This window comes from Dicentrarchus labrax, unplaced genomic scaffold (genome assembly GCF_905237075.1).
Source record: "Dicentrarchus labrax unplaced genomic scaffold, dlabrax2021, whole genome shotgun sequence".
Lineage (NCBI taxonomy): Eukaryota > Metazoa > Chordata > Actinopteri > Moronidae > Dicentrarchus > Dicentrarchus labrax.
The window spans coordinates 11421586-11565764 of NW_026136708.1; the positions used below are offsets into that span (position 1 = coordinate 11421586).

The window sequence follows — 144179 nt, forward strand, 5'->3', positions numbered from 1 at the left end:
TAGAACATGGTACAGTAAAACACCAATCAGAGTAGAGGTGATAAATACTTCAAGCTCTGACATTAAGTAGCACATAATGCAGGCTATGTACATAATGTAGGCTATGAACAAAACTAATGACTCGAATATACTCCCAAACAAATGTCAGACAGCTGCAGATAATCTGCCTGGTCACCACAAATTGGCGGTTTGCAGATGTCCGCATAGAACCTTCGCGTACACCCTACGATGAAATTCATGCCACTCGGACCCTAGCGGACCTTTGTGTAATTATGATTCCGGCTTAATATTCTACAGCCATGCTAGCAGCTCTACGAGGCTGTACACACAAAGGTGCTTTGAGTTATATGCTACTGCAGCATGCTAACATGCTTAGAATGACAATGCTAACATGTTGATGTTCAGCAGGTAATAAAAGTATAACACAATGTTTAATGTGTCTACCATCTTAGTGTAGCATTTGCTAATCAGCCCAAGTTGCAGCAGAGGCAGGTATTAGAAGGATTGGACAAATTAAATTTTTCGTAATTGAAAAAAGTCAAGGAATCACCAAACTTACAACAGTTCTACAAATTCTTCATTATTTGGGCCTTCTTTTAAATTTGGCAAATATCATACATTAAGTTATTTGGTTCTTTGTGTCTGTTAGTTCCAGCATGTTGGCTACTGTTATTGGGCCACCTGTTAAAAACAATAAAAATTTCGTCTTTGCAAACAGGACTGATGTACATGTTGATTTGCATATAGAGCAGGGGAGTGAGTTTCGATCACAACCTCCTCTGTTGCCACTGCAAGTGACTCTTTTGCTGACAGCCTGTGAGCAGCCCGCTAAGAAAGAGAGATCTTCCGTAGTGGAAGCAGGACACACACAGCAGCCCTATAGTGTTTATTTGCATATAGAGCGGGAGGAAGTGAGATCCGATCACAAGTGGTCACTTGAGACGCATGTGGAGATGCATTCTAATGTCAGGTGTAACCTACGTACTGTCCACTTGTGATTGGTTCACCCACAGCGCATGTTAATGCCACGTATGAACAGGGCCAAAGAAATTAGTATTCATCCAATTTAATTACAGTCCATCCAAAATCAGAAAATGTCCAAAAAATATCAATATCATTGTAGCACTAGATGAAAAGTCAGGGGATCACCAACATCATTGGGACTTATCCTCTGGGAACCATGAATGTCTGTATAAAAGGACAAAAAATACCTTTTTACCAAGGAAACTAGTATGTGATGAGATTATGCAGAGTATAACCCAACACACAAATGCAAATGTCCTACATCACTGCCAGTGTACACTGAGGCCCCAGAAAACTGCAATAGAGTGAGCGATAGTGCCTCGATTTGTCACTCTGAGAGCTGCCTTAGGCCTCCCAACACAGATAAAACTGAGGCTCCAGAAGCCTGCTTAGTTATTAAATTTGTGAAACACAAACACAAGCAAGCGACAGAAAACTGTTTAGGCGTTCTACACTGTTATGGGGCCCTTCCTGAGTTTAATTCATTTCTCACCCTCGGGAGAAATTACTTCTCTGGGGTGTTGGGAAACATCTCTATTGATGATGAACACTGGAGGCTATCAAAACTGTCAGTCACGAGCAAGACTTAAGGGCTAAAAACATTATTAGTCATGCCCCCTGTTTCTCCTCAGAGTGGAAGTACATCCTTCACTCTGTCACTGCTTTCCATCACTTTAATCTAGGCCTAATTAGCACCTAATAGGTCCATTTGTCACACTACAGGAGCATGGAGACTTTCGATAGACTGTGATTGATCTGTTTCAAAATAGCAGTTGTTGGTTCTTTGTGGTTTACATTCATTCTGAGATTTGATAGATCGGTACTGCATGAACTGTTAAAGGGTCACTCCAACTGCTACTCAGCCTGTGAAAACCGTTCAGACTGAACGCAGCATCATTGCATAGACGTCTATAGTAAATGTAAATGTGCAAGTGAACACAAATTTGCCCTTGGTGGCACAAACTGAGGTGAGAATGCGTCCATGTGAGTTGAATATTCCAACATACATACCTCTTGAGTTTTTAAATTGTTACTTATTATGCAAAACCTGTGACTGTGAATGTAAAGTACACTTGTCTGTTCAGGACTTACTAAGACAGAATTAGTTGTCTTTGTACAATCATTTTATTTTCTCATTTTTTTATTATTGTATGCAGAATAATATCTGAAATTTCTACTGGAAGAGCAGAAATTAATCAGCATACAAGGGTGGTAATTATTTGGTCTACATTAGACTAGCCTTATAGTTTGTTTACTTATAGTTCATTTATTAAATTGATTCAGACAGATTTTGAGAGGTAAATGAGATTGATGGTTTATATTTCATTCAAATATTGAAAAGGTATCATAAATCTGTGTTTTATGGTGTCATAAGCTTTTTTAAGTGAGGGTGGTAAGAATAACAACAGCACTGTGCTGCAGGAGCACTTATGATAAAAACCTATAGGTTTAATTAAAATAAGTTGTAAAATTGGTGTCAAATGGGAAGTAGAAAATGTATTTGTAGCAAAACAATAAATCACTCTTGATTCCTTAATTGACTTTATCTTTAAGGGACTCAAATGTTCTCTCACTTTCACTTACTGTGATGAGAATGAATTAGGGAATTGCACAGAGCTGCAGAGTGCTCCTCAATAAAGTGTGTGACTAAGAAATGGCTTTAAGAAGTAGAGGATCTTCAAAGATGTAAATCTACAAAGAAGTATATAAAAGGAACAAACCAATATGTTTGTGCATCTGAGATAATTTCATGTTATATTACTACCAACCATTATCAAAAGCACTATAGTTTTGTTTGATGGATTAATCCTCTTTCTTTTAAAACAGCCAATGATTGCACTTAAAAACAGTTCTGTATGAACATCACAAACAAAAAATATTAAATAAAAACTGTCACCACCTGTTCCCATACACGCCTGCAGCTCACTTGTTTTGGAAAACAAGCCCATTGTGTATTTATAATAGTTTAATATAGGGTTGCAATATAATTTAATTGTTGTTTATTATTGTCTCCATTAAGCAATTAATTGTTTCACCATAAAAATAATTAGTTTAACAAAAATAGTTGTTTTCTATCATGAAAAACTGAAAATTAATACATTTGAGAATCTGGGTTTTTTTGCTTGAACTTAAATGATGATTGATTACAAAAATTGTAGCAGATTATTTTTCTGTCGGCTGACTATAAATCAATCACCTAATCATTCTAATGTAATGCTAACAATTTAATTGCCTTTATCGTCAATATTACTAGTGTCATTAAATAGTTTGTAGGTTTTTGTTTAAGCCCTGAGAAAGCACACAGCATTTTATATCTCCTGCCTCTCTGGTCTACTGGAAGTGGTGAAAAGCATTGGGAGTGGCAGATCTACAAACCTCTAGAGAATTTGGGGAGAGGCTCCTCCACCTTGAAATACCCTCTGGCAGTAATATTTCCACAGAATTCTGATCTTCCATCTAAGTGCATTTTTAAACTATAGCCGAACGTGCAGAGGGTAAATGAAACCTGTAAAAGAAAAAGGCACACTCTTTTCTTAAAGACACTGGTCCAATAAATGCATTTCAAACTAAATTAATGAGTCGTTTTTGTTTTTAAATATAATTGCCAACAAGCTTATGGTCCTCTTCCCATTACATTGTCTGTGTATTTGACATTCTATAAACAAACCCTGTTCATACCCTTCAAAACTAATAAGCTTTGTATCCTATTTGCATAATTGGAACGTTTTCTGTGACTCTAACTTGGGGCTCAAAGCAATGAAAAAATATTTGTAAACAGAAATGACACCAAACACAGGACGGTAACCTTGCCAGGTTTAGCACCAATCAGCCATGAATTTAAACAGCTCCGGCCAAAAGACGTACCCTTGTATGGAGTCATTCACTCATCACAGTTCTTTTAACAATGGTCCATTCAAGCTTTCTATTGTAGAGACGTTTTTCTCAAATGGTATAGCAAATAACTTGTGATAATTTGTGGGCTGCATCATTTTGATAACCGTCCTACACATCCTTGGAATACACATGGCAGTGCTTTAAAGGACCAGTGTAGCTGTAGATTGCAACTCCCTCACTTCACCCTCCTCTTCCAAGTGTGAGTGAGAAACTAGGGTGGCAAATGCGAAAAACATGAATGGCCCGATTAAGAACCAGTGTTTGGTTTGTCCCTTCTGGGCTACTGTAGAAACATGGCAGTTCAAAATGGCTGACTCCATGGAAGGAGACCCCCTGCGGGCTGTAGATAAAAATGGCTCAAGTTAACGAAAACATAACAGTTATTCTTTTCAGGTGATTATACATGAAAATATACCCGTGCATATATATTTCTGACAATAGATCCTCCTAAATGTTACACACTGGACCTTTAAAACTAGTAAAGTAACCTTTGCCCGCCTGTATTCTGTAAGTAACAAACATGATCCAAAAGAAAATAGGAACAAAAAGAAAATAATTCTATTTCCCTGGACCTTCCCAGGTGTTTTTTTTTATGATTTCAAATAGTTCATTGCTTCGCTTGAGCGAAACATAGGTCTTCAATAAACATAAATAATAAGACAGTGTGCAGAAGCGGCATTCTTTTTTAGCTATATAACAATTTGTAATTAAAATTATACAGCAGACTACCTCCCTTTAGAAACTAAAGGATTGAATTGTATTGTAATGTATGAATCTACAACTCAGCATGAAAACACCACTGAAGGAATGGCTATAGACAGTTTTACAGTTAAAGAAAATGGGAATAATTTCTAGAGTGACCAAATATCGCAAATCAAATTTGATAAGCCATTTAACACACCAAAGCCTGCCAGTACCCTCAGCCCAAATAATCAGAAAAGTGGGTCTTAGGCACAGAGCAACCAGCAGGAGCCATTAATGGCTGTAACCTGCCAGTGTGGGGAATGTAAACAGAAAGTCCTGACAATAACCAAAACCACTGCTTATTAACTCTCACCACACCAACGAGCACTCCTACACTACTCAAAAAGAAATACTGAGGCTTTGATTTCTCCCTTATTTTCCATTATCTGTGAAATGTGACCCCGAAGGTCTCACAACATCAATCTTTCTGGTACGAGGAGTCAGACAGAAGCAAAAAAAAAGCTATCAAATGATGATCACTGATTGTTATGCAGTTTTGGACCAGTGCCTTGTACTGTACATGTAGCTACTGTCTATCAGCACTCAGGCAAAATGAGAGCTAAATCATACTTCTCTGCAGTCAACATGGAATCTGATATAAAGAGATGGACGACAGCGTTTGACCCTGACTAAAGCCGTGCCATCAGCTTGTTTTGTAACTAAGCACAGTAATGTGAGAGGAGCAAGACAGCATTGTCCTGAACTGAGCCCTTGACCCAGAACAGTCTACAAAGACAGATGGCTGTTGACCATACTGTTTAGGAAATGTGTTGTATAACTGCCATCAATGGACAAGGGTATTAAGGAGAAATATAGTATAAAGATATGCAGGGGAGGGGAGTCCTTCTGCAAATAGATAAGAAAATATCTCAGCTGTATGAGTGAAATCCTTCAAAGATCACAAGTTTTCGTTCTCTGAACTGAACCTCTTTGTCCATTTTCATTCAACAGCACTGAAAAGAATTACAACATATATTCATCTTCATTTAAAAAAAGAAAACTCATGTATCAAGATTTGATATCTACCATGTGATATAGAGATTTTAAGAGACTAACAGGGAATAGACCAACCATGAGAAGGCCGACCTGTAAAGTTTTCCGCCATTTTTCTACACTTCTCGCAGTAGACCACGTGACTTTACAGTGACACAGTATATCACGTGTTCAATTAAGTGTATGGCTGCGGTGCTTCAACTTAGTAATCATATATACCATAAAACGTGTGTGCAATCTTTGAAGATGGTTTTGCAGCAGGCCAATGTGAGGCTGTTAACCTTGGAAGGAAGACTGACATTGATTCAACCAGACTGTTTCATGGCAAACACTGTTTCTGTGTTGAGCTTCCAATGCTAACTGCTTGCTTCACTGCAGCATTGACAAACATGTAACGTGTTAGACAGCTATACAAGCTACACTGCTGCTGAACTCAGACGTACCAAAACATGAGACAAGAACAGGATTAAATGTCTAAGCTGTGCTAGCAGTACACAGAGGCACAAGAGCCAATGTAATTGTTTTGGAGGGAACAAAAAACATTATGTTGAGCTTGAAGGTTCATTCATACTCATGACTTTGCTGTTGTTAAAGCCTCAACAGTGATGGGACGACAATAACATTTGTTCTGAGGGTGGCACTACAGATACTTTAAAGACATACAGTCGCTTATATTCCCCGGGGAGTATTAATGTCATCAAATGTATTTACAATCATTTATATACAATCTTTTACATTATGATACATCTCGTGTCATGTGCACATTGAATGTAATATATAGAATCATTCATTGGGGATCATGAATATCCCCACCAAATGTCAACTTTCATGGCTTTACATTGTGAGTCCCAAGCTAGCGGCGCTCTGCAGTTTTCCCAGGAGTCCAACTGACACTACATGTAGTCAAAATATTTCACGTCCACCATGAGTTATGATTGGTTGTTGCGGTACTAAAAATAAATGGATAAAATGACATTTCTTTTTCCTGTTTAAGTGTCTATTTGCAAGGTGACTGAATAAAGTGCACTGATGCAGAAAAGCGTGCGCGGTTACTTTTAGCAGAGTCAAAACTTTTACCGGCAGTGACAGTGTCTCATCATCCAGTAATGGGCTGCAGAGTGATCACTCAGCAATTCAGAACACCCACACACACACACACACACACACACACACACACACACACACACACACACAGAAATGTACTTACATCATCAATATAAAGTCTCCCTTCCTCCTAGTTTTGTCTGTAGCTCACGAAACATATTTTAGTTGACAAACTAGATGTCAGTCCGTCTCCTGTTTCCTCCTGTTGTCTTCGCCTCTTTGAATCTGGAAGGCAGCAGACCCAATAAACAACAAAATCACCTCAGTGGGGTTTTCTACCCAAACAAAGAGCAGGTGGAGGTGCCTGGACACAGCACCACCAGTACCATCTGCTCATGTATACCAAAACATTTAGGATTCTAGCAGGAAAGCTGCACTGGAATCCACAAATAAGACATGAAAGATGCACAAGTGACACATGAGTGTCCATAATCGAAGAACAATACATATAAAAGGCTGCATCCAGAAATTGCTCATGGATATTTGTTTAAGGGGATGCTTTATCAGCGAATTTGAATCAAGCAATATCTATGCTGATTCATTTCACATTCAGAAATCCTGGAAACCGTTCCTTCCACCTTGAGAGATCAAACACTTCATTAAAATGCAATAGATGGATTTTATGCAATACAATTTGTGTGACGCTTTAGACAAAGCTTCATAGAAAGGTAATGTCCATGTGTTAACACGATCACTAAGAAATTCCGGCAATGTCACATTTCATGAAATATTGTGTCACTAATGGTTGTGTGAGTGTCTTTGTGTGAGCGCCTGTGTGTGTATTTGTGCCAAGGTGACAGGACAGGAAACATGAAGGAAATGAGGAGCAAGAAGCCAAAACAGCAGAAATTCCAGACCCAGCACGCTTCTTGATATTAGCACTAAAACTACAACATATTTACAGTAAGCAGATCTGCTAAAACCAGTGTTAATGTTTAGACTGTACTAAGACTTCCCCAGTGTGTGGCAGATCCAGAACAGCACCACCATTTATTCCTCTGCTCGGTGCTCTGATGCTCAGTGGAGCAAACTATTATTTCCTGGGCATTACACGAGCCAGAGCCTCTTTTTAAAGTCAATGTAACGTTTTAAATTCAATTTGGGACTCGAATGCTCCTTTTCCCAGAAATATTATTCTCCCACATTAGCGCCCACTGAGTTTGTATGTAATGTGTGGAAATCCCATTATTAAGGCAGACTGACGAGAGCCTGAAGGACAGCCTGATTCCCTCTGAGCTATCTTGAGTGCATTTGGGACTGGTGTGATCTGAATGCCAATGGCAGGTAGCAGAGCAGCGTGCCTGTTTGAAAACCGACATCAAGAAAAGATGAAGGAAGAGTTAAATTGAGTGTGATTACTTACCTTATCTCTGTCTACTGCAGTGTTGAGAGAATAAAGGTAAAAAATCTTTTTTGATAACTTCTTTTTGCTGAAACTTGAAACCAAATCCTATTGAGCTATAGGGAATAGATAAAATAGATTCTTTCTACTCTTCTTCATTCAGATGGGTCAGCACCCAAAGACCCTCTACACTCCTGGAATCCCACTGTTCAATTTGGTACACAAGGCTGGCTTGATATTTGTGACCCTGACCCTCACTATTCTCGACATGCCTCTTTTGGCTCCCCGTATTGATTAAGAGTCCCTGCTTGGATGAGGACACAGCTGGGGTCTTGATTCTCACTTTCCTACTGCTGACCTCCCTCCATTACCTACCAGGGAGGCACAAAGGGACAGAGGAAGCAGTGGATACACAATTTTCCTGCCTTTTAGATATGATCATGAATGATTTTTTCTTTTTCCGATATAAATCAATAAAGTTCAAGTATTTTCTAAAATCAAGTTTATTTTTTCTTCTATACTGCAGCAAACTGTCTTATTCTTTCTCATTTCAAGACACACCCATTGCTTTCTTTCACCGTACCTGCTAATGATGTCATCTGAAAAAGAAGGTTTTAGGCATTTAATTATTGACTTGATAACATGGAGACGGATATTCTGCTGATAACACGTGTCCACATTGATGCTAGTACATTGCTCCATTTGAAGTGGTCACAAGCCAAAAAAGTTGGGTGCCAACTGCTCTAAAACAAGCTTGCTCTTCAGCAGGTGCTAACTAACATTTCATGACCTGCACTTCTGTCATTCAAATCCAGTTAGGAAAACTTCTTCATCACTGAAATAAACTTTTCCTGGATTGAAACCTATCCATGCCCCCTCTCTGATACAGTATGGCTCCTCAAATTCAGTACAGTAGATGTATGGAAAAGATCAAACGTATTATAATCATAAAAGAAAGATCAATGTGTCCGACCTTAATCAAACAAACTCAGCAAGTGAATCTCCAACTGTGACTTACATGGTATAACAGACTTAGTTCTTTACTTGCTATATTGAGTAAATTGTTGCCTAAAGGTCCCTTATCACTTTTCTAACAATATTCTTAACTTCATGGATATTTGCTGGGGAAGGGGAAGACAAGAAAAAAGGATGATAAAAAATAGGGCCAAAAATAGGGATTAGCATGTAGGAGACTGCAGGAGACTTTAAAAAGCAGGAAAGAAGAAAAAAAAAAAAACACTGGAAAAGTGAACAAAACTTTAAGGAGTGCTGCCCGCTTTTACTTTGCTATTTGAGATTTGTTAGGCTTGACTGTGGCGAATGAACACCAAGTGTTCTCAAATGTTGTTTTCTTTAGAGTTTTTTCATACCCTGCTTTGATTTCTCCTATTTACTTTAAGGACTACAGCTAGCAAGTGGCCAGAGGCCTGTAGTACTGACACTGTGACATCAAACAAACAAATGGCCTCGTCAAGAGGTCAGACAGTAGGACTGTGCAGTAAATCTCTCCCAGTGGGTGGGATAGAGGGTGTGCACAATGAAGGCAAACAAGGTTTCTAGTAATAAAAAAAAAGCTCATCTTTCACTGTTAAACTGGTGGAAGTTAGTAAAAACATGCAAAAACGTCTAACAGTGGCAGAGCAACACATTTAGTTCAACTGAAATGTAGCATACGTACATGCTTCTTGTTAACATTTTACTTTATCATTGGTGAAGTTATTCATTTAAAGTATTAATATTTCACCTGGTAGAGCTGGCGCCCCATGTACTGGGGTTCAGTTGCTTCAGCAGCTCAGGGTTTGAATCTGACCTGTGGCCCTTTGCTGTGTGTCCCACATCCCACTTTCCAGTTTCTATTAATTAAAGCCAATAAAAGGCCCCACCAAAAAGGATTTTAAAAAATTAGGTATTGTTGTGGGTGGCTAAGGTGTGCAAAATGTTGTTTATAAAAGTTTGGCCTGTGTGTGTTCTGTTGCTTTATACTGCTTTGTGTGGCTGCATATAATGAATAGTGAATGTTTTCATTGTATTGTTGCATTAATATTTTGTTTCCTCCTGTTGCTCTGTATAATTTGTGCATGCTGACTTTAGTGCTTTTATTGCCATTTTGGCTTCTTATTGTCTGTGTTTTTTGTTTCTTAACTTGTCACTTCATTGGTTTTAGAACAGGTTGCCAAAATTAGCTCACTGGCTAACAATGGCACATTTACAGATATGGTGATCAATGTGTGTTGTTCTCATAAATAATGAAATGACAGACTGTGTGAGACATTACTTCGCACTAAGCCGATGATATAGATTGCAGCTCTACAAACAAAGTTATAGGTATATGAATGAATGACATCTATACCACTGCCTAACAAAACCATCATGTGCCAGCTTTCAATACTTTAATTTCCAGACAAATAAATATTCCATCAGAGAAATCCCTTTTATTACCACTCCTCTAATCATTGCTGCCTCAGCTACTTTAAAATTGGCAGGAGATGCAAGTCATATATTTACATGCACAGCTAATTCCAGGACAGGAAGAACAAGTCCAACTAGAGAAGGTAATTTCTGGAAAAAATTGCAGGTGTGAACACATTGTACTGTAGCATCACACATTAGTACACCGTTTGTGCAGGAATCTAAATCAGGCTGCGTCCTTGCCACAGCAGACCTGGGTTTGGTTCTGGCCTGCAGAATTTAGTCCAGTGTTGTCCAGTTTTTACTATTGACCAGCTTAGTTTAGTGACTCAACAGCAAGGTGGCTCAGTGGTTAGCATGGCCTTTCTGCCCACAGCTCCTAATAGTAGAATGGATTTCGCTTTATGTTGTACTGTATGTAATTCTATATGTGACAATAAAGTTGATTTCATTTGATTTCAGTGCACAGTATGTGCATTATACTTGTGTTCCCTTGATTTACTCATACTCAGGATGAGAATATCTGTATATTCAAAGGCAATCCAATACAATGCTGGCTTTGTGAGACTTGATAAATTTTACTGAACTTGTGTTGAGTGCTGTTCATTGAACTGTATGACGGTTTTTCAGGCCATACCATGTGTGTGTGTGTGTGTGTGTGTGTGTGTGTGTGTGTGTGTGTGTGTGTATTGTATTTGACTGCACTACATGTATATTGTAAATGTGTCCAACTCTTTTGAACACAGTGCGATAACAGTTTTTTTCTGTGGTTTATACATCCTGCTACAGGCAACGGCGGTGGTAATGCCATTACTGAACATCAAACCATAATATCAGCTAACTGGACCCCCCTCGACTGCATTCCTCTCCAGGAGTACAGTATGAATATAATCAAAATTCAAGCTGCAAAAATCCTTCAGGCCTTCTCCACTTTCTCTTAGATGGTCTTATGTGTATTTTTTATCTTGAAGGGGGTAACTAGTACTTATTGTTCTTTGTTTAAACAAAACACAACACTGCAATACATGTATGTAAATACAATATTTCTGTGTTTACTTTAAAGCAACAATAGTAATTAATGAACGAGCCTAAGATGAAATATGCCATAATCAAAGTCTGTTTCCATTTTTAAATGGTTTAATGAGGCTGAAATCTAATGGAATATTCTATAAATTGTAATTTAACAAAAAAAAAAGGTTTCTAAACCTTTCTGTTTGACTGTATCATTCTGGTCTCAGGTCACAATCATGAGGTCACAATCATGAGGACACTTAACACTAAACCACACCATATGTCACACACTCAGTAATAGACCCACTTAAGATTTACTGACATGAAAAACAAGTTCTTTTGAAATAAGTAGTCTGTAACATCCGACACCCCATTTACTTTACACCTCTCAGTCTTGTGGAGGTTATCAAAGCATCTTCTGGTTTCTCTCCAGCAGCGTATTCCCCTTCCTGCTGGAACAATGCGTCCCTCCTAAGCCACATAAATCAATTGAAGAACCACAGGAAAATTGTGAGCAAAGGAGTCAACAGTACCTTATCTCCCCTGAATTTAATGATCAGTGAACTACACCGTGGAAGACGTCCTAACCTTTAATTATATTGCAGTTAAATAGTACTTTCAAAAATGTGCAACACAGTCTGGATTAAAAGAACAATTTTACAGTGTGAATGTATTTATGCATTAGTTAAATAAATATGTGTGCAATGTGTGAATTTTAGTGTATGGAAATAAACCACTAATGCAGCATGTACACAGATTTAAAAATAAATAAATTCCTTGTACATGCTAGGGTCTTACAAACTGAATATGTTCCAGTCACACTGTACTATGATATTTCATAATGCCATATATCTATCATTCAATTTACATGTAATTCTATTTCGCAGCCTTTTTGGTAAGCGGTGAGGATGAAGTCATGCAATGACTTCTATTATGTAGTCATCCAATCTGTCCAGGAAGCATACAAACTGGCTAATTATGTTTGCTTGATTGAATTTTGGGCTTGCCTTCTATCCATGGATACCAGGGATATTTAATTACATTTAACATAAGATAAGAGAACTGGGATGTAAAAGAGCACTGCCTTTGATATGTGCAGACACTTGTATTTCCATTGGTCCGAATCAGTGTCAGTCTGATTTATCAGCGTTCACAATATCCTCAGGCTGTCTCATTTCCTGCTGGTTGACTTATACTATATAATGAGGTCTGGATGGAGGACTGTGTTTTCTTTTTCTAGGGTGGCATCTGTTGTGAAAAGCATAAAGCAGACCAGGCAGCTTGTGCAGAGCCAAGTGCCCTTTGGCTGCACCAGAGATGCAACATATATATATATATATATATATATATAGCTTTTCAAGTCCCACTTAAACACTACTGAGGGGTCCTGTTTTGGTGAAACATGATGTGCAGCATTACGTGTGGTCAAGTGTGCAGTTTTCAGAGGGTGTGATGGCACTTTTAGTATCTTTGTGACCTGTGGCCCTCTTGGAAATGGGGTGAGATTAGAAAGGAGCAGTGGGTGTGTTAGGAGCTTACATCAATCATGGCCAATCACAGCTCATCGTAATGCAGAATCAGCAAAGTGCCCTGGCCAACTTTTCCAAAGAGCAAACTCATATTCTCGTTCTGGATTGTGCAATGTAATCATACAGCAGTTTAAATATATATATATATATATATAGCAGGAATTTTTTTTCCTTAAGTCAAATTTTTCTTCCAAAACTTTCTCTAAACCCCGTCACAAATGTGCATAATATGCATAACGATGCACTTGTTTTATTTGAGATCGCAATAATCTACAAAAAAGCCAATTATGCTGCATCATATCATCATCTCCAACACAGAAACTGAGAAGTTGTGTAAAATACCAATGCGCAAAAGTTTGTTTGCTTGTTATACAACATTTAATCAAGGCAAGGCAGTGGAACTAGCATGCATTATCTTGTCATCTTGAACATGTGTTCATGTGCTCAGTCGGCTTTAGGGATTCAATCTACTGAAGGCCTTCATGAATCCTACAAGCTGCCGTAGATACCAACCAGTAAGAATGAAAAAACAATCTACAGTGTAATCTGCATAATTCACATTGTTGGAGTAAAATTGTTTCTTTCAGAGAACTAGAATGAATAGTTAATCATAATTAAATTTAGTATTATTTAGTATTATTAGTATTATTATTTAGGTCTCCAGTAGTTACTGATTCACTTGCTGACCTGAAACATGGTTCATATCACAATGAGCAAACAATGGACACATTGTCATGTCAAAAATTGTCTCTCGCTGACTGTAACATTACCAGCTTCAACTTTTAGTTACGTACTGTATTTCCTCACATGCAGGGTGTGCGTGGTGTGTCAGAATGTTACATGTATGTCGTCTGGCTGTATGTCGATTTATGGTGTGTTCAAGTGCAGCTTTATTAATGGGCTTTTGTTGGTGCTTTGTTTGAGATCAGTGTGGTGTGTCAGGGCCCTGAGAAGGAAAATTTGTCACTGTTACAGAATATCCGCTGGCAACAGCCCTAAATTTCACAGAACATTTCTATTGACAGATTTATTAATTGTTGCACATGATTTGACATGTTATAGATTTAAAAAGTGAACGTTATCACAAATCCCTGCCTGTTCCTCCCAAAGCTCCCCAGTTTGTGCCGTAAAAGGGAACATGGATAAAGTGGCACACTGGGTCTGAGCACTAAGAGAAGCCTGAACTGTGCTGGGCTCCAAGAGTGGATTAGCAGAGTTTATCAGCACCAGCACACTGTGGCACTCATTGCTTACGCACTGCTGTGGATAAGTGGCTGCACAGAGCACTGAGTCCTTGGCCTTGGTCAATAGCAGCCCTCGGGGTACACAAGGTGCTGGTCAATTAGAAAATGCTGAAACCGTTTCTTGGTCAATATATTCACGGTCACAGCCTAATCTACTATGTATTTTGTAAACACTCCAGTGGATCACTGTGTGAATTCATATTTTGCTTTCATTTGAAATTAAATTCATGTTAGCAATTTTAACATGGGAGCGGGTGAAACAGAAGTGGTAGGAAGAGGACAAACAATGAAAAATGATGAGCTATAGACAATGTTGTTACAAATATGGATTCTATTGCAACTGATTCGTATATAACATTTTGAAAAATAGCATGGCTTGCGATTATTAAGCTTTAATGTCTGAATATGTTGCATAAGATAAAATATGTCTCCAAACAGCACTGCTAAGGTATGTATCTGTCTAGCAAATCACTGAGGTTTTGAGACATTTAGTTTAAAAATCAATTTTTTTGCCACAGAAAACATTTTTACTCAGTTATGGATGACTGGATTTGCTACCTCTACTTTCTTAAACATTTTTTCCTGCCCACATAATCGAAGCTGCTGCATTTCATGTAACATTCATTGAAGATGTCAAGGATTTTGTGGTCAGTTATGTGACATGGTTTACACTGAGAATGAAAAACAGCTCCCATATGGTGCTTTCCTGTGCTTTGGGGTAAAATGGAACATCTTGGACATGCTACATGCATGTCCAAACATGACTGGGGGCGTTTAAAACTGTGATGTTTGACAAAGACCATCTGGTTGACTACAATATGAGGATAACATGTGGCTCAAAGGTGTGGTTGTCAATGTTGTCATCTTCAAGATTCTTTGAAATGTTAGAGTAGGAACTATGCAATTATACAATAAAACTAAATATGATGCTGTTCGGTACATCAGCAAAATTTTGCTCTTTTAAATCCGATGTGTGTTCAGTTTACATTTGCTTTTAAGTTATTTCCTATGAAATTGGTTTATCTTATCAGGGAGCTTGTTAAAACACTCGTTCAGTCAGCCAACTTAAGTTTGGTTAGTGATTATGGAATAAGGCATGTCATGTGTGTAATCAGCGCAGCTCGAGTTGACCTGCCTGAACTAGCTTGCAGGCTTCGCTCCATTAGTGGTTTGGTAAACTAAACTTGACCATTACAGTAGTATACAAATTGTTGTTATTTTGGATGATTGAAGGGGCTTTCACACCACATTCTGGTGTGCCTGATTAGTGCAGTTCATGTAGTCTGAAAAACTGTCAATCAAACTTCTGGTGCAGAAGAAACAAGCAGCCTGAGACCGGCTGAAAAAATGGATCCCGGGCTGCTTCCAGTTGGGCTTTGGTGCAGTTTTGTTTATTGTGTGGAAGCAAAATAGACCAACCACAACTGTGTGAAACTAGATATGTGATTTGAGCATGAATTTACAAGTCAAACCACTTTAAATCCATTTTCTGGCCGTGAACTGTCAAGGAATCGATCCCTAAGGTTGAGTTTCAGTCTCGACTAATAATGCTAATAATCAATTATTTCTCCCTGAGTTTGTTGTGACACCACAGGAGATAAATATACTCCTGAAGTGCTGCATGACTTGCTGTCAGTTATCTGAGGTTGATTTCCCCACGTGGGTTCATACAGCGCTGATGATGCAGGATGACAAGGGCCAAAATGTCCAATCAATGAGTCAGCATGTCAGTCGATAGGAATTCATGTTTACTCCTGTCAATTATTTTGTTCAAGGACCAAATGAACCGAACTACAGATGTGAAAGCAACCTAAATGTGATAAAATGAGCAAAATCATGCTTCATATTTTATCACAATTCAAAGTTGCATAAAAAAGTGGTTTATGTAATTATCAAAGCATACTAAAAGGGCATAAGCAACTCAAAAAGTAAATATGTCAGCTCTGACATATGTCTATATCAGAATATCTGATGATCCATTACTTAAAATGTGTTTAATCCTCTTCCTAGATAAGTTAAACCTGACCTGACCTGTCAGTGTTGTTATGTCTTGGTTGACGATTAGCGGTCGATAAAAATCAAAAATCTCTTCCATGCCCTTTTAACATTCAGCCTCTGGTGAAACATTGTTCTGCAGCAGGTATCATGAATCATTCAAATCATAGCTGATCTGGATTACTGGTTGCCATCAGCAGCTGTCATGGATTTGTACCTCCAAGATTAAGATTGAATTTCTTGTCTTTTTGGGTTTTTTTTCTTGCCAGTGAACCCACCTGCCTGTGGCACTATTGCAGAGACATGTGCACTCTCCTTTCTAGCATTTGCTGTGTATTATTCTGCACTGAAGAGACAGAGGGGGGAGAGGAAATGAGAAAAGATCCCATTTATACCTGGTGTTAAAATGCCCTCTATAGATGTCACATTGTCAACAAAACAAACGTGACTTGGTCATTAGATGAGAAACTGCGCCCTCTCTATTTTATTTTAAATAGACGCAGAAGGGAACTAAAATCAATGCTTATTTTTTTCCTACTGTGTTGTGCAGCTGCTGTGTCCCTGTTGATATCCTGTATTAAAGTGCATCTTGGGTGATTTGATCACAAGTGGACAGCTGTAAGTACGTCAGTTCATACCTGGCATTGAAATGCGTCTCCACATACGTCTTGAGTGACGGCTTCTGATCAGATCTTACTTCCCCGCTCTATATGCAAATGAACACTATAGGGCTGCTGTAACCTACTTAGAATTTTGTCAGTCAATGTCCATTATTACTGTCCTTTTGGCTGTTAAAAACTAAGATACTTTTTAAACTTTTTTACACAAATAAACTCCTATGTTTTACCAGTGTTATCAGCAGACCTGCAGAAGAGATGCTCCATGGTGGCTGTGGGATTTTATAGGTGAACTATATGAGCAGGACACACACTTTTACCTTCTCTGACTGCGTGTAAATCTTTTGTTTTCGCATCACAGATGACAAACAACGGTATTAATATCATAGAAAATAAAATGTTGTCTCCTGCTCGCATCACAGGGTGTCTCTCCTGCAATTTACATCAGTGTGTACTTACATGGCATTAGATGAATAATTGGTCCTTCAATTTGGCCCAGGACACATTGTGTACATGCTGCTAAAAGAATGTGGTCATATACGGCCCAGACCACATTCGGAGGTGGTCTGGGCAACTAAACTATGGTAATGTATGGTAAAACACATGGTTAGGGTTAATAAAAAGATGCATATTAATTGTAGGTCTGTAACATGACACAAACTCTTCATGCACTACTTCCCTTCTACTTAGTAACTAAATGTGGGCTGGGTATAAATGGTGAGCTGCAGGATCGTCCAATGTGGGTACAGTTCCTCGGATTACTGGGCTGATATTAGACACTTAAGGTGCTTTTTAAGGACATGATTCCATTTCATTTCAGTTTGAATTTCATTAAGTACAGTTTTTCACTGTAAAGCTCTATGTACCTCTAAGTTATCAGGGAGCACACTGCACTCCAATACAGTCAAACAGAACAATAATTAAATCCAAAAGCAGCCAAAGTATGCCTTTTTCAACAAAATAACACTCACACTGTAAAGAGAGATGCTGTATTAAACTTTAGTTTTGGAAGAATACATTTAAGTTAAAAAGTAAATTACAGATAATTTGCACACAAAATTACCTTTTAATACCAGGTATAAAGCTCTTTGGCCTTGCTTCAACTAATTACATGATGGGTAATTCCAATAAAGCCACCTAGCTTATTCATTCAGATGGTAAACTAAGACATTTTTAAAGAATTAGATTTCAGTATCCCTGCAATTAAAAAAGTCAGCATTAGACATGAGGTGAGAACTACTCCCAGTACGGTAAATTCACGTACTAAACACGCTAAACACTAAGAAAGAAAATATTTCCTGAAAGTAAATACAATTAAACCACATTCTGAGATTTATCAACTAAGCAATAAACTCAACTCTCCCACGCGTTATTAATCCGTCACTACTGTATATTATATATATATTTGGAAGTCATAATAACTGCTGGGAAAAGGATCTTGGTGTTGTTTTTTTTACCTTTTAAATTACCTAAGTGCATACTTCAGACATATTTTAATGGAGTCATTCGTAGAATAAATAGGAAATGTATATCCAATATGGTCATAAAAAGCCATTTCTCCCCTTACTAAGGACCCTCTTGCTTCCTCTGTCCCCCACCACATCCCACAGATGTGAAGTAGATTACCGCCCCCCTTTACGCCTCCTTTTGCCTGCCCCTCTTTCCACTGCGAAGAAAGAAATCATTCAGTTTCAGCCTTTTTTTTCTACAAACATCCCCCTCCCCTACCTTCCCCTCCCAACAGCAGACAGGGGCACACAGACGACCACACTCTCAAGCCAAACCCTAATTGTGTGTGCGTGTGTCTGCATTTTTTTCCCTGACATGAAGAAGGAAACCAAGTGAGTATTTGTTCTCTGTGCTTGTGAATGGTGGTGCTGAGCCTTTTGAGTCGTTCTGCTTGACTGAAATAGTGGAGGTGGCAGAAGTTAGCTGTAAGAAATTGCTGGAGTTGGGTAAGTTTGGTTTTTGGATTTATAAAACCTTAGTTATAAAGTTATAGTTGAGTATAATGAGAGGTTGGGGCTTTTTCACCTGGCACTCCATTTGTAAAAGTGGAGAAATATAACTTAAAAACAGCCAACTGTTACATTTTTAGAGCATTTATATGTTTTATATACAGACAATTGAAGTATTATTGGGTTGTAAAACATTGCTATTTATGCTGCTTTAGAGTTGAACAGAAATCTAGGTTTTTTCTATGTCAAATGGCATTTATGTACAGTAGATGTTGATATGTGTGTGTGTGTGTGTGTGTGTGTGTGTGTGTGTGTGTGTGTGATGTGTGTGTGTGTGTAAACATCTCTCCACTTATTTCTCTAATTATTATGTTGCCAAGTACGTTTCCACCTAACATGATTACCTATGAGGCCCGTGAACCTGTGAGAACTCTCTATGCTCTACTGGCTTATTGCCAAGGACCGTGTTGTCATAGCAACATTGAAGCGGTTGAGTGTTGTTGTGACACCTATGAAACACACCTGTTCAGGCTTTGACAAGAGGGGCCACGGAGCAGAGCTGCAGCTGCACCACAAACGCTCAGATTAGCTCTGACCCACAGCTAAGGATGTTCCTGAGTATTAAAACCCAAGATGGTCTTTTATAGGCTAATAGGCTAAAATAGTGTATATATACTGGTATTCATCTGGTTCATTTTAGGGCTGAAACAATTAATCAATTAATCAATTAAATGAGTAACACAAAATATTTTGTTTTATATTATTTATATATTAAATTGGTTAGATAATTTTCAGGTAAATTTGCTAGATGGATCATAAACTGAATATATTTTAGTTTAGAGCAACTGGTCATACGAAACAAGCAAATGTTTGACTTTTTTTGAACCAAACAAATGAATTGATTAGTTGAAAGAATAATCTACACCGAGAAAGTATTAAATGAAGTTGGGGAAAATTCTCTTTCTTTAATAATTGCATATTTGAATGCCATTCTGCAGCCTACACTACACTGAGCATCAGAGTGCATACTGGACATAGTCTCAGCTACCTGTAAAAAGTTGTTCTGGGCACCTAATTAACAGTAGGAGTGGACGAATTGATTTGATTTATAATGTGGTTGTATAGTAAATCAGTCAATCAATAGTCACTGCACTGCTGAACCACCAAACAAGGATTTACAGCAGTCAGTGCTTTTCTTTAACATTACAAACAAGAACTGAAATATCCTAATGGTGTACTCAGCTTCTGGCGGTGAAATGCTTTTGCAGGCGAGCTTCTGCTATTTTAAGCCAAAAGAAAAGTCAGCCTATAAAAGCCACTTCACAATGACAGATCCGTCACAGTGAAGCCAAAAACAGGTCACTACAGGCCGTAAGAGTCTAACACAAACACTGTTTCAACTAAACCATAAGACGCCAGCGTGGAAATTGTGCAGACATTTTCCAAAGACAAAGGCAACTGCTCCTGCCAATCTGTGACACAGAGAGGAGCATGTGTGCTTCCAGTTAGCAGGCCTTTTAGAGACTGAATTAATGTCACTAAATGTCCTTTGACTTGTGCCTTTTACTGCTGCAGCGGTGATTGAACGCAGAGACAATAAAGTTATATTTTAGGATGAATTACATTTCCATTTGGCTGTATTCTGTCATTAGGCTGAAATCGCTGTCACTCCGTGCCATAAGGTTTTGATTTATTAAAGTCCAAACAAGTGCAGTAAAAGTTCAAAGCAATAAAAAGTTTTGGACGTGCTGTTCTGCACCAATTAAGACGTTTTAAAGATGGAGACGCCATGTGGCTCTCACCTCATGGCAAGTTTCACAGTAAATTCACCTACAAGTGTGTTTTCTGAATCTTGTTAACCCAGGGGAAAACACACAAAATGTAGTGAATACACACACTCTCTACACTACATGAGAGGTGGGTTTAAGGACAAAGATTAACTAGTTACAGGAAAGCAGCAGATATCTAATCTAGTACAAAGATGTTTGCAAATGCTCATGACTAAATAATATCTATTCAAACTATCCAAATAACAAACCTCATTCATTCATCAGGAAATCTGTCATGGATGGAAAAACTCATTAAAGATGTTTTTCCCAGTGAGTTAACGTTATATCACATCTGTTACACTGCACATGTCAATCAAAATCATAAGAAATGAGCAAACTTGTTACCCTAACATCAAGATGCTCCTGCTTTGTGTCTCTCTTTGCAATCTTGTTTGAAGGTTTCAGTTTACTTCTATTCTTACAGCTGCTGTAACATATGTGAGGTCACCGTTTCAAGTAAACAGAAACAGAGGGAGGGAGGAGGCCGCCAACAGTTGGGTGTTTTATTGGGCTCGGGCCACACCACAACTCATCTTAAAATAAATGGACAATTTTACGGTGTCCGTTCTAGCAAGCATGACTGGGCATTCATTCTGTGCTTTTCGACAGAACATTGCAATAGGTGCAAGTCAACCAACTCAAATTATCACTCCGGCTATGAGAAGTTGAAATAGTTTCAAGGCTGCTGTAAAAGTAAACTGTAGCTGAAACCAAATGTGCTCCGACAGCAGGAAGAGCTCTGCAAAACATCTACTTAACAAGCCTGGTTCAGGTTTTTAAACACATTTCTGAAAGCAGAGGAAAGAGGAAGGGATGGCAGTCGGCATAATGAGACTATTGCTTTTTGACGGAACACTGTTACACATGCAGAAAAGGGCAGAAAACAAACCCCCTTTGTGATAAAAATCAAACCTGATGTTAGAGATTTTGCAAAAGCAGCTCTTTCTCTGTAGTCTCGTGTATCGTGAGGATTTACGAGGTGAATGGATGCAATGAAAGATCCCCTGACAAACTCTAGTTACCAAAAACAACACAAACACTGCTGCAAGGGCCTATGTCAGCATTAACAGCCCTAGCGTGACACAACTCATGGATCTGCTACAGTAAGCCATGTCCCAACCACCAAGTGTGACGCCCCTCTCCAGTATATACACATCACACAAAAAGCACACAGCATTGCACAACATTGTTTTAAGGGAGTGGAAGAGTGAAAAAAAGCATGAATAAACAATCAAAAGCACAATTACACATGTGGTCATGTGGAAGCAAGTACTGTACTAATTAGAATCTTGTGAGAAATACTTGAAATTTAAATACCACTGAATACTTTACAAAACATCTATCTGAATTTGATTTGTGATTTGAACTCCCCCACTGTTTCTTACATAACTTAAAGCAGTTCCAATCAATTTCAAAAACTTGATTTTAAGTATTTAAGTGTCCATTATTCAAAAAACAATATTAATATTTAGTCAAATTCTGATCTAAAAATTCAAGTTGGGTCAAAAACTCAAGTTGCTCAAATTGGATTGGTGAAATACGATAATCATAAAAGATTAAAACTTGAACATCAGAGCTACAGAGTATATACGTATTCATTAGACAGAACCTGACAGGACAGAAGTAGGATAAATCTTAATTAGCCTGGATGGTTAAGCTGAATTTTTTCATCTTGAACTTGTTTTTAGATCTGAACTTGTGAACCCCATAAAAACACACTTAAAATCAAGTTTTTTAACTTGAAAAAACACCTGAAATGACCAATTCAGTGGGATTTTTAAAATTTACAGTCAATTTCAGTATTAGGGCATTAAATAATTACATTTCTCAAATAGGTGTTCAATGTGTGTCCTCCTAATACCATTCGATCAAACTTATTAAATTACTGTAGTACAGCTTAATACTATATATTGTATTTTATAATGTTATACAGTGTAATGGGTCTGTGACAAATTACAAAAAGAAGAAATTTTAGCTATAAACTTTACATTGGTAAGGAATTGACATTAAGTCACATTTTTGAGCCGCTACAATATTAAAGATAAAATAGGTGCCATTTCTATATAACATGATACAGTGTGACACAAGGAAGGACGACTGGGAAATGCATACAATAAATGTTTAAAGGTCAGGAGACAGATTTAAGTCCCCATTATGCGGTTTAGCCTTTGAGGCCACCAGAGCACCTTTCTGTTGGCATAAAAATTATCCATAATGTTTGTGTGATTTAAATAAAGCTGTTTAAAACATGGAGATGCAGAAAGTAGCACAGGGAAACCTTCAGATTAGGTTTTAAACTGTGCTAATGTGCCTAATGAACAGCCTGTGGTTCTTTTGATTCACAGCTAAATCATGTAAAACTTGTGTTTATCCCTGATGACTGAGACAGCAGAGTGGAGAAGCTTTGAATTAAAAAGGTGATAGTGGACAAATGAGGGTCCACACTTAATATTCCCTCCATGCTCCAAAGGCCTGCAGAGATACTGACTGAAGTTTTTAAACACAAATGTGCTATTTTTTCATCTTAGCATCATGACTTATTTAGTAATTATCACAAGAGACATTGATTGAATGAGTTCATTTTGAAAGCTATAACAATTGCTGTTTGAACAGAAATCCTATTAAAAGTGCACGTTGTCGGTCGTCAAGGTTACACCCTAAAATGTGCATTTCACTAAAAGCACTAATTTTATAATTTGGGAAATACTTTTATTAGCTTTTTGCTTTTTGTTAGATGAGAAGATTGATACCACTCTCATATCTGTCTATTAAATGTGAAGCTACAGCCAGCAGCTGGTTAAGCTTAGCATAGCATAAAGACAGGAAACAGAGGCAAAGAGCCAGCCTGGCTCCAAAGATAGTAAAATCAACACCTCTAAAGCTCATAAATTAACAAGTTATGTGTTGTTTATTTCATCCGTACAAAAACAGAAATATAATGAGAGGTTTTGTGTTAAACTATTTCTTGTCTGGGAGTAATAAAAGTTATTGAGCCTAACAGGTGCTGATAGGCTGATTTTGTTACATAGCCAGGCTGTCTGTTTCCAGTCTTCTTGCTAAGCACAAGCTAATCCGCTGCTGGCTGTAGCCTTATATTTACCACAGACATGAGAGTGTGGTATCAATCTTATCATCTCACAGAAGTTATCCACAGCCACTCACCTCCAGCTCTTTCCAGGTTAACATGTGGCGCTGTTGGATGCCCTTCATCTTGGCCTGGGTATCCATGGCAACCCTAACCCTCTGCCAAAGTGGAGATTGGGGTTCAGGCTTTGACATCTACTCAGCGGTAATGGCCCCCAACGACACAACGCAGGCAATTGGTGATGAGCCTGTGAGGATGACAGACAACCGAGACTGGATCACATCAGCAGCTTTCTCACCATCATCCTCACCTACGCTGCGGTACGAGCCTCAGCCGGACAAGTGCTCGGTCCACTTCAGCACTAACAACGCTTCACCTCGAAGGCTCAAGGCCCAGAAAGAGGAGCTGGCGTATCTGCAGGCCATCCAGCATGGAAACAAAGCGGTGATGGAGAACTTGGCGCAGTTTGTGGGGGCAGAGCTGGGAGATCAGCGCTATGAAGATGTGATTAAGGAAAACATAATTGGCATCCAAGAGGACCAGAAGAGTTGCCATGAGGTGGTAGAGAAAGCTGAAGAAGATCTAGAAACGCAATTGGAGGGGGAAGTGTCAGGCGCCCGTGCTGGGATGCAGAAGTGAGTGCAATAAGTCCGTTTGTGCAGATCTTCATAAAGGTAAAGGTTGAAATGTAAAGACAGCCGCTAATAAAAGATGAGCTCTTGTTTGTTGGCGTACTGAAGACGTAAACAAATTAATAGTGTAACAGAGATATTGAGATATCTGTGTTCAAATGGCAGAGACAGGCAATCTTTAGCATTTTATCAGAGGTGACTGCTGTTTCATCCTGTCTTTTACAATGCGAATGTCAATCAAAAGAAATGAGCAAACTTATTACCCTAATATCTTGATGCAAAGCTGCTGCACTGTGTCTCTGCTTGCAGTCGCTCTGCTTGTTTACTACTCATCTGGTCAATATTTAAAGTAATCACAAACCAAAAAATGTCACATATTTACCAGTTCTCACCTGCCAAATGTGAGGATTTGCTTTTGTCTGTTTTATGTCATTGTAAACTGAGTATCTTTGGGGTTTTTGACTGTTGTTTTGACAAAGGAAGCAAACTGAAGAATTCATCAGCATGTTCTTTAAAATAGGCTGAGATATCTAAAACAGACAAATCATTTCCAAATGCTGAGCACAAAGCATCCTAGTAGGGAGCAGTCATGTCTACGCATACACATATTATACATATGGTAAACCTCTAAATTGACTATTTTTAACAACATGCACTGAATGTATATTTGCACATAACATAATTACCCTTTTTTTTTGTCTTTTCTTGTCATGCTTTGATCTTTGTAATTTCTCTTTATATATGAGTCTGTCTTCCCCTTTACACGATCTTTCCTATTGCATAACCAGTTTTAACAGCAGCCACATGTATCACCCCCCCCCCCCATAATATATTTAATGTCCTCAGCTCGTCTTTCACTTACTCTGTCTCTCTCCACATATTCCCCTCCTCCTTTCTTCCCATTCACTCCACCCGGTGACCTGGATCGGTCGTCTTCCGGAGCAGAATCAGAGAAGAGTCCTTGGCCTTCGAAGACATGCTCCGCGCTGCAGCAGACATTGCCAACCGGCTGGAGATCTCATCGCAGGCCCTGCATGCTTCATTCACCAAGCAGCTGAAAGACATTGCCAAAGTTCAGCGCTAAAGAAGTGTTGAAAAGACCTTGCACACTGCGCACAAGTCATCAACTTGTGAATAATGTTTGGTACGCTGTGGGAGAAATAAACCTTCCTGCACTTATATATATGTTTTTTTATTAACTTAACTAGAAGTGCTTTATAGCACTGAGATACACCAATGTGTCAAGGTCAGCCATTACATCAACTGTTGGTAATCTCACATCATGTGAAAGATGAACACAACAAAACAGAATTGTTGGATAAAAAAACATTTCTCTCTCTATGAAGTTACAACCCCGTAACCCATAAAATATTATTTTCCATCTGGGCATTATTTGTGGAATTTGGTGAGGTCAGATGTGGCAACAGTATGTGGTGCAGGTTTAAGCCAAGTTGAGTGTTTATGGATCAAACTAGATTGGCCCTCAGAGAGCAAACATAACGGCTCTGTTAGTCTTCTCCAGAGGAAGTCATGCATCAGCCATCTGGTTCCAGGGTGAGGATGGAGCCCAGGACAGGATGACTAGTGTGTTCCAATGGATATTTTGTTTTTGCAACAAAAAAAAAAAGACAAAACTGCAACTGAGATATCATTGTTATAAAGCAATGTTATCTGTTTGGAGAAAATTGCAATAACCTGTGGATGAGGGAAAAGCTATTGTAAGAAAAATTAGACAATGCCTGTGATAAGGAAGAAAGAGGCAGGAAAACACACCACAAGAAAACCTGATGAAGCTCTTAAAACAGAGAAACTCTGAATCTGCACATTGTTTAAACGTTTCCTTGATTTCCAGATTTAACACAGAACATAAACCTTAGGATCTAAAAAAGAAGACTATTCGTGGGTCTCAGCTGGATTTACCCATTCAAACGTGAGAATCATGCTTGTCCAGCTCCATTGACCCAGTCTCTCTTTTCACCCTGACAGGACCCATGAGTGAGAATACTTTCATGTTTGTAATCATAAAATGTGTAATAATATGAATTTGTACAATGTATGAAATGAAATATGTTTTATCTAGTAAACAGCAACAAACAAGAAGTTCTTCTGATGTGTTTTTTCTGAAAGATTACAAATTTTCTGCATTTGTTGCCATGATTTCAAATCTTCGGTTCATAGCAATATTTTAGGCGAACTAAAACTTCATTAAGCATATTATTTCACCTAGTCTGCCCTCTAGCTGTTTCCCACAGAAATATCCCAAAGACATTTGTTCAGCTGTGTCACATCCTTAAGAAAATAAATTAAAAATAAAAATAAAAAGAAATTGTCTTTACCCTTTTGGTGCAAACTCGACCTAATTCGAGTTACTGGTCGATCACCTCCCATACATACAAGTTATCACTTCTACTGTGAATCCTGTCTTCTCTCTCTCTCTGTCTTTCTCTCTCTCAGTGTGTGTGTGTGTGTGTGTGTGTGTGTGTGTGTGTGTGTGTGTGTGTGTGTGTGTGGAAAAGAGAGTGAGCAAGAGAGAGAAAGGAGGAGGGACTGTTATAGGTACCAGATGAAAGACGCGCAGTCCTCAGATGTGTCCTGTCTTCTCACAGCGGATGGTGCAGTTTTGCGGACCTAATAGACCCGAGTGGCCGCTAACAATGCTTCTAATCATGGAAAAATAACTCATTCTAAAATTTACAATGGATATCAAAGTCTCAGATTAGGTTACCAAGGACGCGTAAATTCTTGGCACCGTGCGTAAAAACGCGGAACTGTTTGGATAATATACACACAGCAACAACCGGACTATTTTTTTATTTTATTTTATTTTTTTTATAAACCGTGAATTCATTTCTTGAGGCCAGATTTGTGAAGGCATGAACTGGTACTTAGAAACACACCAGAGGTAAGCTACAGTGTTACAGTGCCGCTCCCTGATTCAGCACCGGGTGATGGATAGCTCACCCGAGAGGAGACTCTAGGAGCGCGGAAACAGAAAGGTTCTCGCTCTCATCCGGTCTTTATCAGGACTAAAAGTGACAAGAGGCGACGTCGATATTGAGCTTCAGTAAAGTTATTCAGCCAGCGTACCGTCATACCCACTCCCCGCCCACAGATATAAACGCTGTAGTAACAGTAGTGGCGGTGAAGTTGTCCTGATATGCCTCCCAGCTGCGAAGATGACAGATTTTGCTCACACATCACGGTTTCAAGATAACGTTTTGACAGTGGACGGAAACGCCTCCGTGCTCTCCGGTGAAGTTGGACTCATTACTGCCAGAGTACAAAATGGGACACAACCACCTGTTCTCTGTCGGGACGGCTATTCTCTGCTCGCTACTCCTGTGCCTGTCAGGTAAATATTGTATCGTTGCTTTCATAACGAGAGAGAAGAGGGGGGACATTTTAACGCAACAATATGCGAACAGTTAGCGGCTAACTCTATAAGTGTGCTATTAAATATTGTTTTAAAAGGTAAAAGGGGTACACTTAATTAATAATAATTAATATTAGGATACTGGGCTTTAAAAAAAAAAAAAAAAAAAAAAAAAATGTAAACTTACCGGTCAGTCCTCACCCACAACTCCCATAATGCCTTTCTCATATCAGAGAAATCATCACCTCGCGCAAGTCTGCTAAATGCTCCAACAGTCACCTCTCCTCGTGCTATGGTACGGTTTGTATTTGTGTCACACCTTGCCATAATTATCTCTGGAGCCCTCTGTCTTTCACTTCATGTCCACTTCTTTTTAGTTTTAATTAATCATATTCACAAAATACAGAAGCTCTTTTATTCCCTGTTACCACCTGAGAGTTTGGTATCCTTAACCATGGAAATTTAGAAACTGCCAAAGAGAACCAGTACACTTACCAGAAGCAGAAAATTCCCTCAGAACAGTGTGAAAAAATATTCCATCCAATGTGCAACAGCTTAGTATAGTTATATTTTCAGTGGATGTTAATGGTCTTTTCTCAAAATCAGTAATTGACAAGACAAAAATGCAGATTTATAGTCAGAATTTAGAGCTGAATTATGAATTCTCATTTTTGTTTTAGAAAATAAAAATATATACTGCATCTATTGCGCACATTTTTCAATTGGATAATACTTTTTTTTGTGGACACATTTGTGGAAACTGTCGGAAATGATGGTAAATTTCAGTACGACTTCCACGTCCATCAAGACTGACAGTGGAACTGGGGCAGCTCCATTTGGAAGTGGATTCAGGAGCACCTACGTGGCCACGTATGCCTTCTCCTTCCACTCAAATACAAGCAAGACTTGCGTGCACAAACCAGTGCTCACTGAGAGATCTAAGGCAACATATGTCTCCTTGTGTTGACGTGAGAGAGGGTTTAAAAACACAGCGTGCACTGTGAAATCAAATGCGCTGTAGCTTCTATCTCCCCTCCCTCCATCTTCACATGCTCCAGCAATCAGATGTGCAGGTGCTTGATCTTGTGCCAACACACTCATACTCATTATGAGTTCAGCGTTCCGTCTTGAGTAGGTTTTAGTCAAGTCACGCAAAAATTGTTGCATGTTTTGATTGTTTTTTGCAAACTTTTTACTGTATATGACAGCCCAATTTCACAAGAGTGCCTCTGGCCTGAGAAGCTGCTGACTCGATCATCCAAACTGGTCAGTGTTTCATGCACCTCTCGCCAAGGGGCTTGGCCACGGTCCAACATCCACAGCCCAGTGTGCTGGATGTTGGAGGTGTCATCTCATTTCAAGTCTCCGCTGGCAGGAGGCTTTGATCTATGGCACCCGAGAGCCTTTTTTTTTTCAAGCCCCACATCTGGTCCTTCCCAGATGCATGGACAGATGAACATGTGCCGCCCTGACTGTCAAGAGAACAGATACGAAGTCTCTGGTGTCTGCTTGTTTGCCAGAATGAAATTAGTTCATGGTGGCAGGAGAGAAGCCCTGGAGTACCATGGGCAAATCATCTCTTAATAATCACCTCACATGATATCTACAGACCACATATGTAAGATAATTGTATTGCGTAGAGTGTTGTTGGGCTTTGCATCTGCATATTTCCTCAGCCTTTCTCTGGTAAAGATCCTCAAGCTAAAGAATTAGCATGGGCAATAAATCAAATAAACAGATTTGCATGTATCCCTCAGGTTAGCTCTATGCAACCTTTAAGCCTCTCACCTGATTATCCTCCACTGGACTGTCCTACAGTTATGGGTTGTAAATACTTGTCAATGTGCCCATCGGAACCACAACTCACCCATGGACGGGTAATGATGTGGCCTTGGCTGAGCGACCATGACTGCTGCCAGATGCAGGTGGTCCAAGGCCTCATTTTAGGATCCTTGATGGAAGCACACTTTGGTTGCATTATACGCTCACACTGTCAAACAGCACATCCAGAGGGTGTGAGTATTAATGGCATGTACACCCAATCTCAATAGATTTTTAAAATATTGATTCTTTATATTGACTGAGGCTTTGGTGTGATGCTTTAAATGTACTTACATAAATCTCTTGACAGAAGCTGTCTTGAGACATTTGTTATATTGTGAGATCCGTTCATTAAACACTGAATAATGCATTTGTAAAAAAAAAAAAAGAATTAATGCAGGTTCACACATACTGCATATAATTGTTCTTGGTGGTATTGTGTATGTTTCAGCCTATAAGTAACAACAGTAAAGTAAAGCTAAAGAGAGTAGTCTAGGTAAAGAACATTGATGCCATTACATACAAGAAAAAAACGAATTAATAGAGCCCATATGTCACATTTCTTCAAAGGAATCATTTGACATCTTGGGAAATTATGAGAAGATTGAGACCACTGTCCTGTCTGTAAAGTAAAAATAAATATTAGCTTAGCATATTGACTATTTCTTGGCTGGGATCAGTTGCCAAGCACGGCTTTTACAAGTTGTACAATTAACAGACCCAAGATATAACGTGTTAATTAATTCGCTTTAAAGGATTTGCAGACAGAGCGAGGCTTGCTGTTTCCTGCTGTTTCCTGCTGTTTCCAGTCTTTATGCTAAGCTAAGCGGCTGCCGGCTCCAGCCTCATATCGACCATACAGGAATGAGAGTGGCACCAATCATCTCATCTAATTTTCCAGAATTAAAGTGAATAAGTGTATTTCCCAAAATGTGGAACCATTACTTTAATGTCAGTCCAGGATAATGACTAATGCAGGTCCATTACTGTACGTTGAAGCCTGATCGAGCTTATTGCTGATATGTTGTTATCATCCATACGATACCAGCCCATAGGTAACAAGTAGTAATGCCAAATACATGTTTGAGGTTGTTTAAAAACCCTGAAGCCATTACATGGGTTCGTACATAGTTTGCCAACCACAGGGCTTTTTCTTTCTTCAGAAAATCTAATTTAAGGGATCCTTAAGGGAATTTTTGTTTTAGTTCTGTATTTATATTAAAAACTAATATTGGCAGTATAATATTCATCAAACTTTTTAAACTTAAATATTGCTACCAAACATTATCGGTCGGATATAGTATACTCAGATGCAAACACACACTATCGTCACCCTCTGCTGCAGCTGTCAGTTAATTGTTTTATGCATCAGTTGTAACACAGAGTGACAGACAGCTTGACAATAAACACCCTTCACTAGTGAGAAATTAGCTCACCTCCACTTAACACAAGCAAGTAATGATGTGTGTAATTGACTCAGTCTACACTGATGAAGGTGGAAGCGGTAATCCCCAAGGGATGGGATTCCTGTCTGTTTCCATGCAATTCATTCTGCAGAAAAATAATACAGTGACTCAGTCTGAGCTTGTACGCAAATCTGTCTAGACTGCATATTCAAAATCAATTTGATTAAGCCACCTCTCGTTGCGAAGCCACACATACATTCTAAAAACGCTGCAGAGGTAAAGGAAGAGGTTACAGCTGAAATGTTGTTGTTGAGGGAGGAGAAGTACTTCCTCGGACTCACCCCGCTCAACTCGAGAGATTTTAGCAGGCGACCCTCGTGGGGAGCTCAGATCAAGAGATCAAAAGATTTGCTAAGATGTGGAAAAGTCAATAAGACTTTACAAAGAAAACTCTCAGATGTTTAGAGCCGGCTTCTGGGCTGAAACACGAGATGTTCACAACCCTTACTCCCAAAAGCCACAATATCATGCCAACCTGATTTACTGGCTGTTGGTTAAGTGAGGATTAGTGGAGACACGGATGAGAGAACATGGATATGATCCCATCGTTCCCTGTGCACTTTACTCCTGTCCTCTTCCACAGTACTTTTAATGTAATTGTTACATTCTTTATATATTACACCCTCAAATATGAACTGCTAACCTTGGTATCAATGAAAATTTCAAAAGGACATTTGCGCTAACATCAGTTACTTTAACAGTTTTACAGTGTCATATTAGCTTATTAAAATGTTGAAAAACTCCACATTGCGGTCCCAAGAGATTGTTTCAAGAAATATTTTATAGATCTATTAACGGCATATTTAAAGTGAGTGAAATTTAATAGAATCTGGAATTTCATTTGCACAGAGTTGAATAAATGTGACCAATTTATAAATTCCATTACTCTCATATTGTATCTGCCCCCTATAAATGTTTAACACTTAAAAGAAGACTTTTTATATTAAAATGAATAATGTATCTACAGCTCTTTGTGACGAGAAGACCCACTCGCATGCTGAGGATGATCTGTTCAAGACGCTGTTCGTTGGTTACAACAAGTGGTCCAGACCCGTGCCAAACATCTCCGATGTGGTCATTGTCAAGTTTGGACTGTCCATAGCGCAGCTCATCGACGTGGTGAGTGAGGGGAACATAAAGGCATTAATAGAGGTGATATTTAAACACAAGTGGAAGCTGTTGCTTTTAATGTGAACCAACTTCATAATAGGACGATCTCATTTCTGTGCCTTTCTCTCTGATTAAAAGCAGTTTGTCTGTTTAAAGCCTTTTACTAAAGACATGGATTTTTATATATCCATTCAGATACATGTGAACAAATTTTCAAGGTCAGACTGAGTAGAAGACATTTTACTTTAAGTGCAATAACTTATTCCTAGAGCTTTAATTAGTATAATTAATACTCCCTATGGTTAGCAAAACTCAAGGCACTGCCGGTGAAACCATTCTACCCCGTATGTTTTACACTACATGTGGTTTTTTCAACAGTATGATTTTGCATTTTCACATTCAGTAGCAAAAACAAACTTAGGAAAACTTGATTATGCACCTTCACATCCATCAAGTTATTGAAGTAAAGTTGCTGCGAGCTATATTTGGGTCTGCTCTGACAAACCTCCACGAACCTCTCGCATAGATTCTTCTGGCCCGAACCCAGAGTTGACAGCCTTAACTCTGTCTCTGTGTCTGTCTGACTATCTGTCTGTCTGTTAGGATGAGAAGAACCAAATGATGACAACCAATGTGTGGCTGAAACAGGTCAGAAATATTTGTGTCAGTGTTGATTTATTATTGAGATGTATTTTGTTCGTGGTGATACACAATGTTAAGAATATATATGAAAACCCTACCCTAAGTAGAGGATCACAGCCCCTAAAGGTATCACTGTTGTTTATACCACCAGGAGTGGAATGACTACAAACTTCGCTGGAGACCGTCTGACTATGACAATGTGACGTCCATCAGAGTCCCGTCAGAGCTCATATGGGTACCCGACATCGTCCTCTACAACAAGTATGTGTGATTTGAGATTAACACAACAGGAAGAGTAAGAGAGAACCTTAATTATAGCAACTAACGATTGATTATTCTCTTGAATTAATAAGAATGAATGAATAATTCATCAATTATTTCATCTAAAAGTGGTCAATTGATTTTTTAAATGATTGCCGATTAATGTTATTGTTGACCAGCTAATCAGCTCTGTTCAACTGTGTTTAACACAAGCATGTTATTTAAGTTTCATGATCAGGTCAATAAAACACAATCTATCTGCTGTCCTGAAAAGGTAATATAAGTGTATTTTGCATGCTACAGTGGGTGCTTGCAGAGCTGCAGACAAACATACAATGATAAATTGGTTTAAATGGGGTATGATGTGAAGATGGCGCCATCTAGTGGACTTCATAAAACACATTCTGCTCAGCTGTCTGTCTCAAATTGTGAGCTATATTAAACATTTCTATTAACTTTATTTGTTACTGTGCATCTTTGTCAGTGTCTGTTGGTACAGTTTATGTGTATTGCTTCAGTGTGAATCCATTGTCCCTTCCCCTAATTTCACCTCACGGAGATTAATCTGAGACGGTTTACGATGGAGTTCTGCTCCATCGAGTCTGTGTAATCACAATCTGTAAGCGAAATTAAAAAAGGTGTGAAAGTGATGAAAATGATAAGGATCATCATTACATTTTCGGCAGAAGCTATTATCACAATTAAAGCAATGAATGGAGGGGAGATTAATGGAGAAGATTATTAATGGGAAATCATAGGACTTTTTCACCGCATAGTTTCTACAGTTTTTCTCAAAAGGAGTATTAGAAAGCAGGGTGTGATTGTTTTTCTGATATTTTTGCCTTTAGGTATTTAAAGCTGTTCTCTCATACTTTATGTCACCGTCACTCATGTGACCACTTCTGCTCTTCCAGCGCTGACGGTGAGTTTGCTGTGACCCACATGACGAAAGCTCACCTGTTCCACACTGGTAAAGTTCGCTGGGTCCCTCCTGCCATTTACAAGAGCTCCTGCAGCATCGACGTCACCTTCTTCCCCTTTGATCAGCAGAACTGCAAGATGAAATTTGGCTCCTGGACGTATGACAAGGCCAAGATCGATCTGGAGCGGATTGAAAACACTGTGGACCTGAACAACTACTGGGAGAGCGGTGAATGGGCCATCATCAATGCCGTGGGAACATATAATACAAAGAAATACGACTGCTGCCACGAGATCTACCCAGACATCACCTACTTCTTCATCATTCGAAGGCTTCCGTTGTTTTACACCATCAACCTCATCATCCCCTGTTTGCTCATCTCTTGCCTCACTGTTTTGGTTTTCTATCTGCCCTCAGACTGTGGTGAGAAGATCACCCTGTGCATCTCTGTGCTGCTGTCCCTCACTGTTTTCCTTCTCCTCATCACAGAGATCATACCGTCCACGTCCCTCGTTATCCCGCTCATCGGCGAGTACCTCCTCTTCACTATGATTTTTGTCACCCTCTCCATCGTCATCACCGTGTTTGTGCTCAACGTGCACCATCGGTCTCCCAGCACTCACAAGATGCCCCGCTGGGTCCACTCCGTGTTCCTGGACCTGATCCCACGCTGGCTGTTCATGCGACGGCCCGCGCCAGATGGCCGACGTCGCAGGCTGTTGCTGCTCCAGCAGGCAGCTGTGGCGGAGCAGCGGCAGTGCCGGATAGCCACGTACAAATCTGGCAACTGCCTCAGCACCTCAGCTAACTGGTTAAAAGATGGGACCACATCAGACGACCCAGAGAGAAGCAGTTACGAGGATTTAGAGCTAGGAACACTGACGTCATATTTCTCCTTCCGTCCTCCTTCGCCCAGACCTCCAGGATCGACTCCTCCTCCACAACAGGAAACCCCACAGAACAGCCAGAACCGTCCAGAGGGGGCTGCAGTGGCAAACAGACAGTTAACAGGGCCCAGGGTCAATCCCACTCAGAGGCCAGCTAAAGTTGATAATAAAGTATCAGACTCAACATTCCTGCTTTCACCAAGTGTTATACGTGCTCTGGAAGGGGTGCACTACATCGCAGACCATCTGAGGGCTGAGGATGCTGACTTCAGCGTGAGTATCAATCAGTACCATATCTATTATTATCAGAATGGCACTTACTGTAAAATGCACTTGTATCACAGTTGGCCTGCAAATGTTCATGATTTATTTCATCCCACTTCCTCATAGTAAGTGGATTATGTGCCCATGTGGATGTACTGAATGCCAAAAATTAACTTACATCTCTCATCAAGTCATAGTATTTTATCTTGCCCAGCATATGTGAAGTCTATTGATTCTAAACACAGTGCATGCTAATCAGCTTACCAACACCCCTGTGACAAACACCTGCAGTTGTACTGTTCTCGTACACTAAAAACAGAGGAAAAACTTACTTAACCGTATAATGAAATAACACACCTTAAATGGGATAGACGTATGGACAAGAGTTGCAGTATTTCTAAATCCAAACATATTCTATAGATATTATATAAAACAGAGAACAGCTGTAAAACTTCACATTTAAAAAGCTGGACCCAGAGATTATTTGGCTTTCTTTTTTAATAAATTACTTAATGATTCACCATTAAAGCAGTTGTAAGCAGATATTTTATAATAACAGAAAAATGATCATGTAAAAACAATGTGAAATTAGTTGCTTATAGGAATGAACCTACAGAGAATTATCATTTGAATCTGAAGCTCCAACTTTATGTAGCTTTATAATGGGTTTCTCACTGTTTATCTGTCTGGTCTGTAACTTTGTGCTGCAGTGGGCAGCTGTTTTCGGTGAAAAGCTTAAAAACCCACTGTAGACTGCCTGCTCAACACCAAATGGCAGACAGACACAGTTAGAGACTAGATAAAAAGACAGATATGGCTCTCAGGAGTTGGTAGAGACCAAAATCAGAGCTAAATGACAAGTGAAAGTGGGGCACATTAGGGAACAATTATAAGTCTGGCTACACAAAGATGACATAAGAAAATAACATAGTCTGATAGTGAATGGTTGGAACAGGTCAATGCAAGAAATATACAAGCGTATGGAGACAGCATGTGTGTGAATGGTGGTGATCCTGATTGAACTTGTACTAAGATCCATTTCAAAGCAAACTATGGACATCACAGCAAGAGTTTCATATCTGTACCTTTACTGTGTTTTTTCTTTCTTTCTGTCCTTTCCTGTTGATCTTAATTCTACACAGGTCAAAGAGGATTGGAAGTATGTCGCCATGGTGATTGACCGCATCTTCCTGTGGATGTTCATTATTGTGTGCCTGCTTGGAACCATTGGCCTATTCCTACCCCCTTGGCTAGCTGGCATGATCTAGCTCTGGTGAGAAAGTAATCACCACTAGTTAGTGAAGTTCAAAATGTAGCTGAACTCTACTTAAAGACTGGGAATGTGACGTGTAACATGCTACATTAGCGGCCTCATGAGGCTATAACGCTAAACCAAATTAAAAATGTTACTTAGGTTGACCTCAATGCTAACATTAGCATGCTAACATGCCCAGACTTTTATTGGGAACTGTTAACTTATGTTAGCATCCTGATGTTTAGCCCCTAAGATTTGATATGTTAGCACGCTAAGAAATGACAGTATGTTAACATGCCAATGTTTAGAATATTGTCTCTTTAGCATGTTGGTTAGTATAACATGCTAGTTAAAACATGCAATGCCAGCATCAGTGCAGGGTATGGTGTTATAGTAATATGACTACTTTTTTCTGTAGTTTGAGGAATTGTAGTTTCAACTTCAATAACGTAATTACATCACATTTACTAGTCATTTTGGGATCAATAACGGATATTACTAGTGGTGCACTGATACCACTTTTTTGCAGACCAAAGTACTTACAAGTACCTATACTTCATATCTAGGATATATAGGATGAGCTGAGTAACTAGTGTTTAGTTACAGTGCAAGTAAATTAATGTGGCTACATTTTCAATTACCAATAACAAATCAATTTGATTACATTTTTCAAGTAACTTGCCCAACATTAGTCAGCGGCATTAGTCTAAAAATACTGATGCTGACAGGAACACATTCAGTACTTTAAGATATCCAGTCATGAGCTGAAGTAGAAATTTAGATCCGTTGGTTGTGCCCATTCAAGGGCATTGTAATGGAGCCATCAACGTTATTAGGATTCATCTTCTGTTAATGTACCAAATTTCTTGGCAATCCATCCAAGTTGTCAGTGTCATTCAAATGACAGAGTGACACAAACTAAAACTTTGTTCCACCTATAATGGGATGGCTTTTCTCAACCTTCAAGTGGCATGCTGTGCTAGGAATATATAGTATACTGGACACACTAACTGGGGTCATGTGTGCTCGAATTTCCTTTTGTTTTTTTTGTTTTTTTAAGTTTTCTGGCCATGCTGTCATGATTACGCTTATTTTGGAATGATCATACTATGTAATAAATACCCTCATTAAAACCTTTAAAAGTATGTATTGCATTTATTGAGTGGCGGTAAAAGGGTTGTATCATTCCTGCCAGAATACCAGAATCCAGAATACAAATGATACTCCACATGTTCACACATGCTTGAAACAATGCTATAGTGCTGCAGAGGGAAAAAAGTGAAGGTAACAACTGCACATTACAATGCAAACTAATTCAACAGCCATACAACTTGCACAGCTTCTAATAAGATGGCATCAGATAGGTGTTGATTCAACTGTGTTGTAATAGCAACAAATAGTTGTGTTTTTGCTTGGGAAAGAATTATACATTGTACAGGTGTTGCTGTTATTGTGTTACCTAAGAAAACCCAAATGATCATTATCAATACTATCAACGCAGAAAATCAAGATTTAAATACTCTAGAGACATGTTTTAATAAACAGGCATTAATGTACGGTAGTATACATCAGGATATTTATTTTACAGCACTTGATTACCTGTTAGAATTTCATATTTTATAATAATGAAAACTGGACATAATGCAAAAACCTTGGTTTGGTGAACATAGTACCTGACACATCTGATTATCCATATCACTGTCATCTTCATCTCATAACAACATAATGCTGTATATAACACATTTGAACAGTTGAATGGCTGACTAACCTTTTGGTTTTGTCATCTTTATATCTGACCCAGGTTACTACTGACAGGTTTAGTAAACAATTACTTTTTTAATTTGCTTTATGTTACTTTTTCCTTTTCTCTACAATAAAACCTCTTGTACTTGTCATCAGACACATTTTATATTTACAATTCAATTAAGACAAATGCACAATCACAAATGAGAATGTGTAAATGTCTGAAGTGACAGCATGCGAAATACGATGCCAGCAGACCATTCATTTCAGTATACATGCTACCTTGGTAAGCATAAACTAGTTTAATAGTTTAGTTTCTAGTTTTCTTCCACTGTAGTATCATATTTAAACTTAAAACACACATTTACAGGTACGTTGACTCTGAAAAACGACTGTGTGCAAATGTTATTTCTGACTGAAAAAGTCGGATTTTAAACTTAATGTGTCCACTAAGGGGCCACTGGCTTGGCTAAGTTGGCCCTCACTCTGGCCTGGTCCACGGCATCCAACATGTTCTTGCTGTCCATAGCCAGATTGTGTGCTGCAGCCAGCATCTGTTTCTTACACTCCTCCTTCAAAGAGGTGATGGCATTCTGCTGGGCCAGCCGCATTTTGCTGATCAGCTCCGCCATGTCGTTGTTCAGCAGCTTCTGGGTGCCCTCGATCTGTGGGGATGGCAAACGAACATAATGGGCGACTTTTTGGATATTGGCCTTACTCGTGGGAGACATTTTGACAAGGAATTAATGATGGCTGAATTCTAATCAGCTGGTTCTGTTTCAGGGTCCTGGTATTGTCTATGCTGTCACACCACTAACTTTGACATTTGAATAGAGCAGATTAATGTTATTAGTAGCACCTGTACTTTTCCTAGTGTGTTATGCCAAATGTGTTCTGTGAATAAGGCCTGTACAATACTATGTGATCAAAATATACAGACATGGGCACTGTGTTTGTGAAGCTTCTCAGCTGGTGTTGTTTGAAGTAAGCAAGAAATGCAAATAAATGAAAAAATTATTTGTACCCTACATAATAAACTGATAAATATGTATTCGTAGAATATGCAAGCTATGGATTTTTTATGTCCTCAGCCAGAAGAGTAAACATGGAATGCTAATTTCCTCTTTGTGTTTGAAGAGGAGTTCTGTCACTTTTTGCAGCTTGGGGGGGGGGGGGGGGGTAGATCAATAAAGAAAGGGAGTAAAGAGAAGAGCAAACACAGCAAACAAGCTGCAGACAATATACTGTACCTCAGTCCTGACAGACTCGTGTAAGGTGGGCAGTATGTCATCCACACTGCGAATCAGATCTCGTAAGGCCATCCCAACAGACTGAGGGCAGAGGTCGATGCAGAGAATTAATCAGCTGTATGACTTGAGAGGTTTGTCTTCAGTTACAATTCATACAGCTTAAATTTGCCTCAAAATCAACAACAAACTGTAAAATTTAAGTGAAAAACAGATTTGTCTCAGCGTACCTGGACAATGGTGATATATTGTTCAGGTTGCAGTTCAGGGATGTCATTCTTTAGTTGGACAACAACTTTGACCAGATTCATAACCGACGAATACACTTTGTCGTCAGAGCGGTCCAGCTCCGCTGTGGGCGTCGGCTAAGGAAGAGAGAATAATGTGTTTGAATAATTAAAATCCTCAGGATCACTGGACCCCATTTTAAATGCAAGATGGCATCAATGCCCTTCCAACTAAAGGCTAATTTTACTTTGTTGAATTCATTTTTATCTAAAAATCAAAGCTAATATAATTAAATGGTCTTTTCAGAGGGCTAAAAGATAAAGCAATACAGAAATGAACTGATATAATTACCTGTGCTGTGAGCCGTGGGGGCTTCTCTGGAGGTGCTGCAGGGAAGAAAGACGAACAATATGTGAGGCAGAGAAAGAGAGTGAAAACAGAAAGGAGGATTGAGAGAGGAAGAGTAGCACTCAGAACGAATCAGAATATAATTTGGATTTGTGAATTTCCTTTAAGCACTTACCGTTCTCGGCCTCAGCTTCAGGGGACTAAAAAGAATAAAAGATCTCATGAGGACTAGAAAACATAAACATCCTGTCTGAAGTGTCACTGTCAGAATATCCAATAGCTCACAAACACTACGCAGAAAGTTAATCCTAGTAAACAGCAGAACTCATATCAGACTTTTATTAGATATACAGTAAATCAGATTTATCCTAAGAAAACTGAAACACAAAGTTTAAAGGAAAAGTTCCCCCTGTTCATTTACACTGTTGTATATCCCCAATCTGTGATAATCACTCAATTCCAAGTTATTAAATTTAGCAAACTTCACTAAATGTGCCTCCTGTATTTCAGTTGGAGGTTTCCTATATGTCCCAGAATGCCTTTTGATAAAGAACTATATGTGAAGTTTATGGTAAATAGCATCAGTTAATGTATTTGTGATCACTAACATACAGTTTTCCCCTTTACAGTAATCACAAACTATAATCATTGCTCTTTCACTGATTTCCAATTTAAATAATCAAGCTTATGTTACTGTTGCTGCAAAGTTTTAGTGAGCTGAAAAATAATGTTTTTCTTTGAAGGTGCACTTGAAATATCATGCAGACTACACAAACTACTACATGTTGTGTGGCATCATGCTAACTACATTAGGTCACTTGTCCAATGGGAATAAGGAGAACATGTTGCCAAAGAAAAAACAAAACCAAAACAAAAAGAAACGTGAGCTACACTGCCAAAAGCTGTTTGGTTTTAGAGTTAATTCCCTCTCACAATCACAGTTAGCCCGTGCAGACACCTACCACTGGGCTGGCAATGTCCTCTGGTCCCATGGGGTCCTGCAAAAGAACAGGCAGGTTCATTTTATAGATTATGGACATGGACCCCCTCTTTGGAACTGTTATCAGGGGAACATTCAATTTAAGACTAGTGGGGCGTCGGGAGTGAACGAGTGGGTTGATATTGTTTAACGACGCCACGTTCACTGTAGCCTCCAGGGCCACGTTGAATTTGGAAGTGGGGGCACACAGAGAAACAGAGAGGGGGTTGACAAAAGTTAATGATGCTCTGTTTCCCACCAGGAGTCTCTCCTCCTTCTCCAGCCACTTTTTATCCTCCATCATCTGCTCTTTCTGCTGGCGGAGAGTGTCCTGCATGTGATGCCTCTCCCTCTGCCACAGGCGCTGGGCGTCCTCCCTGCTGTTTGCTTCCACTCGGAGAAACTCACCCTCCTACAATCAGCGAGGTGTAAGAGAAGTATGATGGGTTAACACAAGCCTCTTTTGGTCGCACACATTCACATTTCAACTTCCATGTAGTGCTTTAGAATTTCAGGTTTATCGTCATTTGAACAGGTGACTCCAGATGTAAGAAAAATGTAAGAGTATTTCTTACCCCCACGCTCCGACGACGAGGGGACCTGACTGGCACCGCAAGACTGTTCATGGAGTCGACAGGGGACTGGTATTCACATGGGCTGGCCAGGTCAGGAGAGCTGGCACACAAAGCTTCGTTCAGCTGCACAGATACGCACAGACGTCACTTATATAAACATCTTTATAACAACATAATATATAACACCATTGAATTAAAACCTGTCGTGTTGGAGGAAACTATGATTACTTCACTACTGTACCTGAATGTGTAGACCAATACTGAGCGTGTTCCCAAACCGCCCTGGTTTCATTCTCGATGGCTACAGTAAATATAGAAAAGATATATTAAAACATGCACAGGTCCATGCTTTAAATTTGAATAATGTTCTGTTTTGTAACATGTAACAGCGGCTGAAGGGTTTCACACCTTGGGAGGAGGCTCGTTAAAGTTGAACTTGGTGTCGAAGATTTTTGTGGAGCGCGCTCTGTCCCTCTCTCTCTCCACTTCCTGCTCCTTCTCCATATTGTGGACATCACTGAGAGATTGTTGTAAAGAGTGAGAGAAGAGAGACGAGTTATAACATGTGTAAGAGAGGCTAAAAAAAAAAACACCCCATGGGCTACATACTTACATTAAATTATATCTTTAATGTTTGTCCAGCCATCTAAGTTTTTACAATTTGAACTAACTTCTTCTATACTGAACCTACTCTGAGAAGGTATTTGGATCAGTACATTCAATTAACTTGCATCAATGGAAATATTCAATTAAGAGACGCACAACATTTACTTATGAGAAAAGCAACATTTCTTTATATGAACTGTTATTTTGTCTTACATCAATATTATGAAGAAAGGAAATTACCATAGATCCAACTCTGAGGCCTTGATTAATCTCAACTAAGTCTCAATTTATTTTCATTCTGTGCAATCAGTCATGTGAGAGTAGAGCTCTCTTTTGGTATTTAATGAAGAAATACCTGATCTTGACCACCAGCTCAGTGAAGTTGGGTCTCTCTCTGGGGTCATAGGACCAGCAGCGGGTCATGAGTGAGTAGAGGGCGGGAGGGCAGTTGTCTGGCTTGGGCAGCCTGATGCCCTGCTCCAGTTGGTTGATTACGTCTCTGTTCTCGAGCCAGAAAAACGGCTGCTGGCCAACACTCATGATCTCCCACATACATACAGCTATCGGGCAATGCAAACACAGAGAAACATAGACAAAAGGGAAAATCTGAGAATGAGTCCATGTTTGTAAATCAGTGCATTAGAAAGGACATAGAGCAGCATGGAGGCCTCTGCTGGTGCTGTTTATATCTATTAATTAATGAATTAATCCAGACCAACAACAATCAAATAAACTTTGGTCAGAAGAAAATAGCTGAGATTTGCTGTGACCATCTGGCAATAATGCATTTGATTTATGCTCAAAAGCAAAACATTCAAATTGCCACCTTGTTTTTAGTTGTTCACTTTTTCTATGCCTTGGAAACAGAAAGCATAGAAAGTTTGCTTTTGTTCCAGAAATTCAAATTGTCTCTTTGTATTTCCTGCATACAAGCCAGAGTTATTGCAATAGGAATATGAATAATAAAGAGCATTACGGCTGTTATGCCTTGTTTGCTTTTACCTCTCAGGGGGTATCTAAACAGATCATCCATCCTCACAGATCAAAATATGCCAATGTTTCTTTTTTTATTTTTTTGCAGAAAAGTAGAAGTAAACACACCTGAAGAGCGAGATCTAAGATGCGTGTGCTTTCCTCTCTTGTGCCCGAAACCCCCTACATGCCTTTGCTATGAGCTGTTGTACTGTATGTAAGAGTAGCACATGCTCACCAAACATCCAGACATCACTGGCTGTGGTGAAACGTCTGAAGTTGATGGATTCTGGGGCCATCCACTTGATCGGCAACCGAGTAACAGACGCTGCAAAGAAATGGGAGACATTTGTATATTGTGGTCAAAATGTATATTATTTTACTATAAATAACTATTATTTTATGTTCCTTCTTTACTAGTCTGTCTATTTTACCAAGAATAAATGCATTTTTTTGCTGTGTGATTCTGTTTAATCTGGCAAATTGTAAAATATATTACAACTTAGACAATTAAGCAACCAAAAAAAATTATTTTCCTAAGTGCCTCTCTTACCTTTGTAGTATTCTTCATCCTCAATGTATCTCGACAGACCAAAGTCTCCGAGCTTCACACAGTCTGGACTGGCGACTAATATGTTCCGAACTGCAATGTCTCTGTGACAGAACACGAGTAAGACAGACATAATGGAGCGTTTTATGGGCAGAGCAGAGTCTCTTACATGGCCTTAAGCCCTCACTGATTGACCTGTTGTCCTCTCCATTACTGCGGCGCTGCCAGACTGAAGCAGAAAATCCCACATGAGGAATGTTTGCATTTTCCACACAGGCAGAAACTAATTTCCTTTCTCTGTGTTTATTCTTCACAGGAGATTGAATCCACGAGTGGCCGCTCTGCAGAAACAACTCTGTGAAATGTGTTTTCTGTGTCAACTTTCTATAATGTGCGTTAGTATGAATATTTATAAGTATAAATAAAAAAGTCTGCTATTGTCGCTATCTTTGTTGTTTTTACTTTTATAGCGATATCTATTAATAGGACTGTCAACTTGCCTTTTTCCTCACCGTCCCTGTGAATTAATTCTGGGCAGCAAGCACAAGAAAATCTGATCAGATCTTAGAGTTAAAATGATTTCAAGAAGTTACTGTAACTCGGCTTCATCAGCCCAGAACATTACAGGCTGTGTCTCTTTTCTTATGAGAGTAACAAAAGACCTAATTCATTATATAAAAGACCTGTTACTCCTAGATAAGGACATTATTACAGCTTTAGCACGGATCAATCATTATCTCTTCATACAAAATCAGCATGGGTTAGCTGGTCACAGTGACTTAGTACTGTTGTCAAAGTTACAACTTCATCATCCCAGATTTTAAAAAGCCTTGCTTTTACTTCTTTTACTAGTTTTTGAAAACTTGGAATCAGTTTATTTAACTTGATAGAGCACAATTAGCTCTCAACTTGCATTATTCACATACACATGTCCCATACATATGTTACAATATGGCTCCATCAGTTTACAGAAGGTTTGAGAGTTGATTGGACAAATCGATCGGGAGTCATGACTGTTTTTGTTTATTTGTTTTTTGCCAAGATAAGAATTTTTTTCCCTAATAGCACAGACAAAAGACATTATCAGTATCACTTTCTGGATAGCGACACACAGAATACAGTGTCTCACCTGTGTACCACGTTGACCCCTTCGAGGTAGACAAGAGCTTTGCAGATCTGCAGGCTGAACAGCACCAGAGTTATATTTGTCAGCTTGTTCTGGTTCTGAGTTAGGTAGTTCCCGAGCTGCAAGAATGCCAACGTAAAAGTTAAGACAGGAATTTGCTTACAGAGTTTCTGTCACACTTTCTGTCATGCATGAATCCAGCTGCAACACGATCAGACATGACTCATGCCAGAAGTGTGCAAGATTTCAGTGGGTAGTAGTTCTGTTCTTTATTGTGTGAATCCTGTTGAGCAGAGTAATGTCTCTCAAACTAATATCAGTTCTGCGTAAAAACGGAAAAACAAATCATGAAATTAAGACTTACCTCTCCATACTGATAAAGCTCCATGACAATCCACACAGGATCCTCCTCTATGATTCCAATCAGTTTGACAATGTGCTGGTGATTGAGGTTCTTCATAATTACTGGCAAATAGACAAAGTTCACACATTTTAATCATATTGTCATAGTTATTGTTATCACAGTTATTTTCTACACATTTTTCTAATTACCTGCTTCGCTCATGAACTTCTCCATCACATCAGGTGAACAGTCTTTGCAGGTCTTCACTGCCACATTAACCCTCTCGCCATTCTGTTGAATCAACACCCGAAATAAGACACAGTGCTGCTTTAAACATTTTAATGGAAAGCAGTAAGAACATTTATGCAAACAGCACATTCTGTACACACTTAAGCTTATTTGAATCTGTAATGTGAACATACTGTACAGTACTTACTGAAACAATTAGTCAATAAAATCAATAAAATGAAAATTAATCTGCAACTATTTTGATATTTTGATAATTTTTTAAGTAATTTTTCAAGCAAAAACACCCAATATGCTCTGGTAAACTTGTATTTTGGGGGGTTGGACTGTTGGTTAGATAGGCAGGTTTTTTTTTTTAACAATTTATAGACCACACAATTAATCAATTAATCCACAGTCAACATGCAGTTAGGAAGGTTTTATATTTATATTATATAACTTTCTACATGGCATTTGTGACTCATGGTAACATAAATATTAAGAATATATATTTCTCCAACAAGTGTCCAACTGTTGTATTCTATACTTAGTTTATAGATAGTTTTAGAATAGATTTATATATAATAAACCCTTTTTTGCTGTTAGTATTGATATAATTCAGCTAGGGAGATACACTTACATCTTTTTTGTAAACTCCATCGTAGACTTCCCCGAAAAACCCCTCACCAAGGATCCGGCCCAGAACAATGTCACTTCGGTCGATCCCGTACTTAATAACTACAGAACAAGACTTAAATTCAATAAACGTTCAAAAGTGAGTTTGCAAAGTTGTTATTCTCCAAAACAAACTTTCAGCAAACCTGATTTTGGCCGTTCATCCAGAATCTCACAATAGATATCAGACCCTGAAAATACAAAAGAAAGAACTTGATCAACTTGATCTTAACCTCACTGCTTTTATCAATATGCTTTTACTTGTACTTGTATTATACACGGAAGTTGTGTAAAACTATGAAAACCATCAGCTCACCCATACTGTGTCTGGTCGAGCTGCTGGTGTCTCTGCTGCTCCAGAGAAAAAAACAGAATGAAAGAAAGCCCCGGTCATAAATCTTCAAATTACTTCTCCCCAGAGTGCTGACAGAGTGATTCAATGAAACAGCCTTTTTCATCGATAACTCTAACTTTTCATTTCATATTACAACCAAAGAGGGGGTGAGCACAGCTTGGACTCAACAGCTACACAGAGGCTGAGAGAGGGCACAAATCATTCAAAGTTGTAAAAAAGCAAAAAATCCACTCACTCTGTTGGAATCTCAGGTAGGGAGCTTCGTGCGTTGACATCTAGGGCAGAAATTGGTTAAAATAGTTCCAATTAAGTTAAAATAATACACATTAAAAGCTTTTCGGGTATGCAACAATACTATTCATGGCTTTTATTGTAGGCTTGAACCATAGTCATGTTGAGAGAGCAAAAGGGGAAGTAGCTGTGTCGTACACACCTTTATTTGGTCGGTAGATAACCGACTCATCTCTGTCATTTTCCAAGCGGCAGTACCCATCAATAAGGTCCATCATGTTCTCTGCCATAGGGACTGTGGCAACATTGATCGATAGCCGCTATCAGAAAGAAGAAAAAACAGGCAATGACAATGTAAGCACATGTACCATGTATCAAATTTCCTGTGCAAACACTCTCTGTAGTAAACGTACCTGCTAATCTTAGCCCTTCTGATTCTGTGCAAAGTAATCATCATTGTATAATACATAGATAGTGTTGTTATGGTACTTACTTGTCTGGCCCCCACTACTTCGAGGTTCAAGAGAGCCTTGCCGTCGCTCTGAGATAAGCATTGTATTTTCTTGATCTGTTTGAAGTCGGCTAGAAAAACAGGCTGAGGTACAAAAAAAGAGTAACACAATAAGTTAAATTATGATGGACTGATTAAGTTGGACACGCTGTGTTAGATGTATAATGATCATCCGCTGATGGCAAGAGATATGAACCAGTTTCTTTGCAAAATATGTCTAGACTTGGAAAATCCAGCAGGAATACATTTATACAATCAAACCTTCACAACAAACCAATGTTTTTTAAAGAAATTATAGGATTATTTTATAGGACAGAAATTTGGGAAATATGCTTATTTGCTTTTTTGTGGATTTACTTGAAGTTACTATTTCTTTGCCGGAAGCAGTTGCAACTAGTGGAGACTTCAGGAAGTTACTTTTGTTTCCTTTGGACAGAGCCAGGCTAGCTGTTTCCCCTTGTTTCCAGTCTTTATGCTAAGCTGCTATCGGTAGCTTTGTGTTTACCGTACAGACATGACAGTGGTATCAATCTTCTCGGCTAACTCTCTGTAAGGAAGCAGATAAGCATTTTTCCCAAAATGTCCGACTATTTCGTTAACAAAAATCATGGAACTAGACTAGGTAGATTAGATATGGAACACAACACAATGTACAATATGATAAAAGGTACCTAAATCTTCATCATGCTTACCGCTGAATTCTTTTGCGTGCGTTGGCGAATTCCCCTCCCACCGATGACCAGCTCCACCGACAGACTCCAGCCTTGCTGTTGACAAGTGAGAGTGGTTACATGTTTGTAATATTAATGTGAGCAAGAGAAGCTCCTGATGTTTATAACAGGGGAAGAGATCTTCTCAGTATCACGCTGAACATAATGCTGCTACTCACCACTAGTTCACATGGGAAAACCTCTTCATCATAATTGACAAAATCTTGGAGGGTCTCAAAAAACTTGACCATGCAGTCGTCCTCCTTCAGTGTCGAGAACTGTTGAAACGTTTGCTGGATCAACTTCCGTAGCTGCCTTGACTAGATCACAAACAGTGAAGTTTAAAATAGATTTTTTTTTTGCTTACATTATATATAAATATAAATACATTCATGGTCGTCTCGTTATTAAGAATTTAAATTGTGGCTTGGATAGTTTACCTTCATGCTGTTAATCAGCTGTTGAGGAAAGAAAAGGTCCAGGCCCACGTCTTTTCTTCATTTGTAAAGCAAAATTCAGAAGGATTAGATTAAAATCATATGTTCTAAATGTAAAGTACAAATGTGAATTTAAAAAAGAAAATGGTAGTCATTATAACTTTATGGGGCTTTTAAAAGGGTTTAATTAACTCAAGACTCATTACCAACCCATACAGAATAAAGTCTGAGAGAACTGATGTCGCCAAAATTACAGTTTAAGATTAAGGAAAAATAAAAACTTACTCTAGCAGCTCAAAGTTGGACTTCTTCTCTAGACCTTTTGCGTTCATGTCTTTATAGAACCTCCTGTAAAAAGAGAGTAAAAAGAAAACATCTCAGCAACAAATACAATATGCGATACAATAAAATGTTCTTTAGCTCAGTTCGTCAAGCCCTTATCACTAAAACTAATTCAATTAAAAGTTTGATCAGCCACAGAAAAAGAATGAGAAGAATGCAGTGACTCACCTGATCTCCAAACAGCCGAGCTGCAGTGCCATCCCGTCACTGACCTTACTGGCATGATACTGCATATAATCATTGCGCACCTATCATAAAATGAAACAGAGGAATCAGATATACAAATATATACCGCAGTTATACTGTACTAGTACACTACTGTAAAACACACTTGGGTATGGTGGCAAAATTCAAATTCATATAGATTTATTCTGTATTTATTGTCATTTTCCCACTTCCTATCACAGACTGCTTTCATGTACTGCTAAATGCAGGAAGGTGGTGAGGTCATCAGTGCTTACCTGTGCACTGATGACCTACTATAATTAAAAATCTGTATATTTTTGTCAGAAGCATGACAGGGACTACACTAAGTTCAAGGTAATTACTGCAAAAAAAGCCTATAATAGCCCATAATTTCTATAATTAGAGGTCCATTGTGTAACATTTAGGAGGCTCTAATGGCAGAAATGGAATATAATATTCATCAGTCACCTGAAAATAATCATAGTGTTTTTGTTAACTTAGAATGAGACGTTTTTATCTGTCAACCATGTTAAGCCGGCATGTTTCTACAGTAACCCAGAATGTACAAACCAAACACTGGCTCTAGATAGGGCTGTTACCATAGTTTCTGGTGTTTTAAAGGGGAGGAAGAAGCGAAGAAGCGAAGAAGTTGCAATATGCAACTACATCATTACATGCCACATAATACACACTGGTCCTTTAATGGCTCCAGTGTCCTAGTAGCAAATATTTTGTGTCCCTGTTTTATCTCGATTTGTTTGAAACAAAAGAAGTGCCACCAACAGTTACTCAAAATGTAATATTAGTTATATATAATATTGGATAATAATCTCCTATATGGTATTAAAACAACACTTTTTAGTGCTGAACATCCACTGACAAATTTTATGAAAACAAGAAGTCAATTCTATACCAGACAAAAATAAAATCGTTATAGCTCTTTACCTGTTGGTAAAAATACAGCAACGTAGATCTGTCATCTTTGAATTTTTCCAGGAAATTAACGGGAATGTATCTGATACGAAGGTCATACCTGCATTCAGACAGAAAACAGACACACCATGCAAGTTTATCAAATACTTTCAATATCAAACACTGTAGATGTCTCGCTCTACAAGATAAAATCAGAGACAAACGTCAGAGCAATCGATCTGTACCTCCACTCAGCTTCCACATGATGGCTCTCGTAGCGTTGTTCCACCTCCCCAACAGTCAGATCTGGATGCAACCAGTGAAGTTCTTCTGACTTTAGGTGCTTCAGCAGGAGACCATAGCATCCTGCGTGTTCGATGTTTGGCCCCAATCGACCGCTGACCAGAATCGAACGAATGATGGCCTGAAGGAGATGGAATCAGACACGCTGTGGTTAATATTTGCTGTTGTGTAGTGGCTGACACGTTGACTGATTGATGAAAGGTTTATTAGAGGAAGCACTGGAGATAACATGTTAAACTTTTTTGTTTGCCTGTTGCTGTTCAATCAAAGAGAGAAGAAGTTTATACGTGCTCTGATAAAGGATTTATTATCTTTTCCTGCTTTTTCACCCTCAGATTTTTGGCTCAAATACAAAAAAAACACCTTCACTGTGACAGGTCTTCTTCAAATTTGTAATCTTAATCATACTCAAATATTTCTTTAGTATGTCTCTCATTGTCACGGTCTTCTGATACATCACTGCCCTTCCCCATATATATCACCCTCACCCTAATTTGCCAGGAGCTGTCACATTTAACCAGCTTGAAGTTCTTGCTCAGGTTGTTGTTGGTACAGAAGCACACTTTGAGGATCTTGACGGCCCCTTCGTCTCCAGTGAATTCTGATTCGGGGTTGGACTCTGAAGCACTTTGTCTTGGACTGGGCACCTTCCAGGACAGGGTGTCACCGGACATCACCTCATACATTGTCACGGCTGGGTGGGCATCATCATATCCACATCTTCCTTTCGACAGACAAAAAGAAAAATACTTAAAGATTTTAAAATGAGTAGGGAAACATCAGCTGACCATTTTCTAGATCTTTAACCTGAAGTACACACATTTTAAGAAACGGAGGAGAGACAGCCTGTTTTATATAATAAAGTGCTGGTTTTAAAGATTGTGGTCCAGGAAAAGAAACCGGGAGTCTGTAATGACAATACTGTGTCTTTAACTCAAGAGTACACACTGTTCTGTGACTTGCTTCATCATAGTACTACTGTCATGCTATGCTTCACATTGATGCTGTGATCTTGTGCCATGTGGTGTCTATGACTCACACCATTTGACTCTCAGATCCGCTGATTACATTCCTTCCTAACTGTGATTTCAAGTGAGGGCCTGTGTGATTCATAAAGCCAAATTGTGAAAGTGTGGAGACGTGTATCATCAATATCAATGAGGTCTTCTGCTTGAATGCAAAGCTTATCATACATATCTGTTGAAAATGCAGTATGGAAGAGGAAACAGGGGTGCTGACCTGAAAAACCTAAATCTATCCAAAACCAAACAACTCTGAATAACAAACAGGGTGACTAACAAACTCATGTAGTAGCTTCTTAGCTCTCAGCTGTTATGCAACCAGTGTTGATCTGAAGTGAAAAATTCCAAATGAAGCAGGGAAGAAGCTCTTCTGTCCTTCTTAAAGCAATAGTTTGACATTTTGGGAAACACTCTTACTCGCTTTATTGCCAAGAGTTAGATGACAAGATTGATACCACGTCTGGTCAATATTAAGCTAGAGCCAGGGACGGCTAGCTTAGCTTAGCATAAAGACTGAAAACATGGGGAAACAGAAAACCTGGTTTTGTTGCCTGCCGGCTCCTCTAAAGCTTTGAGCTAATTAGCATTATTTTGTTTGTTTAATATGTATAAAAGCCAAAAAAGGAAAAGACAATTTGTAGTTTTAAGGGGGGGGTGTATCAGACTATCTCTAGGCCGGGTGCAGTGACTTCCTGGTGTCACCTAGAAGTTTTAACGTTTAAGCAAAGAAGATTGTTCTCTGGTTATCTGGTAAACATAGCGCTAGTAGTAGGTGGATGTTTTTATCTTTGGACAAAGCCAGGCTAGCTGTTTCCCCCCGTTTCCTGTTTTTGTGCTAAGCTATGCTAACTGGTTGCTGGTGGTAGCTTCATATCGACCTTACAGACATAAAGAACTCTTGACAGAAAGCAAATAAAATGATTTCCCAAAATGTCAAACTATTCCTTTAAGACATGAATCCCTCTCATGAAATACATCCCAGCAACAGGAAATTCGGCTCCAACCACATAGCATTAAACAAACATGGTGACTGGTACTGGAGATCGTAAAAGCTTTAGCACACAACCACAACCACAGCCACTACTACACAACTGGAAACCGTCAACTCAAATCTCGAAAGCCTGCGTTTGATTTAACTTTCAGGTTACATGTGACATTGCAGCCATCTAATGATGCATCTAATAAAAAAATCAGGAAAATACATCCAGAGCCGCTCTCACCTCCTCACATTAATATTTCGCCCTGTCAGTCAAACATCTGAAGGCTTGTTGTTTCAGCAGACAGTACGGTTGGGCAAAATACTTCAAAACAACCTCGACAACACACCTAACTATGAGGTAGAGATTTCTGTTCACTTCAGTTACCCACCTCACAATAGCATCCGTCAGAAAAGTGCCTTTTGGCTGTCAGAACGTGTTTTCTCATAAATGAAACTCCATGCTGTTAGTCTGCTGTGAGGGAGCGGAGCGGTGTTAGTTTCTCTCAGGGCTTGCCGCCGCTGTTGGACAGGGTTGTGTTATGTTAGCCTGAGGCCATGAATTCCCCAGCAGGGCTGTGTGGGTGTGTTTGTGTGTGAGTGTGTGTAAGTGTGTGTGTGTGTATAGTGAGAAAGAGAGAAAGGGAAAGAGAGAGAAGATGAGTGTGCAGCACGGCCGGCACGTTGCACCATCACCTGGGTGTGGGAGGCCTGACAAGAGGGTATTGAGGAGACAGAGGGTGAAGTTTAAGAGTACTTGTAAGATGGATTATAGTACGTGGCGCCGTGGATACACAAAAACATTCCTTGGCTCACGTGGAAGAAACAATGAGTAAACCTAGTGACATACTGTGGGCTATATACATGACAGATTGCTGCAAATGCTCAGACAACATTGCCAAATCTGCGGCGCCAAAATATTATGCATGTATCACGTCTCTAAGAGAAATGAGGAAGGACAGAGACGGATGTACACATAGTTATCCATAAATAGCTTATAGGGATGCACAATATGATTTTTTTTCAGCATATGAAACCCAATAATTACCTGCTACTCATGGTCGATACCGGTAAGATCACATTTTTGTATTTTGTATTTTTTGTAAAGATGGATGATTTAATACTTCATAGCTCTGTTCTAACCAAATCTAATTGGCATCACTCTAGTTAACACAACAACAACAACAACAACAGCTCTGACTCATGAATGTTCATTTCTTTTTTTTTACAAAAGTATCAAAAAACTCAAACATACTTTGACTTTCATAGAGCACAAAGCCTATCAACCATCTTGCAAAAGAAATAAAACTAAATACTAATTATTATGGACCGATAATTTATTTGCTGTAATTTAATTATCTGGATAATTATTATTATTATTATAATTATATTATAATAATATAAATTCTCCTATTATTGGCCGATAAATTATCTGCCCGGATAGTTATCCTGCACCCCTATAATAGCTTATTACATAATAAATATTAAATATCAGCTGAAATTGTCCATTATGTAAAACAGAAGAAACGGGGGGGGGGACATGTTTGTGAGACTTGATTTTTGTCTAGTTTTAGTCTTTAACACTTAAACACTACAACCCCAAACAATGGGGCACAGATACAGACGGACAAGGCAGATCTCAACAGACCTTTTTCACAGCAGACATTTTGACTTGTCATTGCAGGAAAAGCACAGGTGATTACATTAACATTAGAGGTGACACTGTTATATTAAGTTAAGCCTCTAGTGTGCATGCACAATACCGAACGCTGGAACAGGAACCTAATAGACATACAGTCATCGTTAATGTTAATAATTACACCTGTCCTTTTCCTGCTTTGACATGTCTGTTGGGAAACGGGTCCATACTGGTGATAAAGTGTCAGTAACAAAGTCGGTCAGGTACCTAAAATTGGTATCAAATTAGAGCTTAAATAATTAGTCAATTCGTCAGATGACATAAAAATGTATTAAGGATTGTTTTATTAATTAATCAATCAATCAATCGTTTGTCATTTTTCCAGCAAGAAGACCAAACTTTTTCTAGTTCCCTCTTTTTCATTGTGATGATTTTCTGTTTTTCTTCATCTCATGTGGTTGAAAGCTAAATATCAGATAAAACTTTGACACAATTTGAGAATGTCACGTTCATATTTTACATATTTACATACCAAACATCTACCGGTAATAAATTAAATGGTTAATAAAAATAATCACAGCTGCAGCCCTACATTGAAGGCCTGGTCGTTTTTTTATTTTTCTATGTATGTTTTTGTACGGCTCCCTGTGTAACGATTAACATTTGAAGAGTTTGGTTTAGTTTGCTTAATATAAAAAAGGATTTTGTAGAAAACAGTAAATTTTTCCAGTACAGATCAAAAAAGGTATTGTTTTGGTATCAATACAAAAACTCAAATATCATATTAGTGCTAGTGTTGTGTGGTCATTTCACTTCATTTTGTGAAAGGCATACTGAGCTTTTCATATAATTCTATAGAACTTGTCTATTTCTTTGCAAGCCGGGCAGTACTGTTAAGCAGACAGAGAACTCACAGAAAGTAAACAAATATTAAACACTAAACAATACAATATGCAAAAAGCCCCTAATTCAATTCACTGACTGCCACGAAGTCCTTTATTCTAGTTGTTTTTAACAGCTATCTGGTTGTTTTAAGCGAACAAAAGCGACACTTTCTAAGCTCACACTGTTGTTGCTTCTCTCACAAGCTGTCATGCTGGCACTTGAGTTGTTATGGTAACAACTGTTCCCGAGGGAGATTTGATCACAAACTGAGACCGCGTTGGAGTGAACGAGCTCTTTCAACATTGCAGCGGGACAATAAATAGGAATATTCAGTACCCAAACATTTGGATTAGGAGTTATTTCTTCACACCACATCACTGCCATTCTTCCATTTCTGAGCTGCTCTGTTAGAAACGTACACTGTCTGCTGGACAGTTGAGACTGAAGGGGACTGATTCAGGGCGACAGATTATGACAAATGAGAATGAAATTTCACAGAAACCGGTGGAGAGGCAACAAACTTCGAAGAGGCTGCACTTGAGAGAAAGAGGAGGCTACACAGAAAGTCATTTAGCAATGCAGTATGTCTTAGAGAAATGTATGTTCTCTCATCATATCATCATATTAAAAAACTACAATTTAAATCATGTACAACTGAGTATGCAATATATAAAGTAGATATAATTGTTCCTGTACTTGCTGCCAGGCTATAATGCTGCAAATTACGTTCAGTTTATTCATAAAGTTCCTAGAGCTAGACCGATAAATCCCGCAGCCTGACATACTGCCCGATACTAGCATACTGCAGCTATATCAATATCAGTGCACACGTCTAGTGCTGCAACAATCAGTCGATTAATTGTCAATCAAAAGATTTTCATAATCAACTTATCAAGTAATTTTACAAGCTAAAATGTCAAACATTCCACAGTTCTGCAGGAATAATTTACCACTTTTCTTTGTTTTATATCGGTGTAAACTGAATATCTTAAGGTTTTTGACCATTGGTCATACAAAACAAGATATTTAATAGATGTCACATTTCTGAAATTGAGTTATGTACATTTTCCAATATTTTCTGACATTTTAAAGACAAAACAGTTAATTTAGAGTAATCCCTAGGAAATTGCTAATGAAAATAATCTTTAGCATATATGTTATGCTGATAAGAAACTGCGGTGAAAAAATGTCAAACAAGTTTCTTATTATTTGTAAATTAGAAACAGTGTCTCCATTACAGTTTATCAATCAGAGAGCACACAAGAGGCTGACTTTTCAACTGCAAAATGTCCCACTCTGTATGTATCTTGTTTAAAATGTTGTTGTTTTTTAAACAAATCTAAAGCAAAGATTGTTTGTTCATGTTTTTAAAAAATATATATAATACTGTAAGCAGATATATTTTATTGGTAGTATTGGTTAGACTGTCTTGTGCAATTGAAGACACACTGTCTTTGCCAGAATCTGTCATGACATGCACTCCTGACTGTATTATATCTGCTCCATCAAGTGTCATCAGGTGGCGTCTGTGGGCAAAAAATTCCCAGAAGTCACATTGCAACTATGCTACCTACCCAGCTGAAGTGGATATATCCTTTTCAAATGTGATTTGATGTTTTTGAGATAAGAATCTGATGCTTGTATAACAGGTATTTCAACTGGAAATCTGGGAATTGTCAACACGTGGCTGAATTAAACAATGGGAAAAGAGCCACTTATTTTCTCAGAGAACACAGCAGTTACAGTGAAGCCTCTTTTCCTGGTAAGTGCTTGTCAACACAGGCAGGTATTCAGGCAGGGCTGCTCTCTAGACAGTGTTGTGCTGAGGGTCTGCATATTGCAACGTCATGACCCCCGGGCACTGGAATGTGGCTGCTGCTTCTCCACCTGCACAGACTTGCTTTGATAATGAACAAACTTCTGCCTCTGGAAGGAGAAAATGGCTGTTTGTGCTTCAAACATTGTGCCATTACAAGTCAATGCATTACCTTTGAAAACACAAGTTATTCAAGCCTCAAAGCCAACTTTCACACATTTTGCATGGAGTCAACTAAATTCAAATCTGTCACAAAGGAGAAATAGGTGTTGTTTATGAGCAGTCAAACAACAAATCTGCACTTATGTGAGGGTTTAAATGCAAGTCTATCCGTTTATAACCTCTAAAAAAGTGGGCCTATTGCAAGCACTTGTTGTAATGGCATATTCTCTTCACTATAGCAGAAGCTGAAAACCTCCATAGTTGAAATAAAACATAAAGAACTATTAATCTGGTGTCTTACCTGATTCTGATTGAATTCCTCTAAGAATAAAAGCCTGACAGAAAGCTTTATTCCTCCCGGAGAGTCCAGGCCTGACAGTATGTGTCTCTCACACTGTTAGTCGAGCAGAAGGTGGCAGGTGGCCACTCCCTCACCTATGCAATCCTGCAGTAAGGTGGGCCAACTTCCTTATTTCAGGAATCTCAGGGAATATGGCGGATTGCGTCCTATTTTTCCAAAGTAAACCCGATTTTGTGTCTGTTTCTCTGAGTTTTTAGCTCTTTCTCGCCTTTTATGCGCATTAAGTTTGAATTTTGCTCTTTCATCTACACCTTACCTTTCACTATTTTCACTCTATTTTCAGTCGTCTTTACTTAAACCGTTATTGGCGTTATAATGATGTAATTGCATTGTCTGAACAGCAGATGGTGCTACAAGCTAAATAACCCGGACTTGTAAACTGCTTTTAATGCCTAACCTTGTACTGACTGTATACTTCAGTTATATTCATGTGTTATAGAAGAGATAGATAAAAAAAAAAACATTTTCATAAAACTCAGTACAGAGAACAGAATTTACAGCAAAAATACTGTGATGTTGTATAAAGACAGTATAAGCTATTCAATTCATTCAATTTAAGTAAATATTAAAGAGTGACAGAGAAGTAAGTAAAAACAAAATATTCTATAATTAATTGATATGAGTGACAGTCTTTCATATGCAGATACAGTTTTTATGGCAAAACTAGTTTGAGGGCCTCCAGACAGACAACAGAAATGGTGATGAACACAGTGGATTCTGTAATGTGTATACAGGGTGACAATGTATACATTATCTCAGAAATGATCTTTCCCTACACCAAACAGCACAAAATTATCTTTTAAATCAGTTATACTTCGTCTTCATTTCCACAAGTGAAGTCCTAAAACAGATCATCCAATTTCATCGGTTTTCCGTTCCAGTTCATACACACAAACAACCTGTAGCAATGCATCATACTTTATTTTCTGATATTATGTTTTGTGATTAAAATTAAAATCTGCAGTATATCAGATACATGTAGTATTAAATAGCACTAATTGGAAAACACTTAAGTAAAGTAGTAAAGTACTAGAGATTACTTTCTTACTTTCCAGAAATCCTACTTGTACCTGAAATCCAACATTATTTAAACAAACATTCTGCCTGTATGTTCTCAACAGCATACAGGAAGAAACATAGTTCTAAATCAAGGTCGTCTTCAAGAACAGATACATGTCCGGCTTTCTTTTTTATTCAACAGCTTTGTATGTGAAATGCATTCATTTTTAGACTCGTCTGTGGCATCTTTTATTCGCTCTGTCCTCCCTTTCCCTCGCTGTAGCATCCAGTACCGCTGTGCCTCTGTGCCAGAGGGTTTTGGAATAGCTTTGTGGAACAGTGACAGCTGTAAGGGAGTTCAAGTCTGGGTCAGAACTAGACCACACCACACCCACCATCCACCAGCAGAGCGGAGCAGTGTCAAGGGCAAGAATCCACAACAGGTGCCTGTCAAGCTCCGATTTGTATGCATTCAGACAGTAGCAGGCACGGGCTCTGCAGTGGTAAGCTCTAGCCGTTACAATGCTTTCACTGTTCGCTGGGCTCTATGTGATCATTAACACTGACTTTTTGAGACCCCCTCCTGCCCCAAAAATCCTAAATCATCACCATCACACCCTTCTCCTCCTCCTCCTCCTCCTCCTCCTCCTCCTCCTCCATTTGTACCCTCTGCTAGATGCCACCTCCCTCTATGGAGCTGGGCCAGTATTTAGACACACAAACTCTGGGGTACACAGGTGGCTTTCTGGCATGCTCATGCAGAATGTCTCTTCTCCAGGGAGTCCGAGGTGTTGAGTGAAAAGTATCATATGTTATGGCAACAAAGGAGCTAATAATATGATTTACCCTCATTCTAGTCATTCTGTCATTGTGGGTATTGCCATAGACTGCACAGTTATGTTTTGTCTGAGGTTTTGTTGATAATATACCCTGAGAGAAACAATCATTGTTTAGGTTTTTATAGTTGGAATGACAAGTAAACATAAACCTGAACATTCATATGAGCGTAATATTCTTAAGTGGTGGCGGAGGTATTAGGATCATAATGTAAGAGTTTTACAAGTAAAAGTCCTGCCAAAAAGTTAAGTAACAGGACATTATCATCGTACTTAAGCAGCATCTTTATGTTGTAGTTTGTTGCATTGTAGGTAATTGTAATTGCTTTATACACACATGTGATGATCATGTCGAAAGTAGCTGTAAAATAATACAGTATGTATATATACATACATATCCAGTAATATAGTAGTGTTTAACTAAGTGTACTGAATTATGTTCTACTAGTGGTGGAAGAAGTTTTCAGATCCTTAAGTAGCAATAAAAATACCACAATTTAGTAAGTAAATGTCGAGCAATTTAAACTTTACTTAAGTAAAAGTACAGCGCATGATCATCATATTATACTTCAAGTAAAAGGCATATACAGGCAATATTCTGTTCTTTTGTTATTGTCAATAAATCCCTTGAAAAGACCAGAAACAACAATGTGTTCGAATGTCGCTCAATACTTTGAGGGGTCATTTCACTTTTTAAAAATACGCAGTAATTTCCTGAAACAGTTGAGTATTGTATAGTTTTTAGAAAATGTCACATGAACAGGAGATCCACCGCTGTGATATTAACCTGTATGTGCGACTGAAAATCCAAGTACACTACAGTGCTCATTGATTTGTTTTTCATCAAACACCTCAGTGTTCGTCCAAGGGGGACTTTAGATACACAGTTAATACTTGTTAGTTTGATAAATTTACTGCTGGCTTTGTTCTTTTCATGGATTTTATTGACTCTTAATTCACTTTACATATATTATTAGATATCTTAGTGGATTTGTATTGCTGATTCATTAATAAAGTAAAAGCAGCATTTTAATGTTGTTGCTGGCTGAGGTGGAACTCACTGTATCTACTATGTATAATGTTTGGAAGCACAGTGGATCCAATTTTATAAGCTAATCATGTGTTTTGTGTGTAAAATCTTAATCTGCGGAGACTCCAGCTGTCAGATAAATGTAAATATAAAGTACAGTATTTCCCCCTGAAACCTAAACCTGATTTCAGGTCTAATACTTGAGTGAAAGTACTTAATAACTTTTCCAAGCATGTCCACCACTGCTCAAGTATGTGTGTGTGTATCAACATTTGTCCTTAAAATGTAAAAAAAACAGTGCGTGCGTACCCTGGCAGTGTGATTATTTTGTTCTTTTACCAGCCTTGTTGCTGTGCTTTGATAGCAGTTCTGTCTCTGTCCACAAGAGGATTCATAACACAAATTATCTGATGATGCAAAAATATGGTTTGTCATGTTTAAAAAAACCTTAATGAGTGTTTATATTCTACCAGTGTGTCACTTTTACCTACAAAAACCTGGGTTTGTCTACCCAGAGAGCAAATATTGCTGTTTAACCTACCAGAGACGTCATTTTGACTTACCCCCTATTTTTAGACGCTGCTCTTTTATGAGGGATGAAGTGTTATAAAAGCTCTGATGACTCCCACTCCTGCCCAATCTCCCCACCCTAATGACCAAAGTCCCCACCCTTGAAAGCTTGCTGTGCAAATGGATGACATGGTATGCTTTGATGTTATAGGTCCTCTCCCCCCCACCTCCTGCTAACTCATTATAGATATCTTTGTCCCACCTTCTGTCTGTTTAATAATGTCTGCAATATTTATCTTTCCCCTGATGGTCATTAAGTCCACATTCTTCCAGCGGTGACCTCTGAGGTCAAAATGCTGTTAACATCACTTCTCTGAGTAATGGCTTGTCCCTGTTTCTCTATTTGTTCACCTTTTGACTCGAGGAACGGACACCTGCAAGACAAAGAGATCGGACACCAGAACGCTGGAGGAGAAACAGGGGAGCTGTTTGGTTTGTGTAGCAGGTGTGTATGTCTCCAGTGTTTACGTGTGTGTGTGTGTGTGTGTGTGTGTGTGTGTGTGTGTGTGTGTGTGGAGTGAGTGTGTCCCGTAAAGGGGTGGTCACTGAATCCCATCCAAACTCAGCGGGAGTCCACAATGTTCACCGAGGTGTGAAGTGGCCCGGGCCAGGAGTGGATTATAAACCTGGCCTGCATTACAATAGAGGCGAGAAGCAGCAGGGGCCCCCTCATTAAAGCTCAGCAAACAAGACAAAATGCACAAGAATATCCCATGCATATCCTTAAAGAGGTATTTTGAATAGAAACCTGCTGTTTGAAATGATATACAATTAAGCCTCCTGGAGGAAAGAGTAAAGGTCACAGTGGTGGTTAAATGGGTCCTGTAGTAAAAGCATAAAAACTGCAGGTCATTAAAGACAGGTTAGACTGGTAAACAACACAGGTTAGATAACATCACAAAAAGTAATTTACATTCACACAGACTCAAATGTTGTGGAAATGAACTGTTAAATGATAAGCCTTTTTAACTCTCTTTTTGGGCGGATTCTTTTGTTAAATACAGGAAATGCTAACTTAAAGTGTCTCAGTTGTTTCTTTGTTTTTACTTTACACATGGAAAACAGAAAAAGATTCCTGATGACATAAAATAAACTTTATTGATCCAATGCAAGGACACTGAGATAAGTAAACATATACTTAGTGTAGAGTAACTCTACAGAAGTAACTGAAAGGTCCAGTGAGTAGGATTAAGTGGCATCTAGCAGTGTAGTTGCAGATTGTAACTTCCTCGCTTCACCTTCCCTTTCCAAGCGTGAAGGAGAAACAGGGTGGTTAAACACACGTCTGTAGGTATAAAAGTGTTATGTAAGGTGACAAAAACATAATGATTATTTTTTCAGATGATCATACCCTAAAATATCCTCATGCGTATTTTATTCAATTTCTGCCAATAGATCCTCCTAAATGTTACACACTGAAACTCGGATAAGAAAAGCTAGAATGCTATATACACTATGAGCATATACGAAAAATGAAGCATGAAAAAACAGGTAGTAAATACTATATACACCAAAACAAGGAAGTTGCAATACAAAACAAGTTAATTGTTTTCCTGTGTTGGATGATAGCTCAAAAAGAGTTGAAAAAAATAGATTGTTAGAATAGAAGTTCCTGTAGTAGATATTGTAGTAACAAGACAAAACACAATTATGTAACAGCAAAATAAACACATGACAGGGCATGAATTGTGTCTTCAGAGCTGCCTCTGGAAATGTTGCTGATTAGAACACAAGGAGGGAACCAAAAAAGAACAAATGAGCCAAAAGACATTAGAGCTAAGAGGACCTTTTCAGAATAAGAATCATATTCAGAATCATGTTTATTGCGTAAATGTGTCCTGGTGCATTGGTGCATAAAATATACAAATATACAAATGACACAAAAATCACACAGAAAAATAAAGTAGTTAACAAACAAAACAAGAAAAAACAAAGCGCACCAACACACCGAGGTGACCGTACGTGGCGCCATCTTAGATGTCATTACATGCAGTTATTTGATCTATAGTTAAACATACTGATTATAGCAGCTTTAAGTTTGTAACTGTACACCGAATACTGCTTTCAGTAAGTTATGAAATATGCCACCGCTCTGTAGACATGACGTGAATAGGGCGTTGCCTTTGTTGACCCATCAGATTTTTGTGGGTTGACTCAAATGAGGTTTAAATTCCAGGTCATACACCTGTTATAAATGCCTGGTTTTGAAGTTATTTTCGGTGCGATAACTTTGTGGTTACACAAAGTCACCGCCCTTTTAAGATCTTTATTTTACTTTCCAGTGATGCCACATGGTCAGTGGTTTCTTTCCTATTTGTAATAGAGTCTTGCAAGTTCACGGACTGTAACAAAACGATACACAAATAACTCTGTATAATTTCTAGAATTTCTTTATGGGGACAGTATAGGTTTTACAGAATAACCCGGTAACCCATTTATTTCCAATTAGACATGAGACGTGTAAGATGAGATGACACATTTACCTGTCACCCCAATTCTCCATTGACACAATCCAAACAAGGCATTTGTGGGGTGTTATCCAGTGGGAGTATATTCGGGGAGTGTTGGGACACGTACAAAGGGCAGTGATGGCATGGCTGGCATGCTTCAGTGGATTTCACAAGCGTCAGCTGCGGAGGACATCAGATAGTGTAATAACATGACAGAGGTCAATCCTCAGAGTGGTCTGCTGAGATACGTGATGAAGACAGTGGCCTGATGGGTGGGAGCTGGGTTTTTTTTTTTTAGGTGGTTTCTGTGCATCTGTGCACTGCCCTAAATTGTAAATATGGTTTATGAGACATATGAAAATAACACTTTGAGGGGTATATGATGCCTTTATTTGATTGCCAGCAGTAGAGAGATGACAAGAAAGGAGTGAAGAGAGAAATGAGGAATGACGTGCATCAAAAGTCCCTGGTCAGAGCAGGGACGCAATGTCTCAAAGCCAGTGCCTGAAAAAGAACTGTGTGGCTCAAAAGTGACATTAAAGGTTCACAGTTCACCCAAATTAATGTTGAAATGAACAGTTTTACCAGGGGCTCCTTTTTACCAAAGAAAGATCACCGTGAAAACTTTTGACAGCGAGGCCTGTGGATTATCCACAGTAACAGTGACACTGTATCTGTAACTTAATTTAAATTATGGTGGAAATCTACTAAGATGTGCTTATGAATGATCTGGCGTTTTTATAGACTGACTTATAGTATATAGTGATTTGATGTTCAAGTTTGTTAAGACACAGCATTACTCCAGTGTTTTCCTTTTTCTGCAATTTGTCTGTGCATAATCTGTAATATCCATCTGCCAGTTTTTTGTTTTGTTGGGACTACAGGTGAAAGCTAGCTGCTGAGCTAACCCTGGCGCATTTAAATAGATTTTGATAGATTTTTTTCCAATGTGTGTTGTCTCCTGTCATGAAAATAAAGAACAAAAGAAGAAGAAAGAGTTAGGAGAGAAAATATGTTTTCCTAACTTGGTTTAATTACCTCATAGTGTGAATTCATTTATCATTTACATAGATAGATATACTTTGGATTATAATATGTGCAAATCAACATGCAAAGCAACATGTCCCTTAAAACTGAATCACATTTTCTTTTGCATTATACACAAATTGTAATTGTATATACTAAATGAGGCAGAGAGCATATTAATACATATAATATAATATAAAAGTAGGCTCCACTTCTTGTCAGTTTAAAGGCATGAAAGAGGGAGCGCAGACAAACATCCACTTATGCTTCCCTTGAAAACGTTTTCCGGCTCACACACGCCTGCATGCACATGCACACAAACAAACATCCTCCCTCGCTGCACATGAGAACAGAGGGGGGAGGGGCAAAGAGAGGATGATGTCACCTCTGTAGACAGCTAAGCCAAGGCTTGAGATACTGGTGACATTTCAGGGAAGGTGATGTCATTCTTCCACTGCTACCTCCCCTCCTCCCTTTCTTTCCCCTCCTGTCCTCCCTCCCTCCCTCCCGCCTCAGTGCAGGTGGCTGGCCAGGCTCTTTGAATCACAGCGCAGAAGAATTAGCTTTTGAATAGGCACAGAACACGCAGGCAATGTGAACCCAGCCCCCCGCGCTGTGCTCATAGCTGTGATGTGTGAGACTCTTAATGTGTGTGGGTGTCATGTGTTTTTGAATGTAGGTGTAATGTGTTTTGAATATGTGTGTGTGCGTGCGTTTGGATATGGCAGTGCGCTGTTTAACTGGCATTTTTTAAGGATGTCAACTTGTTGGTAAAGCGTTTGTTTACATCGCTTTATGCGTGTTCATGTGGCAGCATGTGTATGGCCTGCATGTCTCTGTGCATGCATGTGTATGTAGATGGGATTTCTGCCCTCCATCCCAGTTGCCCACTGAGACCAATCAAGCAGAGAGCTGCCAGGCTGCAGGGCTGGTTGGCACTGAGTCCCTCGCTGAGCTCCTCACCCAAAGGATCTGCTCATTTAATGTTTCCCTGACTTCACACAGACCCTAGTTCTTTCCAGAAATGTATTATATTATGTATTATAGTCAGCGGTTAAGGCTTATCTGCTCCAAAGTATTATGCTAGCTGGGAAAAATGTGCATGCTCTGGGGTAGTTTTATTCAAAGAGGATTCGGAAACAAGGCATGAGTACAAAAACATATAATACATAACATATACCTTCAACACAAACCCTTCTATATGGTATAAAAAGGCAACTTTACTTTCCAGAATGTTGAATCCAAAGACTAACCGGGCATTTGCATATTATGGAGATTTGGTTTAACCTACTTCAGCACACTGGGCTGATTGCCACAGATAGTGATGCTTCAAAGCCCAAAGGCTGTTGTACCTCTAGTCTCACCGCTGAGCTCGAGGCTGCTCACCGGCAGTATTTTTATCCCTTAAAACTCACTGCTAGTGTGCTGCACTTTCACTCTGCCAAGTTCTGGTACGCTGTCTTTCTTCCCCTGTCGAGAGGACTCAAAGCAGCGTGTGTGAGCTGTAAACAAGTTCCCACCCCCCACCCACACCGCCACACACACACACACACACACACACACACGACTGTATCTGGGCAAAAAGAGCTTTCTGAAACCATAAGCATCTGTCTTATCATATGATTGCTTTTCGTATGTCACACACTTGAATCACAGGGCACAGAAGGCTTCCCTTCACACCTAGAGGAAGTCGACCAGAAACCAGTGCACATGTTACAACTGTAGAAAGAACAACTGTCCACGAATGTGTGCAGAATATGAACATGAGCAATAACAAGGCAGCATGGCAGCTAAACACTGCGGAAATGTAACACATGGCACACTGTTATTCCCTCTTTCCAACACACTGTAGCTGTGAAAATCTGTGATATATGATGGGTTTTTTATTTATTTGTTCTGTAGTTATTATTTTTGTATTACATAATTTTAAGTGAACCAATTTGAGACCGACAGATTCAACATCAGGAGGTTTTCAATTATAGTTATAGAGTTATTATATTATTGAGAATTATAGAGTAAACATTTATCTTTCATACTGAGGGCTGCGGAAATATTAGCATGCATGTGAAGATTTTGAAATGTATTGTAAAGACAAACTGATGTGAAATATTATGCTACATAACAATGATATAGTGATATTGGGTCTGAGCCAATGACAGACTGAATGTTAAATATCAAGGTTGCAGTATTAGCTTTCTTTAGAACAAGACATTTTCAAGGAGCTTTTAATAAATACATGCTTGAGATGTAGAAATTATAGTATGTGAGGTATCCTGGAGCTCAAGTGTGCTTTGTTACATCAGCTTTGGCAAATCAGACGCACTAACACTTCTTCAAATTCTCATTTGACCTGGTTTTAAGATTTTTCACCACGGTAGTGAGAGTTGCACCTGCGCATAGTGCTTGATAAAAGTAAATTACTTAATGATGACAAGTAATGTGATGTTGACATGTCAACAGTCGTGTTGACTGATGAAAAGCTTTCCATCTTTCAGGCTGAGGATTCCTGACGAAACAGTGAAAATATTTACTGTACTCGGAGTGAAAGAAACAAGTGTTGACAGAATCTGAGGGTTAAACCCATTCGGCATGAAGTGCTACGAGTGCGGAAGAGGTTTCTGATGTGTAGCGTGCAACAGCCTTTTTATATTATGTGAGTAATTCCACCTCGCTGTGTCTCCCATGGGGCCCCTTTTCAACCTGAAATGCAACGTTAAGTTGATATACATCATTTTCAGTTTGATTGCCTCACCTGATGTGTGAAAATTGGTACTGGATGGAGCATCAATTATTGAAACCTTAATATACTGAATGTACTGGTGAGGTATGGCTGGTAAATCATTCATGTCTTGGTGGCTTTTGACATATATACATAGAGTCACATTTTATGGGCCCTGACCCTGACACACATGCACACATTAGGAGAATATGGAGGAAATGAGAGAGATGTGACATGTGATGGGAAGTTGCTTTAATTTTCCAAAATAACAAACAGGTGCACTTGCACATGAATTACTTCGCTCCCATTTGGTAAACATACACTCAGATGTGGTGACAGATGGCATTCTCAATCCAGGAACATTCATCTGTGATACTCTGGTAATCATGATCGGAGGGTCCCCCAGGATGCTGTGCTGTCAGCCTGATGGACTCATTAGACACGCGTTAGTGTCTGTGCAGGAGTGGGCCTGTTTCTATCACCCCTGGGCTGTTTGTAACACAGTTTCCCCACACTAGATGGATAGTAGAAGCACTAATTAAGATGTAGAGATATTCTCTGGCACCTGAAGTGTCACTGAGGTACCTAATACTAAACTGCTATCACTTAGTACCTCATTGATAAGTTGCAGCACAGGTACAAAGTTGAATCATTTCAAGTCAGTGAGCGGGGGGGTGCTTTCTAATAAGGCATCAAGTTTTAATTTTATTTATGGTTATTCAATCATTAGTCAATGTTTTATGGATCAGTAGCAAGACATTCATAACAGATTTGTGTTGGGGGAAATCACATTAAGTGGTGTATCTCCTCCTCTTCCTCCTCCTCTTTTTCATTGGCCTTTTAATTCAGCTTGATGGCTTGTTAGAAAGTGAGAAAGCCATGGCCCATGACCTTTTTATTTAATGATATAGACAATATTAACTGTAGACTCGATGGCCTATGAAAAAATGAGGTCATTAACAAATAGTCATGATGAGTTTCTTGCCATATAATAAGCTATCTGGGTGGAGATGCTTTGCAGCTCTGCAAGTGGTCGAACATTCAGTTCATTAATGCACACTGCAGGAATGATACATTTAAGAGCTAAAAAGACAAATCTAGAGGAGATTACACCTGCCAAACTGATTTTTTACAACCAGGCAACCACAACACTTTTCTTCAAGTAGTGTTTGGTGCATTTGTGCCTTTATTTTGATGGTGACATTAACGGGATGACAGGAAATGAGGGGGAGAGAGAAAGAGAAGGGATGACACACAGAAAAAGTCTATTACACGCTCAGCATTATAAACATACCACCAGACACCACCCAATGCTATTTTTACTAACAGCTCAATGATCTAAGAGAATCAAGTGCTTTTTAAAAATAACTTTGACAAAATAATCTTAAAGTGAAATTATATAATTTTTGAAAGAAGAAATAACACATTTTTCCTCTTATAAACTGAAGATTTCCTAAAACTATTTATTCCTTTAACTCAATATCAACATATTTTTCATCATCCATTGCAGTTGAATAGTAGTAGTAGTACTAGTTAAAACAGAATTAGAGTCTGTTGAGTCTGTTTTAATGAGTTCCATCAATTTAATCAAAATACAGTGTAAAACAAACATTATTTTAACAGGACAGTAGAGATACAGGTAAGGCAGGGGATAGAAAGAGGCCTCACTCGAACCCAGGCTTCTGAGACTCAGCCTTGCCATGTGGTACACTCTCCAGCCGGTGAGCTACAGGGGCATCCTAAAACTACCAAAGTTGCACAGCCATCATATTATCAGGCTATCGTTATACTCAAAGGTCTAATACTTAGTGACCCGACTGGGTTCAGCCGCCAAAGTAACAAAGTAACTGACATTCCTGAGGTGGATTTTCCCTCACCAAGCTGACAGCACGTAACAGGAATGCTGTGATGCATTGGTTTGGGCCCTGAGCTCTTCTGAAGCCCATTGTTGGCCATCTGGGCTGTGGCCTTTCCTGTGAAGCCCCCTTATACGTGGTGATGTTTTTGAACTGCAGGTGGCTCCTGAGAGGTCACAGGGGTCCAAGAGGGAGACCACAGAAGAGCTGCTTATGGGATGACATCACCTAATCCTGCCGTGTCGACGCCTCGATCACCACAGGAGTAGAGGTTGTGTATTGAAATGTGTGTGTCGATGTACATTTGCGTGGGAGGTGATGCTGATGTCATCGTTTGCCTCTGTTGTTGCCCCAAAGTCCTGTCCACCCACCTAAAAGAGGGGCGAAAGTTTTTGCGGCTATTTCTGTCCACCTGCATGCCTCTCCCATGACTTTCTACTGAGCAAACATGCACTTCCCTTGCTAAATCAGGGTGAGAACTTCAAAGCCATTGCTCTAAAAATTCCCAGTCTGACAACCTGTAGGGCTTTTAGAGGAAAAAAAGAGGTCAGCTTGTGGATGCTGTGGTAGTCTTTTATGTCCAGTCTGTTCAAATTAGGTTCACTTCTGCGAATGTAGCTGCCCTGTAAAAGCACTAAAGGGAGGACTAGCACGAAAAATATTAAACCAATGATAAAAATAACACTAATCACTTTAAATTTATATTTAAGAGAAAAGACAGGCTATTTTAAGGGGTGTGCTAATGAACAATATCAGAAAAGTTAACTTGTTGGTTGAAGATAGCGAACTGTTGCTCTCAGATGACAGCGACTTTAATGTTCAAATCAACCGAGTGAAAAGTAGAGACAGGTTGAACATCATCTTACAGTTTTTAGCTCTGGGCGTTTCACAGAAGGTCTACTGTAATTAACCTCTGGAGTATACTGGAAGTACAAGAGTACATACATTTCTCTCACTTCCTCAAGATGTGTGATGTAAAATGCTATATATAGATATATATGCTATAGCTTGTCATTTACAATGATGGTGACTTACTATAGACAGAAAGAACGGTGGTGTTGCAGCTCTTAGGAACTCAAAAGTTGTTTGGTTTGTTGTTTTTTTTGTGCAGAGTTGTGAAAAACTACATGGCGCCCATGGTCTCTGATCTCATCCCATTCCAGGGAGAATAGACACACAAACCAGGTCAAAGGTCATATAATGCATGTGACCTCAGAGCTCCTAGTCCTCCTTCAGCATTTAAACCATACTTATGACTTAAGTCATAGACTTATGCACATCAAAGGAGGATAAATGGGTGGGTGGGTCTTGTATTCAGTCAGAGGTTTGCTGATGAGCTTCTTACTACATCGGTAACCCATGTTTGTTTAATTCTCTATTAAACATTTGTACTGGCTTTACTGCTTAAATGCAGCCGAGTAACAGCAGACATCAGCCATGACTGTATATCCCTTCACGGTGGCAACAGACAAGACTCGGCTTTGTGTAAAAGACACTGTAATTAAGTGATGGTGTCATCCGTAACATAACCCTTTTCATGGGTTGTTTACAAGACTTCTTTTGATCCCCCACCAGTTGTGCTACCAGACATGGCGGTGGCGCTTAGAGGCAGGGGTGGGGCACATGCTTATTCAAAGAGATTCAGCAGACAAACAATGAACAAAATCATTCAAGGGACAGTGTGCAAAATGAGGCGTGAAGGTTGCAGCGAATGCAACTAAAACCAAGTGACTGTATTTTTTTCAGTGCTTACCATTATTTTATATGACATGCATAAAATGTATTCACGACATCCAATCTATGGATGTAATATTCTGTAGGCTACAGCTCTGATATATGTATGCATATGTGCCATTTTATACAGTAATGTGTGTTATAGGAATATACTGTACAATTCATCTTTAGCATGAGTAGAAAGCCTATTCAACCGTTCACACATGCAAGAAATAAAAATCATACTTACTGTATCTTTACTTTTCTTTTTCTGATGTACAAGTAAGCAAGAATTATGTTGTTTTTGCTTAATCTTAAAGCAACACTATGCAACAATTTTACCAGGTACGATCTCCTGTGAGAAATGTGTAACACTTTACAGCACAACATCGTACATCACCAACTACAGCACTGATTTTGGTGAAACAGGATTATTTTTATTGAGAAAATGTTTTCAACTATGTGTGATCAATGGAGATTCCTGATGGACAGATAGCTTCACTTGTTGCTAAAGTAAAAGCAAATTGCTGCTAACTGTAACTTAGCCGCCGTCAGCTACTTAGCCGAGTTAGCTGTACTGCCCGGACTGGGAGCTCAGAGCGCTGGTGGAGTGTTGGTTTTTACACGTCTAGCAGAAGAGCTTTGGACCGCCCGAAAGAGGAGGTTTTTAGTCCCGGGTCGAGGGGAACTAAAGGAGAATGCTGGTGGGAAGCGACACTGAAATAGGCATGATGACCAGAAGCGGGCAAGTGGGCTACGTAACCAGGCTAAGCAGCTGCTACAGACATCCTGGCAAAGGCGGAGAGACTGAAGAAGACATTAACGGAGGATTCTAAGAAGAGACAAGGAAAGAGTGACCGAGGAAGAGGCCGGACAACAGTAAATCTGGGACTGGGCATTAGTCGTCAATATTTACAACAATGGTTTATGAGCGAATTGCACTCTGAAACTGTACGGGCGGCAAATTGCAAAAAATGCCAGTTCTTCCATAAGGTTGCTTTTATCTTAATGACAACTTTGAGGCCAACAGAGAAAGCCCCCACAACTCCTTTAACCACACAGGAAATGAGGTCATCTCCTCTGCCGAGTCACTTTACCAGCTTCTGAACACATGACATCATTTTGGGTTTGGTTACGCTTGGCTCCCCCCTGGAGTGTGTGTGTGTGTGTGTGTATGTTTGAGATAATTAGGTCTTCATGATGTCACTGAGATCATGGACAAATTGAAATATGGGACAAAAACTCTTCTATATCTTATTACTTTAATATATTCTAAATTATGATGACTTCAGAAAAGCCTTCTTTATTCTTTATTGATGCCTCTGTACTATAATTACACTGTTTATTTAAAGCTGTGTTTCTTTGTTCAGTGGAAAATGCTTGTAAAACAATCACAGGTAACTATCCGTATTTTCTGTGTGACTCATATTATTCTTGTTATCTTTTGTCTGCAGAAAAAACTTTAAATTCTCCATCACAGTTTTTTGCTTCAGAGACAACTCTACCTATTTCCCATTCGTCGTAGCGCACAAGACACAGTGAGATGTATTTCCAAAAGCTGTTCACTCTGTCCTTATTGCACCCAGATCTGTACTCCCATTCCTTCACTGCTAAAAAGCAGAGGCAGTCATGCTGACAGTTGCCTCTCTTCAAAGCCTCTTTAATGGCACGTCAATTCCTGCTTCCCCTGGGATGGTGACTGGGGGAAGATGAGGAGACTGACTGTGACTGCTGGCTATGGAGGACCAGCCAGCTGCAGCTCATATGCACTGTGCCAAAATCTACTCATCCTTGCTCAAGTAGGCAGAGACATATTCGCCTTTGTGAACTCCTGAATTTAAGGCATGGCTGTCACAATGCTGTCTGAGTGTATAAGGGCCCCTGGATGATGATCGTTTCATCTGCACAAAAACGCCCTGAGCAGGAGACAATGTCTCCAGCCTCTACTGATAGTTAGCTGCCTACCTGGTCTACTCTATTATTAAATAGGCAGAGGTGGAATCTCTTACAATTAAAAATGTCTGTCATGGAAACATCGTCATAAATATTTGATGCCATTTCTTGAAAATCCTAAGATATGTCCTGAACACAGCTCATTAAGTCATCATATTTTATGCTCAAGCTTTGAACACAAGTGGCGTCTTCTCTTGACTTGACATTGATGTTTTAGCGTTTATTAATGTGAATCCCTCCATTTCATGTCCCTCAGATAGGGCATGGCCTGAGGTGAAGTAACATATTCTTAGCCAGACTAGCAGTGTGGACAACTTTGGTCCAGACTGAAATATCTTAACAACTATTTGATGGATTTGCCGGGAAGTTTAGTCATTCATGTCCCCCTCAGGATGAATTGGTGATGCTTTAAAATTTAACTGAAATGAAACAGTATTTTTTTTGGTCTGCTACAGAATGCATATCTGCTCTGCAAATCACATGTCCTGTGTCCTTTGAGAAAAAATCTGACACCAAAGGGGCGAATTTTATATTTTATGTCTTTCTTGTTTCAAGACAGCCTTCTCAGAGGAGCAACTTTTACTACAGCCTCCTACACAACAGAAAAGCCAGAGACTTTGAACAACAACCCAGATCAGCTTTTTCGTCGAGCAAGAGACCAAACAAACATTCACCGGGGAGAAGTGCACTGCGAACGTGCAGGCTAGACAGCTAATTAGCTATTCAGCAGCCGCACATCAAACAGCATTTAAATGTACCTGCAAAATATAACACCGGTCCATTTAGATGCTGGTGTGGTACTCGGTAACACATTGTCTGCCCATGGCTTGTATGTGAGTCTGTTTACTCGTTCCCCTGCCAGTGTTGGGGCTCAGCCTGCCAGCTGAGAGGAAAGGGAGTACGTCTGACTTTTCCCCAAATACCTAGTGCTAATAGCAATATTAGCATGTTAAAACTCTAAACTTAGATGGTGAACAAACCTGCTATACATGTGTGTGTTAGCATTAGAGTGCAGAAATGGCCATTGTCATTTACACTGTACACCAGACATTACAAAGCACTGCTCTGCCTCACCGAGCCACTAGCATGTGCTGTAGACTCGTGGTCTTGTTAATGTACTACGGGATTTTTCAGATCTTTGTCAGAGCAATATTTGGAGTGTGTAATAGTCATTCCTCCCACACACACACACACACACACACACACATACACAGTGATTTCAGGACAAACCATTAATTCCACTGACTGCAAGCTGCAGGAATGTGCTGGTCGTCAAAAGCAGGTGGTCCTGGCCACAGGTGTGTTTGTCAAACTGAAATGGAGCCACATCTGTCAAAGCGGTACGAGGGGTATTCTGGTACCATTGACACACAGCTTGCTAACATCTGCTGCCCATGTGCTGCATGCAAGCAGTGACAGAAAGCTGTGTAAGGCTCAGTCACCCAAAAAGCAAAGCCCCTGGGAAAAGAGGAAGGAAGCCAGAGTAAAGACAGCAAAATTAATTCGCAGCTCAGTCATGCAGCCTCCGCCTTCTTTCTTAAATTGACCAGAAAATAGAATTTTGCAAGCATAAAATGCCTCTGTGGTAACTGGATCATTTCTTAAAACCGATTGACAAATTTCTGCAAAGCCGCTGCTGAGGGGTACAAAATTGTATTCAGTATATTCTAACATTTGAGGTGTGAAGCATGGTGTGTGTTAGTTAAAATGCTTTGCATCACCACTCTAGTGTGTACTGACTGAGCTACTGGAAAATGGCTGTCTAATTAAGACAACCTTAAAAAAATATTCAAAACATGCCCAGGATTGACTTGGTTGCATTATATGCTGCTTTTGCCTCGTAGATATTCTCTAGCTCTTTATTTTCAGGAAGACGGTGGAAATCAGGGTTCACGCTGTGTGCCTGCGTGGCTTGCTCAAGTGCCACCGCTTTAATATGAGGAGCGCTTGCGACTGACGATATGGGCAAAGGATGTCCTCAGATCTTCAGAGGCGGCTGTAGATCAGAGGGCGGCTGTCACACCTCCAGGCAATCTTCAGCAGCACAGTGGAGATCCTTCAGAGCTGCTGACCCCCCTGAGATACACCGGGGCTGCCCAGGAAGCTGCACAAGTGTGAGAGATTTCAAAGAAAAGGAGCAGCTGCTCAGTTGATTTTGGTTGTTGTATCTCTAAACCATGTCAGAGAGGTGATGTTGTTAAATTCTTGTGGGTCTTTTATGTCTGCTAATAATCCGCAACGGGATAATTGATTTGGTTGATAAATGATTTTTGGAGAAGTTTATGTAGGTCAGAGCTGAATGAATAAACGAGATGCAATTAAAGCTAAGTTCCCAGCATCTGTATGGTTTAAAATTCTCTTTCCACGAGGAGTACATTCAGTTTTTAATTATATCATAACAACAACCATGCACTTAGTGTGTCAAGATGATAAGAACAAGATGCAGTATTTGGAAGATTTACAGCCAAACATTATGGGCCTCTTTTAATATGAATGAATATTGCATATGTTAATCCCTTCCTTGGCATTTCCTGCTAAAGTAATTATGTGCATGATAATACTACATCCTGTGAAATCAAACCTAAGAGGAAGTGTGTGTGTGTGTGTGTGTGTGTGTGTGTGTCTCTCAGTGTTTAGAAGAAGAGAGAGGATTCTATTCACAGAGCTGTCTAACATTCATTTTTTCTGCTTTCTCTGCCAGTCCTTTTCCGGCGATGGTGATGTGCTTAAAATGCTAAACGCACAGTGTTTTCATGGAGACAATACCTTTATGCTTTATTTCCTGGAATTATTCCCTTTGGCTGTGAAGCCCGCTTGGTGCTCTGCTGTATCCAATTAGCTTCACACAGACTGCAAAGGCGATCCTCAACAGGCCAAACAAAAAAAAGTTGAATAGGTCATTTCACGGATGAGCACAGTGTTCCGCTGATCCCCCCCAGAAACCAAGGATATGTAAATCCCTATAGCTTGGAGGGATGACGTAATACGAAACACAAAATCTTAAAAAATCATGACACATGTTGGCTTCCGAGAAGTGCCTGGACTGGTGAAAGATGGAGCCAGGTATTGACAGTGAGGATTTATGTTCTCCTACAACACAACTTTAAATTAGGTGAGTCATCGGATTCGCATCGGATCGGCCATTTGAAAAGGCCCTCAAGGGTTGTTTGTCTTAAAGTCCACCCCTCTGACATTAATGAGGCCTTGGCAAAGAGAGAAACTAAGATCGTCGACCTTTAACAAGTTAGATGAAGGTCTGTGCAGGAAATAAAAAAGTAAAGTGCTAACCCTGTTAAAGCACGGTCTGCAAAATCTGCTGACAGTTGACATTTCAACATTGAATATCAAACCATCTGACTGATTTAATGATATAGGCTTCCTTTAACCTCAACTGCACACACCATGTTGCTTTCATGAGCTAATATTCATCATGACAAGAGGTATATGGTAGAAACTCACATCTAAGATTTCACACAAGTACGTGTCCCTATGAGAAATCCTCCTGTGATGACTGCTAAACGCAACGTGATCTTTATCTCATAATTCCTCAGGCTACCAAGGACCCAGGGGACTCCTAATAGCAATTCATTTGGGGAACAAAGTCAGCTTCTATTTTATACAACACAGCATGCATACTGAATAACTCAAATGCACATATGCACAGCCGACTAGCGGTGGGTAAAAGTACCATTTTCTGAGACTGTTGACTCATCACAGAGTTAGTTTAAGAGATAGTTCAACAATGTGGGGAATATGAGTATTCACTTTCACGCCGAGAGTTTTATAAGAAGATTGATACCACTGTTATGTCTGTCTGCTCAATATGAAGCTACCGCTAGCAGTAATTTAGCTTAGCTTAGCATAGCTTAGCACGAAGACTGGAAACAGGGGCAAAATGCTAGCCTGGTCGAAAAGTAACAAAGTCCACCTATGTCTAAAGCTCACTAATTGTTTTACTTCAGTTGTTTAATCTGTACACAAACTGAAGTGAAGAACCGCCACACTGCGGTCATGTGCCAAACTATTTCTTGGCCGGGAGCCGTGACTTCCTGGAGTCTTGTTGTCACAGCGAGATTGCCAGGCAACCAGCAGAGACACCGTGGAACAAACAAAATACAGTATAACATGTTAATTGGTAAGCTTTAGAGGTGCACAATCTTTCTCAGCCAACTCTCAGCTAGTAAGTGGATATGTATATTTCTCAAAATCTTTAACTATTTCTGTTTAGGAGTCTTGAATTACTCCTCCTAGGTATACCTAGCTAAATCGAATGCAGTTGCAAGGCGTGTTCAGACAAAAAGCAATAACAATGTATGCTATTATGCATCATTAATGTGAGTGTACCAACTGAACAAATGTGTGTAGTTTTCGCTAGCTGTACCAAACTGTCACCATGAGTCTGCAGTAAAACCTTTGACATCTATAAATAAAACAACAACTGACAGCAGTTCTGTTTTTGAATCACGCATATCTTGACACTTTCAGGTAGGTTTAATGAAGTACAAACGCTCTATTGCACCATTGGCAAAGAGCTTGAAAACACTTATTAGCTCCAAATCACAATTTAAAACGAAACATTCAGAACAGAATAAATAACAACGAGTAACATTTATTGTTGAAAGGGAAAATAAATTCTCTAATATAGATTCATCCTCCGACCCGAGTAAACTAATTTGTTAGGGAGCTATGAGCAATTTCTGTGTTGGATGGTAATGTTGTTTTTACTAATCATAGCAGTATAATGTTCCTGCCTGAGTGAGTTTTTGCCTGCAGTTATGTTAAATTAGGCAGTATGCATGGCATGCTCGATTCGCAGAATTATTTGAGTCCTTCTCTCCCCCAACTCATTAACTATTCAATGTGAACTCCTGATCCTGCAGGGTATTGACATTAATTCCCCACACTGCTGGAGCAAGCAGTTTGGAATGTTTAAAAGGACTCCGTGAACCTCGCCCAGGCTGTCTTCAAAAGCTAAGTTTTTCAAAACAAACTAACCATTTGCTAATTTGTGTCTTGCAACGTGCCCGGAGAACAGCCCTGTCAAATGCTGCATTATTAAGTGAAAAGCTAATTACGCCTTTCGCTGGCCCGTGTCCATTACAAGCAGCACAATAACAAGCTCATCAGCAGTGACAACAGGAAGAGCACTTGTGCTGTTTAACAAGTTGTTGATCACAAGCTTTAATCCCGCGCTGACATGATGAGGTGTACTTGTTACTAGGATCTTGTTCTGCTCCTGCTTGTCTAAACCAATCCCATTTCAGCAGCGCAGTCTTTGCCTTGACCTTGGGCAGTGGATTTCCTTGAGGGCAGGGTGGCCACTCTGGAAGTTGAACGAACCGGCTGAGGGTGGAGGAAACAGAGCAGCTAGTGCTGAGGCAGGCAGAGAAATGTATGAATGACTGCAAAGAGGAAAGCATCAAGCCAATCAGAACAAAGAAGAAATCTGTGAGCCAATCACCGAGAACTTTTCTTCTCTCCCTCTAGCGTCTCCCTGACTTCTTCTCCTGACTGTTACCAGGTCACTGTGCCTGCCCGCGCCTCTGAATAATCTGTTTCATTGGGTCAGTGTGCCTCTCACAACGCGCCTGACTGGCTGGTTGGGCATACGCGGTTGCTAGGGAGCTGAGCCAATCAGAGCAAGGCGGAAGCTTCCCCTCGGTTTCTAGGCAGGTTTCACGTGCTGTAGATGTTTTGGCGGGAGAGTGAGAGGAGCAGGAACGGGAGGGGCGGCTGCAGGGTGAAGTGGAGCATGTGATTGTGCGTGCGTGTGTGAGAGCCAGTGGGTGTGTGTGTGTGTGTGTGTGTGTGTGTATGTGTATGTGTATGTGCATGTGCGAGTTGAGTGTGCATGTTTTGCGAGCGCGTGTTCAGTTTGCCCTGCCTCTTGCTTTCTGATGCAACATCGAACTGTGTCTCCTGGGCTACTAGGGGACCTTGTTATGTTTTTTTTTTTCTTCCTGTCCTCGCAGGAAACGAGAACCAATTGCTGTGCTGTTGCCATCGGAGCGGGGAGGTTTGTTTTCCCTCCACTTTCATCCCTGGTACCTCCCCATCGACAGTTACCGTAGAAACAAGAGCAACTCCAACTCTATTTCCATCCATGTCTCCTTCCTTCAATGATTTATCGTTGCTTTCTTTTTTTAATCCACTGCACAGCGCCTACCTACCAACACTTAGCAGCCAATGAGGTATTTAGAAAATTGTGTGACATCTCTGAAGAGGAACTGTATAAAAGCAGAGATGAAGAACTGTAGGAGCACATGCTGAGGTACATCTTGTACAGTGGTGCCTGAACTTTTGAGCCCTGTCAAGCTGCAAGGTAACAAGATTAACTGTCTCTGTGTTTCGCAGAATAGCTTGGTCTCCCCCACCCAAAAAAACAAACTCCGACATATCTTTCACCAACATGTTATCTCCCCCACCCCCACTAAACCCACTGTTAACAGGGGGAGGCAGTTCATCACATCTGACATGGGCTTCCCAAAATCCCATTACTGCCACTTGAGTGCACACAGAGTTAGAAGAATTAAACTGGAGAGCAGCAAGTGAGTGGACAGATGACCACTGTGCAGCCACTTCATTCTCCCTTTAAAACAACAAGGAAGGGTTGAGCAGCTTCCTAATGTCCCACAGTAACACACTCCAGTACTGTTTTTTAGAGCCAATTCTTCTATTCAAAATAGATACAAAGAAAATGTAGTTAATGACCATGTGACACATGGATCACCAAAATTAGTTTGTCCTTATTTTAATAGTTTTGGCCATTATTCTTATTAGTATGAATAATATTGTACTAATAAGTTAATTGTTAACTTAACAAGAACATTGTTAAAAAAGACATCAGAATATTATGCAAATTCCTGAATTATGTAAAAATGTTTGTTCCAATGTAAACATTTTAAAAATGTGTGCTTTTCTCCGATACCTGCATATGGGAACCACAGTATAGTGGTATTTCAATCTGGACATTATTTTCCCAAATTTTCGGGCAGAGTAACTAATGGGTGTGATAGTTTTCAATATTTTTGAATTTGGTCCAGTGCTACAGAGGGAGCTGCAGTGTGCAGTCACAAAACTAAAAACGTATTCCTTGCAGGCAATTGCACACCATCAAAATACGTCCATTAAAAGGGATTGTTTTTGCCACTGACCAGCTCAGATCGTGTCTGACAACAGGAAAAGGATCTTACACAGAAACAAACAAAAATTTTTTTTTTTCAATGATTGGCTGACAGACGAACGACAATCAACTCAATGGCCAATTCAGCTAAGTATTCAATCTTTTACAGGTTTGGGGCACAAACTCCTACATGAAAGTCAGTCTCGCCACACGCCTATCAAACACACCCTCACTTTCAGCTTGCAACGTAAAGGGCACACTAGTCTCTGCATTAGCAGTGCACGTTAATGCATTGGACCTATATCGTGGTGTGTGGAATCATCCAATTGGGATGTAATTCCTAGGATACAAGGATGTGTTTCATAGGAAGGAAGAAAAAAAAAACATCTATCACAGTTTACAAAATGACTTCCAGATACAACTTTAACCAGCAATACTTACATACTTTGCACACACAGTTTTGCTGTCCAACGAAGGATCATTACTAACATTTCAAGTCTGATAACATTCCTAACTTTTACATCCAAAAGTGGTTTAGAGAATCTGGCAAACCTGTTTGTTTGATTGTCTGGTTGTGATTTTCGCCCCGATAGATATGACTTTGCTCGCCAGCAATTACACTGGCAAGCAAAGTGAAATCATAAGATCATAAGAAAACAAAAATTGTCGCAAACCTAAAATTATCCTCTGATTTTCCAGACATATTTACATGCTTCTGCACAGAGGTCAGTGCACAGGTGGTCCTGGAACAGTCTGGTGATTTGTTCAAGAGCACTTTGTCACATTTAATTCAAAAAGTGCAAGTGCAAGCCCAGCCTAAAGGCTCAGTTAGAGTAGTTCTGGAACGGTGTGTGCAAACGATGAGTCTGTAAAATGTCTTGGACATCTAATTCATAAGATATGTTGGGGTAGTGAGTCAATCAGTTCTGACTGATGTAGTGCGGAAGCCTGTTGGATAAGTGCTCAATTGTCTTCAAAATCAAACAGATGTGTGTTATGTGATACCATCAAATCATAACAAATGATGATTGAAATCACACTGGATTTTAAGTAATAAAAGGAATAGCCTAGTGATATCAAACAGTAACATTGTAACAACAATGATATATGGCGGCACTCCAGTGCGAGGACACCTGCAAATTGGATCTAGGAACTGTTTTGGATGTCATCAGGCTGCCAGTCTGCCTGACAAATGGTTTGTTTACCACCCGAGCTGCTGCCGCTGCTGCCGCTGCTGTTCAGTAATCATTAAGTGTTCATTTACTTCAACTTGCCATCGCAGCTGGAAACATGTGAAGACAAATAGAAAGACACAGTGCAACAAATTCATTTCCATACCACACTTCATCCAAAACATACCCATTACTTCTGTATTGGGTTGCATTTAATTCATGCCATTAAAGTGGTGTCAAAATACGCATAATCATAAGGAAGTGTTTCCCCTGGGGTGGTTCTGGGCTTCAAATGTGTTACCTTTGGATGAACTCAGGGAGAGCTACGTTCATTGGCTGAGCCCCTGCTGTACCTGTGGTAAAAATCAAGAGGTGTTGACAGAATAGGCAGGAGGAGGAGGGGTGGAAGCGGACAGAGGTTTCCAATAACCTGTGAAAGCTTGGCATCTCTGTCAGGAAATTTCACAACCAATTTATGTGAAAAACAGCCTCCTAAAACAGGGATTTAGGTAGATAATTAAATTGCAAGGTGATTGAAACCACGAAATTGTGATGCGAAAAGTGCACGCAGTACACGCACAAACACTGATGGACTTGTTTGGGTGTGGAACGGATTGAAGATTGAAGACAAAGCGTCTGGACGTCAGGCACCATTAGGGAAAAAGCCACAAAGCAAATTGTATCATTATGCAGTGAACTTTGAAAAATTTCAACATCCAGAGCCTTATCACCTCTTCTGGCAGCACGTAGTCAGAAATAACTCACTGTGGATAATTTTTGACTGCCTCACTGGGGAAAATTGCTCGAATAAAAATGGGCTGGGACACTTTGTCTGCCACTGCAGCTGACACATTAGAGGTACTGGAAGTTTCAGTTTAGATGACAAGTTCTGAGTTCAGCGCCAACACAAAGCCTGTTTTCCCTCTTCAAAGGGTCTGAGGCTGTGCACTTGAAAGTAAAAGACAGCAAATGACTTAAAACAGTGGATGAGATTGCACAATATATGACGTTTGTGTTTCTGAATCTCGTGCGTTGACAGCGCATCATGTTATGTTCTCTGCCAAAACAGAGAACAAAATCCGATTTGCAACACAAATGTGGTTAACAGCTCTGTGTTCAAAAAGACTTCACCGAACCACAGTTTAACTGATGAAAACTACTGTATTCCCCAGAGTCCATTGGCAATGAGATAACTGACTGTGATTGAAACGCACTATTCTTGGAGCTGTTGTTTGGGAACATTAATTAGTTATTGATAAAGGGAACTCGGGGGAGAAAAAAAAGCGATTAAATGCTTATGGGCAATTCGATTTCTTTCATTTCTTTGTTTTTCAAATGCAGTACACAGTGGACTAATTAATTTTTGAAAGCTTCCACCTCTGAAAAGTAGCTTTAAATGTCTGAATACCACATCAAACTGATGTTTTAAACTTTTTAATTCCAGTGGGGTTTTTTTTTTTGTTTTGTTTTGTTTTGAGTCAGCTTTTTATTCTTCAAACGGTGCTTTAATGGTGAGGTATTTATTAGAAATTATTCACGTAACACAGCTGTGTCCTTCAAATCATTAATATCTAAAAAGATCAGGCGACAACAGATGAAATGGTATAGCATTTACTGCCAACATAAAACTTGAGTTCATCTGAATTACTCAGTACATATTAGCTACTGACACCTCCACGACTCTTCATGTCGCAGCTATGAAATTCAAACACCATCTGAGCTTAAATACTTGTACCACTGGGTCAAAAATGCTGTTGAAGAAATAGCAATATTTATATAAGCAATGAGTCAGTAGGCGGTCTACTTTTCCATCTGATTCTATATTTTTAATGCAACATGCAAAGGGAGGTTAACACTTGTGGAAAATGTTGTTATTTTTGTTCCTATGCATGCAAATCTGCTTGAATGTTTATTGACTGACAACTTATGAGCACATACAAAGAGAGGGAGAAAGAGAGAGTGAGCCACACAAAAACAACCACCATCTGATGTCTTCTTCTAAATTTTGGGTGGGGTCCCTTTTCGCTGCAGGATTGGAGTTGGAGGGGGTTGGTGTGGATGGGGGGTTGGGAGCCTTCAAGCGGCAGCTTAGACAAGGCTGAGCAGGGGTTGTTTGCTGGTCTGCCAGTAAACTGTGCATGGGAATTTTGTGACAAGTTGAGAAAATCACACTTCGCACGTTACCAGCTGTACAATAAAGGAGTTGAACAGTGTGAAAACATAACATCCTGCACGGGCTGACCAACGCTCCACGCAAAAGCAACAGCATCTGCTTTCATCCAGAAATTGTCTCCTGGGAAAAATCTGACTCACACGAAGGATCAAATAGTCTCACTATTCTCGCCTGGCTGTTTTGAACTCAGTAACCCCTTTTTAGAGATAAGGCTTGATTTCACTGTACTTTTTTTCTTTCCTCTTTTGAGTCATGCCGTGGATAGGCGTGCCCTCACCCTGCAATGAGGGTCACCAGCCACGGCTACTGTTTATTCCACTGTCACTGTGCATCCATCAGATGAGGACACCATGTTCAACAATGGGTGCCCTCAGGGCATGGACTGAAAATGGCTCTGTGCTTATATCAATACGTTGTTGTTAAACCAGGATGAATTTAAGAGCATTTGAACCCAGTGTTATGTTATGTTTTGCTATGTTATTCAATGGTGGAGGAAATATTCCCATCCTTTATTCAAACTTTACATAAATAGAAAAAGATATTAGCTGTAAAATGTCTTTAAAGTATCAAACGTAAAAAAACGGTCCCTTCAAGAGCGTTATGTTATATATATTAAATTGTTGCATTACTATTACTGATGCCATAGTAATACAGCATTTTCTTTTCATAGTTTATTAGTGTATATATAATAGGGTATCATATTTAATAAGCATATTTAATAGGTTTTGTATATGGAATCATAATCTGCAAGGTACTAACTATGGCTGTGAGATGGTTGAGTAAAAAGTACAAGATTTGCCTCTGAAATAAAGTGTAGGGTTTAATATAAAGTAGCATGACATGGTAACCTCAAAATTGCAGTTAAATGCAATACTTGAATAAACACTGGTCATGTTATGTTATATTAAATCTCTCTAATAATGTTAGCATGCCACATGTTCAGAGATAAAAAAAAAAAAAAAACAGCTGCTATTCAGTGGAACACTGACATGCATGTGTGACAATTAAATTTGTGAATCTATTTGTTGCCTTGACAGTACACAACTCATCCTCACAGCGACCCCCAGTAACTGGGTGGGTACAATCACTCTATCTAGCAGCAGCTCCCAATCAGCTGAGCTGAGCTGACTGTGAAGCAGTCACATGTCTGATCTGGGTTTGTGTTTTTCCCCCTCCACGTGTCAAGATACACGTAGCAGAAGGCGGGACCAAAACAAACCATCTGATTGGTCTGCAGCGTGTCACCAGCTTATGGTAGCGAGGAGGACTTCTCTTAAAGGGCCAGACACATTATTTTTTTTTACCTCAACAACAATACAGTATGAGCTCAACATCTTATGCAGACACCAATTTGACTATGTAGCAGCTTTTATTATTATTTTAATTCTGAAGGCATAAACACTAATTACTGACTAATTTGGCAAAATATGTAATCAACCCATTTGCAGTGGTATGGAAATGACTACATTATGTAGGCTACAATATATATATATGTCCTTTACTTGAGTATTTCCATTTGATAATTGATACTTATACACAGTACAGAGGGAAATATTGTACTTTTTACTTCACACATTTATTTGACAAGTATAGGCTAGTACATGTTAATACATTTTACATACAAAACAGATATATATTTGTGTATAAATATGTAAATATATAAAAAAATGCACAACAAATACTTAAAATGAGCGTCACCTTAATAAACTATAACAGTAAAATGTCACTTACACATTAGTAAAACAATATTTCTGCATTAAGGGCTTTTTACATTTGATACTTCCAAGTGCATTTAGGTAGCAATGCTTGTTACTGCAATCTTCAATGCATATACTTTAATTACTATGTGGTTTCCTCCACCATTGAACATTTGCTGAAATACCAATCCAAATGGATTCTAGCAACAGAAATAAGGGCATTTTCTGTCCTTTCAGTGTGCTGTATTTGCATAACACAGTGTAGCTGACTCTCTGTGCCTTTCACATTTATTTTGAAGGGGCGGGTCCCGGCCGTCGGGGCGGACCGCTTTGACAGAGGGAAAAAACAACCCCTCTAGTCAGCAAACATCTATGAGTGGTTGTAATGCAAAGAGGGATACGAGTCGCTCCAACACAGTCCGTAGGAATCAAGGTAACGGCAAGTTGTCAAGATACCACCGATCACAACGGAAAACGCGTTTGCTGGCGGTGAGTGTAACGGTCGTTTATTCTGAATTTAAAAGGGAGACGTCGTGCCCGTTAACACCGTGGCGTGCCTCGTTGTTCGTTTGGGAGTTTGTCAACAAGATGTGCGGGCAGCTAGGGGCATGCCCGGGCAGAAGACGGGGGGGGGGTGAGCGGACTTACCGGGAGAAGAGCATTTATATGTGTTTTTCTGCCCCCTGTTCTTCACACCGCTGAGGCTTTCTTTCTCTTGTTTTAACGGACGAACTGAATTAAATGACGAAGTGACCGTTGCAGTCCATCACCTCCCGCGCGTGGACTGTTGGCCGGTCTTTGAGACACAAACGTTGGTCTGCGGTTTGTTTTATTTGTCGTAACACAATATTAACGCTAATTGTGGGGTAGTTTAACACCACCCAGTTATTAAACACGATGAAATGACGTGTCCTGTTTGTATTTCACGCATTAGTGACTGATATGTGCTCCGAGCCATTGAAGCTATCGGCTCTGTTATCTCAGAGGTGTTTGTTTTGGGGAAGAGTTGTCAGGCGAAGTGAGGAGATAGGGTTAGCGGAGGATAGGGAGCATTAGGAGTAACACTATTATAACACTGTCCTGCTAGTCTGTTGCCGCTGTCACGAGTAAAACATTAGCAAGGACCCAGGCTAAAGTTGTTCCCACTTTAAAGCGGGAAAAAAAACGGTCCAAAAAGAAATGTTTTAAGTTTAAATCCTCAAATTCTTCGGCTGTGGTTGTGTGTTTTATTTTAGTTACCATGTGTCGTAATGTTTCGACAGTTTTCTTCACTAGGAGTTTGTGGATGTTACGTCTGCAGTTAATGAGCGGTCGGTCCTCGCGTGTTTACGCGCTGAGCTGCCCTGGGCACTGTGCTCCTGATGCGGGTAAAGATGCAGCACATCCCCGGTGGTCATCCGGAGCCCACTTATAAACGTTATGTGAGACACCTTGATGAAAATCGCAGTTGGTAACTTTTTGTAATTGCGCATATACAACAGTTGTGGTAACTTGTATCTGCAACAAAACAACAAAATAATAAATAATAGGCTACAATTACACAACATTTAGCTGGGCTGGCTGTTGTCCTTTTCCAGGGATAGATGAAGTAGGGCTCATGACTTTATTGCAGCCTGTCACTTGCACGCTGATATCCACAGGATATGTACTCATAGCTTCATGAAGGCAGTGGGAAAAATAGCAGCAGAGTTCACCTTGTGTGCACCCCCCACCCTGAGCCGTGCATGGAGGAGAGCCCGGTGCACAGATGGTGCAGCAGAGGGAGCCACTTTCTGCTGCAGCTTTGAGCCTCTGACCATCACAGTGGTGGCTGCCAGGCCTCCCTGCTGCCCCAGGCAGTGTGTGTTTCTCTGTGTGTGTCTGTGTTATGTCTTTCTGTGTGTCTCCCTGTCTATGTTTGTTTTTTTATGTGTCTGACACTATGGTTATCTTGCCAGTTCTCTGCTGACTGCCAGTGGAAATTCAAGACAGGGCTCGCATTGCCATTGACACACAACACAAGTGCACATTTGATCTCAGTGAAACTTGCGGCACAGTTGCAGAGGAGCCCTAACTGCTTGCGTTGCATTAATTAATGTACTACTAAACCTGCCTGGAGGAAAAGTTTACACAGATTCGGGCTGTTTTGTATTTCTGTAATGCATAACTAATTAGTGTGCATTGGCGAAATAGACTGATTTCGGTGTTAATTGCCCCTGGAGCAACGGAGACCAGAGGGTGGGTGGGTCAATAATATATTTTTTTGTTTACCAAAGTCCCATTCAGAGTTACATCTTTCACGAATAATGTGGCTTGGCTAATCAGACAGTATTTTTCCACAGCTAAATGTAGTTTCCTCCTTTGACTCCATATGATATGACATCATGCAAAAGGACACTTTCACAAAGAGATATACGACTGGGACTGCCTCACTCAGTAAACACAATACCAGTATATCCAGTTTCAACTTTTGCATTTGCCAGTCAACCCAACCCATTTGTCTCCACTTACACAAGAAAAGGAAAAGCCGGGCACCCTTGACAAAAAAGATGAAACAGTAGTTCAGATTCTGGCATGTGGCCAAGGAGGAAGAGGGTGTGAGTGTTTGCGTTCAGCAGGCACAGTTGAGGATGGAGTGAAACTTGTTATCTCCCTCATGAAACGGCTGCTGCACGCAACACATAACAGTCTAGCCAGAAGTTTGGTTTCACTGAGGTTTCACTCACACACCGCCTGCTGCCGTGTGTGTGTGCGTTAATAGTGTGGACGGGCAGCTATCCAGTGATTGTGTGGCTGAGAGAGAGAGAGAGAGAGAGAGAGAGAGTGGGGGAACAATGAGCATAGGTTTAACGTTGAGCTGCAGAATTGTGCTGCAGGAAGCTAATCCCCTGACTGTGCTCTGCTCTGTGGCACACTGTTCCAGATTAAGGTAGTTCTGAGGGGAAAAAGCCTCCTCCGTGGATCTTTTGGCACTCAATTACAATTTGGCACAGGAACAGCTTGGCAAAATCTGCTGCGGGAGGGTGGCAAATCTGGCGAAGCATTTTTAGCCGCCCACTGGGTCTCCCTACACAGGGTGTTTCCATACGTTTGGCTCCAGCTTCCACTCATCGCTATGTTACAAGAGATAATCGCTTTAGCTACAGCTGGCCCCTTGTATGTTTATTACCTTTCTTTACATAGAAATGTACTTTGGCAGATCCATCTGTGCTTCTGAGACTATCCATTAGACTCTCACTGGGCAATTAATGACTAATGATTTATTTCTATTTAATGTAGACAGGGTGAGATCATTTTCCATCTGCCAGAGGGCAAAGTTTCCACTGATAACAGGACGATATTTGGCACTTTTTGTTTGGTGTTGAAACAAATCACACCCAAATTACCTGCGAGCTAAAGATGAGTCAAACACAGTCCCGTTATTTTTGTTGTATGTTATATTTACGTTACCAATATTCAAAAGTCATCTCATTCTAAAGTTTCCATCTCGTGTCCCCCTCTTCTCTCCAGGGAGTTTACCGCTGAGGCGTCGGATGGATGATGAGGAGGAGGACATGTCACGGCCCATCTCGCAGCTCTGGGGAACGCCCTTTAGGGACGTCAAATACGAAGACCGAACCACACAGATCGCGGCTGGACAGGCCCTCGCTGCCGTCACTGCTGCCGTGCCCACGTCGCAGAGCCACAACAACAATAGCATCGCCATTAACACACTGCCCTGCGGCTTGTACCGGCAGCCTCGCATACCCTTTCACGGTAAGGAGGGGCGTGAGAATGTAAGCCTGCTCAACATGATGAGGGCTCATGGTTTTAGAAACTGAGTGTACACCACTGAATGTTGTACGTCCAGTGCAACCCCACACTATTAGTCATTCCTTTTATCTGGTAGATTACTAGCTGGGAACCATCCTCATAGACCCAGGTGATTAAAACTGTCAGTTTCATTTGATAAGTGTCAGATCGGATGAGAGCGTGAGAGGTATTTTCTCTTTTTTTGGGCCACTGGAAAAACTGATTCCATTTTAAAGAAATCCTAGAAATTAATTTTCCTTGTAGCTGGGAGATTCCCCTGTTCTATAATACGCACGTTTGTTTACTGTGTAGAATTGCATTTACCTTTATTACTATTATTACTAATATGCTATTGACCTAAATCTGATAAATGATGGTCACATTCCAGACATTTTGCATTTTAAAGTAGTATTTCTTCAGACAATAAAAATACAACGCTAATTGAATACATACATAAAGGCACATACCCACACTAATATGTTCATCAGTTTTAATCCAATATTGTTTTCCCATTTCTAATCAAATCAGTGTGACATCACCCTAATTGAATTGAGAATAAGAATGTTGTTTGTTTGTTGACTCAGTGTCAGTGTGTGAGAGCTACATTGTTTTGGATTTAAAGCCATCAATACATAAACATAATATTACCCTGTCGTTCATTGTAATCTAACCAGTAATGGATGTCATGCACTTGGCCCGGTGCCATTTCTCCTCCCAAACACAGTCCAGGGCGCTCAGTTTTTTAGAGATATTATGGTCCTCTAAGACGGCAGAATAGCAGGACATTCTGCACACATGATAACATAAAAAAATTGTTTTCCCTCCAAGTGGCATGACTGCAGAAGCGCATGCTTGAGGCAATGAGTAAACTCAGTGACACAGTCCACAGAAAGATTGCAGTTCACTGAGGCCCTTGTTGATTTAATAAGGTGTTTGAGTCTTTCACCTACCTACCTCTCTTTCTTGTTTGTGGACTCTTCAGTTGTACTCCGAGTGCCTACCTTGTAATTTGTCCATCTGAGAAGATCTTATAAAACCAGTTTGTGTTTTAGAAAGCCACATAGCAGCGGTGTAAAGTAGATACTGTATATTTGGCTTAGCTCAGATGCAGCTGTGTTTGAGGCCATTAATAGTAATCAAGATAGTTGGGCTTATCTTAAGACTGTCTGCACAGTGTTTTCTGAGGTTTTTCACTGTCTAGTGGTTTTACTGAATTTATATCAGTAATGTCTTTTTGCCGTATATCCATCTTGGCACTGACACTGACAACAGTGTCTTGGTATTTTAGAGAAGCAACAACACAAGTTTTAAGAAGCTTGATGTTTTCCTTTTTTAGGCAACGCTGGATTACGCTCACATTTCCCCGCTCAGTTTGAGCCCATGGAGGACCGGGGAGAGAGGCAGATTGAAGAGGAGGAGGAAGAGGGCAGAGGGGAGGAAGATGACAGAATGGCAGAGGGGCCGGAGGAGCCGGCAGGGGTGAGCGTCGAGGCCCAAATTGGTCGTAAACTTCGGGAGATCGGAGACAAGTTCCAACAGGATCACGTTGAACTGGTAAGCCCCACTCCCAAGCAGTGAAGTGGATCCTTAAATGACACCCATTTCAAACCAACCAGCTGCACAGCCTGTGTGCACGTTTAAAATGTTTCAATGTGTAAACAATGTGAACACAAGTGGACTTACATTGCCTCAAAGAAGAAATGGACAATACCCTACTAAATGCTCCATTTGCTGAGAGAGTCAGCAGCGAGGGACAGGGGGTCTCTGGAGCTGCTGGGACTTAAACTTAAACTATTTTTGTCGACTTGAGACAAAAAGTTTATGTTTGTGTGCTACATATGAACTATTTCTGCGTGTCAGCTTTTACTCGATTAGAGACACAGAGCTACCTCGTGCCAATTTGTGGCTCACTCTTGGGAAGAAAGGGGCCAGAAGTTTTGCCAGCTGGATTGGCCATAACCCACAGTGGATAAAAATAACTTTTGCAGTGATTCAACCACTTTCTTGGCCACAGTAAAGGAAAAAAAATCACTAATAAGGCATGATTTACTAACTCCATACAGGATACTAAACCTACAAAACTACTATGTGTTCGGTCAGTGTCACTGGCTGCCAGCAACACACTGTGACAGCCGATACTGTTATAGAAACACACTTTCTCCCTGTCAATATCTAAATATTGATTCTAGTTTAGCACTGTGGTCAAGGCCATCTTTGTTTTCTCAACTAGTGAAACACCACCTCAGTCTGAGCAGAGGGTTATGGAATACGCTGCCAATACTGTGTCAGTGGCACTGATACTATGTGTTTGCTGGTCTATAAAGACTGAAGAAAAGAAAACAAATGAGTGAAATCCTTGCCGGGCGAGCAGATTAAATGACACCCTTCTATTTCTGACCAGTGTCCTTTATCCCTCTACACCCGCTCTTTTTAAAAGAGTCAACCTTCTGTTTGTAACTCGTGTCCTTTACCTAAAATATACACTCTCTGTGCTCAGATGAGTTCTTTATACTGAACATACCACAGGAAGCATGACACAATTTGGGACTTGTGAAGCCTTTAGAGACAATGAAAGGGATTGAGCGTAAGGCTCGCTGTTGGCAAAGCTCCTGAGGGAATAGTTAAGCACCTGTACTGTGTGCAGTTTATGATATGTAGTTAATTGTGCATGTCAAGACATAAAATCCACTGAAACATCTGTCACAATCTTTGCAGATGTCTTAAGATACAAGTGACAACACGTTCCCCCGTCCAATCTGCACTCACACTGTTCTGTTCTCCTTTGGCAAGATCTGGTATCACAGTGTGTTTGTTAACGGGTCGGGGGGTTACTTTTATCAGTGTTTGTAAAGCAGTTACCGGTCTCACTGAGAGTTCACATTAGTCACGTGACCGTGAACTTAGTTAATAAGTACAAATATACTGGGAGGGGTTTCTTATCTGCTGCTGAGACTGTTTTGCCATGGGAGAGAAAGAAGAAAAAAGAGAGAAAAAAGAAACAGAGCAAGAGAAAGAATGAAAAGAAAGTGATATACGGCAGAGGTGTCTGACTTTACAGAGCCTGAGAAAGAGAAGGTGAGATCGATGTGACTGTCACAAGCAGGAGTGAGCCGCATGTCTGTGTCTGGGTAGACTTGGCCGGCTGTTTATACGCTCGTCTAAAAATAGAGTCTGACTCACGGCTACCAACAATACCTCAGTTGTCCCGCTGACTGCCTCAGTGTGCGTCTTTGTGTGTGTTTTTGGTTTGTGTGTGTAACTCTGTGACAGAGAGATAAGAGAGAACATTTTCTTTTTTGTCTGCTGTCTGCACTCGAGTTGGTTTTATCCCGCAGCATCTGATACTGTGGGAATATTCCAAAGGGAGAATAATCACAAGTGATACTTTATGATATCCAATCTCTGTAATGTCTCTGCTGCTATTGTTAGACTTTTTCACTTGCCTCTTCAAGCAGAAGTTGCCAGTGTGGGCTAATATGTGGGGTTTTGTTTATGTGGAGTAGCTTCTGCTTGCGGTTTGAGTCTCATCCATCACTTTTGTCAACTTCTGTGGCCAATAAAATGCTAATATTTCAAAGGAAATATCAAGGGGGAAAGGTTAATCCAATCCTAACAATAAGTAAAGGAGCAAACATGCACGCTGTCGGTTTTCTTAATCGTCTGGGGGGGCATTAACCTAAAAAGGGCAAAGAGAATACACACCATCCTCCACTGCCCGTGCAAATGACAGCAGAAAGATGAGCCTCATGTGAAACAAACCAGGGTGCTGTTTAAATAAGCTCAGCAGTGTAGAATTAAGGCAATTAAGGACAATTAGGGTTACGTTTAGCGGTGCTGGTTCAATTCAGTTCAGTCTGCTAGTCCTGCAGCAAATAGCCTGTGGCGGACTCTGATTGCTAGGCTGGTACAGACCTTGATGGAGAGAGAACAGGGAGAGAGATCGTAACAAGAGTGCTTATGCAACAGGCTGCAATATCTGAGCGCGGCTGTGCAGAAAGCCGGTGGGGAGCTGTGCAGGATCAGAGATGAGGAGTTTGGGTGGGGGGGGGGGGGGGGGGGGAGTCCACGTGGGCTGCACACCCCAATAGAACATGACAGATCAGGGGGATGGCAGCTCCATAGGAGGGAGCAGTTTCTGTTTCCTCGGCTTTGTTTTGATAATTATTCAGCTGACTTTGCTATTACAAGAGAGCTGTGATGAAATAGGCAGCGCGTTCTCTGAAAGCATTTCACTTTGAGGTTCTTGTTTAGAAGTCAACAGTGCAACATTTAGTAAGAGTCCTCCTCCCTCAAACCTTATAGGGGAGGATAGAGTAATATTTGAATAATAGTGACAGCTCCTGGGGGTTAAAAATATCTTGTTTTGCAGGTGTTAGCATGGTCATTTACATCCTTTTCATGTACTTTTTCAGGCCAGAAAACAATTAAAGTAATACAGTTTTAACTTCTGTCTTGAAATGAAAGAAATCAGAAAGCCACGCCACCCATTACTGTATATTCTGCAAAAGTATCAGGCAGGATGTGCGTGTGACAGACATGTTTGCTAGACACAAGCTCATGTTTTGGAAACATCTAAGTCTACATGGTCATATGGTTCGAGCTCACAGGGTTTACCAGGGTTCACATTTTACCTCAAAAACCTGTTATGACAAAATCAGAGGCAGTGGAGTCATTTTCATTACTATAATGATAAAAGCCTGACAAGCATAGTTGTGTTTTAACATTCTCTCCCCGTTGATAATAACCTAATGTGTTTTTTTTTCTGTCTTCTCGCAGTTTATGAGGCATCAGAGACAAAACCTGCCTGCCTGGATGCGCCTTACGATGGCCCTGTTTGGCTTTCTGTTTCCAAGAGAGGCTCTCTTCCCCCGTCTGAGACGAGAGCAGAGATGAAGGGACTGCCGGTCCTTGCCTCAACCCTTGTCCCTCCCCCACAGGGACAAGGGACCAGACTTTAAGAGATGGCACTGTAAGATGGAACACGGGTTTGGATTTTGTTTTCTAATTGAATATGAAGATGAGATGAAGAAAACACTGGTCACCGCTGGACGGAGACTGATTACAATTTTTTTGTTTTTGTTTTTTGTTTTTGTTTTTTCGTCTTTCCAAGAAGGAGCCATTGTGTTTGAAGAGATATTTTCGAAATATTTGTAAGATTACCTATTTTGTACAGTAAACTGCTCTTTTTATTTGGTATTTCAAGTCTTGAAGGACCTCCATCAGTCCGGGGAATGCCTTATTCTCTCCTGCCACAGTACAACTCTTTTGCATCAAGGAAATCATAAGAAAGACATACATTTTAAGATTAGGCCACTTTTTTTGGCGACAGACTGTGGACGTGGACATTTCTGTGCTGAAGTTACTGACTTAAAAACCTTGAGGACTTGAGGCACATTTCTAATTTATTCTTGGAAAAACAATAATCCCTGTACCTATCCTTTACTGTTCCACACTGGCTAAGTTGAAAATGGTTATCATGACGTGCCGCACACTGGTGTTGCACTGTTGATCAGTTTAGATGCGTGTTTTACCAGCTTCCACTGTAGACGTAGGGACATTATATCAACCTGTGTCACCCATCAACACCCCTGTCTCCAAGTACCACTCATGTTGTGAACAACCCACTGTGTAGATTCCGACCCCATTGAGTTAAAGACATATGCATACTTGAATTTAGGTGTAGTAAAGATATTTTAGCTGAGTTACGACGTGATTACGCTTTCAAATTGTGATCATGTGTATGTGGGAGTGTGTGCTTACCGTTACCTGCAGTAGTTTTGAAGCCAAATAAGCACAAAGTCAAACAAAATCTCCTTCGTGGGATTACGATCAGGGAACTGGAAAACAATCAGACTCCTGAAAATCTTTGGATGAATTTCATCATTTCCTAAAGCTTTTCAGGATTTCTTTCTCTGGCTGGATTGACAATCGCAAACTTTGCCCCTTTGCTGCATTGTGGGGTCACCTGTGAGAGAGATGGCATTTATCAGCATTTATTAGGGGTGAGCAATATTCAAGCCAGTGGGAGGAAGTAAGAATCTTAGGGATCTGTTGCATTTTGCAATCAAACTGACATCCATAGAAGGACATTTCCCAGAATATGGCTGTGTTCTCAATGAAATACAAATATCTTTGTTACAGAAACATTTTGGGGTAAAGTTACAGAGATGCATTTTTATTTTTTTTTACTACAGGTCTGAATTTAAATGTCTCGAGCACTGATTTAATCCTGATGTGCTGATGCGTTGAGTTGATACGTAATCAACTCACCCTTTCATTTAAGTGCTTTCTTTCACCAAACTGCCAGTGGTACATTGAGCTTCACTGAGAACGTCAGCTTCTGTACAGTTCAAAAAAAAATTTTTAGTAATCACACACATTTGGGTATAGGAGAAAGTTTATACATCCTCGTGCGACAACTGCTACGTTAGCATTTTGCAGCGACACAGCCACTGTTTCTCAATGTAAGGAAAGAGTCTTTAAGGACTTTAAATAAGATGTTTAAAATTCCTCATTTGATGTATTATTTCTTAGATTCATGATATGAACTTTTGAAGACACTGATGGGTTTTTTTTCTTCTCTTTTGTTTTCTTCAGGGAGTAGTTAATAATGTTAATTAGTTATGTCGGCTAATGATCTGCCTTTGAGCAAAGGACGCCATGCATCCGTGCTGTCAGTCTTTGATGTAGTAGACGATGCTGACCAAGCAAAGGTGTTTCATTTTTGATGTTTTCCAAATAATTTCTACTCAACATCAACATAGAAGTATGTAACAGATTTAGTTTTTTCTGTAACTACACGAGGAGCTGAACCAAAAGTTTGTTTCCTGCAAACACTGAACGCTGAGCCAATTCTGATAATTGTGACACACTCTCTTCAGTCCAAAGCTTCACGCTCGCACTCTCTTTCATCGATCGCCATGTTTAACTACTCCCTGTCCTTATCGAGAACAAGTTTCATTTCGTTTGGTTTTCTTTTTCGATAATTTATTCTAATTTATTTTGTGTATATTTGCTCAGTGCTACTGTATAGATGCTATCTCAGTGTGTACAGTCTTTTTTTCCTTCTCATTGTTGATGTGCATTCAGTTGTGTGTGTTTGATGCCTGTGTGTGCGGGGAGGTTGGACTAAAGCCATGTGCCTCGTGCGTTCTCACACGAATGGTGTGAGTCTTTTACGGATCACGTGAACAACAGACAATCAAATGTACAAAATGTGCCTTGTGAGTAACAGACCTGCCACATCATCACCAACACTTGGCATAATTACCCAAAGTCACTGGTCACAGCTCTCGTTTGTCACTTGGGCTCTGTGAGATCAACGCACTCTGATACAACAGAGTTGGCACAAACAGCACAGCGTGTTCGTTGTGCCTTGATAGAAAACAAAAACCCATCAGTTTGATTCCTCGCATCGGCTCACGAGGCACAGGCTCAACCTTTGACATCTCTCAGCACGAACGGCGAGTTTGACCAACGCAAAATCTTGTCAATATCAGAAACGACTGTTTGCAATCAATGTGCACTGTAAAAAAAAAAAAAAAAACAATTTTTTTACTTGTATACTGTATTTTGCGCCTCTCTCTTTCTACTCCTGTGCTGAACTTCCCCTCTAGATTCCCGAAACTTTTTAAGATCTGTAATATGCTGGATCGGCCTAGCTTGTCTGGGTTTTTGTGCTTTATTATCTACAATCTAGTAGGGCTGTGGGTTTACATTTGAAGGAGGAACGAGCCACCATGGTGCCCAGTATTATTTGTATGTGAGATGGGTTGAACAGCCACTCAGTCGGTGTGGTGTTGATCTGAGCCTGTCGTTACCAACCACTGTTGCAACCCTGAAGTGAAACATTTTTTTTTTTTATTTGTTCAACCTTCAGTGTCTTTAATATCAAATTTATTCAATCAGTTTTTGAGTATCCAAGAAAGAGTGCATCTTTACTGTCAAGTGCTGTGATTTGGTGTTTTTATACATTAGACATGAATTTGACACAGCTATTGTTGCTATCTTTATAAAAAATCTTAGCAAAATCTTTCCATATCTTTTTGTAAGAAGACAAAGAAAGAACTACAACAAGACAACTTTTTTGCTTTTCTATGATTGCTTTTTTTTTTTATGTTGTGGCATTTTTAATTTTGGATATTGCCAAGTCTGCTGTGTCACTCTCAGTTCAAGGGCTTTTTCAATATATGTAAATGGAGTAAAAATGCATGTCCAACATTCCTGAAAAAATCTGTATCTTAAAGGGTTTGAATGTAATTTAATGGAGTGAAAACCACAATATCTCTTTTAATACATGAACTGAACAGTGGAACTGATTTCAGACTCCTGTGCTGTGCGCGCGGTGGGTTTGTATTGTCTTCACATTGCTTTCTTTACGTTCAGAGTGGTCTCAAGGATTTCACATTCATGTGTCCTTTGAAGTGAGACCCAGGCCAGATGTAGCAGTTTTTTCGTTAAAGCATTGGCTGTGTTATCGTTGGGACTGCTCTGTGTCTGCTGCACAGTTTTTCAAACAGCGCGGGACATGGAGCGATGGAGGGAACGGAGGAGGACGGGGGATGTTTGTTCTTTTTCTAGTGCAATATGCTGTACATAAGAGCTTGGCTCTCGAAATCTTACAATTTCTCTTAATTTCTTTTGTTGTTAAATGGGTACATTGCTGTTTTTTTTCCATTAAAACTTTATGGACAATTGAAAATGGCTTGTGCTTCATTTCTTGTGGGAAGATTGTTTTTAGGATACTAATGTGCATGTAAACATTCTCAATAAAACATTAGAAATGAAAGAAATGAAGTAAACAGGGGTGGCTGTGGAGGAGGTAGAGCCGGTTGTCCACAAATCAAAAGCTTTAATAGACATCCAGTAACAACACTTAAAAGACTACAGCCGTCCTAGCAGCTGTACGTAGGCACAGCTGTGCTTTGAGCTAAATGCTAACAGATCTAAGTTTATAGAGTGTAAGCATGCTAAGAAACACAACAGTTTAGTTGTTGTTCAGGTATTTAAGTCTGGAACGAAGTGTTGGACCGACCGACAGACTGATGCTGAGTGCTATCCATAGAGCCAGGCTGCTAACATAGCTAAAAATCACATGGGATCATTTAAATTTAAGTAATCAGTCATGTGTGCGTCACCTCAAAAGTGTCTGGTGCCACAATGAGCAACAATCCCAGGAAAGTCACAGTCAGTTAATAAAAACATCTTCTATGACTAGACACCAGTGATTTAACCCCACTGAAAGTCCCTAAAAAGTTAATTTAGCATGAACAATAGGAGCATTTCATAAGCCCTGGAGGCAATGCTAGAGCTCAGCACCTCTTTTTTACATCCTCCCCTTTGCGGGGGTAAAGGTGCAATCTTATATAAACTGTGATTCACTTTTCTGTCACCGGGTTTCTAGAGCGATCTCCCCTCAGGCGGCTGCTTTGTGTAGACAGGGGCAGCGAGGGAGGTTAAAGGAGTGTATATACGTGTGTGTGTGTGTGTGTGTGTGTGTGTGTGTGGCAGAAAGACATGGCCTCGGGGAAATGAAAGAAGTTCTGACCTGAGCCTCATAAAGATTAACACATTGCAGTGTGTTGTGCTGCAGGGTGAACTGATGTTTTTTATAATAATGTTTCAAAAGCAGTTACAGCTGTCACCGTTGGGGCTGTTTTTACTGCTCACAGAGACGGCACAGGCTTGTTTCTGCATTACAAGCAGTGGGTTCTGTAAGTGAGAGTCTCTGTATGTTTAAACACAGATTCCCAACACAAATCACTTGCGGACAGGCTGCCTGCCCTTTATCCACACCGAACAAGTTGTCTAAGAACAAATGTGAGACAAATTACTAATTTCAGATTCTCAATTTTCTTCAAAGGATGGTGTCATATTGTTTATTTACCCAGAAGCCCTCAGAGCACACCGCATTGTATATGGACCTAATGAGACGTTGACATGTTTTCATTCTCATTTCTAATTTATCCTTGTTTATGTGAAAGATTTTAATTTTCCCCGAGTAAATAAAAGCAGGGCTCATTCAAATAGACACCAGTTTTTTTGTTTTTTTCCTGTGCACTCTTGGCAAAATTTCACAGTGAAAATTGCAAGCAGACCAGTAAACACAGAGTCTGTTGTGTAGTTATTTTAATCCTCGTAATGGTGCAGGGATGAAGAGCAGACATTTTGCGGGGCAGGATGACATTTCTCTTAAAGTCGATTTAACTGCAAACTGCGGGCTGTTAGAAAAACTCCTTGCAGCATGTTATACTAAAGCTTAAAGATGCATCCCAGAATGCAAATGCTAACATATCCAGTTTTAACCACAGAACAGGGCTCTGTACTCTCCTCCTTAACCTCCCCACCAGCTGAAGTGAAAGCCTCGTCCCCTGGGACCGCTGGTAAATACAGACAAGTGTGTGTGTGTGTGTGTGTGTGTGTGTGTATAAGCATCTGTGTGTGTCTTCGGGAGAAAGAAAAAAAAAAAAAGTGGGGTGGGAGGGGAGGAGGGGTGAGAGGGGTGAGGGCCTGCTTGGCTCAGCACTTTTTCGCACACAGCCCTGACAAAGGACTCTCTGTTCTCCTGGCCACTCACTCAGGGAGACGCCCTCATGATAGCCCGGTGCCTATCTCAAGGGTCACGCCTCGACTTCAGCAGCAAGAGAGAAGCTCCAGTCCCTCACTCTTTTTGTTTACTTCTGCCTCTCAGCCCGGGAGCGCAGCAGATTAACCCTTTCGTGTCTGACTGCAGTGTGAGTGGTGGTAATGCTGCCAACGAGGAAAGACTCAGTGTATGTTTAGGGTATTTTTTTCTGTGCGATAATGTCATATTTCTCTACTTTAATGCGGAATCCAGTCACGTGCCAGCTTTTCTCTTGCCAGCTTGTCTCTGTGTGAAATTTGCCATTTTATCAGCTTGCTTTATAGTCTGGTTTTACCATAACCTTGTGGCCCTAGCTTTCCACACACCATTTCTTTGTTCACTTGTAACATGTTGCCCCATCTGTTTTGAGCTTTCTGCTGTGAGCTCAGATGATGTGAGCTTACAGTTTTTTGCCTGGTTTATGAATCCCCAGAGCAATCCCTTGAGATTCATCTCAGAGTGATGACATTTCAATTATCACCTTCAAAAACCTATCTGCGATTTACAGTTGTGGTGTGTCTTCCTCGTCAGCAACATCCATTTTAAATGGAAGAAATAATTGATCTCCAGTTTTGGTCAACACCTCCAAAACTGAGTTTTTATTGAGGCATATGCTCTGAGGTACACTGAACTAGAGTATGCAGAAAAAAGATGAAAACATTTCAAGTTCAGTAAGTGTAAAGAAACAGAACAGAAATAGGCTACATTTGGGTGGGAAAAATAATAATATCGCATTATAAAATTCAATAGGTGTGGCGCCATCCTCTGAGGAAATGAACTTCCCGTCCACAGAGAATAGGTCCTGCTGCTCTGAAAGGGCACACATGTCAGGTGTAGCACTTCAGCGGGGTGTTGGGTCAAAACACGTTGGTGCAGCTGCAGCTGAGGAGCGGCTCTGGGGAAAAGCATCACTTCCTTCATAGATGAGTCCCTGCTCTGTGGACCATGTTATAATAACTGACTCGATTCCAAACACCTACCTGTGTTCTGGAGGTGACAATTTATTTGCATGTCTATGTCTATATAAAAATAGTGTTGCATGTGGATAACAATTGGTATCAAGCAACTGGTTTTGAAGACCAGTACAGTCAGTACTGGTCTTCAAGAGTAGTCAAGATAACAATTTAGTATGTTGTGAATACAGTACAATTCTGGAAGGCTGTAACTACATATTTGGTCGAAAATTGAGCAGAACCTTACTTTTTGGCATCTGTTTCACTATATTAAAAATCATTATGACATACAAATGTTTAATCCTTTTGTGAAAACAGCATGTAAAATTTGCAGAAACAGATCTTAAAACCAAACACCACAATTACTGCTCTGTGGCTTGTGGGCTCTTGTCACCCGCAGCTGCACTTACTGCACTCTGTGTCACAGAGAAACAGTCACCTACTGCCAAAAAGAGGGAGCTATATCAAGTTGAAGCTAGCTGGTAAGATAGCTACAGCTTGCTTTAGCGAAAGTTAAATTCACTTTTTTTAACACTAGCTCTCTTTGAATTTGAAAAATATACGTTTTATATGAACAAAATAAAAGCAAATATAGTCAAAAAAAAAAGTAAATGTTTTAACTTATTTTTGTAAGAAAAGTGCTTTGCAGCTAAAAGTTAATAAAAGTAATTTTTTCAGGGACACTTGCACACAGCATGGTAGTTGCTTGTCAACACTGGATTTGGGTTCCTCTAACTTTCTTACCCTGCTGCTTTAAAAATGCACACCTCTATCCAAAACCAAACCTGCAGGGCCTCAAGTATGAATGTAAGTACTGTATTGTGACAAAATTCAGCAAATCTACAAAAAACATACAAAAGCAAAATTAGCCATGATTCACAGTTTCTCTGAGAGCAGCTTTTTGCAAATTGGTGGCAGGGCTCCTCAGTTACCTGGCTCCGCTCAGACTGAGCCACGGCTGCCTTCTTTTTACAACCACAACCCCTCGTATACACACACCGCACCACCAAATAAGGGTGGGGAGCAGCCAATCCATCTCCTTGGGTAATAAAAGTTAAATGCAGCCCGTGATTCGAGACATGCCTCCAGGGGGACTTGGTGCAATGGGCGTCCACTATTGTCTCTGTCATCTCAGGCCTGTATCAGGGGAGGATAAAGTACTGAGATGATAAGTGGGTATTTATATGGTGGTGACTGCTGTCTAATCCAAGACAGATGAGAAGTAAAGGACTGCAGCAGTTGGCCAAACTGTCTCTGGAGACTGACAACCTCTTTCTTGTGTCTGTATCTCTGGGATAAATGGAAGATATGATAATATGTAATAAAATGATAATATATTTCATACACTGAGCTACACAATGCTATCAAACTGTGTTCTCACATTGAAAATCACAAAAGTATCTGTTGCAGACTTGGAGAAGATCTGGCAGAGGTTCGAGCTACATAATACTTTTTGAACCTAATACTGAGTAATTGATCTAACAGCATAACATTATGCAGGGACAGATAATGTAGTATTGTTCATTGTTCAACTTTTACATTTTCATAAAGATTTCTGCGTAACAGCACTCTTCAACAGTTGTCAGTCATGCTAGCAGCTCTGAGAGGCCCAGCACCTGTACTTTAAGCCTACAAAAAAGTTACTGTGAAGGAAGAGCAACTGAGGACTGTGTTGTATTTTAAATATTGTTTACTGCGGTATCACTGCTCATCACAAGTCAACGCCAAAACTTACTAGTAAATTATCCTATTTCTCTGTAAGTATTCAAATACTACTCACTGTCTAGTATCATTACATCATCATCATTCTCTATTGGACTTATTTCTAATGTCCAAACACAAGTTTCTCTTTGTTTAATATAGAATTTGCATCTGCCGTCCCCAGTCTCTGCTGTTATCTGAAAGAGTTTTTTTTAAATTGTTATAGCGAGTCTCTGGTGTGTTCCTTCCCGGACAGTTTTGTTTATGACAGTCTGCCTGTTGGATGAGGGTCAAACTCTGATGATCGTGTTTGTTGACTCTGCAAACAACCATGAATACTTCCAGAAACCTGAGTTGGTGGCGGTATCAGTTTACACAGTCACATAATGACTTGGTGACACGACGCCCTGCGTGTCAGGTACATGCATGTGTAATATGTAACTAATCATGTAAGAACAGTGGAGTAACAATATCCAGCCTGCAGTCAGCCATTGAATCGTGGACGTGATGAATTAGCTTTGTAAAAGAAAACAATTATGTGTGTGCTTACCGAGATGAATCACATGCAAGTAGTGGAAACACAGCATAGGTTTTGCGCTTTCAAGTGGTGCATGTAGAAAGACAAGATATTTATAGAAAGCATAAGCCTCATGGAAAGGATGGAGCACGGGATGGGAACAAAGGCACTGACTAGTTGAGTTATTGCAGGATAAACGAAAATTCTCTTTGTTGTATATGATAGTGTTTTTTCATTATAGCCCTCAGCTCCAAGTATACTGTATGTGGAGAAGATGAGCATATTAGGAGGATATTGTACTTTTGTTTGTATTTGTTGTATATGAATGTATCAACATTTTAGTTGTCCATAAAGTATAAAGAAAAGGTTTGAGCTTGTTTATGTTATGCTTTTATAGTATTGTTGTTTATGAACGCAGCACTACTCAGCCACATCTAAATCTTACCATTATCAAATCTAACAAAATAACCCTGATGATGTCATAGTGATGTCATCAGGGTTATGAGTTTAGGCACCTTTATAAAAATATAAAAAAGAAGGTCTGAGTTATAAACTGGAACTGGAATTTGAAAGATTTGGCTCCATTATTTTGTTAATCTGTCTCTCACAAGTCTCCTAATTTTCTGGAAGAAAAATACATAATCATGCTGTACCTACCGAACATTATAAAAGCTTAGTGATTCTCCAGATTTACCACCTAAAGTTAGGCCAGTGGTGCAGACGGCTCCAGGGAGTGACCAGTCTGGGAGCTGGGTGGTTTGATGGTGGCTCCACAGAGTAGAAAGAGGATGGAATCGGAGAATAATTCTTTCTGTAGAATTAATGAACTCTGATATATTTTTGGCTCTTTGCCAGTGGTTGACAAGCTAATTGATTACTGTCAGGACAGACTGGACCTCTTCCTCTGGTGAGTAGATCCACCCTTTTTGGTTAGAAACACTGGCACTGCTGGCGAGAAAGTCACCACAGACTCCAGATTTAAAAACTCTGTATACTGCAAAAGATTTTGGCAATGACGGGCTTAATCAGCATTGTGTTAACTCATTTGGCAAGGGCTTGAATGTAACTGGAATTCATGTGTAAAAATCCCACAATACAGCTTTATACTATAAATGTTTTTATGATTCTGTATATTAGGTGTCTCAGTCATGGTTCTTCTGAGGGTTGAGATTTAATGAGGCTAAGTTATCATCAGGTCTACAGAGAGATAAACTCAATGTGCAAGGTAAACACTAATTTAGAAAAATCACGGTGGAGAGGAAAGCTGCATAATTTCTGCATAATATAAGTTCTGACCAAATCTGATCAGTGGTATAGCTGATACATCGCACATAATGGACAAAAGATTAAAGGAGGCACCACAACAGCTCATGAACAAATGGAAAATACCAGGAGAAACAAAATACATCCGATCCCAGAAGCATGTTCAGATCGTCCTACATTTACCATCATGAATATCTTAATGATTGTTTTGTTTTTTAAATGGATTGACTTCTTGATTGTTATTTCTAACTATATAGCTCTCCTCCACTGTCAACTGGAACAGAAGAGGTCTATTAATACTGTAATATGATGTGATGGGCAAACAATGTGCGCAGCCATTATGTCTTCCCTTAAAACACAGATCCCTTTCCTTCCAATGTTTTCATTTCAATTACTCAGCCCAAGTATAATTTCCTCCAAGTGCCCTGAAAAATCTAAGGTCCCTGCATTAACTGTGGCCCTTAAGAAGTCCATTGTAAACTTAAAAGAAAATGAATTGGACGCTCTCCTCGTTTAGCGCAATAAACAGATGTGAAATGTGACTTCAGGTCTCATGGGAATGTGTAGAAAAGAGAGCTAAAGAGTCTGGGAGGAGTAACCGGGGAACTCTTCTCAAGCCAAGTTATTGTGTTTTATCAGTGTTTATATAGCAGGGTGGTTAAAATGTAGCCGAGGGTGATGAAGGAGTGGATTAATGAAAAGAAGTTTCATTTATATTTATCCAACATCTTGGAAAATATGGGCGTTATTTTGGGTGGATGACATTTGGGAGAATAATAGGATATGTTCAGTATCCCATCATAAATGAACATAATAGTACATATATCACATAGAAAACAAAACATTATGGGCTTCAAAAAGAAGATAGTTTTGCTTTTTGTGCATCGGACTGTGGTGTGTGTACATTTCAGGGAACTATCATCACTTTAAAGTCAGTAACCGACACATTTCAGCTGCATTATAGCAAGCTCTGTATCAACATCATGCTGACACATATTCTGTAATTCTTCTCTAAAGTTAGTCTTTTGCTTTCATTTGAAAGAAACTTTGCCGGAGACTGAAATAACTAATCTAAAACCCGAGAGTGAGAAAGAGGTTAAAAGTTCACACATACTTATTACAACCAGCTCGCTCCCTGAACACGAGCAACTAGCTTGGATGTTTTGTGTGTTCGCACTCTCCAGCAGTCGCAGCCCCGCTCTGCAGCTGGAAGACCACGGGACAGAGGCATTGTTTTGTATGTTAACACAGTCTATCCTACTGAGGTAAAAATAGCTCCCCTGCTCTATTCTCTAGCAGCATAGCCAGCGATGGCTCAGCCAAAAACAATATTTGGACATGGCAGCAGATGTCCCCAAACAAGCCCGGGAGGACAGGCCTGCAAGGGGAACTTTTGGCATCGCTTGGCTCCAGGGAGAGGGGAGAATAGGCTGGAAACAATGCGGTTTATGAGGACACTTGAGGGAGAGCATAAGTGCTAGCTTGTATCTCAACCTGAGACACTCAATGTGAGGCTCAGATTTATAGATGATGAAGAACCTGCCTCTTTAAATGGAGTGTGGTTTATAGAGTTTACCAACTTCTTTCTGGTTGGATGTGTCTGCACCCAGTCTGTGAACTTTGATTTAAGAGCTGAGAAAGCGGTCTCTGCATCTTTCTTTTGCTTTTATAATTGCATTTGGTTTTATGTGGTCTGATATCTTTGCACTGAAACAGAAACTTACAGGAAATGAGCACTTATGCTGTTTAGACACAGATAGTCTGATCACAGTCAGATTTCCCAGGCAATAAAGTCCTTCACTGCCTCTTTTTGCTGCCCATTTGTCTGTCTTCTTAAGAGCTGAATTTGCAATGGTGTTACTCTACCAGAAGATCACTGAATAGAGTAGCTTCACAGATTTCATGGAAAAACAATGTAGAGCCAAGACAGACTCGACAACCTGGAGATTCTGAGTAAATCACTTTCATACATATGGAAAGTATCATAAAGTACAATATAGGCTACATTTTTAGATATATTGACCACTGTAGATATTCTGCTTCAGGCGATGATAAATCTTCTTCCTTATGCAGACTTACCTTGTGTTTTCTAAGGACTTCTAAGGACACAGCAAACTTCAGAAGGCCTTCCAAAATAGGCAGTCATGCAGTGTCTAATGTATGGTATGTCAATCCTGAATATGATGGTAGTTGACCTTTGACTTTTGATTTTTCTGATTTTCAATTAGAAGCAGATATTGATGTAACAGAAGTAAATTGTGACTTTTGGCCAGATCTTTTATGCGTTTAGTTTGAAACACAATTTGGAGTATGTTCAGTAGTAACGTTTTATTGAGTGAAGGAAGTGCTACATTTGTGGACCATATAAGTCATAGCAGGACTCAGACTGGGCTTTGCCTCCTGAGTCTTGCTTGTGGTTTAGGCAACAGAAGCACTTTGGTTGTAAAAAATCATGATTTTAGTTGTTCTTCTCTTGCTTCAAGCCTCTTTCGACTTGTTCAATATCTTACCAAGACCGAAGTCTTTCCCTAGACTTAACCAAGTGTTGTGAGTAACCATAAACAGATTTAATTCATGCTTTAGTTGTGAATTTGTTTTTGGATGAGTGAATGAAATGTGAATTGACATGTATGTAAATATGTTTCCTGTTGCAAATTAGTATTATATAAATGTAATTTCTTGGACATAAGGTTGGTATGTTTTACCAGCTTGACCTTGGAGGACTTGTAGTGTGGGTAAAAAAAACCAAACAGTCCTAACGTATCTAATCTGATAAGGATACATTTTATTCATAGAAAGCTTATCAGTGCTAATTCAATGGGAAAATAATTGGTTGTCTCATAATCTCAAGGTCCAAAACAAATGCAAAATTTGTAATATTTAGTGGCATTTAGTGATGAAGTTGCAGATTGCAACTAACTAAATACTACTGAGCCCTTTAAACGTGTAGGAGAAACCACGATGGTTGTGAAAAACACAAAAGGCCCATCAAGAGCCAGTGTTGTGTTTGTCCGTTCGGGGCTACTGTAGAATCATGGCCTTTCAACATAGCAGACTCAGAGGAAGAAGACCTACTTCTTTCAAAGAGAACAAATACAGAACAGAACTAATTTTCTTGTGATTATACACTAATAAAAACATACTTATGAATATTACATTCAATTTCTGCCAGTAGAAATGCCTAAATGTTACACACTAGAACTTTCACACACCACATAAAATGCCTGCTCCGTGTACATGAAACCAACTCAGTAAGTCATTTAGCATTTAATGCCAACTCATGAGCTGTTTTGGTTGTATATTCAGCTCCTGTAGATATGAGAAAGTGATATCCATTGAAAGTCCAGATGGATTCAAGTTATGCAGCCAAATCAACCTTTTTGTATAACTTCATCCACAATTTGTCACGTCTTTTCTCATGACTTCAGGAGACACTTCAACACCCCTAAGACCTGCAGATGCTGATTTTCCATCTCAATCAGCAGTATCAGTGAGAGAGAGAAACCTATACCACCTCCAGAGACCGTCAGACAATGGCCCTCACACCAGTTTTTACTCCCCCTCCTCAACCAGGCTAACAAACTGTGACCTGGAGCTGGCACTCTGACATGGAAGCGATTCAAAACGACAAGCTAAGAGACATGAGTGTTACATGATCCTGTTTTATTCTGGCAGGCCTATAATGCCTCCAACGGCACTGCTATAATGCAGAGACAACAGGGACTGTAGGTTTCTTTCATTGGAGCCATTAAAGACATAATATCTTTTCTTTCATGCACAGTGTTCAGCACTACTTTATTTGACTAATCTGCTTATTTAATCATAAACTATTCAACCATTATGTAATCAAACCAATTCATTTTCCAGAAGCTGTTGCAGTCCAAAAAGCCTTTGTTGTTACAGATGCAATAGAAACAGTGTGTACCTTCTGGCTCTAAGTGAGTTGAGTAAGTGAGTAACATAGGTTTGCGTGACATGAACAAGTCTAATAGAGTTGTTTTTTAGTCATCAACAGATCTAACGAGCTGAACCAGAAATGCAAGAGAGTATATTTGAGGTTTAAAATTTTGGCCAATATTACACAACACTGCACAATGATCTTGTTGAGCAAGATTGTGACAAGTGCAACAATGCAGTACCAGCATAGGTGGGTTCCCTCCACAGCAGTAGTTACTTTTAATTATACAGCTTTAAACCGACAACAGAAGTTGAAACACAATGTAGTCTTGTTCCACAGCTGCGTCCTATAGTGCCATCAGGAGAAAGGGAGAGAGCGGAGGGAAGGAAAAAGGCGACGGAGCCACTCTCATTGTCACCATGCTTGGTTATTGTTCACACTCTTCCACATGTAACCCTCTGCCTCAGGCTTTTTTATCATGTTGTGGCACGTGGGCTACAGCTGAGAGGTCCTTTCTCTATCTGAGGAAAAGGCCACTTGGCTGCCGCTGAGTGAAGGTGAGGAAGGAAACTGTGACAGAATGGTCATGCGTTGGACTTCCTTAGATAAAGCTGGCTGTGTATAAAGACATTTAAGAGGATGGGAAGGCTGTAAAATGTCATTTAAACACAAAACTGTGCTATGCTGTACTAAAAAAGTTTTATTGTTTTATATGGACAGCTACATTGGGATATCATATTGAGCATTATAATGTATTTAATGGTGGTTTAGCGTTACTGCTGATGGGATAAAGTTGCCCTGAGTCTGTTCCAGTCTTGGTCAGTTGGTGTTGACAGTTGGGAGATAAAATTATATAATGTGGAGATGAATTGTTTGCCTTCTGATCCATTCAATGTCTGTAGTTCTCATTAAGACGATTACAGCAGGAGAAGACTCTACAGCTATGCTAACAGCTGTGAGATGATACTGTGAGGCTAAATGCAGACGTCAGCATTATAGTTTAATCTGTTGGAATGCTAACATTTGCTAATTAGCGTCAAACAAAAAGTACAGCTGAGCATGATGGGAATGTAGTTAATTTTGCGAGTGTATGGTCAGAATGTATTGGACAAATTCAATTAACAAATAAAAATCTTGACCTAAAATGAAACGTCAAAGTCTGAAAGGATCCTGAATGTGTGTATCAAATACACACAACCAAATACGACACATTGTCACTCACACAACCACAAATGTCAAACTGATTGTCTGAATGAATGAAAAGTCAGGGGATCACTAAAGTCAGAAGGATTCATCCTCCGGGCACCATAGACAATGGCAATCTATCCAATAATTAGATAAAAACTAATGTTACCCATGGTTGCCTTAGAGGAAAAGTCAAACCACAAAAACATAACATCATCATCTAAATTTAGGAAACTGGCTATTATTAGGAAGGGAAGCTGTTTTCTTGATATACGTCAATTTCTTACCCTCACATGCATGTGTTATCTTATTACGGGCCTGACTAGAAACACAAGTACAATTACAGTCCAGTGATTCTTGACCTTTTTGCCTTGTGACCTTTAAAACTGTACGAAGTACACTCACAACACTTGTTATATAGCCTATTTCTATTAACTATTAAAATTTGTTACTCTCTTAGATAGTTTAATTTCAATATTTATTAGGAGCCTGAATAGGTAAAACTATCCAAGATTTTTGCTTATTTCTGACTGTTAAGACAAAAAAATCTGTGCATGTTTGTATTAATAATTGTAATGTGTGAGTTGTCTAGTCTTAGCTTAAGTTTCGGCTTAAGAATAGAATTAAAGTTCACTTTATTAACATTACCTTTGATGAGCATGTTAATAATACTGGCAGATGGTGATTTAGACAACCCAACTGCCGGCTTAAACATGACATATTAGTATTAGATTCATTCTGTTTTAAACAGGCCGCAACTAAAACATTCCTCCATGTGAGACTTTACTGAAAGAGGCCACATTGCTTAGAATATATCCATGTTACAATCTCCACAAGTCAGAGCCATTTACTGTGAGCTATGAGATGAATTCAAAATGGTCCAGCCACTGGCCCTGATGTTGACAGTCATACAGAACATCCCGGGCTCTGGTTTGTTTCAGAGGAGACATAGTAGTTTGGCCCACCTCCAGAGGAAACAACATCTGGATTTTTGCTCTTAATAGGCTTTGCTTAATGGTAAAAGCACCGAGTGTGATGGATTGTCTCCCAGAAAACCTAAATCTCAGTCTGGTGGATATCAGCTGAGTTGACAGTGTAGTGTTAGAGAACATTAGAAAATTGTTGAATCACATTTTGGAAATCAATTTGTTTTGATACCGGTGCTTTTGTTACTTTTTCAGCTTTTTTGGCTTAGTTTTGTGATGTGAATATGTCACCAATTCAGAAAATAACACTCATTTGAAACACTTTATTTCTATATAACCACATGGTTTCTCTAAGTGCTTAGTGTGTCTCTCAGAGGGTTGAAAGGCCACCATTTGAAACTCATGTCTCCCATTATTCACACCACTGTTGTTTTAGTCTGAATTAAACCGATGAGCAGAAACCCACTGTAACCCAGAAGAAAAGCTACTGTAGAAAAAGTGAAGAAAACCTATATGGGAGATTTGCTTTTATAGTAAATTAAGTCAACAGTCCACCACTGGGCACCAATTTTATTTGCATTTTATTATTTCTGTGCGATGTAACCTGATCTTTGAAGAATATGGTTTACAGCAAAGAATTTTCCCTACATAAATAACACAGCATCTTGAGATCTGTATAATGAACCATGAAAATGTATTTCTAGTTACAGAAATGTATTAGAAACAGATCAGCTGTGGAGGCAAAAGTTACTATAGTATTGCTTTGAATTTCAGTGGGTGAAGAGAGAGAGTTCTCCAAAGCTGTTGTATAAGTTGTATAAAAACTCAGTCAAATCAAATTACAATGTGTGATGTTCAAGTGATGAGCCCACAAGAGTATTTAAGCTAATTGTTTTGGTTTTACGGCCCACAACTTTACTATTCATGTTTCACTCTCATCTCTAAACGACTGAATAAGGAGAACGGCTGCTGGAGAGTACCAGTGACAGGTGTACTGGACCTTCTGCGTACAGGACCTTCGCTGTCACGTGATTAAAGTTGTGCCACAGTTTGGTTAGGTTTAGGAACCAAAACGACTTGATTAGGTTTAGGCAAAGATCCTGGTTCGAGTTAAAATGAGTACATTAGTGTCCCGTGTGAAACCAAAAGTCAAGGTTATGTAGGCTATGTGACGTGGGTAAAGTACGTTATGTAAGTTAAGTCAATGTTGACTTTTGGTTTCCAACAGGAGACAAACGTCTGGATGAAAGTCTGTGTGTTTGACCAACAAATCCATCCCAAACTCCTCCCTACACAGACTTTGACTGTGTTTGAAATTACATACTGTACTATTCAAACTAAGTATGACGTCAAATTGAGTATGGAGTTGTTTCTACTGTATAGTATACAGTATAAATTTGTGTATGCGAGAAATGCCCGGTTGTATACGAGATTAGCAAGAGGAGTATACTCAACCACCCCATAATGCATTGTGTCTCTTCTAACTGGTCAATGGCGGACGGTTTAAGAAAGTTTTTGACTATGTTCACGCATTATTTAATCACAAAATTCACTTCTGAGAATATTTGAAATGAGAAATCAACAGTGTAGATTGCAAATATTGGCAGTGTGATTAAAATTGAAGGTGTATCGAGAAAGTGCTCAAACTTTTTGGGAGTTGAGAAGCTCCAGAAGAACCAACGGGTTCAGAGGTTCTCTCCGGCCGGCCAGCCCACTCACAGACCCCTCTTGCCCCACAGTCACACCACTGCAAGCACTGCTTTTGGTAAAATGTATAACATAACTTACATAACCACAGACAAGTGCTAAGATGGCAACATCCTCTTCCTCTTCCAGCTTTGCAGCCTCCTTTTCTGCTTCTCAATAAAATATACCGACAGTAGCTGCTAATACTGCCCGCTCCATGTTTGATATTCTTCTTTTTTTAATCAAACGTGAACCACAAGCACCATCATTTAGTGCCCCTATATCCCCCTTTTGCCTGAAAAGAATACTGAAAAATACTACATTGAGAGTAAAAGGAAATGTTGATTTAAATTTGTGATAAACTATTTTCAGTCAGCGGTAGACTGTGATGTTGTGATCAGTCTGGAGTAGTCAGACCTATGTCCACAGCGAGTCGGAGCTTGTTGCTATCGATACAGCCATGTGATACAGAAAAGATGTACGTTTGAATATACTCCAGTGTGAACAGTCAGCATACTTAATCGTTCATTTAGTAGGCAGTATGCAGAGGTCACTGTGACGACCCACTCCACCCTGTCTTCCTGTTCCTGTTTATGTGGCTGTTTTCTGTGCAGCCTAACAATAAATGTAAAAATGGGTCGTAATAAGAGGCTTTCACAACCGACCTATACGGCCATTTTTCTGGTGAGGACGGGCTGAATAAAAGACTGATTCTTTGGTTGTAAAAACAGTTGAGCTACTTTCAGTCTTTGTGCTAAGCTAGGATGAAACATGTCATGACCAATATTCTTATCTAAGTCCCAAAGATAAGGCCCATCAAGATATGATGTTCTCCATATAGGAAATGTTTGAATTAAAATAATTGCAATCTTCATATCTTTTGAGATTTAAACACCTAACAAGCGAACCTTTCATATCAACATTTTAAACTTTGACATAACTGCTGTCTGATAAACAACTCTAAAATACTGATAAACATACTCATATTAATTATTACTCATATCATATTGGCCTCTTTTACGTGACCATAAAATGTTAACAGACACATCATAGATTATCAATATCATCTAGGGGTGTCATGATCTATGAGAAATGTTTCTTTCACACTGAGGATATGAATAGCTGTTCCCATCAGACACTCTCCCACAACTTGACAGACATGGCAACCTCATGTCAGACACTGGCTGCTGTTGATAATGCTGTGGTTGCAAACATTAGCACTTTAAAAGGATATATACAGATATGGTATGAAATAAAGCCACATCCACTGCACATGCTGATGCACATGTTGCTCTCTTCTTTTTCACACAGAGAGATTACAAACACAAGCACAGGAATTGGTTTCAATACCAGTGTAGGTCCTCTCTTTACACTAGATCTTCATTAGTGTGGATATTCAAAGAAATGTTATTTCTGTTCAGTGAATGTTGTTTACATCTTTATTGGTACATCATGAAATCCAAAGAGAGTCCAGTGTTGTATAGCAAATTATGTTACATAGTGTGATGTAAAATTAAGATTATGTGTTTGTTTAAGAATTATCTTTGCTTTCACAACTTCAGGGCCTAATTAATATGAATGAATGAGCATCAAAGGAACTTTTCACGTTTGTGGTTTACAGTGAAGTGACTGTTGGTTGGATTGCATGCAATGTTGGTTTAGACATTCATGGGCCTTGTGAACTTTAGGGATTCCACTACTCTTCATCTAGCGCCATCATCAGGTCAAGGACAGATGCAGATACTATGCAGAAGATTACTGACTGGATCTTTTTGGTTTAAAATGATCAAGACTTGCACACCTTTGTTTCCACCTACACAACATGAACCTCACATTCCTTCTGTTATAGACCGTAAAGAGTTTCCCAGGGTCATAAACAGTGTTGTCAAAAGCTGAACATCTTCTTCGTAACGTAACATTTTAATAAGCTTTTTGTGACTTTTCTGACAGCTGGATAACATGCAGCTCCTGATTTAAAGGATTTTATTTCAAATCTACAATACGCCAAAGCCAACTTTTCCCAGTGTGAGTAGGCTTTATTAAAAAATTGCCCTGACTGTCACGACATTGAGTGATGGGGAGCTTGTCCATTTTGGCACAGGCTTAATTTCGTGAGGAGAACATTAAACTTCTGGTTGCTCAGCAGTGCACAGGGAAACAGCCTTTGGCTCCACAGACACTTACAAAAGGCCAAAAGGGGAGCTGAGCAGAGCACACGCAAACATGAGTAATGACATCCAGCTGCTGGTGCGCACACATGCGCACACACACACACACACACACACACACACACACACTGTAAGTGTAAGTGAAACAACACAATTCAGTAGCCTGAAGATTCAATAAACAACATTATGATAGCTTTAGAGATTAAAACCAGGCAATTTCTTCTGTGTGACAATACTAATGCTTTGCTTTACCTATCGTATGTTACGTGACAAGAGACTGTCAAGTAACCAACACACACCCTTTAACCTCTTTTTTTCCCACACTCACACGCAGACGCATGAAAGGATATCTGCAAGTGCAAATGCCACAGCCTGCCTCGTCTGGTTGAAAGATGTGGGTGATGAGGTTTTGTGTAGAACGCTGTGTTCAGCCCCTGTTGTGGTTGCTAATGATCACACTCATCTGTGCATTGAAAAGATAAGCTAAAACCATTTTGGTTTCTGTTCTGTTTACAAGCAGCAGTTTGGAAAGAAGTGGGGCACTAAAAGTAATGAAATAAGCAAATATAGTTGGACGGAAGCAGCGAGTAGTGTGAGGTTGTGTGTATGCATATGTTTGTTTGCACTCAAAAGATGACCACAAACAGGAGCATGAAGACTTTTCTTGATAAGAGACCTGACTTAACCAGTTTCTTTAATGAGCTCGGACAGTCACGCACAGGGGACTTTCCAGGCTCTTATCTAACACTTGGAGAGGTGACATCACTGTCCTTAGAGACTTGGCTAACAGAGACACTTACAGTATAGCACGGCATGACATCTTAAGAGTTTCGGTCCTTGTTATGAGCTTGTCACAGTCGAGTAGAAGTTAGTTAAATGAAAGCTGAAACGTTAAATTGCTCATTCATATATTAACCTGCTTATTCTTTTTTCCAGGGACATTCCGGTATTGGTCAATCGGGGAGTTATTCTGCTATTTTTGTCCATTAAGACTATGAGTAATGATATTCTTTAACTCACTACCTCTCTTGTAGACACACACTCCAGAAACAATGGTGTCAATTAAGGTAAGCAGTGTGAGCCTCCGACAGCAACAACAACACCAACATAAAAAAAAAATCACTTGTCTTTGAGTCTGAGAGTAAACACAGAAAGCAGTCTCCTGGAAATCTCTGTAGCTATTGAAAGAAAACTACACAACATATTGAATCCACTTCTTGGAGTGGATGAGTGGCTGTGTGTTGCTTTCAATGTAGTTTGTGTGCATGCTGAAGAAATAATAGCAAATCAAGAAACCCTCGGATCAGCGCTGGGATGTGAGACAAGTTCAGTGCCACAACTGGAACTGCAAGTCACATGACACCTTTCTTCTCCTAAAACTTGAATATATACGATGTTCGTGATCATTTAAATATGGGGATAACAAAGCACACTTTTAGGCATGGATTCCTTGTGTTGCACTCAAACACAAATAATTGTGTTAAAGAAAGTTCAAACACTGACTGCGCCAGATGGTTTGTTGTACAGAACCATCAGGGAAGTCTTTTACTGTCTATTACTGTATATCACAAGCAAACCTCAACCAATCAGATCAACAAACCATAAAACGTAGTCAAACTCTTACGGAAGTAAGTCAGGAGATAAGCGAAAACATTTTTTCTTGCAAACATCAAGCACCCACCCCTGTAGCTGCCAGTACTTTCTCAAAGGACACTGATTGGTCTGGTACCACTATACTGTACTGCCGTTGCTGTAATTACATGGTTTGGCCACTATTTCAAATTGGCTTTATAACCCGGCACTCTTCCTTCAGGCTTGGTGTTAACTCATTTGTCAAGGGCATGAATGTAGCAGATGTTCATTTATTCGTAAAAGTCTAGAACCGCTATGTAGTTCGGTAAAACAGCTACAATGACTTCCAGGGGAAGTGCTCAAGGTTATTTTTGTTTTTGGAACGCTAAAGGTGACTCAATCAACATTACTCTTGTGAGAGTCTGTTCTTTTCAAATCTCCACAACAGGGCTTGGAGATAATGCTGAAAAAGAATACAGAATTTAGCTGTAAGTGTTTCAGGCATGAATCTATCCCAGTGTGTAGTTGTTGAAAAGCAAGAAAAGCCCTTGGAGTTGCCAGCAGTTCATCACAGGACACATCATCTTCTTGGGTGTATATCAGCTTTAAGTGCCAGTGACTAGGCCAAAGCCATCATGCATCATTATGATGATGTTATTTATTACTGATTGTCCTTGTGGTCTTCTTTCTAGAAGCATTTACAGTATTTACAACGTGACCATATAATATTACAGACATTCAGTATGTACAGGATTGGGTTTTGTTTAGATAACATGATGTCGTCTATATCTCTACAGTGAAAAAATATAGGAATCAAGTGGGAGCAGCTGTCAAATCCTGCAAAGCTATAGTGCTAAATGAACAACTTACTCACAAGACCGTCACCAAACTATGTTCATGATTCACATTTGAAAAGCACTTAAACTTTGAATCTGCAGCTCAAATAAAAAGGCTGTGGCAGGTTATAATTTCACTGTCAGCTGAGGGAAACACTTTGGGGTTTGGGGGCACCAGCTGTGTCTCCCAGTCCAGGCCAGAGTCTCAGTCGGGAATTTTTCTCTTTTACAAAGCTGACAGGAAAACATAGAGTCACTGTAACCTGAGATCACAAATGGAGGGAGCGAGATGGAGGGAACGTAGAAAAACAAATCCTTTCAATGCTGCCAGTGTGTGTTAAAGAGAGAGGGATGGATTAGTGCAGGGCGGGGTGCTGGAGCATCCCTCCCCCTCCTTGACAGATAACTCTGGGCTTGCACAGAGAGAGACAAAGGAGGAGGGAGGAGGTGCAAAACGAAGAGAAGAAATATGCCATGATGATAAAAACACATAATAACACATTACAGAAATGAAACCTCAAAATGGGCTGAAACTACATAACTGATGTGATATCTGATAATGTCAGGGAACGTTGTGGTGCCATGACTTTGGTTTTTGGTCTGTCTGCATTATGAAAAAAAGTATGTTGAGGACTTGAAGGCTTGAAAAACTAGAACCAAACTTATTGTATTGTTTAAGTCAACACAATTCATTTTTAGGGGACACTTTTAGACTTCTACCTCATGAAGATACAGCAAGTACCATGCGATAATGTCTCATTAATACAAATATGTCTGTATCCAGTTGTCTAGACTTATAAACCAATAATAGCAATATGTATTTGTAACTAGATAAATCACTACTTTGGAGGTGTAGTTAGGCAGATTCTTTAACTTTGGACAGGCTAACTGTTTATGCTAAGCTAATCATTATCCAGCTCTACTTTAACTCCATACACACAAACATGAGTGTTATTGATCCTCTCTTATCTCTTGGTATTTCTAAAAATTTCAAACTATTTCTTTAGTTGCCAATAAGGCTTTGTATGATGTCGCTGATCACAAATGCTAATGTTGGTACCAGTAAACAGCAGTCACCAGATATATCCATATAAACAAATAACACAAACTTGCCAAAATCATTAACAGCATCTTGTAACTAATCTAAAACATCAGATTCTCAAAGGTTAATGCCAGAGTCAACTGATTTGGCTACATATAGCACTGACTCCAGAAACAGAGACATCTCCTAAGCTTTATATTTGTATATACCTGATTGACTCTCGCTCTTTCTTTCTGTGAGGCTTACTTTTGGTCTTACTTCTAACACTGTGGTTCCATAATTATTATGAGATTATCAGGGGAGGACTTTCTCAGTATCCCTGTGTAGACATTGAGAACACCAGCTGTGACCCACATGCTTGACCCCTTTAACCCTCTGACCCACATCCCAATCTGCAGAGAAGACAGGGTAAAGAACATGACTGTATGACAAGGCCCATCACTATCACTAAGAAAGCTAATATAAAAAAAAGCATATTGTCAGTGAAACAGATGAAAAAGATAAAAATTGATTCTGCACAAATGCAAAACAACTAACACCAAACCAAAACAAAAGGGGATATCCTGTTTTTCCAGAGCCCACTCCTCCCAGAATAGCCCAGCATGGCAGGGAGGTTGTTATCGCTCTTATCACAGCCCGCATTATAATGGTCTATGTGGCAAGGAAACATCCCTTATTGTTTTCTCACAGGCTTCCTTTCTGACTAGGGGCCGTAGTGGACGAGAGGGCCCCGTACTAATGGTATCTCTGTCGTTCTCCTCTTGCACTGCCCGCCTCATTAGGACATCGTATCTCTATCAGCGTTTTTGACTAATGTTACACAGACCCCGCCCCCCCAACCTTATCTTAAATTGCCGGAGCATATGGTGGAGGGTGTATTGTACTAACATGTACGGACACACACTTAATAACACAATCGCATCTCCCACATTTGATGGTACAGTGGCATGCGTACGACAAGATCTGCTGTGGTTACACAACCTTTAAACACTACAGTCAGTGTACTTGACTTGTGTCAGCAATGTTTTAGGAGCTATAAGTAAATAGCATAGCGATACACGAACTAACATGCCCCTTGTCCACATGCAGTGCATATCTTAGAAAGAATCCCATGCATCTATATGCACTGCAGATTGCTTACACTCAGCTATGGTTTGTGTATCGTAAACACACACACACGAGACACATTCACACATGAGTTACACCCATATCTGTGTCACTCCCCTGAGCGTGCCACTTCTCATATCCACACTCACTGATGGTTTGGTATGTGAAAGTATCAGAGGCTCATAACAAGCAGCTTTTTACCCAGCAGCTGCTGCTCGGCTGGCACACCTTACTCCATAAGTAAACCCACGCTCCAGGTATTTGGGGCATGCGATCCGGCCCAAGCCAGGGGCATTGTGCACTTGTGCAAGGGTCAAGGCAAACTTCAGCAGAGGTCGAAAAGTCAGCAATTTGCACACTAAGGTTAAAACTTTCAGTTGGAGGGCAGGTTGGGCAGCGGGTTTGGGATGCTATGGTGAAGCAGCTTTATTCCTTCCCAGTGGAGGAGCTTCACTCTCTCAAACAGTGTGCATGCTGCCAAGGTGAATGTGCGTTTGTGAGTTTGTTGTGTTGTAAAGTTTGTTCTGGTGGGACAATACAGACCCCGGTGTTTGCTCCATTTGGCTCATGGCACATTTTCTATTTGTGGTGTTACAATATTTGCCCTCTGGGTTAGTAGACCCAGTGATGCCAAATTGGATTGTTTCCAATGTGCGTATACACAGTGCCCTTTAACCCTACGTGCAGACATTTGCTGCGGAAACACACCGCAAGTCAAGTATCACTTGAATTTCAAAAACATTTTGTTTTGCATCAGGTTGGGCCCTGATGGGCTACTTGCTTCACTGCAACACAACGCAGAAGAAATAAGTAGGACAGGATTCTATTTTCCAGCCAGAAGCACCAAGTCATAGTGGCTGAGCTCACTCACAACATGTGTTTTCTTTTTATTTCAAATAGCAGTCAGTGACAGTTGATGATTTGATTCGCAGTCTGTAGTATATCAGATGAAAATGTCTGAACATGAAGTGACAAATACAATCATGAATCTATCTACAGTACATACAGGAACAGACTTAATGATCCTGATTATATTTATCCCTCAGAGCAAAACCGATGATCCAGACAACACACGCAATGACAGTGAGTGAACGCCTCCACATGCAGATTCTGTCCAAACAGACTTGTATATCTTTAGGCTTTCATAGAGTCTCGTCATTTTCCAATGTAAACATTAGACAATTTAGTGTTAGAGCTGGTAAATGCAAACAGAGAGATCCACTGTGTTCACTTATGACTCAAGGTCATTATGGTGGAGCAGCGCTGACACCGAATGTACAGCATAGTGAAAGATGTGCACCTGTCTCGCTAACTGTCAGGGCCAACTGTCGAGGACAGACGGTCGTGGGAAAACTTGGGGCAGGCTGTGCTGTGATGTTTTGTTAGTCAGTCTCAGCTGAGTGAAGAGATGATTTGCCAGCTTAGGGACATGAGCTAAATTTACAGTCCAATGGAGCACTTGACTTGCCAAATGTGCCATAGCAAGAATTATATTCTAATCTATGGAGAGTATTTTGAGAAGAACTAATTTCATCAAAGAAGATCATCAATTTAGACTTACAGATAAGCACATATCTTTGCAAAGTGTTTTCACCCCTAAAAGCTGTGGTTATAGGGATCATACACAGTAAGTTTTGACTGAATTAAATGTTTGCCACCTTTATAAAACAGGTCAAAATGAAAAGGTGTTGTATCAACATAGAACATAAACAACAGTTGTAAGCTTGTTAAGAAAAGGGTTACTTTTATTATCAGTAAACAATTGTGTTGAATTACAAGGCATTATTTATGAATTTATAATAAATTATTTTAATCTGTGAAACTTTGTTTGTGTCTTTGCTATGGTTCAGGGATCAGACAGCTAAAATAGTGTGGCACACCACGTCTCACACATCACCCACACTGTCTGAACTTGGGTGGTTCAAATGTCTATCTCTAGACCAGGTTTGGATGCATTGTTTACATCTCAGTAGTGACGTAGATTGAGGAACTACAGAGAAATTTTAAGAGGCGTGTTGTGCAACACGTGCGTTCACATGATGTGCAATACTGTGTGTGTTTTGAAGGGAAGTAGCTTCTGCATGCTCAGCTTTGTGTGGTCATGCATGGTCATGTATGTTTTAAAATAGTGGACTGTGCATCCTCATATTACAGAGCAAATTATATACAGCTTAGTCAGGACCAAAACTTTATTTTCAAATGCAGTATGGCTCTGTTGTACATACATGAAAAAGTTTAAGGCAAGTAAATAAGTAGCAAATACCCCCCATAGAGTACAGAACAGAGCAAGCATCAATGACAACAGAAATTATACATTGATGAAATCAAATACAACATAAAAGGAGGAGCTGGGGTGGATGCAGGTTTCAAAGCAGCTTGCAGAGGAAGCAGTAAAGGTAATAAGGTGCCCTGTATGATATTCTCCAATTAGGATGCTTGAAGAGAATCAGCTGAGCTGAGCTTTCAGCTGATTGTGTGTGATTTGCCAATGGGACGCTTGGAAGGGAATCAGCTGAGCCATCAGCTGATGTGGGCTGTTAACAATCAGCTAAGATCACCTGAGGAGCTGAGCTTGACTTCGTGGCCTGCCTGAACTAACGCTATGCTCATTTCCTCCACCATGAACCGATTATGTTACTGTTAGTGAACTAACCATTCGCTAAGACCTGACCCCCTTACTATATTGCTACATGTGTCAGACATCCAGTTCTCACATGTGTGGTTTAACAAGGGCCAACAATAGGTCCTTCATTTCAGACAGAGGTAGATAAAAGCAGCTTCTCATTGAAAACGCTCTCTCTAGCAGACTCATTTCAAAATCCTGTAAAAGGGTTATTGAATATGTACAAATTAATGTAATTAGTGATGTTCTTGGTCTTAGAAGTAATGCTCTGTGAGCAGGTGGCAAGCTATTTAGCCGCACGATTGCAGCTTATGTTACAATAAATAAACACACCTTTACATCCATTCCTTACACTATGGCTCTTGTGTTTTTAGCTGTGAATTAAGGCTAAAAAAATACACCGACCTCCAAACTTTTTAAATGAGTAATATCACTCTTACCATAGCCCCATGCACACCACTTCAGCCTGTGGAGACTTCCAAAGCTGCTGTGCCTAGTTACGGTTGCCATGCTATGATTGGACAATTGCTGTTCAGTGGAAGAGTTTGGAAAAATGGTCAACTTGACATCCAGTTGTTGGTATGTTAAATGACGGTGAACTAATTGGTAGGAAACCAAAACAACTGTTGTGAAAGTTAAGGTTAAGGTTAAGGCAGGTCTTGCTGCCACTGAAATGCCTGCGTCCATCCACCACCTGACTTGTGCTTACAGTGTCACACTCCAGCCTGTTTTCAATCCCGACACCTTTGATGACTTTTTTGTGGCGGGAAAATGCATTTCTCTCACTTTCTGTTATGTCAAGTCTATTCACAAATCACAATGAGTCAACAAGTCAGCCTTGGCAGGAAAAAGGTGAGAATGTGAGTAACTATCTAAATGGCTTCATTAACACCAGTTCTCTCTACAGATCCGACTGAAAAAAGTTTAATCATCAGAAACAAAGGTTATCACTCTGACGTGGCTTTGGATTTTCTTTGACAATATCTCTTAATTGGTCAGGGTGTGGTGCCAAGACTAAATGTGAGAGTGAAGAAGTGAAGCGATGCCAGCAGAATAGCCAGGCCACAGGAGGAAGGAGTATTGTTCTTGGCATGGATCGAAGCGACCAAATCCAAGCACCCAGATGGACTCCAACAGGCTCCAGCAATAATACACACACCGAGAGAGAATAGAGGTCACCTCAGGATACACACACAATAAATCCATTGTGACTGGCTGTCTCTTTTCAAAGATATTTCACTGCTCGCAGACCTTATCTACCTCAGCACACTGAGGCGAACTACTTGGTGAACAATGACTTTCAAATCTAAACAAAGACTCACAAACAGCACAAGTGGAGGATTTAAAGCATATAGTGAGCTGAATGCATCAATGTGCAGAGCTTTGACTGGTCTGATTACTTTTATACATGCGCCACAAACACACAATAACCTCTGTGTTTAGGAAATCTACTATCTTCTTTTACTTTGTGTAAGCATTATTGAGAGTCACTCATTGTTAGGCTCGTGTCCAAGGTCTACTAAAGTGCCTCTTGCTGAAATTCATTATGTAAGTACATCAGCACTGCACTAAAATTAAGAAGCCCATATGTGTTTGATTTCAATTTGTATTCTCTGTAGGAAATGAATGATGTAAGCCACCTTAATGGGCAGATCCGATTGTCACCACTCCAAACGGTAAAATTAGTATTAGTTAATTGCTTTGCAATCGCTGCAGGTATAAGGTCAACAGTGAGTAACAACTGGAACCTCTAATATGTATCTATGCAAGTAGGACAGTGTGGAAACTCTTAACAGGTTGCTCTTTGCTCAGATGACAGAACAGAATTACCATATTCCACAATATATACTTGTGGTTACGATGTCTAGACAAACGCAGACAGGCAGACAGACGTATACATGCAAAGATAAAAAACTAATATGCATGTTCAAACCGCAAAATAAAAAAAGGTGCAAACTCCACCCACAGAAAATCTCACGGTTATATTTGTCATCCTCAAATGTAACTTTCACATTCATACAAGCCAACACAGATCCAGCTGCAATTCAGGTTTACCTGTACATTACTCTATACTGAGAGTGTGAGTTCATCATACTGAATGTTTAGCCTATGTAAGCTGTAGTGGACTTCTCTGATTGAGAGAAATGTTTTCTTCTCTCTTTCTCTCTCCATCTCTCTGTCACACTTCACTCCCTCTATCTCCAGGTTTTTCTCTCAGGAAAACAAAAAAATGCAGCAGCCATAGCGACAGAGAGCAAAGGAAGACCTGGCCCGGGCCTGTCACCTTTGGAGCATCCTGATTGGTTGAGGCCTGCTGTGTGAGCTTTGTTGCCGTGTGGATGGCGAGGCAGGCAGTTCTCTGAGCGTTGCTGTGGACGCAGAGCTATCTCAGCAGTCCTGTCAGGGCGGATTTACACCGCAGGCTCAAAGCGGATTTTTTCACTCCTGTGACACATTTTGTGGCTGGATAAAAGGAAACCTCAGTATAGCAGCTCGTATTAATTTCAGTGAGAGGGACAAAAGATCTGCTGACCTATTGACTGACACTAGTGAAATAGGCAGTTCATGCACTTATGCACAGTAATAAAAGTAATGAAATGTATGAAGATTATTTTAACTGTTATACTTATTCAGGAAGTCAATATTACTTATACACAAGATAACGACAAGTCAGTCGCACAAAGCAGCCATCACACACACACACACACACACACACACACACACACACACACACACACACACACACACACACACACACATAAATATTGTTAGAAATATTAATAAGTGAAGCTTTACAAACACAACACTAACATATAATCCACTTTAAGTTTCTGTGGCAAATGTGCAAGCAAACATTTGCTTATTTAGGCTACACATCAAGCAGATATGGTGCAACATCAGCATTCATTTGGAGTCGTGTTTCCTCCAATGTTCTTTGGCTTTTAAATGCTGCATCATTTTCACCAGCAACTTGTTAACTTTGCCTGCTGTCTGCTGATACTGGGCCGGAAACTTACAGAGCTTTTTCATAGAAAATAGCTGATGATATATCACTTGCTACTGATTGTTTACAGCACAATATAACAAAATAATCCCTAACCAGACAGAACACAGATAACACGAACACAGTGTCAGACTGAGCAAATTAAATGGCTGATTATCAGTAATATTGTATCAGAAACCAGTCTTCTCCAGTTTGGTGTTTGGTATGGAGAACTTTTTTAGCTAAATTATGCTATGTCATGGTGACTTTGAACTCAACTAAGGATGTTAAAGGTAGTACCCTCTAGATGTCAGAGATGATGACTATCTGACCCTGTCATATAACTCACAGTGGTAACAACAATAATGCAGCTGTCTTGAATGATTAATCGATTTGCCACTGCGGTAAATGACGTCCAATGGTTTAAATGGCAGCAGTCACCATTTTTCTCTTCCAGTATAAGAAAATAATCATTTGAATCCTTAGTTCCCATCCACCTATTTCACACCTGCTGTTCAGGGTCACTGAGAGCATTGCTGCCAATCCCAGCGGGCACTGTGTCATCACTTCATCACAGCTCTGTCTTTTATTCTTCCACTAAAGTTCAGGTAGGAAACAGTGCAGATGTGAATCCGCTTTCATTGCCATTGTTAGTCATCCTACTCTCGTTTGTTATTGCCCCGTGGCACAGTGTTGATAGATGAGGTTAAAATACAGTGAATAACTACTGACAGTTGTTTCCTCCATAGGAAGAAGACATACAATGAGTTCTCTGATTCTGTTGTTCCCAGACTGGTTCCAGATTGTGGTGATGACTTCCTATGACTCCTCTGACTCACTTTTGTCGGCATCGTGGATCCACAGTATGTTGATCTAGACCCTATGTGTCTGAGCGTGACTGAAGTGAGAAGAAGATACAGAACTCTCACCTTGTTTTCACAGGGTTTTTTTTTTTTTTTGCACTGCAGGTATTATTGATTTGTGCAAAAAGGACACTTTATTGCAAATAAATCATAACATTTTATCTTAAATTGAACAAGTGGAACTGCCAGGTTACATATTGAATGCTGTCATTGCCTCTAAAGCCACAAGAGACAAAGTCAAAGAAAACCAATACAGCACAGAAAATATGGTCATATGGTGAAGTGAGTAATCCCACAATGGCTTAGCAGACAAAGCCGAACACGATAAGAGGAACTGAATGTGCAACTTGAAGGCAATATCAAACAGCACTTCTCCTCTTACATTTCTCATCAAAGACAACTAAATTACATGTGCACCACTCAAATATGTATCTAATTTAAATAAGAGACATAGTGTTTATCCACACGTTTTTGACACATACAATGCATTTCTTCTTCTATTTGTGGATGAGAATGTACACAGGCAACAAATGTTACTTCTACAGTCCGACAACATTATTCATGGCCAGTATGATAAATGCACTTGTAATTGTGCGTTTTTGTCTGCATGCACAGGCATGCTTCATACAGCTGCAGAGTATGTAGCCTGTAATTACCTGCTAATGTGTCACAGCATTAGACAGAACTGTGACCCCTGATGGTTGTTAGATTCTCCAGAGAACAGCCCGAGGCGTTCTCTCACTGCATTCAAGCTGAACTTTCAACTCACATCAGTGACACAAAGGATAATGGCCACACACACAACTATACGCTGATACACACATGAATACTCTACATACAAGGGCGCTAAGACTCACAAGTACACATGAACAAAAACTCTGAATTTTCTTGATCACGCCTTATAACTTAAACCTGCAATAATGGATCTTTTTTCAGGCCACTTGGGGGGAACAAAAACCACTTGTGAGCACAATACTGACATATCGTGGCCTTAAGTTTATATGACAAAATTGTGAGCAAACATTTGCGTATTTACACATCCAGCAGTTACAGAGCAACATCACGTCATATTTATGGGTGAATATAAGTCCAATATTCACTCTCTCTTAGCTCTGTGTTTGGTCTCTACCAATTCCTGTGGGAAATGTCTCACTCATTAGCTGCTAAATGCTTCACTATGTTCACCAGCTAGTTGCAAACTGTGTCTGTCTGCTGTTTGGTGTTGAGCAGGTAGTGTACAACAGGTTCTTAGAGCTTTTTAGAGCTGCCAGCTGCGGCCAAAAATTAGTCTATGAGAACAGTGGGACTAAAACAAAACATTAATTTTGTAGGCAGAACAGCTGAACTAATAGCTGAAACTCACTATATAAAGCTCTTTAAGTCTGAGGGGAGGTATTTGGGTCGTCTCTATATGTTCATCACTACAAGCAATGCCTCTCACATGAAATATTGTCATTATAAAAATATCAATCATACCCGCTTTGTTCCGTTCATTCGCAGTGCCCCAGCAAAACATTACTGTAAGGCAGTTGCATACGCAGTCAGCAAAAAGCCTTACCCTACGCATACTTTACCATCTGTGGTGCCCAAATTGCTTCTTCATTTAATATCCAGATGGTTTGGTGTCATGAAAAGAACCATTTAGCTTAGTTTACGGGGCATGCAGTTAGAGGTGTTAAGTACTACATGCTGAATCACCATCTCACTGGCCAATTCAATAGACTTCACTGCAGTACTTCCTGCTTGAAAGCTAACTGAAAGGTCGCAAATAAAGTGATGAATGGTTGTACAAGTCTAGTTTATACTAAACTCAACATAAAAGTTTAAACCAGAAATATTATCCACTTTCAAACTTTGAATTTAAACATACCATATCATTACAAGTACAATTTATATATTTAAATTTTTTCACATTGGAACCACCTACAGTCTCTGTCAGCGTTGGATAAACATAAAAAGTGGGAATCAGAATTAGCTTAGCTATGAGACACTTTAAATAGCAGCATCATGCAGTATATAAATACAAGCATCACAAAGACATAAAGGATTTCACAGTGCTTAAAATGTTTGTTTGTTCCTTTTCCCTTTTCTGACCCGCTGGCTGGGAGATTTCCAATTTTAAGGCTTTGGGCCAAGCTATAATCGGTCATACTTTGACACCAAAAACAGCTAATAATATTGCCTTGTTTTAAAAAATCTGAACTTTTACTTTAATATATTAATGGGCTTTTAAAAGTCTTGTTATCCTTGTTCAGCAGGAGCAGGTATTCAGCCCTGATTTATGTTAGGATTACTTTTGACAAGCTAATGAAGGAATTCCCCACTTAAGTCCATTAAAATTGATTAAGCTAAAGAAGATTCCTGGGACTGTCCCTGAGGGGATTTCTTTCAGAACACAAGACCAGAAAAAAGGAATAAGGGGGACATTAGACAAATACTTCATGGCCATGTATATTAAATCGTGTTGTTTAGAAGTGACCCTTTATAACAAGATTAGAGAAAATGTCAAAGCATATTATAAATAGGCCAGCAGAATCTGAAAAGTTTCATTTGTAAAAGACAATGTGTACTGTCAGTGTGGGGATGTGTGTGTGAGAATGAGTTATACTGTGATTAGAAGTTATTTAAAGCCCTGACAGATTTGAGACTGTGCATGTTCATTTGGCTGCACAAAAAGAAATGTCACTTTACTGTGAAAGCATAATTTCTCTCATTATTTAAGCCCCTTAAAAGCATGGCCTTCATCAGGAAGTTAGCTTTAAACACAGAAATCCAACTAAACAGCAAGTTATTAAATCCTTTTTTTCATTTTGTGTCAGTGTATCATGTGGAAAAAGAAAAACTTGTATGTCATCAGACTCTGTTCCTCATCATTTAGCACCCCTAATCTCCCAAGGCTTGTCCAACCCTGTGAGATAAATCCAGCTCCTCAGTTTGCCTCCCTTCACCAAGCCGTCAGGTGTAGTGTGTCCAACAGCTTTATTCATGCAAGTAACACCAGCAGTGAAGTTCACGCAAAGGTAATTAATCTGGAAACCTAAGGCTGCTCCCCATTCACAGCGCACTAGCTAGATAATTATAGCTACAGGCCTTTGGGGGTACAAGGGCAATGAAAGTGCTGAAAGACAGGCTTAAATGAGAGACTGAAAAGTTATATTTAATTTAATTTTTTTACCCTCAAGAGTTTCATTTGCTCCTTTAACCACCTGCCCTTTGGGGAATGGAAAATTATCATACTAGGGATAACAAAGCACTAAATACATTATACTTTTTTCAAAAAAGAACATAGCAATTTTAAAACCATTATAAAGAAGTTAATCACCATATTCCTCCTCCTACCTTTACCAAGAGGGAGGTGTGGCAGGAGGCTTGTGGTGCAGGTGTGGAGCTGTGTAAATGATGGTGCTGATAGATGAGTTAGGAGGTCACAGTTCAAACCTTGAGGCCATGATGGCAAAATTACCATTTTAACAAATTTGTTGTCTGGACAATCCAGGACATCTGTGGAATTCCAGATCAGCTTAAATCCATGTGAAAAGTCCAGACCTCTTCTAATTGCTGTTAAGGTAATTTATGTCTTTCTGTCTGACTGTGTTATTATCACCACAGTTTCTCCAACAGGCTATAGAACCGATGTTTGTATTATTGACATCCAGCCATCGCAGCCTTCACTACCTTCCTCTGTCTGCATTATCCATCTGTGTAATGTCCACAGACTTATGGCCAGACAGGAGGCAATCACTGTTAAACTGTAAGACTCTATTATAAATATTGATGCTTCTCCAAGTTGCACCAGAAGGTAAGAAAATACTGGTTGAACTGCATCATATGGGTTTTTCCTCGATGGTCTTGTGCCTACTTGTGGCCAGTATGTTTAGTGCTTTTTATTATTAATGGCTAATGTTCTGTAATCTAGGGGAGAGAAATGTGTCATGATTTGAATGCATCATTTATCGGCTGCTTCTGAATATTAACAGTAATACAACAGAGTGATTTGCCAAATTAATAAAGCTTTTTACATTCTCTATTAATTACTTGATCATGTGTGTTTAAAAGCACAGTTTATAATGGTGAATAATGATGCTTATAGACCTTTTTCACAGCGGCCATTTTGACATGAACTAGTAGGGTAAACACAGGTGTTACCAATGATGTTGGTTAAGGCTCTGTTCCATTTAGGTCAGACAGAGTCAAGGTGCTGCTTTTGTGCATGCAAACTAAATGGAATGGAACCGTAATCATGTCATTGGTAGCACCTGTGTTGACCCTAGTATTTTTTTTATTGAAAATTGCTGCTGTGAAAAAGTTCTATTGTGTAAATTATTTTTTACGGCAAGGTGAACACGGTCTTCATGCGTGCCGCAGCTTCAGAGAGTGCATGAATTAAGAAGTGTGTAATGGTGCCCACAGCATGATCTAAAGTGTGATGGATCCATTTAAAAAGGTACAGATCCACCCACCGCGAGTAGACACATGACTTTTGTAACATATTATTAGTCAGCTGTACAGATCACAATAACCCTTTCCTTCTTAAAATGGTCAGAGTGACTAAGCAGCCTCACTTCATGGTAACGTGTCACACTCTCGCAGAAATTGCTAGTAAGAGCTAACGATCAGTTTAATGTTTCTACCATTCTTGGAGTTGTTCCAGCAGAGGAAAGGACTCCCTTAACCCATTATCATCCTAGGGGGTTGTTTTTATTCCTTTACACCCATCACAATTGTCCTGGGCGGTGCTAAACCCAGGATGGTCTTGCAAAATAGTGTCAGAAAGTAGCAGGAGGGCTACCCACAGCCTACATTCAGTGAGTCAGACTACAGTTAAAGGAACAGTATGTAGGATTTAGTGGCAAATTGCAGCCAACTGAATCTGCTCGCGCCTAGGAGAAACTATGGTGGCCGTGAAAAAACATAGAAGACCCTATCTAAAGCCAGAGTTTGGTTTGTCTATTCTGGGCAACTGTAGAAACGTGGCGGTTCAACATTGCATCCACAACAATTCCTATATTTAGGTGATACACAAATGACATCCCTATGAATAAAACATAACATTTCAGCCAATAGATCCTCCTAAATGTTACACACTGGACCTTTAAGTCAACAGGTCACTTCTTGATTACACAATATCTGATTGCGGCTTTTTCTACAAAAATGATACCGTTCAGTGTGTATATAATGCTTCAATACTAGTAGTAACGTTTTTTTACTCTGTGGTTTTGGAAGTGTGCAGAAATGTCTCACTGCTTTCACAGTGAGTCACTCACATTGAGAAACTTCACACCCACGACTGATCTAAAATGATATATTTCCTGTTGCAGGGAAAAGTCCTTCATGTGGGTGTAAGTGCATCTCCATGTGATTAAGTATGCAGGTCAGGATGATCAAGATCAGCTGCAAATAAAACAGGACATAATAAACCAGTCAGAAGATGCAAAACCCATCTACAGAAAAACTGTAATTCAATTCAATAAAATTTTATTTGTATACCACAAATTCATAACAGAGTAGTAGAGGGGGTAGTGGGGGAGGGAGTGGGTTTTGAAGATGCACAGCAACAAAAAAAGCAACAACTATACTTAGAAATGACTATTTTCGTATAAATGTGGAAAAAGGCAGTCTTAGAGATTTGCTTTATGTGGGAGTTGAAGGACATATCCTTATCAAAGATAATTCATAATCCCTGACGGGGGTGCTGGGGGCCAAGGTATTGCCATCTATAATAACAATATCTTTTGTTAATGAGTTTCAGAGGTGTTTGGGGCCAATTACAACAACTTCAGTTTAACATCAGAAAATTGCTGGTCATCCAGGTTTTTATGTCCTTAAGGCATGCTTGTAATTTATCTAATTGATTAATTTCATCAGGCTTGATCGATGGCTATAACTGGGTATCATCTGCATAACAGGGGAAGTTAATGAAGTGATTCCTAATAATGTTGCCTATGGGAAGCATATACAGTATAAGGTGAATAGAACTGGTCCAAGCACAGAACCTTGTGGAACTCCATGACTTAACTTTAGTGTGCATGCAGGATTCAACAGGTACAAACTGAGATCAATCTGATAAACAGGACTTAAACCAGCTTAGTGCGGTTCCTTTAATGCCAATTAGATGCTCAAGTCTCTGTAATAGGATATGATGGCCAATGGTGTCAAATGCAGCACTAAGATCTAACAAGACAAGTACAGAGACAAGTCCATTGTCTGATGCAATTAAAAGGTTGTTAGTAACTTTCACCAGTGTTGTCTCTCAATGATGTACTCTAAATCCTGACTGAAAATCTTCAAATAAACTGTTGTTATGTAGAAAGTCACATAATAATAATAAATCTCTTGCCAAACCAGGAACAATGGTCATGTTGAACTTTGATGACAGCCAAGAACCATGAACTGAAATATAATTATCTATCTGGCAGCTTAATAATGTCTCCTAAAATATTCAAAAGTAACATGTTAATTATTATAGATTTTCATTGAATATCATATCTCAACATTCATGGAGGAGATTAGTCTTATCAACAACAGTGATAAACTAGCTCTGCAGGGTATCTCATTGTGAAACTTCTCCCTCCTTTGGTCCTCTGATGAAAAGCACGGCGCGGCATCCTGCTAATACTCTAATTAAAGCCAAACAGCCGCACAGCTTGATCCACCACATAATCAGTCAACCCCTTCACCAAGATTCATTTTCACAATAGCATGCATTATCTATCTTATTCTGTCTTTATAAGAAGATTATTAGTTAAAATAGCCTGAACGTGATGTGTTTTATAATGTAGGAAGGGGGGAAAAGGCTTTGTTCAAGAAGGTCAAGGAAAACCTTAATGTTTACTGAAAAAAAAGTTCTTTAAAAACAATCTTGATAACTACACTAGATCAAGTGTTATTTCAGACTCTTATTTTGTGTAATTTTATAAAATAGTAGGATCCTGAGGACCAAATATCAATGACCAAAAGTGCTATTGAAACTACACTATAGAGAAAAATCTGGGGTTGACCCTCTTTGCAAACAAAGAGACTCCACATATGTTGTCTATTCAAATGGGAAAATGCACTTGTTGAAGCCAACCAGCTGCAAATGCAATCAGCGGAGGTTGTTACATGACTGTGAGGCATGCCAAGATGTGAAGGTTTTTAACAGGCTTCAGCTGAAACGCGTCTCGAGTAGCTGCAAACTAAACCTGTCATTGCAATTGATTCAGAGCAACATATTCTCACCAAATCCACAAGTAACTGTGCACAAGTCAGGCTTGTTGTGCTGAGACCGGGGTCAAAGCGTGTCCCAGAGAGAAAAGCATGTGGAAAGTTAATACAATCTTAATGTTGGATATTGGAGGTGATCAAGGTCTTTTGCAGTGTATATTGTCTTTAGACACACAATGACAAGGCATTTCTTTAAAAATGCAAATAAGCATTAACTGAGAAAAGGGCATTCACACCATAGAGCAAATTTTGAACAACTGTTTTATATTTTTAGAGAAGTACTAAAAACAAAGAAAACCACATGGGCGGCTTTAACCCACAGGACTCCTTCGTCAGGTCAGGAAGGATCTTTGACCTACTGCATTGATAGTATTGCTGTCATCAACCAAGATGACACTTCATTATCAAAAGATCCATGTTGAATTATGGCATAACTGTTAGCAGGAGCAGCCAGTAGAAGGGGGAAAAAAACAGACAGTGTACAACATGTGGATGATATGTAAAAATGTGGTAGTGACGATGTTTGGTTTCCTGTCAGTTCTCATTGACATGTGTATTTTAGATTACCAGAATTATCACACCATGTTTTTCCACATAAACATAACAGATGCACCTGATGTTTTCTTTTTCATCAGATGTGGGTTGTATCTGTAGCCGCTAGATTTATATTTGTCAGTGGTGTCAATGACTCTCTGTACTATTGTGCTCCCGGACATTGCATTTTTATTCTTTCACACCTTTTTTTTTATTTTTAATTCTATGCAATTTCATTGTAAATGCTGTTGCACGGTAAATTATGTAAAAGCCTTCTGTCAGATGAACTATTCATTAGTTATGGGTGCTTGCATCTTCCTCCTGCAAATAAAAGTGTTGATGCATTACACATAATCTCTCCAAGAATGGTAGTGTAACACATTTTTATTGGGCCTGCAGCGTCAACACAGGCCAAGCAATAAAAAGAAAACCACAGACCTTTTGTGTGGAAAAAAATGGTAAATTCTCAAAATCAGAAGGCTATATTTGCTACTTAAGTGAGAACTTGTTCTGTAAACATCTAGTTAGCTTAAATGTTTAAAGAATAGTTCAACATTTTGGGAAATGCTTATTTTCTTTCTTGCAGAGAGAAACTGGTTAGCTGGCTAAGCTTAACAGTCAGCAACAAAGCAAAAATTCCTTTAAAGGTCCAGTATGTAGGATTTTGAGGCATCTAGCACTGTAGTTGCAGATTACAGCCCCCTGGCCTCACCTTCCCATTCCAAGCATGTAGGAGAAACTACGGTGGCTGCCAGCCTAGAGAGCCAGTGTTTAGTTTGTCCATTCCGGGTTACTGTAGAAACATGGCGGTTCAACATGGTGGCCTCCATGGAACAGGGCCCATTCCCTCTGTAGATAAAAGTTTCTCATTGTAAGGTAACAAAAACACAATTATACGCTATGAAACACTAATGAAAATGATTCTATGAATATTATATTCCCTTTTTGCCAATAGAGCCTCCAAAATGTTACACACTGGACCTTTAAATAACTGAAAATCTGTTTTCTCCATGTCCTCAAGAAACAGTCACATCTTTACATAATACTGTATTTGATTAATGTCCTCATATGATCCAGTAAACCCCCTTATTCTCTGCACTCTGATCATAATGATATTAAAGAAGAAACAATGTGGATTTGTTCTAAACAACCAGCTCATATCTCTTGAAAAAGCTACCAAACCATATCCAGTCTGTGTGGGTGGTTGGTGTGTGTAAAAAAAAAAATAGGAAGAAGGTTCATACAGACAGAAAAAAGACCTCACAAATGATGCTGCTCTCCTGAGGGCTAATTAATAAAAGTTTTTTTACGTATCACAAACTTTACATATTACAGACTGCTGTTCAGAGTTCACAAAGTTCCCGAAAGTAACAGTTTCTAGGTTGTATACTTCTCTAAATATTCTGTTAAATGCAAAATCAAACCTTGACCTGCACTCCTACACAACACAAAGACTGATATTTGAAAATGTTTCCAGCTGTGTAACCTGGACTCGTCCAGACTCGGTGCTGGAGAGCCTGCAGTGACCCACCAAGTCCCTCCACTGAACCTCCAGCAGGCTTGGCAACGGTGATTAAACCAGCTGTAAATCTTAGTGGGCTTTCACTTCCTTGCCAGACTAATGAGTGAAAGCTTCTCCACTCAAATGACTTGAATCAAAACTAGGTTAACCCTTTAGCACCTGGGTTTAGTCAAATCTCGTCCTCAGTCAACCTTTCAGGATTTCCTGACTTACAGCACAAAACAAGACCGTTCAAAGGAAAATACACATTGTTGCACACTTGGCTGATGCAAACCAGCTTTGATTGCACTTGTAACTGATTGCATGTTTTTGTCTTCGCAGCAAACCAATAATTCCACTGGAGCTTTTTTGACATCTTCATGACATCTAAGTGTTTGTGCACAAAATCTGTTCCACCATGTGACTCCGTGTGCGTGCAGGTCATCCTTTCTGTGCGTGTATGTGTGTGTGTGATATGAAAATGTCATTGTGTGTCGACACCCAGCTGCAGCAGCTTCACCCATACAGGTGTCATCTTGTCCAGGAAAGCCTGTATTAGGTTTCTGGACATTGTCAGAGCAGGTGCAATGAATTATCTTCCTGTGCACGTCTTTGTTAAAGCCTTTTTTTCTCTAATCTTCTACTTTTCTATCCTTTATTTTCTGTCTTTCCAGCCTAAAGGCAGGATCTTGACTTATCCAAACTGTAATGGGACACTAAAAGAGTATTACTTTCCTCAATGGTGGACAGGTTCCAGAGGTAGGAGAAAGCAGCATGGCAGTGTGTCTCTGGATCATCGGACTCATCAGCTGAAGTATTGTCATCGCAGCAAATGTGGTTAAAAAATTCACGGAAGATTATCAGCTGATTCACAACTGAAGTCTAGTTTATGACAACATTTCACAGAAAAGGGAAGTAGAACTACCACAGTCCTCTGTGTAGATGGGGGGGGAGACCGATGCCAGCCACAGGATAGCGGATTTGCGGTTACATACACACAGCACAGATGGTGACTGAAAGCACTTGCAGTTGGAATTCACATCAAATTTCTCAGAAGTGTTTTTTTTTTTGTACTGTTATCTGATGTTGCACTACAGAATTTCCATGCAAATGTGATATGTGTTACCTGGAACATTTACTGTAAGAACAAAACCTTAATCCAAACACAAGTACAGTACAAAAGTATATACAAAAGAGGAACAAACAAAATGAGTCCCTTATATTTATTTTAAATAGCAATACGCTACCAGGAGTGCAATACAAAATAAGTAATGGTCTTCAAAGAGGTCCCATATCAGGGCACCTAGATTATGTTTACTGTATTTTGCAACATCATTCTGTCTTGCTTTTTTGGTCATACGTACAATAAAGCCATCAACTGGCACTGCTTCAACGGATAATCATTCCATTTTCTGGCCAAACTACATAAAATGAAAGTGTACTACACATACAACACAGCACTGATACATAGAATACATAGACAATGCTCTAAAGCATTGTACCTTTACGTTGTACCTTTAACTTAATATTTTAATTAGATATGTGTGTATGATATTAGGCAGAAATGACAAACAGCATTCCTCAGTGACCTGGTACTTGTTAAAGGGATAGTTCAAATTGACACCAAATTGCATTAAATACGGAGCTAGATATTGTTAGCCTAGCTTAGCATAAAGACTGGAATCAGGTTGGAAACAGGCCTGGCTGTGTCCAAAATCACCTACCAAAGCTCACTAATTAACATGGTATATCTTGTCTGTTTAATGTATACTCAAACAGTGATGCAAAAAAGACATTTTGTGATTTTACAGGGAGTTATGTGGTGTAACCATTTCTTGACGAATAAAAGATTATTCAGCCGCCAAGCTCTTCTGTGCAGCGTCTTCAGCTAGAGCGTGGGTTGAAAATACCGTTGGTGAGCTAAGGCTTACACAATGTCTACACAGCCCACCAGCAAAATCCGACCATTAGCAGAGGAGCAGCTTATACATCAGTTTCTGCACAGGATGTGTTCAGGCTCAGTGTTGAGTGTAGGTTATCTGCATTTTGGCAGCCCCTAAAACTCCAATCATTGTAGTTAAGGAAGAAAATAGACAGGAACCATAAAAATGATCTTGAGTGTGCAAGTGAAGCACAGGCATTTTTTCAGCCTTTAGAGACAGGTGTATTTATTAAAATAGAAGTGCGTCCGTTGCATCAGATGTGCGTGAGACGGACGACTGAAAAATGCAGCTGAAATGCCTCTTGTGTAAAGAAGAAGTCTCAACAGGCAGGGCAGTAGCAAACATAGCAACCTCAGAGTGATGACAAGGATAACTCTGGGACTAGTGACATAACAGTGTTACTGCACCCAGCTGTTTTTCCCCAAAGAAAGGGTTGCCTTCCCTTAAGGTAACATGTGATGTGATGATAACATACACAGATTTGTAGCCTCTATGATGATGTATATACATACAGTATGCATTTGGTTTGCACTGCACCAAAATCCTTCAGTAATGTGAGCGCATGCACGTTGGATGAGAAATATGTAGCCTACCAACATGATGCCTCAGACCATGCATCAGGGCAGACTGGCTGTGTGATGGTACAGTAATGGGTTGTTTTGGCTCCACTGATGGATGTTGTTGCAATAGTATTGTTACAGAGGTCACTGCAGAGGCCCTTCCTCTCCCTTGATCCAATTAAGCAATAGTACAATGAGCAACAAGGAGATAGAGCACCTTTCTGCCCTGAGATGAATTTGTTTCTGCCGTTCTCCAGGGTTTCTATTGGAGCCATTCAAGGTTCTCTTTCATTCCCATTGAAAACAGATAGAAAAGGCTGCACTCTTCACATCCTCAATAATCCACCCCTGCTTCCCCTTGAAGGTAAATGGAAACTGCAGTAAGTTGTGGTGTGTACGACAAATTGCTGATGAGACCATTAGGTGCCAGTATGTGTGCCCAGGGCCCACTTGGATGAAACAGAAGTGCCCATCACCACATAAATTGAAATCCATTTGTTGGTTGAGAATGTATGAGAATAGTGAGAATATTACTAGTAATAGTAATAATGGGAATTTATTAGGGCTGTCTCCGACTTGAGGTTTTCCTGATCGACTGCTGTAGCTGTTAGTTGTCAAACGTTTATGATATTAGTTTAATTATATATATTATAATTATTTTTATATTATTTAAATTATTTTTAACAGCTGTCAGTTAAATGATAACAGAATAGGCAGAAATAATTCTGAATGTGTTGGAACAACCAGCAAGGAGACTGAACATTCAGCTAATTTATTTCAACACTGTATAACTTCACACGAGTCTCGCTGTTCAAAACATGGAATAAAAAACTTCCAACTTCACAAAAACAAATATTTGCAGACTTGTCAATACGATAGATGACGTTGAACATTTTACGCCTCTCCTGTTCCTGCCTGAACCAGATATATTTAGATTTAGATACTGATCAGAACTGCTGGAAATCACCTGGTAGCTCCTGGTCGTGGTCACTGGGAAAGTGCTGAGCCCGGCTCCGTTGCTCGCTCGCCCCACTCTGGCTATGGTGCTCATTCTGGTCCCGCTCCTATACTAGTAGTGTAAACAAACGTCCCACGGTACTTCGAATCCTCACAGTCCAAGTACAGCCAGCTAATAGGACTGCTAACTTGCTAGCGGCACCACTGATGTAGAGTTCTTTCTGCGACAATCCGGCTAATAAAAAGTACATTGACTTTTCTCATCTCACCATTAGGGACAGCCTGAGAATTTATATCTACTGAAGGAATGTTAAGAGGCTCTTACATAACTGATGCACAACATGTGTCATAATATTTGTGGAAAAAAGACAAAATAGATGTTTCTGAGGATTAAACAGTTTGTGCATCAGCACTGATAGTGTGAACAAAGCAGACAGAGAAACACAGGCGACAGCGGCGACTGAGAGTGTGTGTGACGCTTGTCTAGACGGCGAGCAAGATCCTTCCCGTCATTGTTGGTTGGCATTGAGGGGTTGCAAAACAGGAAATAATCTCTGAGGGAAAACAGCAGCTATAAACATTAGAAAGTCAAAGACACATGCTGTAAAATACAGCATTTGAATGTTATTTTAAATTCAATTTTATTTAAATTCTAACACTGACATATGTGTTTAACAAAGCACAAGCTGAGCTGGTTCATACACTTTTCTTTTCTTCACTACACTCAATGCCTTTGATATAGCCCATTAAAATCTGAAGTGATTGTCCAAGATGAGGCACAAGATCTTATCCCTGTCAGTTTAACACAATTTAAATTATAAGTCTGTATTTTGTTTACTAATCTGTTTTTGATACTTATTCACTGTTTGAATGGTCCGTCAGTGATTCCAGATTTCGGTTTATAAAATCAGTTTTGGTCATTGTTGATTGGAGTAATTCATGCATTAATTGACTAGGTCATATGCAGGTGGTGGCAAAGAAAATAAAATCACAGTGGTGTGTTCTCAATGGTCTCTTGCACCATCTGGTGGAAAACAATATTCAGGTTTGGAACAGTCTATAGATTTGTTGTTGTTTTTTTCTGCCCATGAAGAAATGTTAACAAATCTTCATGTCAAATAGGTTAATCTGTGTTCCTGAAGAAACAAGGTCTCCAGATTTTCTTCACATTCAGATTAATTTTATTATCATTGCACAGTGCAACTACTAAGACTACAAAAAGATTATTGCAGCATCTGAACTCATTTGTTTAACTTTTTTCTTAAAATCCATGTAAAGCAAAAATAATTTGTGAGTTTCCTACACCAAAGAAACAAGTGTTATTAACCATCCTGCCAAATGTGAATGTTATATTTATGTTATATATATGTATTAAAATATCTGAAATAAAAGAGTATATGAAATTAGTTTTTTTTCTCTATTGTTTTCCGTGGATCTTGACATATATTGTTTGTCTCATTTCTGGGAGGGGTTTAATCAACTGCTGATGTATTTGTGATTTTATTAGTTTTTTTAATGATATTTTTATATTTTAAATAACTTACTGTAATGCTTAATAACCCATTTTGCAGTACTTTAATATCTGGAATTTAAAAGTTGAGATAATAGCCGGATAATAAAACTACAAAAAAAAAAAAAAAATAGCTAGATAGTTTTGTCCCTGCTCGGCTTCCTTCGTCGACCACGTGAGCATACGTCACATTTGTCTCTGCCTGTTAGCGTTGTAGCTGAAAAAAAAAAAAAAAACAGCTGCTTCTTTTATAACTTTTTGTATTTGAATAAAACGACAAACATGGAGATCGGGACAGAGATCAGCAAGAAGATAAGAGTGGGTACCTTTACGGGCTCAATATGAGGAATTTAAAGCGAACTTAAAGCCTGGTAAAGGCTACCGTAGCGTAGACGTTGCTAGCTAGCATTAGCTTGCTAGCTAGCGCATTTTGTGTGTCGTGCAGAATGGTAACAAGGTTTTTATTTACAAGGTCGGGGCAGGGTGGGCTTTCTCACTTTCTAACGTGTCCAGCAGACATTTAGAGACGTTTTGTTTGTTTGTTTTTAGCTAACTTCTGTAGTAACTATACGTAAATGCTAAGTGGTCGGGTGTTGGGTAGCTGTAGCTTTGGAAATGAATGGTATCAGTGCAGCACGCATGCTGTCCATGATTTATTTAGCTTGATATCATCTAATCTGTGCTCTACTTTTGGTCTGTTTTAGGCTGCTATCAAGGGCAAGCTTCAAGAGCTCGGTGCATATATTGGTAAGTGAATAAAATGCAGGTCTTGTTGCTGCTTGGGAATCCAGTCAAACATTAAATGTTACAAGTATGTTTCCCCTCTTTACGAATTCAGATGAAGAGCTTCCTGACTATATCATGGTGATGGTGGCAAACAAGAAAACCTCACAACAGATGGCTGATGATCTTTCCCTTTTCCTCGGAAACAACACTATTAAATTCACAGCCTGGTACGACCAAAACAAATTCCTGCCTTTTGAATTTCCCATTGTTTTTCACCTGTAACACTGATTCTCAACACTACTCTCTTCTTGTTGTAACGTGGGTTTGTTGATTGATTTTTAGGCTACAGGGTGTCCTAGAGAAGTTAAGATCTGTTGCAGTCGGTAAGTTAGACGTTGAATGAACGTTCACGATTTTCTACACTTTTTAATCAGCTAGTGACCCTTAGTTTCAGTGTCTCTCACAAGCTGCTGTTGTCTTCCTCCACTTGTCTGTATGGTTGTTACAGAGCCTGCGTCCCTCAAACATCAGCTCCCGTCTGACAGTGCTGCTGTGATCGGGAAGAGCCGATCATCTGTAAGTGAAGACAGTAGACCAGAGGAGGCGAAGGTGCTGGCGGTGTCGAGCTCCCGCTCTGACAGGACTGAGGCACGTGTGTCCAGTTCCGCTCATGAAAGCAGGTGCCAGATGGAAAGCTTTAATTATTTTGTTTTGTCCTCATGTGCCTGACATTCACTGTTTTGTATTTCATCGTCTCGAGCAGCACACGTGCAGATTATAACACTTCTTCTGTTTGTTATCAGGAGAGGCTCCTTGGAGAAGAGTTCTTCTCGACTTACCTCCACTGTTAAGCCCCTCATAGAGCTGCTCCCCTCAGAGGCTGTTATTGACATCAAACCAGAGATGGATGATGATCTCATTGCTGAAGACCTTGTGGAATTAGGCCCCAACCACGGTCGAACACGCGGTGCAGCTAGTAGACCCACGGCTGAAATCTACAGACCGGGTCAGAGCAGGTTTACATCAGTAAGCTCTGTGGAGACGTGTCGATCCACAGAAGGATCCTCTCACAGCAGGCAGCAGGACGGCAGAGGCAGCAGAACCTCCAGAACCGGATCCAGTAAGGTACGATTCAATGAGATGTATACACAAATGATCTTTTGCGATGCTCACTCTCTGTTGACAAATTGTCAGACAGGTTAGGACCTGTAATAACAATCTTCTGCCATCTTTGGTTCAGCAGGAAGAGTTGTCACGAAAGCGTAAGGCGCCAGTAGCGAGTTCAGTGGTCCGAGTGAACCGAGCAGCAGAAGAGGACAGCGATGACGTGGAAGAGGAGGACACGGGCTACGGAGGCAGAGGCCTGTCCAGTAGAGTGTCCCTACCCTCTAAACCAGAGCGCAAGTTAGTGTGAATCCCTCATATGATGTTTTGAATGATTATATGGTAAACATATTAGAGGGAAAACCAGGATTGTAATTCAAAACTATAATGACTTGTGATTAGACTTACTTAAAAGGAACAACAACAGATAATCCAGCACTGACTTCTGTTTTGAATTACGGGTCAGCTTACATTCTTTACTGGGCTTTAACATTGCTATTGTTTCTTTTGTTTCAGACCTACTCTCCCTCCAGGCAAGCAAGCCAACAGGAATCTAATACTGAAGGCCATCTCTGAGGCTCAGGACTCAATCACCAAAACCACAGCCTACCCTACAAGTACGTTTAACGTGTTACCATGAACGTCTCAGTTGTTATCGCCACTTTCATTACACTGACCTCTCTTCCCCCCTCCCAGTACCACAGAGACAGACTGTTCCCGTGGCACCTCGTACTCGCTTGGCCAGCAGTGATGAGATGACTGCGGCCATCCAGCTGGTCCAGGAGCACCTCCACAGCCTGGCCCCCAGGGTTCAGGCCTACACCTCCACAGAGCTACCTCCCTCCAGAACACCCGGTACGTGAAGAGTATGATTAGTACAGCGTGTGGGGTGCCTTTTGCTGATCACAGCTTTAAACACACGAAAAGCCGGAATCATAGTTTACATACTTACTGTTTAGAGAGGTAAACTAATGAACTAAATATTAAATGTTTTCAGTATTTAAAGTATTAGGATAACTGGGAAATTGCCACTGACTCTATTATTTCAAGTGAACTAACATTCAATTTTGTATGTTTTTTTGATGTGATTATTATTCTTTGTGTGTGATTATTATGTTTGTTACATTTTCTACCCAGCCCCAGTGAGATCTCTAGCTTCACGCCTCCAGTTGGAATTACCAGAGAGCAATGATGGAGGAGAGCAGAGTGACTATGGTGGGTGTTGTTTGTTCTATGGGCCAACTTTAGAAAAGTGCAACAATAAAAGTTTTTTCTTACAAATTTAAAAGTAGTAACTAATGATAAATATCCCTAAAGACGCTTAATGGATCGTCTTCATGCATTTACAGTGGGATGTGTGTGTTTGTGATGTACCTCTAGGCGTTGAGGTCGCCACAGGCAGTGAAGCAAAGACTTTTGACACCCGTTCCTTCATAGTGAGTCGACCGCAACTACAAGAACCTCAAGCCAGAAGCCAGCAGCGTCTTCAGTCTTTAGGCAAAGAGGATGTCCTGTCTGCATTGCCACGCACTGTCCAGGCCAGGTATGCGCGCACACACACACACATACACACATTATAAGAGTATGCTCACAGATCTGTCCATTTATAAATAGGCCTTAAGTGTGTGCGATTATTGATTTGTCGTATGTTTTATTTTATCTTTTCTGCTCTGTGGAATTTCCCTCTCACACTAGTAAGGAGAGGGGCGACTCTGCCAGCCCCAAGTTCATAGTGACATTAGACGGGGTACCGAGCCCGCTGGGGAATATTGCAGACTGTGAGATGGAGCTGGAGGACGTGAGACCGCCCACAAAGGTCACGGAGGCGACCGTCCACGTCAACAGAGAGCCCAAAGTCAGCATCCTTCACAGACTACAGGGAGGAGTCCCATTATCAGAAGGTGTGGGGTCTGATCACAATAATTCTCTACTGTAGTTTGGTGTAATACCGGAATGATAAATACTTCATTTCTATCGCACATTTCAAACAAAGGTACAAAGTGGTTGCACACAAGGTTGTGTACTGAATTAAAGCTTTTGGTCACATCCCTCATATCCCTTTAATGGTTCATACAAAGTTTTGAAAGTTTGGAAAATTCTTAATTTTAACTGTTATCCTTTCAAGGTTAGGAATGATTGAATTTGAATATTCTCCTTGAAAAATGTTGGATTTTTCAACATAATCTGGTGTTTAATATCACTCGTTTAAACCAAAAATTGTTTACTCGCCCTTCATGGGGGAAGGGAGTCTGGAACTACAAGGACAGAGTCATAGGGAATGAGCTTTAAAAAACAAAAGTCTAGGAGCTTAGTTATTGACCGTTGCACTATTAAAGCTGAGTTGAACTAAATTAGCTGACTGCACTGTGATGAAACAGCACATCAGTGCTGGTGTTTATGTTGATGTTTTTACCAAATTTATGAAAATCTGCATTTTGTGGGTTCAACACATCCTTTATTGTTTCACCCTGAACCTTGTTACGCCAATGCTGAGATAGAATCAACCATTTGCAGTTACTCTATGTCATAACATTCATATAAAAAGTGTCAGAGGATGGCAGCCCACTTCCCCCAGCTTTGTGAAACCCCTGTACTCATTTTCGAATGTATACTGATCGAGACACATCTGCAATCATTTGTTCATTCATTCTAGGGTGAGGTCCTGTGTCCTCATGATAAAATTGACTGTAAATCCACATTTTAAAACGCTGCAAATCCACCCCTGGCGAGTTTGCATCTTTTTCACCTTTTTTACTCCTGATGAAATTATTGTTATTAATTATAATCAAAATATAAAATCAAAGTTAATGTGAACAGCTGGTAAAATAAAGTAATATACACTGATTGCTTTGGGCCATAAAGGGAACTTTTTTTTTTGCATTTATATTAACAGTTTAGATGTGATGATAAAGGCTCAAAAGCCTGGCTGTATGAAACCTTTACATTCTGTCTTCTCCTGACAGCTGATGTGATGGACATTGAGATGGCGGAGGACGATGCCGTCCCTTTAAAGAAACAGAAGGTGATGGAGCGCTGCAAGTTCTGGCCGGTCTGTAAAAGTGGAGATGAGTGTGTGTACCATCACCCTACAACACAGTGCAAGTGAGTATAAACTGAAGACATGATGGTGGAGCTTTAATCACTGAACACTCACTCAATCGTTTTTCATGATTTTTTTTTATGTGTTTTTGTTTTTCTGCAGGACTTTTCCCAGCTGCAAGTTTGGGGATAAATGCCTTTTTGTTCATCCTAATTGTAAATACGACGCCAGGTGTACCAAGCCAGAGTGCCCCTTCACTCATGTCAGCCGCAGAAGCACAGTTGCTCCCCCGCCCAGGCCAGGTACTCCTTCATTACCTCTGTGATCCAGCACACACTTCTCTACCTCTCTCTGCCCACAACACAGTTTTGAAAAATGTATCTCTAACTTGACTCTTTGTGGTCACAGCCGTGCAGCCAGTGCAAACCACCAGTGTTTGTCGCTTCTTCCCAGACTGCAAGAAGATGGACTGTCCGTTTTATCATCCTAAGGTAAAACCTACAGATGTGGAGCTTTGATTCTGTAATTGTAATCTGAAAGGCATGTATGATTTAGATTAAAGTGCAAGTGCTTTAGTTGATTTTTTTTTGCACTTATGCTTCCAGTCAAGACATCCTGCAGAAGCCCTTTCAATATATTGTTCCTCTCATCTACAGCCTTGTCGCTTTGCGGCGCAGTGTAAACGATCCGGATGTACCTTCTACCACCCGACCACATCTGTGCCTCCGAGACACGCCCTGAAGTGGACAAAAACACAGAGCAGGTGAACACATGGGAGTTATACAAAGTAAATGTCACATCATACTAAATTCCACATTTTAGCCTGTTGACAGAAGTATTTCCTGCATAATAATTTTCTACAAATAAAAACATTAAGTGACTACGTTTTTAAAAACTGGTCCGGTATTGAGTGAGAGTGCTGCAGCTGCCTGAAGGGTTGCAACATAATCCTACAACTTGCTGCTGACAGGCTCAGATTGTTATGGTGTTTAACAACATTATGGAAAGGATCTCTACAGAAATACACCTTTTTGTTCAAGAGTAAGATCATTTTTGAAACCGTCATTATATCTCCTGTCGTTAAAAGCCACCAGACTCCATTGGCAAAAACGGTAATTTTACCTCAGCACAACACTGGAGTGTCTGGTCTACTGCTGCTTCAATCAGTTTGTGTTATTGTGTGACTTTGG

General features: G+C 39.8%; 5 protein-coding genes across 11 annotated transcripts in view; 4 read left to right on the plus strand and 1 right to left on the minus strand.

Moving 5' to 3' along the window:
* Positions 1 to 18587: 18587 nt before the first annotated feature.
* On the plus strand, positions 18588 to 26510 carry si:ch211-142k18.1 (uncharacterized). Of its 2 annotated transcripts, none has more exons than XM_051409614.1 (3): positions 18588 to 18747; positions 23872 to 24413; positions 25356 to 26510. In XM_051409614.1, exons 2-3 carry the CDS (start codon positions 23878 to 23880, stop codon positions 25492 to 25494), a joined length of 675 nt encoding a protein of 224 aa, XP_051265574.1. In that variant the 5' UTR covers positions 18588 to 18747; positions 23872 to 23877; the 3' UTR covers positions 25495 to 26510. The 2 variants fall into 2 exon arrangements, with proteins under 2 accessions (XP_051265574.1, XP_051265575.1); XM_051409615.1 differs by having other exon boundaries at positions 18733 to 18861.
* A 476-nt stretch (positions 26511 to 26986) lies between these two features.
* Positions 26987 to 37556, plus strand: chrna2b (cholinergic receptor, nicotinic, alpha 2b (neuronal)). The gene is made up of 6 exons (XM_051408862.1): positions 26987 to 27762; positions 32038 to 32189; positions 32784 to 32828; positions 32974 to 33083; positions 33998 to 35165; positions 36299 to 37556. Exons 1-6 carry the CDS (start codon positions 27696 to 27698, stop codon positions 36422 to 36424), a joined length of 1668 nt encoding a protein of 555 aa, XP_051264822.1. The 5' UTR covers positions 26987 to 27695; the 3' UTR covers positions 36425 to 37556.
* A 372-nt stretch (positions 37557 to 37928) lies between these two features.
* On the minus strand, positions 37929 to 56948 carry ptk2bb (protein tyrosine kinase 2 beta, b). Of its 4 annotated transcripts, none has more exons than XM_051408859.1 (31): positions 56817 to 56948; positions 50504 to 50735; positions 49958 to 50136; positions 49746 to 49833; positions 48783 to 48862; positions 48558 to 48620; positions 48276 to 48330; positions 48015 to 48155; positions 47818 to 47892; positions 47108 to 47209; positions 46817 to 46934; positions 46619 to 46658; positions 46345 to 46379; positions 46175 to 46219; positions 45994 to 46091; positions 45338 to 45419; positions 45150 to 45250; positions 44789 to 44904; positions 43663 to 43763; positions 43348 to 43437; positions 42493 to 42697; positions 41940 to 42048; positions 41773 to 41832; positions 41532 to 41654; positions 41216 to 41368; positions 40940 to 40975; positions 40153 to 40177; positions 39981 to 40015; positions 39632 to 39766; positions 39405 to 39485; positions 37929 to 38819 (listed from the first exon to the last, which is right to left on the minus strand). In XM_051408859.1, exons 2-31 carry the CDS (start codon positions 50699 to 50701, stop codon positions 38604 to 38606), a joined length of 2985 nt encoding a protein of 994 aa, XP_051264819.1. In that variant the 5' UTR covers positions 50702 to 50735; positions 56817 to 56948; the 3' UTR covers positions 37929 to 38603. The 4 variants fall into 4 exon arrangements, with proteins under 4 accessions (XP_051264819.1, XP_051264818.1, XP_051264821.1 ...); XM_051408858.1 differs by having other exon boundaries at positions 50504 to 50739; XM_051408861.1 differs by lacking the exon at positions 56817 to 56948 and adding an exon at positions 52406 to 52553.
* A 27586-nt stretch (positions 56949 to 84534) lies between these two features.
* LOC127368219 (bcl-2-modifying factor) lies at positions 84535 to 96665 on the plus strand. The gene is made up of 4 exons (XM_051408785.1): positions 84535 to 84682; positions 87683 to 87928; positions 89301 to 89518; positions 92741 to 96665. Exons 2-4 carry the CDS (start codon positions 87706 to 87708, stop codon positions 92855 to 92857), a joined length of 558 nt encoding a protein of 185 aa, XP_051264745.1. The 5' UTR covers positions 84535 to 84682; positions 87683 to 87705; the 3' UTR covers positions 92858 to 96665.
* Positions 96666 to 138290: 41625 nt separating this feature from the next.
* The window catches only part of zc3h14 (zinc finger CCCH-type containing 14), a 6320-nt gene continuing 431 nt past the window's right edge, over positions 138291 to 144179 (plus strand). Inside the window, exons 1-16 of one of the 3 annotated variants that reach the window (XM_051409476.1) lie at positions 138291 to 138437; positions 138824 to 138866; positions 138958 to 139072; positions 139188 to 139228; positions 139354 to 139525; positions 139649 to 139970; positions 140086 to 140249; positions 140466 to 140566; positions 140646 to 140804; positions 141087 to 141164; positions 141330 to 141492; positions 141645 to 141850; positions 142913 to 143051; positions 143152 to 143291; positions 143398 to 143480; positions 143646 to 143776. In XM_051409476.1, the coding sequence (XP_051265436.1) occupies positions 138402 to 138437; positions 138824 to 138866; positions 138958 to 139072; positions 139188 to 139228; positions 139354 to 139525; positions 139649 to 139970; positions 140086 to 140249; positions 140466 to 140566; positions 140646 to 140804; positions 141087 to 141164; positions 141330 to 141492; positions 141645 to 141850; positions 142913 to 143051; positions 143152 to 143291; positions 143398 to 143480; positions 143646 to 143756 (2073 nt within the window). In that variant the 5' untranslated portion in view covers positions 138291 to 138401 and the 3' untranslated portion in view covers positions 143757 to 143776. The remainder of the gene's footprint in view (positions 138438 to 138823; positions 138867 to 138957; positions 139073 to 139187; positions 139229 to 139353; positions 139526 to 139648; positions 139971 to 140085; positions 140250 to 140465; positions 140567 to 140645; positions 140805 to 141086; positions 141165 to 141329; positions 141493 to 141644; positions 141851 to 142912; positions 143052 to 143151; positions 143292 to 143397; positions 143481 to 143645; positions 143777 to 144179) is intronic. The other 2 variants (XM_051409475.1, XM_051409477.1) reach the window with 2 other exon arrangements.

Bases quoted from the DNA above. Each gene is read 5' to 3' on its own strand.
- si:ch211-142k18.1 (XM_051409614.1), top strand. From the start codon at position 23,878: ATGTGGCGCTGTTGGATGCCCTTCATCTTGGCCTGGGTATCCATGGCA. The intron at 24,414-25,355 runs GTGAGTGCAATA...CTTCCGGAGCAG, and splicing joins GCCCGTGCTGGGATGCAGAA to AATCAGAGAAGAGTCCTTGG.
- chrna2b (XM_051408862.1), top strand. From the start codon at position 27,696: ATGGGACACAACCACCTGTTCTCTGTCGGGACGGCTATTCTCTGCTCG. The intron at 27,763-32,037 runs GTAAATATTGTA...ATGTATCTACAG, and splicing joins GCTACTCCTGTGCCTGTCAG to CTCTTTGTGACGAGAAGACC. The intron at 32,190-32,783 runs GTGAGTGAGGGG...TCTGTCTGTTAG, and splicing joins TAGCGCAGCTCATCGACGTG to GATGAGAAGAACCAAATGAT.
- ptk2bb (XM_051408859.1), bottom strand. From the start codon at position 50,701: ATGTATGAGGTGATGTCCGGTGACACCCTGTCCTGGAAGGTGCCCAGT. The intron at 49,834-49,957 runs GTACAGATCGAT...GTCTGAATGCAG, and splicing joins CATGTGGAAGCTGAGTGGAG to GTATGACCTTCGTATCAGAT. The intron at 42,698-43,347 runs GTGAGCATGTGC...ATTGCCCGATAG, and splicing joins CAGTGATGTCTGGATGTTTG to CTGTATGTATGTGGGAGATC.
- LOC127368219 (XM_051408785.1), top strand. From the start codon at position 87,706: ATGGATGATGAGGAGGAGGACATGTCACGGCCCATCTCGCAGCTCTGG. The intron at 87,929-89,300 runs GTAAGGAGGGGC...TTCCTTTTTTAG, and splicing joins GCCTCGCATACCCTTTCACG to GCAACGCTGGATTACGCTCA. The intron at 89,519-92,740 runs GTAAGCCCCACT...GTCTTCTCGCAG, and splicing joins AACAGGATCACGTTGAACTG to TTTATGAGGCATCAGAGACA.